This window comes from Chrysemys picta, chromosome 25 (assembly GCF_011386835.1).
Source record: "Chrysemys picta bellii isolate R12L10 chromosome 25, ASM1138683v2, whole genome shotgun sequence".
NCBI lineage: Eukaryota > Metazoa > Chordata > Testudines > Emydidae > Chrysemys > Chrysemys picta.
The window spans coordinates 5,242,845-5,366,400 of NC_088815.1; the positions used below are offsets into that span (position 1 = coordinate 5,242,845).

General features: G+C 48.3%; 1 protein-coding gene across 1 annotated transcript; it reads left to right on the forward strand.

Moving 5' to 3' along the window:
* Window positions 1–13,448: 13,448 nt before the first annotated feature.
* Window positions 13,449–117,428, forward strand: ONECUT3 (one cut homeobox 3). The gene is made up of 2 exons (XM_005283842.3): window positions 13,449–14,534; window positions 103,621–117,428. Exons 1-2 carry the CDS (start codon window positions 13,505–13,507, stop codon window positions 103,911–103,913), a joined length of 1,323 nt encoding a protein of 440 aa, XP_005283899.1. The 5' UTR covers window positions 13,449–13,504; the 3' UTR covers window positions 103,914–117,428.
* The last annotated feature ends 6,128 nt before the right edge of the window (window positions 117,429–123,556 follow it).

Genomic DNA, 123,556 nt, shown 5'->3' on the forward strand with positions numbered 1-123,556 from the left:
TCGAAAATATATAATTCCCTTAAATTTTAATACATTATTTTCTTCCATGTCTTAATATTTTCTTTCTTTCTTTCTTTCTTTCTTTCTTTCTTTCTTTCTTTCTTTCTTTCTTTCTTTCTTTCTTTCTTTCTTTCTTTCTTTCTTTCTTTCTTTCTTTCAAAATAAGGCAGTCAGACACCCGGTTAAACAGATTTTTTTAAAAGACTTTCCCCTGGTAGCTCTTTTCTTATGCCATCCGTCCTTGTTAAAATGTTGTGATAATAGAAAGTTGTGAGCCAGTTGCTATGAAATGAGAAATCTCTCCCAGACATAACTTCTAAATAGGAATGCTTTTTGAAGCTTAGAACTGGAGACGTATCCGGCTATGAAATCGGATTGACCAATGTATAAAAATATAATGCATGATGCAAAATATTTATTCCTGTAATTCCTTTATTTTCCCTAATCCCTTTCCAATTTTAAAAGATCTCCTTTATCGAACCACTTTACAATGGGTTCACAACTGAGCTTTCACAGAGTATCATCCTACTAGAGTATTTGGGATTTTTTAAAATTTAAAAATAAATGGATTTATTTCAATTGATTTGAAAACCCCGTTCGGATTCGAACCGGAAGAGCACGCAAGAAGTGTTTTGTCTCTATGTATTAGATCTGAAAATAAGAACGAAACGGGGTATATAAACTCAGAAAATAGGAAAAGGTACAAATTCAGCTTAAATCCTGCTACATACTCATTTTTTAAAAAGTCCTTTCACCATGCCATTCCTCTGAGAGAAAAATATTTCCCACCACTCAATGCTGAATACTTCAATCAGAATCATGCAGAATCGCCACGCGGTTAATTTACCACGTGGAATGAGAACCTAGGGATAGAAAGGTTGAAAAGAAAAACCCAGAAGTTGCAAAAGATTAATGGAAAGTTATGTTTGTGGGTCAAGAGTGTAGTGTGTGAGAATTTATTTACCCAAGGGAAGACGGGTGTGATACGGGATATGTCTCTGTGGATAATTTTCTAAATTCTTTTTTCGAAAAATCTTGGGACAAATAAAAATATATAATATATAATTATATAATCACGTGGATAGGTACATTTATAGAGACAATAGATACAAATAGATATTTACACATATACAGATGGATCTATATCATCTAGATCTTTATCTATACATATATAACCGGTTTTGTTTGTATATGTCCATCTATAAATAGATTGATGTGAATATGTGTGTGTGTCTATATGGGGGTGTGTGTATATATCTGTATGAATATGTGTGTATACATGTTAGTCAGATATAGGTGTGTATACATACTAGAGAGAGAGAGAGAAGAGTATTTTTATTTACTAAGTAAGTTTGAGTCCCTAAGCAGAATTCCAAAGATTCAAGATAAATGGACCCAGGTTCTAAAGTAAGTTTCTCATCTTAGATTTTTTGTTTTGTTTTGGAGGTGAAAGCTTTTGAATTCCCTTCAAGAACCACTATCAAAGTCTCCTTTTTTTAAAGCTATTGATTGTAAAAGTCTTATTTAAACCAACACATTTTAGTTTCTCACATTTTAAAACATCATCTGGGGCCCATTGTATGGAAAATCGATTAGCAGAAATTGCCACGGTGTTTGCTTTACAGTTAATTGTTGTAAAATCGAGACATCTATAGGCACAGGCTGGGCTATCAAATATTTGGAACCGAAATGAAAGGGTCTGCAAAGGGATCTTTTCAATAGCCACTAAATAATTCACCTGCCAGGCGATTCTGAAGTTATTTTGAAGCTTTAAGGAACTTTAAGGAACTTGATTTTCTGTAGGAGACATACCATGTAAGCTTTACCTTCCTATCTGCATAAAGGAAATCTTCCCTGTATGTCTCTCTCTCTCTTCCGACCCTGTCTGCCTTGCAAAAGAGATCTGATATTTGTGCGTGTAAAATTAGGTGAATGACATAAGATTGACATATCCCCTACAAAGCTGGCCAGTGAGTCCCTGAGCTACATTTCGAGACATATAACTTTTGCTTTGTAGCTATTCCTCAGTGGGAAGAAACAGAGAAAAATGCAGAAGAAAATCGTAACAAAATTGCAGCCTTGACCAGCACCTTAGTTACAAGGGGGTGAGAATTATAAACGGGGAAATGCATTGATAATGTGTCATTCATATTTTTTCTCTTAAAATTAAAATATTTTTCAATACTCAGTGGCTTATCTATTCCCAAATTCTAAGAAATATAAAATGAAAATTAGATAGATAGATAGATAGATAGATAGATAGATAGATAGATAGATAGATAGATAGATGGGGTGGATGGGGTGGATGGGGGTAGATAGATAGATAGATAGATAGATAGATAGATAGATAGATAGATAGATAGATAGATAGATAGATAGATAGATGGGGTGGATGGGGATAGATAGATAGATAGATAGATAGATAGATAGATAGATAGATAGATAGATGGGGTGTATGGGGATAGATAGATAGATAGATAGATAGATAGATAGATAGATAGATAGATAGATAGATGGGGTGGATGGGGATAGATAGATAGATAGATAGATAGATAGATAGATAGATAGATAGATAGATAGATGGGGTGTATGGGGATAGATAGATAGATAGATAGATAGATAGATAGATAGATAGATAGATAGATAGATAGATAGATGGATGATAAAGCAATGAAGCAAACATAATATGTTTAGGATTACATCTAAGCAACTTAGTATCCCGCAGCTTTCAAAGGAGATCATAGTAATTATAGTTGCAGACATAAACATTCTCTCTGAAATGTAATAGCTGCACTGTCTGTATAGACAGATCTGAGCACTATCTGTGTATTACAGAATTATTTCTGGCTGGGTTGGGTATAGGTGAACATCATTAAATAGAACACAAATTTAGCTAACCCCTCAGGAGTCACATTTAAACGGACGTTTTATTAGATGCCTTCAAATTTGCCGTCCCCATAAATCTTCTTCACGCCTGAACAGCTTCGGAGTCAGAGAGGAAGTTGAAAAACAAGTCTAAATACAAGGCTGGTGGGAATAACGCCAGGACTCAGGGTCCCTAAGATACAGTGCCCTGCAGTTGATCAGCGACCCCCTTTACTCAGCCCTTCACAGTGGGGCTGTTTCCTTCTTGTTCTTTCAAAGGCAAGTTGGAACCCAGGGAACAAACTTCAGACCGTAACAAGGCTCAGTGAGTTTACAGGTTCCCTACCCCGATGACGGTCCGAAAGATCATGACCCCATTCATTACAACCTCTCTGTCCCTAAACTCCCAACTTACCAGCTTTCTCCCCCCCCGCCCCGCCGGTTTTTAGTACTGGCACCATGCAACCCCCAGCCCCCTCGCTCCTGCTCGCCCTGTGTTTGTGAAACTGACCGGGTGGCTTCGGAGGAGCAGAGAGACCAGGATGAAATAGAGAGAGGGAGCTCAGGAAAAAAGAGACAGAGAGGGGAGGGGATCAATAGGATTCAGCTGTCGAATGGAGAGAGAGAAAGGAAATCAAAACCGCCTTCCACAACTGCAGCTCAACTAATTGTTGGAAGACTCCGAGTGACCATCAGAGAGAGCGGGCTGTATTCTGAGCCAGTTTCCCAAACTGCTGGGCGGGCAGGGCCAGCCAGTGAGTTTCCAGAGGTGACATTTGAATGCCCACCATCAGGAGAAACAGGAAACTATTGTGTGTCAGATGCCTGCCTATCTCTCTCTCTTTCTCTCTCTCTCTCTCTCTCTCATCCCCATCTATCTATCTATCTATCTATCTATCTATCTATCTATCTATCTATCTATCTATCTATCTATCTATCTATCTATCTATCTATCCCATCCCCATACACATCTATCTATCTATCTATCTATCTATCTATCTATCTATCTATCTATCTATCTATCTATCCCCATACACCCCCTGTATCTATCTATCTATCTGTCTCTCTATCTATCCCATCCCCATACACATCTCTCTCTTTCTCTCTCTATCCCATCCCCATACACATCTATCTATCTATCTATCTATCTATCTATCTATCTATCTATCTATCTATCTATCTATCTATCTATCTATCTATCCCCATCCACCCCATCTATCTATCTCTCTATCTATCCCATCCCCATACACATCTCTCTCTCTCTCTCTATCTATCCCATCCCCATACACATCTATCTATCTATCTATCTATCTATCTATCTATCTATCTATCTATCTATCTATCTATCTATCTATCTATCTATCTATCGTAAAAAAAAGCTCCAAACACCAAAATGCTGTAGCATTTTCTTTCCCCTGTGTTGGGCAGTATCCACACTACATTATTTGATGCCGGCTATAGGGTTTTCTTCTGTGTCTCAGTTGGGTTTTTGAAATATAATTATTTAAAAATGATCTGGCTCATAGGCACATGTGCTGTACATGGGAACGCAACTGCATGGGCGTTGCAGACCGGAAAGGGTTTCCAGTGAAACCTGTTTGCAGCAGGGAAATCGAATTAGCTCCAATCCATTCGAGCTGGGAGGGCCAGAGGGCTCGAATGTCCGGGGCAGACGGCTGGCTACAGCGTTCAGAGAAAGCCCTTACACGGGGCCTGATCCTGGGGAAGTCTGGTTACAGAGAACAGCCCGAGGCTGGCCCAGCCTGCCAAATAAAGGCTCAAGTACTGACTGTTAATGAGACGCAGGGCTCGGGTATAGGAGAAGTGGGCAGCCAGAGTCCACGGGGGGACTGAGCAGAAAACAAGGTTCTAACCAGCCCCCCACCCCAAACCCAGCCTGGTTCCCGTGGGCCCCGAGCCGAAGGGCAGGAATACACATCGGCCCAACCTGCTGCACAGTTAAAGCCAGTCTCTCCCCCACCACCCCGCCCCCCTGAGCATTTTGCCTTTGAAAAGCTACTCGCAGCCCAAAGGGTTTCTGGAGCACGACCCCCCTGCCCCGTTACACGCGGCCCTGTGCTGTCCGTCCCCCAAGTCCCGGCTTCAGCCGCTTCTTCCAGCGGATCCGGCTCTGGGAAGGGGTCTCTGGGCCCCACTTGGCAGGAAACAGCCGCTTGTAGTTCACCAGGCGATCGCCTCTCGCTGGGTTGTGCTGGTTGTCCATTCCTGCCCGTCCAAGGGACAGGACACTAAGGGCGGGGGATCTGGGAGGGGGGAGTCGTGTGGGGCAGTGGACGTGTTTCAGAAACTGGCAAGAGATTCCCGAGGCCCATTCAACCCCCCCAACCCTAAGCCTAGCAGCGGCAGCGGCAGCGCCGGGTGAATCAGTTGCTCCCAGCAAGGCGGAAGTTGAGGGCTTTCCCCTCTCCCCCTGTTTGGAGCCAGCAGAAACAGCCGGCGGATAGACCTGTTCCTAGCAGAGGAGGGAGGGAAAGACCGTTGGGGCGGATTTCTGGTATGGAAAATGCTCCTTTGACCAAAACCCCACCAGCTGATCACCCCCGACTTTCTAGCGCCCTGGACAACTTCTGATGATCATTGTATTGACTGCAAGCACCCCTTGTTACCAAAGTAGAACTCCCCCAGACTCGGACCCCCCCCCTTTCCACCTCTCCTGGGTTGCAGAAATCCTGCTTCTGCCTAAAGTTCCCTTCTCCCTCCTCCCCATATGTCTCAGCACATTTGCCAGCCTTTCGCCTAATGATATTGTATTGATTGTGAAGGAGCAATGGGGTGTCTTGCAGAGTGGAGAGACGCGCGAGCATTGCTCAATTATATTTTACTAATTACTAAAAGTCCCCTTGTGAAGCTTCGGCAGGGGAGGGATCCTTGACTAGCAGCCCCGGAGTAAAATGAAGAGGCAAAAGGTTTATTGTGCAGAAGAGAAGATCCCAATTTCTGGCTTCCCAAGATACCAAGAATTTGCAGGAGTCTGTTTGCAGCACTCCAGGGAGAATCTCCAGGCATGATTACGATTAATTAAACGAGACGTTTGCCCTGTTGTGTATACTACCATACCTAGCCACACACGTCCAGACGGATCAAACACACACACACGATGTTTAGGGCCAGATCCTACAAAACTCCCATTGAAGTCCATGGAAATTTTGCGGGTTTGAACCCACGCCGGATAGATAAATAGATTTGTTATTGCTGTTATGTTATACGCCACGTTTTCGAAACACTGATGTGTTTTATTTTTTGTAAAGTTGAATAAAACCCTCCTTCCGGAGCTGCTCTTGAATTAGGGTTTGGATCTTCATGTGTCTTATATTTATTCCGATTTCCTCTTTCCCTCCCTCCTCGGTTCTAGCTGAAGTCTCGCTTTTCTGCATGCTCGCTAGGAATTCATTAGGCTTCCCATCAAAGTTTGCCATCTCCCTGGCTAAGGGGAGATTTTTCTTTCACGGGAAAATCTCTTTAACTGGCCCTGAATGAAAAGGCAAATGGGGGGGGGGAGGTGTCAAAGAAATGTTTGCATAATAAATAGAGAACCTGTAACAACTCTCCGTCTCGGGGGCCACTCCCCTCCCTCCCCGCCCATATTCACACAATGGCCCCAGACTCAGTCCCATATTCCTTCTCTTTGGGGGTTAGGGTACCCGCAGCTCCCCAGATCCACTCGCTTCCCTTCCTGTCTCTCGATCACAAGCTGGCCGTTTGGGAAAATCTTTCTGTCTGAAATCCATTTCAAGATCAAAAAGTGATCTCGGGGGGGGGGGGGGGGTTTGTATTCCTTTATGCTACAAATCCTCCGTGTAAGTCTCCTTAAAGCAAACACCATTTCATGCCGGATCCACGGGATACAAGTGACATTTCCCTGAGGACCTGGTACTCCCTTTGATATTAACAATAGCACACCTCTTCTACAGCCCAACCTTCAAAAGCATCCGAGATGCTTCCGTTCCGACAAGAGTCAGAACCTGCTGTATCCAGATCCTACTCCCTTGCTAACAAGGATTCCCATGGGACTCTCCTTGCATTCATAAATAAAGAAATAAACAATAGGTTGATGAGATAAATACGTAAAAACGAAAGTGAAATTGACTGTAAACAAATGGAAATTGACCAGCCTCGTGTCCAAGTTAAGAAACCAGAAGACGAAGAATGACAGGTGACTAGGCGTTGGAACAAGGCTGAGAAAAGTGACTGGTGTTTTCAAATGAAATCTACAACGACTAAAAATAAAGTTTGCAGAGGGCATGAAAAGGGAAAGAGATCTGTGGCTTTGCAACACAGTGATGCAGGCAATGAGAGTTATTCATTAATTATTATTTATTATTATTATCAGTTCATGCACAAGCGTTGCATTCTGTTTCTGCCTGGTCTCCAACTAACCCTCGGCTTGCCAAGCTTCTCACGTGTTTTCTTTCTTTCCTCTTCTTTTTCAAACGATGCTTTATTGACGAGAGGAGGAAACATCAAAGCAACTGTCCAATGAGCCATGTGGCTGCATTAAGAAAAAACGGGGTTGGTTTGACCTTACAGCATTTGCTGGTTGGCTCTGCCCCTGCTCCACCAGAAAAGAGCGTTAGAGAGCAACACAGAGAGAGCGCGCTATTCTGATTTTGGGCACACTGGTGTCAATCCGGATTTAGACCAGTAACGAATCAGAATCCGGTCCAGACCCATTTCAGCCTCACAGAGCAATGGCTGAGTGTTCCCTTTGCGATACACATTCATTATAAAGTAGTCCCTCCTCAAGTCTCCAACCGCTAAGATTTCTCACCGCCGTTCATTTTCTTTTTGCTCCGAAATGGTGAAGAAACGCCCAGACCTGCTCATGGAAAGGGGGGTTTCGGCTTATGATTTTCCTTAAAGGTTAAACTACTATACTGAGACCAGGTGAAAGCTGGAATAAAGATCCGGGGCGGAATGATCTGTTCTCTGTCCCAGCAGCTAGGTCTGGGGGACTTTGGAGCAGGGTGGTTTAGCAGGGTGTGGGGAATGGTTCTGGGTCTCCTGGACATTAAGGGGCCCTGGACTTTCCCACATAGGCTCCTTCAGTAGTAGTCTGCCCTCTAGGGGAGGGCAGCTGTAGTGCATCTTCTGCTCCTCCCCCAAACTTTGGAGTGACGACTGGAGCTTTTCCTAGAGCAGCGTTTCTCCAGCTGGGGTCCTGACCCAAAAAGGGGGGTCACAAAACTATTGTAGGGGGGTTGCGAGAGCGGCAGCTGCTGGCTGGGTGCCAGCAGCAGCGCAGAAGTAAGGGTGGCATGGTATGGGGGGGGTCATCCCTTTTTGGGGGGTGGGAGGGTTGTCACACCCTGAAATATTTACAAAAGGTGTTCCAGCAAAAAAAAGTTTGTGATCCCGTGTCCTAGAGTTATAATGTGGGGATAGTGAGCCCAGACACCAGTGACCACCTGCTTGTGACCACCTGGACAAGGGCCCTGGGAGCCCTATGGCACCAGGTGGGGCCTTGCATGCTGTAGAAATGTGGGGAGAGGTGGCATACACTTCCCGGACTATAGACCTCCCTGCTAGCTCTTGGGGACTTTTCAAACACCGTCCTGTTCACACACCTGGTGCGTCAGTGTCATGCCCCGACATGTTCTCCAAGACTCCAACGCACCCACTTCCTGGAGCGGGGGAGAGAGAAGAAAGTCCAAATCCTTGAGTCCCTGTTTCATGATGTCTCTCTGGGCCATCACTGACACCCTTGCTCTGGATGGAGGAAGGATGCAAGAGGTGGAAGTGGGAGTGCCGTGTTCCACCCCCCCTTCCCTTGTCCACAACTGGTTCTAGGCCATGGTGGGGTTCTGCCACCTATTGGGCTCACACCAGTGGAGCGGGAGGGGTTTGGGGATGGGTTGTAGGGCAACCTTGATGCCTGGTCTCAGGGACATTTCAAATGCTTCAGGGACACCTACAATGGGGGCGGGGGGGGAGAGAAAGGGATGCAAAATCATGCTCTGAAGTGTCCCTAGCCTCTGTTTGCCAGAAGCTGGGAATGGGCGACAGGGGATGGATCACTTGATAATTGCCCTGTTCTGTTCATTCCCTCTGGGGCACCTGGCACTGGCCACTGTTGGAAGACAGGACACTGGACTAGATGGACCTTTGTTCTGACTCAGCATGGCCCTTCTTATGTTCTTATGGTCATTCTCCAGGATAAGAAGTTGCCACTTCAGTAATGGGGGTGAGGGGGAGTGCATGGAACCAGTATCTCCTTTGATCTTTGAGGACATCTCCTGCCCAGCTGAAGAATAGAGATTGATGGTACAATCCATCTCGGGTTTCTTCCTTCTCAATGAGGTCTGGAAAACAAGGAGCCTGCCTACCTCTTCCCTCCAGGTTGCTGTTGTTGTTCTGCATGTAAGGGGCCTACCAAGGGCTAAGGAAATGGCTGGCTCTGGGATTGATTTTATATTGCTACCCAAGAAAAAGAACGGAAAGGGTTGTATTCCGTCTCACCAGTTCCATAGTGAAAGCATGACATTTTTTTAGCAAGAAGGCCTTTTCCTTTTCTCTGTACAGGGTTAAAAATAAAGACAGAGTCTATTGATACCGTTTTGAATATTTTGCATCAAAAGGTTTGCTGTGAAGTAGTCATTGACTATTCCTGCAGCTTGTTGAGTGGCTGCACTGAATCAGAGTTTAAATGGATGATTATTCATTATTATTAATGATAATTATTAAGCTCAAGCCTCCCTGATCAGCAAGAGACTGTCATGTAGCAGCGGCTGCGTGAATTCAGTCATTTCATGCGGTTGAAGATGAAATGTCTCCGCAGCTCAGATGTTTCTTGAGATCTGTGGAAGCCCGCAGTCAAAAGGAAAGGGTGCAAGGCACGGAGCGGGTGCAAGCAGCAAACGTGCATTTTGGAGTTTTTTGGCAAGGTATTGTGGCGGCAGTACTGGATCATGGCCATCATATTACCAAAGCCGCTGCAGGAATATATATAGTGAGTCACACAGGTGCTTTCAATGGACATGTTTAAGGGATTCAACAGCACATCAAACATGCAATCGACACAATATAACCCCTAATTTCTGGGTGCTTGCTTATCTTCTTTCCTCTTCTCAGAGGTTTGCCTTCTAGAAAGAAATTGACCAGGGATTCCAAGGGAAAGGACTGGATCAAACGAGAAAAACTGGCAATGATTAAAAGAAAATACTGCACGTCAAAATGACTTTTCCCCTACATAAATTGCATTTGTGGTGTTGGTTTGGGAGGATAGTTGGTGCAATGCATCTGGGTCAATAGCAGCTAAATGGAGACTTCTATTCCCTCCCCCCCCCCAACTCATTACAATTATTTGGTCTCATGCAGGCTACTGTAATAGATTTAGAGGGTTGGAGGATGATTTCCAAAGGAATAGACGTGTTCTTTATTGATGGCGCTTATTAAATCCAAAGCTTCAGAATAGTTAGTAATGCTTTAAAAATGGTAAGCTATAGATTTTTTTTTACATAGTCCAATAAAGCTTTGGAAACCAGCATCTATTGACCTGAAAGGACTCAGAACAGACTGAAAATATTGGAACTGTTTCAATATCAATTTAAATATTAGCCAGAGGCTCCATGGAAGCTAAATTCTTTGTCCTTTTTTGTCTGCTCTTCCTCTCTTTTTAGCCAAAGAACGGTCTCAGATTTCAATCGTGCTTTTTCCCTAGAAAGGCGAGAGATGATATGTTGTTGTCTGCCCGTCTGGCTATAGCGAAATGTCTGTGTGTTATTGTCTCTCTCTCTGAGATTCTATTTAATGCATGGGTCTGATCTGAATGGAAAGATCAGGAGTTTGTAAAGGGAGAGAGGTGTGGGTGTTATTGCAATGTCTGTACAGTCTGTTGGTTCCTTCCAGTCTTTGATTTCCAGGGAGCAACCTATTTCTGCTGCGGAAACATTGTAGTTTTAATTTTGCCAGCTATTGTGCTGTTGGCGGGGGTCACACATAAGAGCCTGTAAAATTTTGCAAGTAAGTTTTAAAGATAACCCAAACACTGATTGGATCCGGAAAACCAATTGCCTGCCTTCCTCCCTTCCTTCTTTTTTTCTATTTATCCCTATCCACCCCCTCTATCTATCTATCTATCTATCTATCTATCTATCTATCTATCTATCTATCTATCTATCTATCTATCTATCTATCTATCCCCATCCACCCCCTCTATCTATCTATCTATCCCCATCCACCCCATCTATCTATCTATCTATCTATCTATCTATCTATCTATCTATCTATCTATCTATCTATCTATCTATCCCTATCCACCCCCTCTATCTATCTATCTATCTATCTATCTATCTATCTATCTATCTATCTATCTATCTATCTATCTATCTATCTATCCCCATCCACCCCCTCTATCTGTCTATCTGTCTATTTGTCTATCTATCCCCACACACACCCTCTATCTATCTATCTATCTATCTATCTATCTATCTATCTATCTATCTATCTATCTATCTATCTATCTATCTATCTATCTATCTATTTTTTCTTTCTTTCGTACAAGGCCAAAAATTACTCCTTGGACTCTATGGCGCAAACCCGTAAGGAACTCTGGTTGTAAGTAGCCCTGAGGAAGTCGAGAGGAATACTCACCTGAGTAAAGTTACTGCTGGTTACAGGTCGCCTGGTGGTCCGTGTATAACGCACGCCTATTACTGTGCGTGTCTGTCTGTACACGTGCGTGCGTTGCAATCTCACACACAGGCACACACCCCTGCCATGCCAGTCTCCAGGGAGCTCCTGACAGCCCCCTCCCAGTGTGGGTTACCACGTTCCCTGGCCACTGTGTGGACACCCCTTTGCCTCGGAGCGAAGCAGGGTGGCGCTAGTTGGCAGACAGCCCGAAGTGGAATCCAGTCTCCCCTGCGTGCCCACAGGTGCCCAGAGAGCCGGAGCTGACCCGCTCCTTTCCCCCCGGCTTTCCCCAGGAAGAGAGCCAGGAGGGATTTCTCCTCCTCTCCTCATCTGGAGCGATCGATACCTGTAGGGAGCAGAGCGGTTATGGGGACAGAGCCTAGATTGCCCGCGAGCCTGCAATCCTCAGAGGACGAGCTTTAAGGGGTGAATCTCTCTGCAGGACAATCCCGTTAGCCTGGAGTTGTCAGAGGGCACAACGGTGTGTGTTTTCCAACGCCTCCCCTTCCGCAACAGAGCCCCGCCCGCCTCCCCCAAAACTCACGCAGGGAAGAGATCATGAATGTATGTAGACACACACACACTGATACACACACTCACACACACATGCTGTCTGATACACACAAGCACACTGTGATACACACTCTGCCTCACACACACTCTGATACACACACCGACACACATTCACACACACACTGACATACACACACACACATCTCTATGGAATAGCCTGCATGTGCATCGATCGATCGATCGATATAGAAATTAGCTAACGTCAAAGCTATATATATAATATACAGTTGAGTCTATATGATCTATAATAAACAGAGAACGAAGCTAACTAAAACTGTGTCCACAATTGTCAACTTTTTTCTCTTATGCACAACCCTTTAGAATAATTTTTCCCTCCACCCCCGTCTGCTTCGATTAATCATTGTGTGTGTGTCCGTATGTGTGTGTATCAGAGTGTGTATGTGTGTTTGTGTGTGTGTGTGTCAGTGTGTGTATCAGTGTATTTGTGTCAGTGTGTGTTAGTGTGTGTATCAGAGTGTGTGTGTCTGAGTGTGTGTGTGTGTGTCAGTGCGTGTGTGTGTCAGTATGTGTGTGTATCAGAGTGTGTATGTGTCTTTGTGTGTGTGAGTGTGTGTTTGTGTGTGTGTCAGTGTGTGTTTGTGTATGTATCAGTGTGTGTGTGTGTGTGTGTCTGAGTGTGTGTGTGTCAGTGTGTGTTTGTGTGTGTGTCAGTGTGTGTTTGTGTATGTATCAGGGTGTGTGTGTGTGTGTCTGAGTGTGTGTGTGTCAGTGTGCGTATGTGTGTTTGTGTGTTACACCAATGCAACGCGTGCAAACGGTCTCTTTGCTATCTACATTTTTCTATATATTTCAAATCCGATCAATTCTCCTCTTTGACACACGGCTCCGGGTTTGCACTCGGATACGCCTGGGCTTTGTTGCACAGGGCGGCGGGGAGGGAGGCGAGGCGAGGCAGGTTGCACTGAGGTGTGTGCATGGCTGGGGGCTGGGGGGGGGAGGTTAGAGCGCTAGGTGTCCAGGAAAGCAGAAGTTCATTTATTTTCCAATTGCACGTTGCCATCAAGTTATAGTTTCACCAGATTAGCTGGGGGGGGCGGGGGGCTGTGTGGCGAGCCGGGAGCTGCTGACGTCAGGCCCTGCTGGCTGTGAGATTGAGGCTGGCTGGAGGTCCGGGATTCAATGCTCTCCGCAGCTTCCCCAGCGCCGGCCGCAGAGCGCGGAGACCCCGGGCTGCCGCAGCCAGCAGCCGGGGCAGAGCCCGGGCGAGCGGCGCGCACCCACTGAGGCCGGGCGTTGTATGGCGAGGGGGTGGCGGCGGGAGGGGGGCAGCCAGGCGCGCGGGAGGGAGGCCAGGCTCCCCACCAAGCCATGCTGGATTGACTGCGCGCTGGCCGGGGGCAGATCGATGGCTCTGAATTAAGCCGGGCAGCGCGGGCGGGGTGGGGGGGCCAGCATGGAACTTACCATGGAGAGCTTGGGGAGCCTGCACGGCGTGTCCCACTCGCAGGCCGGGGAGCTGATGAGCCCTGCCCACGGCCGGCCGGCCGCCCACCGGAACCTGGTCTCCCACGCGCGGCCGGCCATGGTGTCCAGCATGGCCTCGATCCTGGACGGCGCCGGGGACTACCGGCCGGAGCACAGCCTGGGGGGCCCCTTGCACCCGGCCATGAGCATGGCGTGCGAGTCCCCCTCGGGTATGAGCCTGAGCGGCACCTACACCACCCTGACCCCGCTGCAGCACCTGCCCCCCATCTCCACCGTCTCGGACAAGTTCCACCACCCGCACCCGCACCCGCACCACCACCCGCACCAGCGCCTGCCCGCCAGCGTCAGCGGCAGCTTCACCCTCATGCGGGACGAGAGGAGCCTCTCCTCCATGGGCAACCTCTACGGCCACTACCCCAAGGACATGCCGGCCATGGGGCAGCCCCTCTCCCCGCTGCCCAACGGCCTGGGCCCCTTGCACAACGCGCAGCAGCCGCTGGCCCCCTACGGCCCCGGAGGGCACCTGGCCAGCGATAAGATGCTCTCCCCCAGCGGCTTCGACTCCCACGCGGCCATGCTGTCCCGGAGCGAGGAGCACCTGGCCCGGGGGCTGGGCGCGCCGGGCGCCGGCATGATGCCCCCCCTGAACGCCATGCACCACCAGGGGCACCACCACGGCCAGCCCAACGGCTCCATCCTGGGCGAGCGGGAGAGGCAGGCTTCCGCCTCGGGCTCGCAGGCCGGCAGCTCCGGGCAGGTGGAGGAGATCAACACCAAGGAGGTGGCGCAGAGGATCACGGCGGAGCTGAAGCGGTACAGCATCCCCCAGGCCATCTTTGCCCAGCGGATCTTGTGCCGGTCTCAGGGCACCCTGTCCGACCTCCTGCGGAACCCCAAGCCCTGGAGTAAACTCAAGTCCGGGCGGGAGACCTTCCGGAGAATGTGGAAGTGGCTGCAGGAGCCCGAATTCCAGAGGATGTCGGCGCTGAGGCTCGCAGGTAGGGGGGCAGAGGAGACGCGGGGGTGTTGGAGGCGTGGGGCTGTGCAGGGGGAATTGCCGATGGCATTAGAAACCCGAAGGACCGGGGTGGGTCTGCTCGGACATCCGCAGCAAAGGCACCCTCTGCACGCGCGGCAGTGGTGGGACACATCGGTACAGATTGCAAAAATCCAATCAGTGCTTCTCCTCGGACATACTGCTAACCTGGGAAGGGACACACACACACACACACACACACACACACACACACACACACACACACACGGTGTGCTCTCCTTTAACTGCTCTGAACTGGGTAGTTGAATCCTTATTTTTCGGTTGTTTCAAGTCTTTAACCGATCGCATGGAAAAGGAAATCATATTTATCATAAACCTCGTCCTTTTCCCCTCCTCCAAATCCCCTCCTCCGATCAGCCTGCTGCTGACAGTCTGAAATATAAAGATCATAGGTCAAAGGAATCAGGGGTGCAAATGTTATAGGTTACTTAGAATCTATCTATCTATCTATCTATCTATCTATCTATCTATCTATCTATCTATCTATCCCCATATACCCCCTCTATCTATCTATCTATCTATCTATCTATCTATCTATCTATCTATCCCCGTCCACCCCCTCTATCTATCTATCTATCTATCTATCTATCTATCTATCTATCTATCTATCCCCATCCACCCCCTCTATCTATCTATCTATCTATCTATCTATCTATCTATCTATCTATCTATCTATCTATCTATCTATCCTCACACATCCTCTCTCTCTCTCTCTCTCTCTCTCTCTCTCTCTCTCTCTCTCTCTCTCTCTCTCTCTCTCTCCTTCCTCGGACTATCTATCTATCTATCTATCTATCTATCTATCTATCTATCTATCTATCTATCTATATATCTATCTATCTCTACCCAGCTATCTAGCTACCTACCCGCTCTCAGTTTTTTTTTTTGGTCCATTGGAAGGGCTTTATACTGACCTGGACTCGCCACCCTAAACACATAGCGGTAAATCAGTTACCCCAGCAAGGTCTAAACGGTCTGTATACACAGAAAACCCGAGGCCTGCTTCTTCAGGCTGCTGAATGAGTCAAAACTCAGCTGTTCCCCTCCTCCCTCTCCTGCCCAATGGATCAATATGATAGCTTCTTCATTTTACAAATGGCACCGCCAATCAATTCTCTATAGCCCGGGCAATGATTTGCATTTGGGATCTATCTGACGCGGTCCTCTCCCAGTCTGGTTTTCTTTTGCGAGCCAAGGGGGCTTTGCTAGCCGGGAAATGCTGCTGTCTGGCTCTGAAACCGAGGGTACCCAGACCATCAGGGCTCAGATGCTGATGCAGTCCTGACTTTATTTTAAATGAATGGACAGTCACCGAAAAATAAATGCACCCACGCATAATCAGGAGAAAAGGGTTGGTTATAGGACTGGGGGACAGGACACGTTGCCTCTTGCGCTCCAGGGACAGAGAGCACAGAGCAGAGAGACCCCAAAGACCGAATTGTAAACTTTGAAGCATTTCTGTGTATCCTGGGAGAGGTGGGGTCTGGTTCTCTGTGTTAAGATTTAGGTTAAAATTTCATTGATAGAATTTCTACACATTCAACTCCACCACCACCACCCCGCTAGGCTGGATTCATGTGTCCAGTCTAAAGCCTCGTGTGAATTCCATGGTTATAAACACGGTTGTCTAGAAAAATACATACATACGGTCTGTATAATATATATCATACATGATGCATACAGCTAAACATATAGTCCCGTGACACGTGTGTTATAACTATGTATGCATCATGCATTATGTACATTATACAGAATGTGTGTGTGTGTGTATATATGTGTGTGTGTGTATATGTACACACACACACATATATATTCATACTCATAGTCTTTATGTGTTTATAAATGATGCAGTATGAAGGCAAAGTGTGGAGAAGTATTCCTCTCTTCTACATACACATACATGTCTCCATATATGTGTCAAGACAGCGACAGTTTCTTTCTCTTCTGCTCGTGTGTCTGCATAACAGAACCCTGGTTTTTATACTGTAGGATCATTTGTAATGCAACGTAAACACAGATGCAAGGCGCCTGTTCTAGACACAGAATACAGGGTGAAATGTATTTACCCAGATCGATTTTCTACATATGGAAACACAGTGATCTGTTTAATATATTCATAAGTACGATGAAAACCTCCTTGTGTATCATCGACTTTCGCTTTCTCGACTCACTGTGTGCAGAGAACATTTTTCACATCGGCTCGGGGTTCTCTACCGCCTCAGGACTATTTCCAGACATGCTCTTGGATGGTGCAGCCAAGGGGATGCTATACACACCTGCACTCTTTCCCCTCCTCCACCCCCCACTTCTCTTCTGTGTTCTCTAACCCCCCTGCCTTGCTGCTAAGGGAACAGGATTGCTTCATAGACTAAATGACAAGGAAGTCCTCTGGTTTGGACTTCAGAACTGCCAGACGCTGGGAGTGGACTAAAGGGCGGATAAATCATTGGAAATTGCCCGGTTCTGTTAGCGCCCTCTGAAGCACCTGGCATTGGCCACTGCCAGCGACAGGAGACTGGGCTAGATGGACCATTGGTCTGACCCAGTAGGGCCGTTCTTATGGATATTTTGTGTCTGATGGCCTCAAAGTGGGTGGATTGGACAATTAAGAAAAAAAATTCCACATGACCTGTGGGCCATCTAGTGTCAGAGTATCTGAGCTCCAAGCTGATCGTAACAGAGCCTGGGCGAATGTGATGAAGCACTCCTCACCTATAGCAAGATGTCTGGGGTTATTTATGGGGGGATAGTAGTATTCATATGTATTTAGTGTAATTCAGTTGCTCTTTAATTAGGGCAAGATAGTGGCATCCTTTAGTTCCAGTCGATGCCCTATTGAAAAGCAGTTAATAGAATGCAAATTGTTCCTGCCTTTACAAGGTTCTGGTAAATAAAGATTTAAACACTGCCACAATTGGTTTTTTAAGTACCCCCGTTGTTCAATTTAATTGAGCAGTTGGTGTTTTATTTCTGACTCACCAAAATAAAAAAAAAACTTCACAGCTTGAAGATTCAAGGGGGATTCTATATGTATTTATGTGGCCGTGTATTTTAGCTAAAAGATTCAACAAAGCCCTCCACTAAATGAACTCACCATGTTGTTGGAACAGGGTCACTCTTTATGATTATTTTTTGAAATCCATTTTTGAAGTTTGAGTTGAAATGAAATGAGGGATTCCTCTATAAACTTTTTTTGTGAACTAGGAGGTAATTTGCCCTGGGTGATTTTCACTGATTTCCGTCAAAATCGGTTGGATACACATTTAACTACCTTCTCTGCTGCATATATTAAAATATAGTTCTGATCAAAAGAAAAGTATTGTAGTGCATAATATACAATATGTTGCACTGGATTTAAAAATATCAGTTATGTTACATATATAAAATACAGTTCTATTAAATGAATACGTCTATATTACATGACAGGAAATATCAAACGTTTAAATATCAGCTATGTTACATATCCAAAATAAAACATCCAAAAGAAGGCCCATTACAATCAAAATACTGCATCATATTAAATGCACTGCCTTGTCAATATACGCTACAATGCTAAGAAAGGAGAGAATTATTTTTTTTCTGGAAGGTTTTGTTTTGTTTCCAAATTAGCAGGAAAATGCCACGTTCTTTAAACAAAAAAGGAAAAACGGATCGTAAGTCACTAGGTGTTTCTGGACAATATAATATGAAAATCGCAACCCAAACACGAAATTAAAGGGCATTCTTGCAAATGACGTTTGTCAATCATTCAGGGAAGGGATTGTCTGGCTACGTTTGGTAACACGCTGCTAATGGGTTTGGGGATGTGCAAGGGATTTTGAGAGAGCTTATTAGCCAGTACTAGAGAGGGTGAGACAAGGCTCTCAAGCAGTATTTTTTAAAAACCCAAAGAGTGGCTGAAAATGGCAGCTAATGTGCTGGTAGAGGCATTGTGTACTTAGAGGGCGAGGGTGTAATTTCAAAGGGCACCTTTCCCCTGCGCGTGATTTCAGCACTATGTTGGAATCATTGTAGGGATGAAGAAAGGAAGGAATAAAAGAGAGTTAGTGCTTTGGTACTTGTATGGAAGGGGGGGAAGAGAACCCAAGTCCCTATATGTCAAACGCTAGGTAGACGGATTAGATAGATACCCGCGCATCAGGGTGTTATAAAAGTATACACCCCCATAGAGCTTAATTCTGCATTCCCAGCTCTTCCAAAGTCCCCATGCAGGCCAATGTCTGACTACCTGTGTGTATATGTTACGTGCACGTGTGTGTGCAAAGGTAGGAGCAGGAAAGATGGGGTGTGGACTGGGGATGACAGGGGGAGGCACAGTGGAGTGTGTGTTGGTGGTGACAGAGACATCTGAGCAGGAGATGTCGGTTCTCTGGAGAAGCGCGACACCCCGGGGGTTGTTTCCGTTTCTGCGGATTTCCCCCGTGTTTTCGGGTCGGTTGGCGGATTGTGGGTTGTTTTATTCTTTTGTTCCGCGGTGGTGACTTTGGTCACTCCTGGCTTTGCTTCCCCCGCGCCTGATCTGCATATCGTCAGCACACACTTGGCAAACGTTCCCCTGATTGCCTTTAAAACGCGTCATCACGTGGCAAGTGGACTTGGTCTGGGGGAGGGGGCGGCCTCCTTCCACCACCCAATCGACACCTTGGAATGACTGTCCCTAACTCACCCCCCACACTCCCGATCGATTGCATTTTTAACCGACTTCAAATATTGTTTAAATATTTGCACCAGAGCACAACTATATTTTGAGAGCGGGGTGGGGGGGCGGGGGGGACGGGGACGGGCTGTGATACCGAATGGCTGAGACCGGCGACAAGGTGTAGAAATCGATAGCGGAGCCAAAGTACAAAGCGACAGCCAGTGCGCCGGGCTGGGGACATTGCAAACAGGGGCTCGAAATAGTCCGGATCCGAGGTGTGAGCAGGGAGGCCCCTTCGAGCCGACACACCTGAGGCGCTTGTGGATCTGTTTCCCCTCTGCCCCAAGCCACAGCTCACTGCTGGGTGCGACGCGACAGCCACCTCCCCGGCTGGGCGGCAACCCTTGGCCGAGAGGCGAGCCGGGAGTGTGGGGCGAGACCCGGAACCGGGGAAGGGAGGGACGCCAGCAAGGAACGAATCGCGGGGAGGAGGGGGTTAAGGCACCGATCTGTCTCCTGCCCCTTGTAGCTAAAGGGAACAGAGGCCCAACTGAGCCAAGCAACCCAAGGAGAATTGAGGGAGTTAGATGTGGGCGGAGAGTGGGAGGCAGAACGAAAGAAGGCTAGATAGAGAGTGGGGTGTGTATTGGTGGTGACGGAAGGAGGCAGAGTGGGGTGTGTATTGGTGATGGTGGTAGAGGGAGGTACAGTGGGGTTTGTATTGGTAGTCGTGACAGAAGCACAGTGCGGTGTGTATTGGTGGTGGTGACAGAGAGATGCAGAGTGGGGTGTATTGGTGGTGACAGAGGTAGGCACAGTGGGTGTGGATTGGTGGTGGTGATGAAAGCACAGTGGGTGTGTATTGTTGGTGACAGAGGGACGCACAGTGGGTGTGTTTAGTGCTGCTGACAGAGGGAGAGCTAGCGGGGTGTATATTGGTGGTGGTGACAGAGGGAGGCACAGTGTGGTGTGTATTGGTGGTGACAGATGGCAGAACAGTGGGGTGTGTGTTGGTGGTGAGAGAAAGGCACGGTGGGTGTGTATTGGTGGTGACAGTGGGATGCACAGTGGGTTGTGGATTAGTTGTGACAGGCACATGCAGTGGGTTGTCTATTGGTGGTGACAGGCAGATGCAAAGTGGTGTATATTTTGGTGTAACAGAGGGAGGCACAGTGGGTTGTGTCTTGGTGCTTACACAGTGAGGCAGAGTGGTGTGTGTATTGGCGGTGACAGAGGGAGGGCTAATGGGGTGTGTATTGATGGTGACAGGGGGAGGCACAGTGGAGTGTGTGTTGGTGGTGACAGAGACAGGCCTAGTGAGGTGTGTGTTGGTGGTGATCGACAGAGACACAGTAGGATGTCTATTGATGATGACACACAGAGGCACAATGGGATGTGTATTGATGGTAACACACTGAGGCACAATAGGATGTGTTCTGGTGTGACAGAGGGAGGCATAGTGGGGTGTGTATTGGTGGTGACAGAGGGAAGCACAATTATATGTGTATTGGTGATTGTGACGGAAAGAAGCTAGTAGGGTGTGTACTGGTGATGGTGACAGATGGAGGCCAAGTGGGGTGTCTATTGGTGGTGACGGAGAGAAATACAGTGGTGTGTTTATTGGTCATGAGAGAGGGAGGCACAGTGGGTTGTGTGTTGGTGTTGATCGCTATGCAGGGGGCTGTGCGGAAGATAGTTGTAGAGGACTGTTTGTAGATAGATAGATAGATAGATAGATAGATAGATAGATAGATAGATAGATAGATAGATAGATAGATAGATAGATAGATGGGGTGGATGGGGATAGAGAGATAGAGAGATAGAGAGTGTGGGGGGGGGATAGATGGATGGCTAGGTAGATAGATAGATGGGGGTATGGGGATGGATAGCTAGCTAGCTAGAGACAATTTACCTGATACAAACAGTGAACGAGGGGGAAGGACAGGGGAGCTGGAAACAGACCCTGGGAGTCACCCAGCCCCTGGCAGTGCGTGAGCCCTCCCCGTTTAACGCCTCCCCAACAGAAGGAAGCTACGGGGGGTGTTTCCATCTACCGGCCTTTACCTCCAGACCCACCCCGCCCCGCCCCGCCGCCCGGGGGGCCAGTCCCCGGGAAGGGAAGGGGGCCCGGCTCGGACATCTGGGGGAGGTGGCGCTTTGCAGCCAGCCTGGCCGCCGCCCCCTGCGGGGCAGTCCCTGGGCCGGGTTCACAAGTCCACCGTGCCGGTAAATGGCAGATCAATAAACAAGCTGGGCCCCCTATAAAATGGCTGTTGGTGCCTTTCTCTCCTTTCCACTCCAGTTCCCCCTTCCAGCCGCAGCGCCTGGCCAACGTGCAGATGAACCATGAATTATTCAGCCGGGCTCGAACACATTCCCGGTCGCAGCCGCGGCTCCGGGCGCCAGCAGGCGGGTTTGTTTGGCTTGGGGGGGAGCCAGATTGCCAGGCTGGACTCCGGGGGGGGGGTGTCTCTCGCTCTAGCTGCGGTTGTTTCTCCCCCTCCCCCCAATGGGGGTGGTCGGTTTCTTTTAGCCCGATAGACCGTTCGCTCGCCTGCCCATCCATCCATCTCTACCTCTGCCTGCCTCGTGGAAATCTTCCCCCCGATGCACCCCTGCAAACTTCTGTCTTCTCTGCCTCTCCGCACTTCCTTGCCTAGGTCCGGTCCAGACGCTGCCTAGGAAGAGAGGGGTGGGGGAGGAGGGGGGAGTGGGACCCTGGGGAGTCCTGGGGGTAGGTGCCCAAACAGAAGGGCTCCCAGACACAACCGCACAAGCACTCACACCCGGGTATAGCGCAGTTACAAAGAGACACACAAGTACACCCCCTCCTCCAGAAGCAGGTTCACCTGCAACACACCCACAAAGACGCAGAGCCTAATACACAAGGGCACAGACACGCCCAGAGGCTGAGCGATGTGGAAGTTCTCTCTGTTGTGCATACGTGTGTACTTTGTGAGTGTGCGCACATGGATGTGTAGGTGCATAAGTGTGTGCGCGCGTGTGTAAGAGAGACAAGGTGGGGGAGGTAATACCTTTTTATTGGAACAACTTCTGTTGGTGAAAGAGACCAGCTGCAGGGCTTGAAGAAAAGTTAATCTCTGTCACCAATAGAAGTTGGTCCAATAAAATACACGACCTCCCCCACCTTGTCTCTCTCATATCCTGGGACCAACGCTGCAAACAACGTGGGTCGAGATTGTGAGAAGACACATTACCAGAGGTGTAAACTAAATGTGAACATTCATGCAGGCCAGCCCAGAACAGACACAGAGAAGAAGGATGTTCTTATGTTACACACAGTGAACATGTGTGTGTCCTGTGTTTGTGCATTAGTGTGTGCACTTGCGCGGGTGAATCTGCGTTGTGCAGCGTGACGATTGTAGGATGGTTTTATCGGGGTACATTTGGAAATGTATTTTGTGGGAAAACCTCAAGTGATTTTTTCAGGTCACCCTTAATGAACGTCCAGACAACGTGACATTTGTCTATGTATTTATTTAGATTTTTAGAACACCCTGTCATGCGCTGCGTGCCCCTTGTAATATTTAAAACAATCCGAAAATCAAGTTACACTGAACCACTAAAATCCACAGCTGTCTCCGCATGTGATTACAATTCACTCCCACCCCATCCCTTCATTACACCACCGCTGTGCAATTAACAACCCTCCTCATTCCTCCACTCCTCAAATGCTATCCTGTCATGTATGTGCTATGTGCCACACATGTTACAGAAAAATATATTTTAGAGCAGAGATGACTTTATTCTGAGACCACTTCTTGTACCCCTCTGCCCCATGGAGCCAGTTGTTTTAGAGAGCATCGATTGGACTGTATACGCTTGGCAGGGGGGGAAACAAGTAACAATAGTTATTGGGTTAGATCCTCATCTGGTGTGAATTGAAATAGCTCCATTGAAGTCAACAGGTTTATTCTGGTTCTCACCACCTGAGGCTCTGGCAGTGAGGAGCTAAGTCCCCTCTCAGAAGGGCCCCACCCCATTGTTCTATACACACGAATGATACTGGTGTCCAACATCCGGGCGCTTCCCAAGACTGTATGTTGTGGAGGCAAAGGGGGAATCTCAGAGGGAATCATCAAGACCCCCCCTCTGAAGGGTTGTGAGTGATCCGATCTTAGACCAAGAGTGACTAGTACCCAGCATGCACTTCGCAATAGATTCCTTGGGGCGGGGCCCGTTCTGCGTGGGGATGGAAAGGAAGAAAACCCGGGCTGTGGCCGATGGATTAATTTGCTTTGACGCTGCTCAGAGGTTGGGGACGTGGAGAGAAGTCCCAGGAGATGGACGAGTGAGCAGAGGGTAGGAGCTCTGATGCGGTGATGAACCAGAATGAGATGAGATGGTCACAGGTGCTCACCTCCCAGAGTCCAGCTGAATCCCCTTCCACGGCATGTTCTGGTCTCCTTTGGGCCGCAGCTCAGCCCGGGAACCAGGCCCTAGCTCCCGTAACAGCCTCCAAAGGGGAACTGGAGAACGGGACCCCTGTGCGGGGAGATTAGGGAATTGGGGGTGGGACTAGATACCTCCTGAGGTCCCTTCCAGCCCTGAGATTCTATGATTCGCAATGGCGGGCAGTTCACCTAACTCACGTGCAACGGGAGGGGTCTTTCCAGCAGCCCAAGGGTGGGTGGGTGGAAAAGATCTGGCAGTTGAAAGCACCCGCAGGGCCGAAGCCAAAGCCCGTGGAAGTAGCCGGGGATCTGCCAGGACATCCGCACAGAGTGCAGCGGCCATGTGGATGAACGTCTGGGTCCAGAGGTGACTGTACACGGGGCAGCATTTCTCGAGTAACCCGGGGCCTCCGGCTCCCCTCCGCCCATCACAGGCACACAGAGGCGAGCCCCTAGCGGCTCATCTTTTGTCCGGTAGTTCTTCACTACAGATGCATTTCCCAGTCACACACCTCCTCCCCACGTGGCCCCACTGCGTTCCCACTGGGGGAAGGGAAGGGGGCCGTGGGCAGGGTGCTCCGCAGGAAGGCTGGAAGCATCGCCCGGCTCATAAGAGCCACCGGTGGTTCCTTGAAGAGAAGGAAGCTTCTGCCTTTGTCTGATCTCTGCTACAGATGCCTTCCCCCTTGTCTGGTTCAGCCCCAATAGCCCAGGGGTCTAGGCAGTGGCGAAGCCTGCAAATAGCCATAAGCAGTAGGGGTGAGCGGGGCTAATCGACACTGGGGTGTTTTCCATGCAGCATATCTAACGTTTCAGAAAAAAGTCTCTCTCTTCCCCATACACACTTTCCGTATCCATCTGTCTGTCCACTTACACATCAGTCAATCGATCCATCTAGCCCCAAACACATCTATCTACAGACACCTCTAGTTATCTACTATCTCCATGCACATCTATCTATCTATCTATCTATCTATCTATCTATCTATCTATCTATCTATCCCCATGCGTATCTGTCCATCTATCCCTCTATCTCTCCCCCCACACCCTCTATCTATCCCTATACACCCCCCTCTCTCTCCCCACCCCCTCTATCTATCTCTCCCCCCACACCCTCTATCTATCCCTATACACCCCTTCTATCTATCTCTCCTCCCACACCCTCTATCTATCCCTATATACCCCCTCTATCTATCTCTCCCCCCACACCCTCTATCTATCCCTATACACCCCTTCTATCTATCTCTCCTCCCACACCCTCTATCTATCCCTATATACCCCCTCTATCTATCTCTCCCCCCACACCCTCTATCTATCCCTATACACCCCCATCTATCTCTCCCCACCCCCTCTATCTATCTATCTCTCTCCATACACATCTCTCTCTCACTTTTATTTATCCGTCACTTACTCATTTAGTTAACTAGCTCAAAGCCTCAGTAGTCTTAGCTGGGCCCTGTTGAAACCCCCAAATCTAATCACTCTTTCCCCCCCCCTCAGTGTGTCCCCGCAGAAGTGCTAATGTAGCCGGACACGGGCACACCAACTCCCCGGGCCCAGTGACGGGTTTACAAGGACGCTCCGGGCGTGGGGGGCCGATGGCTGCCATTGGCCGGCCCAGCCCCGGCTGTTCTGCGGGAGCGGATCTCGAGCTGGTTTGAACGGAACCTGTATCGATCCCCAGCCCGGGCTTTGCCTGTCTGTTGGCAAGGCAGCTTCTCCCGTCTCCTCGCCACTCCCTGCCCCCGAACCAAGCCAGCCACCGCCTCAAGTGGCATCAAGAAGCCTGCAGCCCCGAACCACCGCTACGGACATTTGATTACCATGCGCAACACATCAAAATACAGACAGGCAAGGAACATTTATAGACTTGTCCAGTGGAGTCATTAAGGAATGTGGTATTCCTTTGCCTTAGGAGGGGGGAAATAGCAGAGGTCAGTAACAGAGAGAGATTTACATGTATGTGTCTATTTAAATGTAGCTAGCTAGCCAGATAATATGTGCTGGTGATGGTTGAGAGACTAACATTTATATGCATAATTACATATAGATATAGATGATCTAGACCAAGGTGTTATTCTTTTGTAAGCACTGTATAATGAAAGATCTAGGTATATGCGAAGAATTGTTTAATATCAAACAACAGGTCTCTGATCTCCCCTCTCCCTCCTCCCCCTGCTGCCCAGAAACCAAAGTGTCCTAAGTTTAAATGCAGAAGCTGATTTCTCTCTCCAGGTAGGGATGTTTTCCCACCACCGCTCTCTAGCAAAGATCAAAAGACTTTCTGGGGTGGGTTTGTTCGTAAATCACGCCAAATGAAGCGACTAGTAAAGGAACCTAAACTCTGGCCGGACTCAGTGTTGGGCACGAAACAGCAGAAGCAGATATTGACAAACATCGGCTCGACCCAAACACATCTGGGAGCGGATGACAGGAAATGCTGTTGAAATAGGGCAAGTAAATCCTCCACCGAAAAGGGGGACATAACGAGAGAGACAGGGAGAGATTATAGATGACCGTGTCTACAATTTTACGACGGAGCCCAATTTTCAAACGAAATCATAAATCAAACACAATTCCAATTCAATATCTTTCTATCAATGCCCCGCTCTCGCCGTATATGGAGAGAGAGAATTGGAAATGCATTTTATTTCTGCATTACATTTTACATGTGTGCTTCCTCGTCAAATTGTAGGAACCGCTCCGTATTGCACACATATATGTCTGTATGCGTGCGCCTCAAAATACATTCATGTCTAGGTATAGCCATGCAGAGGAAGGACAATGTTGAAATACAATAGGTCACTACCGTACGTTTCCGACTCAATCCCATTTTCGGTCATTTCCAATGTCTTTGGCGTGGGTTTGTTTTGTTTTCCGGTGAGCAGGTTTGGCGGTTGAAGGCAGGATACGTGTCACGGAGTCTCTTTGCTCCTCGGCGATAGGTCGTTTCAGGGGGGCTGGAACAGGTTGTAGAGTGGGGGTGCTGAGAGCCACTGAACCCTGGATATGATGGAAACCATGTCAGCACCCCCGGGACCCCAAGTTCCAGCACCTATGGGTGATCTACCAGAAAAGCATCAAATCCATTCTGGCTAAAGATTTATTAATAGACCCAGAAATAGAAAATTCACTTGCGATTATTATTACGAGGGGGGGGAAAGTCAATACCATAGTTGTTTCCGTTGAGCTGCACAATCCGTCCACCTTCTCCTTATTTATTTGTCCTTAACTTGAATTAGCGCCCAGCTAATAAATCACCGGGCGTTTTTTCTCCCGCTCCTATGAGATGCACTTGCACGCAAGAAATCAAAAAAGGCTTTAGAAACCATTTGATCCGCGGATCAAATTTATGAGCGAGTCAATGGGATTCTTTTTGTTAAAACGCCGGCGCCGAACAGAGAGAGGATGGACTCGTTTTGGGGGTCGCTTTATTTCCACGGTTTCTTTTTAATGGGGTGGTTTTGAAGTTCATGATGTTGAATAATACTGGACAAAATTCAGTTCGATATATTGAAAAATCATATTCGCAAATCGTTAGCGAGCCTTCGAAATGTGTGTATTGGAGTGCGGATTGTAGACGTATAGACAGGATGCGGGTGTTTATACGATATTTAGATCTCATATTCCCATGCCGCATATTTCGTTTTTATATATGCATGTGAGTTGTATTATATTATATGGTGCAGGCATATATGAAAGCGAAGTATTTTGTAAATATTAAAAGATGTGTGTATACAAACGATGTAATTATCTATAGGTAAATATATATTCAATTATAGACTGTGAACTATATATAATTATATATGACATGTAATTAAATCATGTATACACACATACACATATATATTCTGTCTCTATATGTATGTTTTATACTCTCGGGAACGGCATTGATTTTGTTTATGTGTATATATTTCTTCAGTAGTGTACAGTACACATTCATGCGCGTTACCATTAAATATACATAGCTAGGGAAAGCAATTAATCTGTCTAGGGAGAGAAACCTGCTTTTATTAAAGGAAATACTTTACATGGCATATTTCAAAGAAAGAACGTGGAAAACACAAGAGTTAGGAAAAAGAAAGGAAGAAAGAAAGATTCCAGTAGGATATTCACAGACCTCCCTCTGGTAACATTCCGATCCGTGTTTACTTCCTGCTTCAGTTCAGCGCAGCGGGATCTTTAATCGAGCTCAGGAATTATATATAAGACGACACAATAACCCCCTTTTCAAAATGCCCCATTTGCTTCTGGCTTTGCCGCAGCAACGTCGTGGGAGGGAGGTGGGCGATTTTCAACACCATCAAGCAGCACACACGCCCAGGGCGAAAAACAAACCAAAAAAACCAACTCCCATCCCAGCCAGGGAAAGACTGTACTTGGGGAAACTGAGTAAAGTTAACACGAGCGTATCGCGCGCGCTCACACCCACACGCGCCATGTGGGTACGCGTGGGCGCATAGACACACAGCCACCACGATCAGGCTCCTCCATCCAAAATAAGCGAGGTTCTCCACCCACGCTGACTTCCCCCCCCCCCCCCGACACACGTGTGTGTCCGAAGTTGAAAGTTGTGTCAAGGTTGGGTAAGAGAATTCTAGGCAATCCCCGAGCGAGTCAGGCCTTTAGCACACGTGTGTGTAAGCGCTGGTGACGCGGGGCGTTTGCGTGGGAACTGGAAAGAGAGATGTGTGCATGTGAGAGGTGTGTGTGATACATAGATTTAGACCAGTTAGTGCACGTACGTGTGTGTGTGTGTGTGTGTGTGTGTGTGTGAAGGAAAGAGCTAATGCACTCAGACCGATACATATTTCGAATTTCGCTTTTCATTCACGATGGCCTCCGATCAATATTTCCAAAAGGGCGTCGATCGGGCCGGGGGCGCTGCCCACTTTGACAGACTAGGGGGGCTGCCTGCACTTTCCCACCGAGAAGACTGGCAAAAAAAGACAGCCTGCGGTTGAAAAGAATCCCAGCACTCCCTGTTGGCTTGTGTCCTCTGGCTTACAAACCAACCAACCAACACAATAGTAAGACATTAATAAGCAGCTACTCTCAGATTACCGTATGAACCCAACTACCCCTGAAATATTGGAGTCGATTGCCGTAAAGAGCCCCCCATACACCGCTTCCTGTGCGCCAGGAGGTTCGTGTTCACTCCGGTTTTCTCTGATCCAATCCCTTTGGGGTTTGGGATTTCACCACCCGAGCCCCAGAAAGCACCTCTTAGAATCCCTTTCCCAGAGCCCCTCTGCGCGCTAAGGAACCGTCTGCGCAGGGGGGTGTTTTAAAAAAATATGTGACTCATTGAAAATTGAGAAAAACACCTGTTGTGATCGAATGCGGATGTAACGAGTCTCCCAATAATCATCAGGAGAGCGAGGGGCAGTTACACAGTCAGTGTGGAAGAAATCTCAGATTGCTACCGTCTGCCCAAACAACACAGACATGTTTGGTTTGCAACATATGTTCAAATACCAACCGTTTATATATATTATACATTTGCATTTGATATGAGGTGTGTGTATATATAAAACACATACTATTAAATATACCCACTCTATCTATCTATCTATCTATCTATCTATCTATCTATCTATCTATCTAGTATATATGGTATTTATATATATATATATATACAGAGAGAGAGAGAGAGAGAGAGAGAGAGAGTATTTTAACTATATATATATAAATCTCTCTCTCTGGTATATATGGTATTTTTATATATATATATATATATATATATATATATATATATATATATATATGTAGTATTTTAACCATATATGTATATATATAAATACCATATATGCCAGTTAGATAGATAGATAGATAGATAGATAGATAGATATAGTGGGTATATTTAATTGTATAGGGTATGTGTTTTATATATACACACACCTCATATCAAATGAAAATGTATAATATATATAAACGGTTGGTATTTGAAAATATATTGCAAACCAAACATTTCTGTATATATATATAAAAAACGTGTGTGTGTGTGTATATATATATATATATATATATATATATATGGTATTTGTATATATCACATATACACACGTTTTTTACCGTAACATGTCCATTGCCCCCGATATATTATTGTTCTTTTATAGATATGTATATTATAATGATATATTATTCAAATATGGAATTTATAGCCCAGGTGGGTACAGATGTGATCGCGGTATGTACACGTATTCTGGTAATCTATAATAGAATTAATGACTGTCATATTAATATTTCCCGGGGCACCACGCATCGTACTATAACCTGTAGCCCCAGAACTCTGTTATGACTCTGTATCTTTCTACCCACCCGTTGAACTTTTGATCGAAATACGCTCAGCTAAAAAGGAACCGGGGTATTAGGAAATCGCGTACTTAGACTTTTTCTTCCTTAGATGACGCAGCAGCAGAGAGCCCAATATTCGTGCGCCCCTTGTAAACACACAGCCGAGCCCGGGGTTGATGGCGGGATTTTCTCTGCCTTTCTAGACGTTTTAATTTGGCTGCTCTGGTGGAAAACGATCGTTTGGCGGCGGGAAATATTTATCCAACTTTAAAAAAAAAATGGAAGGCGAGATTTGAAAAAGTGAAATTGAAATCACCGTCTTGCCGGGGGGCGCGGGGATCTGCCGTGCAGCCGTAACACGTGCTCACAACGGGAAACATTTCGCTCCTGTTTCCTCGCTCGTGCGATTTACAAGATGCCGGAATAAGCCCCAAGATTTTAAACCTGCTGATTCCAAAACGGAGAGTCAGCGAGCTGGAAAAACAAATTAAAACCACTTCGTACTTTCCTTTTTCTTTCGCCCATTCCCCTTGCGGCTGTTGTGACTGAGTTATTCAAGGAAATAATAGCGAGCAATATTCGTTGTCGTTGTGTGTGTGTGTGTGTGTGTGTGTGTGTGTGTGTGTGTGTGTTTAAGAAACTACTCCCAAACACACATGAATCTATTTGGCCCCGATGCCGGTCACGGCAGAATAAAATACTGACATCTCCTTTTCCTGCCCACTAAAGTGGAGACAGAACGAGCAGACCTGTAGAAATGTTGAAACATAATTCACCATCAATTATAAATAATTAAGAGCCAAACCTCTTTATTCAGACTCGGTCAGTTTCTGGGAAGGATTTGCCTTAAATTTCCCTACAAGTAACACGCCGTAGGGCGGACCCAGAGGAGCGAATCTGCCCCCCATGTTGTTTTTTTCTGTACATTTTATCTTGTTAGTTTCAAACTCCCCTGTTCCAGGCCCAAAGCATTTTCTGTTTGCTAATAATCACAGTGGCCAGAAAGAGTCCAATAAAAGCTACTGTGAGTTAAATATTAAATCTTTCCCCCCCTCTCTACAATGAAATCAACTCAATCCCATTAAAAACAATCTGATCTCAAGCCTTTTCTCCCTCTGACCCTGATGCGTCGGTTTAAATTAGAATTCACCCTATTTTTTTTAAAATGTCATTGTTTCCTGAGAAGCATCGTGTTTTTCCCCGGCTTTGTTATTAATCTAAAAACCCAAATATCCCACCCAAAACGTTCACCTCGTTGGTCACCTTTATTTGAACCAGTCCTTTCATTTGCTGCTTGGCTTAAAAAGGAAACACATTCACAAAATGTGCCAGAAAAGAGGATCAGAATTCTCCACGTTGGATTAAAGTCAATGCAGATTTTTTTTGTACTGTGTCATTTTGGGGGGCAGATTTTTACAGGTTGTTTGGCAGTGTGTGGTTGTGAGGTTTATTTTATTTTATTTTATTTTCGCCGACTGCCACTGAAACCTTAAGGGAGAGATAACAGAGAAGAGAAAACTCTCGGAGTGACCTTTGAATCAATTTGAAAAAGCTCATTTAACTGATAAGTCTTGAAAGCCCCAGAACTAATTTGAAAATACATCTATTAAAACCCCATTTCTGGTGCCTAAGTACTGCTGTGGAGGAGTTGCAAGGCAGACTTCATGGGGTCTGGGGATATCTGTGAGCACAGCTTTAAGCATTGGTCAACAAAGAAATTGCTTCATGGCATGAAAAATTATGAGGCTTAAAAAGAACACTCTCTCCCTCCCAGGCTATCATGGAAAGGGAGGTAGATTTGCAGGGCGAGGAGCATTTCCTTAGGATAACCTTAGAATCAAAAGCGACAGAGGCTGGAATCGCAGACAGAATATTGGATTTTCCTCTTGAAAACAAATCCAATATTTTATCGTTTTGTTACGTTCAAGCGGCAAGGCAGGAGAGTCTGAGGTTCTCAGGATGGAAAGCAGTGGCCTTAAGAAGGGGTTGAGACTCTGGGTTGAGGCTTTTTCGTTATTTTCATATGGCTTTATCTCGCAGTATCTGGGTTTGGCTGGAAAACGTGGCTACCCGTCGCAGCAGGGGATAACTGATAACAGGGTTATGTCGTCGTTATATTTCCTGAATGGTGCTAGCCCTGAGTGCGCAAACAGGTTTTACTCATGCCAGCAGCCTCCTGGACTTTTCCAGCATTTGTCAAATTCAGATGGGTTGTTAGCTCTTAGGATGACTGACTGTCTCACACTCTGTGTCTGTGCAGCACTTGGTATAATGGGGCCCTGATCCTGTCTGCAATCTACTGTCATCCAAATAATACATAGGGATAAAGGTTGCGGGATAGAATCTGTCTTCTGCCAGGGGAAAAGGCAGGACTTTTGCCAAGACCAGCCCGTTGATCCTGGCCAGGGATGGTTTGCTGGTCAAAATACCCTTTTAGTTTTGGTCTGGCAGGAGAAGTGACATGGCGGGGCAGTGCTAAGGGACTGCAAGGAGTTTTGGTCCTTGTCGATTTCGAAACACCCACAAAAGTAGTGAGTTGGGAGGGAGATAAGGACTTGAGACAACAGGAGGGGACCAGGAGATGAAGCTTTCTCGGGACAGGCCCAAGATTGTGCAGTGAACTCCCCCAGGAACTAAGGATCATCACAAATCTCAGCACCTTCTCCTCCATGGGCCAGACCTTGGTTTGATCTTGTCTTCTGTAACATAAATATAGAGCACCAGGTGTGTGTACACAGCCATCCACCTACCACATATATATAAAATCCAAACCAAAATACTGCCCTGCAAACACTTGTCCCCCTGGGGAGAGGAGGAGAGAACAAATGGGTGACAGATCTTAGGCACATTGCTTATTGTTACTATGTGTGATGAGTGTGGTATAAGAACTGACAGAGTAGAATAGAATGAGGGGTGGGGGGAGGTGGGGGTCTGCTGAGCCACGCACAGTTTTCTCGCGGGGTCTAGGAGTTGGTGAACAGGGTTAGGCCCAGACGGGCACACTGTGAGTTGCAAGGGGACAAGGACCATTTTCTTGTCCTGTGTGTGTACAGCATTTAGCAGAGAGGAATCTGGCCCGTGACCTGAACTCACAGGTGGTACCTTAATACAAATAATAAATAACCATATAAGGACAATGTTATATACGGCCTGATCCAACACCCCTGATGTCAGTAGGAATCTTCCCAGGGAAGCCCACAGAAAATTTTCACATGGTATAAACCCATTGTGTCTGGTTCCCACACGCGGGCGCTCACCGCAGCTCCCCTCCCACTCCATGAGCAAGTTCTACTGGCACAGCGGAGGAGACATGGGCTGGCAGAAGCGGGGGCAAGGCCAGGCAGGCCCTCGGGTCGGGGGAGCCCTGACGCAGGAGCTGGCCCCATGGCAACAGCAAGGAGGAGCAGTGCTGACCCCCGCACTGGCCACTCAGATTTGGGATGGGTGGGTGGGACCAAAATTGAGTGAGTGGCATTGCAAACTGGTGCACGGGGGTACCAGTACATCTCAGGCCTGGCCCTGCGGCCCCTCTGTCATGACACAGGGCCCAGTCTGAGTGGGCAGTGGGGCGGCCAGCTTGGGACACAAGTCTATATGTTTGTTAGCAGACTGGCTAAGTGGGTGGAAGCCAAAACAAACAACAAATGAAAATAACTTGTATATGGCAAAGGGCTGCAGTGAGAAGGGGTCACGAGGAGGGTATTTTAATGGCCAGCGATGACTTCATGCAGGGCTGTCCCAACAGAGTGGCCGGATTTGCTGATGAAATGGAAATTGGAAATCTTGTTAATACCTCAAGTGATATAGCTCATCTCCGGAAAGATTTAAACCCAGCCAGGCAGCGGCCTGCACCATGGATGGTGGATTTTTAACACATTTTGGGTCTTTTTTTAAAAAAGAAAGAAGATAAAGTGGGATGCTGTAGTGTCTAGGAATTGGGTAGTGCCCCTTTAAATAGACAGGGGACCCCCTCCCCGGAGAAAGAAACAATATTAAAAGTAGGAAGAAACCACACTGACTCATAGCTACAAATAGACATGGCTGCTCTGATAGGTTCTGGGGGCTTGTGCAAGAGAAGACAGGGTTGCCCACTAGAGGGCTTCCAATTTATTTAAAGGGATATTACCCAATTCCTAGACACAGAATATCAGAGTTGGAAGAGACCAATCCCCAGACGGATTTTTGCCCCAGATCCCTAAATGACCCCCTCAAGGATTGAACTCATAACCCTGGATTTAGCAGGCCAATGCCTTGTGAGGTGGAATGCACTAACAACAGAAGGAATTCACGGTCAGCTGCAACAGGGGAAGACCTTTGAGGGCATATGAAGAACATGGCAAGAGATATTGTTCTGCCTTTGCCCAAAGCCACGCCATGGCCCTGCCTACTGGACTGTGTCCAGTTTGGGGCACTGCACATCTGAGAAGGTGTACAAACTGGGGACAAGATCCATGGAGAGCTACCAAATGGATCCGAAAGTTCAGCGGGGTCTTAGGTTTGTTGCTAGGCCAAAGCGCTTATGTCTGGGTGTTTCTGAGAAGAAGACAGAGCTCTTTGATCTCAAAGGGTGTGATGTGATAGAGCCAGGAGTAGGACCCAGATCTGCTTAATCGCCATGCAGTGCTAATCACGAGGCTACACTGCCTGGAGGCTAGCTGGTAGCTTCCTGTGGCATACCAATTCTTTAAAGAGAGAGCGCTTCATTGGGGTACTACACAGCTCCCGGGAGGCAAAGCAGCTGTAAACCCAGCTTAACTGGCCAATGTACGGGTGAAAACAGTCATCATCCTAGTCAGGCTACAAAGGGAAAGTAACGACGATGGCGTAAAAATCATTAGCATGAGTAGAAGGATGGTCACATAGTTAAAGCACTGGGTAGTTTATAGCAGAGCTGGGCTCAGTTCTCAGCCGTGCTGCAGGCTGGTGGTGTGAACTTTGCCAAGTCACTTACATTACTTAGGGCTGGTCTACACTGGGGGGGGTGGTCCATGTAAGATACGCAACTTCAGCTACGGGAATAGCGCAGCTGAAGTCGACGTATCTTATTTCGACTTACCTCGGGTCCTCACGGCGCGGGATCGACGGCCGCGGCTCTCCTGTCGACTCCGCTACCGCCGCTTGCCCTGGTGGAGTTCCGGAGTCGACGGGAGTGCGTTCGGGGATCGATGTATCGTGTCTAGACGAGACACGATATATCGATCCCCGATAGATCGATTACTACCCTCCCTCCTTGTGTGTGTTGTCTGTTTAGACTGTAAACTCTGCAGGGCAGGGACTCCTAGGGCCGATGGGGGGGGGGAGCCGGTACAAATTACCAGGGCCTGGCGGTCTGGAACGGGGCCCGGCTTCCCCGGCTTCATCAGCCCTGTTTAGCCGATCCGCCCTTGCTGGGGGGGCCCGAAATTTTTTTTTCACCGGGGCCCGAACCCGCTGTCGGTGGCCCTGGGACTCCTGCTCTCTATGTGTCTATGCAGCACCTGGCACAAGAGGGCCTGATCTCAGCTGGGGCTTTTGTACTCAGATTGTGAGCTCCTTGGGGCAGTGACTGTCTTTTTGTTCTGTGTTTGCACCGAGCCCAGTGGGGACTACGGCTCCTCATTGCTTTGCGCTCAAAAAACTAAAACACACACAAATCACCAGGCCCCAATAGCTTGCATCCTAAGATACCCTTTGAGGAGCAATTAGCCATGTCTGCAGATACTTTCCCCTGGTAGCAGGGAGAGCACCGGCAGTTTGGGGAATGGTTCATGTTACTCCCCATTTTAAACAGGGGGAAAGATGTGAGCCAGGAAATTATAATTCAGTGAGTCTGCCTGTACTCATAGGCATGCGCACGGGGTGTGCCAGGTGTGCCCAGGCCCACCCTAATGCAGGGGTGGGAAAATGGCCCCATTCTCCCGGCGTGGCAAGCCGTGGGGTCCACACTCCCGGGCCGAGCACAGCAAGTCGCTGGCCCCTCCCTCGCCTTCCCCCCTCCCCTGGAGCCATGCCGGAGCTGCGCGCTCCCGTGGGGCAGTGTTTGGCTCCACGGGGAGGCAGACGTGCTCCCCGCTCATCCGGAGGCATGCCGCTGCTTGCATAATGCTCTGAGGGGCAGGGCTGCCCACTTCCGTGGGGCAGCATGTCTGGCTCTGCGCGGAGCAGAACATGCTGCTAGGAGCCTCATGGTAAGGGGTCAGGGGCCAGGAGGGTTGGATAAGGGGTGGGGGCAGTCAGGGGACAGGGAGCAGGGTGGGTTGGATAGGGGGTGAGATCCCAGGGGGGTGGTTGGGGCGGGGGGTCTCTGTAGGGGGCAGTCAGGGAGCAGGGGGGGTTGGATGGGGCGTGGGAGTCCCGGTGTCTGTCAGGGGTGGGGGGTGGATAGGGGTCAGGACAGTCAGGGGACAGGGAGCAAGGAGGGTCCTCGGGGGACAGTTAGGGTGGGGGGGTCTCTGGAGGGGGTGGTCAGGGGACAAGGAGCTGGGGGGATTGGATGAGTCGGGAGTTCGGGGGAGGGCTGTCAGGAGGCAGGGGTGTGGAGAAGGGTTGGGGCAGGCAGGGAGCAGGGGGGGTTGTATGGGTCGGGAGTTCTGGGGGTCCTGTCGGGGGCGGGGAGTGGTTGGATAGGCGTGGGAGTCCTGGGGGTCTGTCTGGGGGCCGGGGTGTGGATAAGGGTCGGGGCAGTCAGGGGACAGGTAGGGGGTAGGGTCCTAGGGGGGCAGTCAAGGGACAAGGAGCAGGGAGGCTTAGATAGGGGGTGGGGTCCTGGGGGGCAATTAGGGGAAGGGGTCCCAGGAGGGGCTAGTCAGGGGACAAGGAGCAGGGGGGGTTGGAGGTTCTGAGGGGGGCAGTCGGGGTGGGAAGTAGGAGGGAGTGGATGGGGGCAGGGCGGGGTTAGGGCAGGGTGGGGGTGGGACTAGGGCGGGGCTCCCTGGGTGCACACCCTAATGAAATGTGCTGTGCACACCTATGCCTGTAATCACAAGAACAATTCCGGAGATTGCCATAGATTCATAGATTCCAAGGCCAGAAAGGACCGTTGTGATCATCTGTATAATGCAGGTCAGAGAATATCCCCCAGATCATTCCTAGAGCAGGTCTTTTTGAAACACAGCCAATTTTGGTTTAAAAATGGAGAATCCACTCTGACCCTTGGTGAATTGTTCCAATGGTTAATTACTCTCACTGTTAAAGGATAGATCGTTTATTATTAGTCAGGATGGACTATTATTATTTACTAGAGCTGGTTGATTATTTCTGAGTTTCAAAGTATTGAAGAAAAATTTAATCGATGCGTCATCAAAAATAAAACAGGGTGAATTTTTCAATCAGGGTCTGTTATTTATGCAGGAATTGTGTTTATTGAGGCCCTAACCAAGATCCAGGCCCCATTGTGTCAGGTGCTGTATATGCAAACCCCTAAAGAGCTTACAGTCTAAACAAACAAGAAGGACAAAGAGCGGGAACAGAAGAAGAGTGACTTGCCAGAAGTCATGCAGCAAGACAGTGGCAGAGATGGGACTTGCATCCTGGCTGCCCTATCAACTAATCTAATATGATTGTCCTAGACTAGCCTCATAATACATGGGTTATAAATGAGAAATAGCAGAAGAAACGGATCATGCAAGAAAAGGGGAAGACAGCAATTGACCAAAGGAACATGTACAATATTCCTACAAAGGGCTCATCTGTGATGACATAGGTTTTTCCATCCTGAGAATATTTTTGAGACTTCGGAAATTCTTCCTCCAAATTGTAACAGAAATTAGAAAATTTGAGAAAACGGAACATTTTCTGGTTCCGTCGATAATTCCGATACCTCTTGGTTTGATTTTGACCATTATAAAATATCATTTAAAAGAAAAGTTGTACCGTGATTAGCTTACCTTTAGCAGCACGAAGTTGTTTTGAACCAGAAAACTGCAATTCTTTGTGTTTCAAAACTGTCAAAATGGGGCATTTCAACAACTTCTAATTTTTTTATTAATTTCAAAATGTGTTCCAGATGAGAAATTTGTCAAAACTGACTCTTTTCCCTGTGGCGTTTTGGTTTTGATGAATCAGCATTTTTCCAACAAAAAATGTTTTGTCAAAACATTCCCGCCCCGATCTAATTCTGTGTAGCATCCAAGCACCTCACCAGCCTCAATGAATTTATCCTCACAGGAGGTAGGGAAGTATTATCCCCATTTGGGGAAACAGGCATGACATGATTAAGTGATTTGCCTGGGGCGACACGGAGAGTCTGTGGCAGAGCCAAAGAACTGAAACTAGATCTCTGAGCTTGCAGTCCAGTGCCTGAGCCACAATTATGGGACAGATCCTGGCCAGCCTGTGTATGAGACTCAGGTATCATTTATAAATTGATTAGCAGATGGGATAAAGAAGGGACATCAGAATCAGCACCATCTCCCTACCAAACACCACTGCAGCGGTATCTAGTATATCGATCCCCGGGGCGGTATCTAATATCCACTTCCCATGTAGAAGTACTAAGTACCCTCCCTCGCCCAGTCCCTCTGGCTGGGAATGGCTATTTGGCAGTGGCAGGAAGGGGTGTCTCTCTTTACGACTGTGGGGATTCTGGTCCCAGGAGAACGTGGCTCCTGGCTGCTCATCTCATCAATGGCAATCACAGTAACAGATCCCAAGAGAAAAATGTAAAGGCTCCCCCATCCCTCGTCTTCATCCCTCCCCTCAATCTCTCCCCCCACCCCCACAGAAGAAGGCCTTAGCTAGAGCTCATAGACCAATACGGCCTAGTGGAGAAAGCCTTGGAGATCCGCGTTCTGTTCCTAGCTCTGCTACTGGCTGGCTGGGTAACGGTGGTCAAGTCACTTCCCTGCCCCGTGCCTCAGTTTCCCATCTGCAAATTGGGGATCATGATACTAACCTCCTTTGTAAAATGCGTTGCTAACACCACCGACAAAAAGGATGATTATTGGAAGTCAATTGACTTCAGCGTACTTTGGGTCAGGTTTAAAGTTTCTAGCCCTGAATTCCCCCCTGGGTCAATTCACCTTCGTGCGACGCAGCCCAGCCCCACACAGATAAGTGGCGGATAATGGACAGGCTGGCTCCATTAGGGCTAAGATTGCACGTTTATTCGGAGCTGCTGATGGGCGATGGTATCAGGGTCTCACAGGGATATCAACGCGTCTGACTTCAGGCCGCCACAGGGTGCAGCTGAGCAGAGAGTAAAGAGCAACGGAGACAGTGGAACTCAATTGTCTGTTGCAGGGCCCGAAAGCACAGGAGCGGATGGCAATACGCAGGTGCCCGGGAGTGCGTGTGCGTGTGTGTGATATGCTTAGAGCCCTAGCTATGCTACTCAGTTCTTTTATTTTAATCATTTCTAGCACATCCACTGTGGCATCAGGATGCATCACACACAAACGTCAATGTATAAACGTTCACAAAGGGCAGGAATGACTCTTCATCGTTATTATTTATTCAGTACTTGTACGATAGCAGCACCTTGAGGCCCCCGTCAGGTCGGGGTCTCTCTGTGCCCGGTGTTGTACAAACACATAATAAGAGACAGTCCCTGTGTGGAGAGCGTACAGTCTAGAAGGAATGGGGGCGGGGCAGAAGTGGTCTCTTCATAGCCAGGTCCCAGAGCACCAAGCGGTGGGTAAATTAATCTAAACACCTTGGAAGCATATGGGGGTGCCACTGGGTGTCATGGAGCACAGGTCTGACATGCCCAGACCACCTAGTTCTGCTAAGCAGCAGGGCTGCCATCTTCTGCGCCAGAGGCAGCTGCTGCGTGGCCTTCAAAGGCGGTCCCGGGCAGGTGCGTCACTCGTGCGACCAGCCAGCACCGGAGCTGGCTGCAGTGAGGTCAAGAAGGGCTGACCCCTCCTAGTGCCCTGCGGCAACCGATTGTGGCTTTTTGTCCCCCTCTAGTGGCTCAAGCACGTATTGATATTTAAGAACGCTACTACCTCACCGTCGTCATGGACCTTCGTCATTCAGCTATTAAGTACAAGTCACTCCCACTCCTACAAGTCACCAGTGAGCTCTGAAGCTGGGACCTTCAACCAGCTAAGCCCTCATTCAGCAAAGCCCTTAGAGGAACATTTTCAATAGTACCTAGTGACTTAGGCACCTAAGTCCCATTTTCAAAAATAACTCAGAAACTTAGAAACCTAAGGGAGTTAGGTGCCTACATATCTTTGAGGCCCTACATGCCTAAGCCCCTTTTGACAATGGGACTTAGGCTGTTAAGATGCTTAGAATATCTTTACACCGCGCACTAAGCCGGCCTCTGACTCAGTTAAGTTAGGCACTGGAACAAATTGCCTAGGGAAACTGTGGCATCTCCATTGGTGGTTTTTAAGAACAGGTTAGACAAGCGCTGCCAGGGATGGTGCAGTTATTACAAAGTCCTACTTTGAGGGCAGGGGACGGGACTGGATGACCTCTCGAGGTCCCTTTCTGTCCTACACTTCTATGATTCTATGACTCAAGTTTGAGCCCAAGCCCCCCTTCTGTCCACACACAAATCAGTCTGACTTTGGTTGGCAAGCACTCAGGACCTGGGTCCTAGCACCCTTCGGGGGGGGGGGGGGGGAGGCGGGGGCAGAGCCTGAGTCCCGCTGTTACTCGGGGCCAAGCCCCGTCATTTTGCAGTGTGGACACAGCTCAAGGTACAGAGCTGAGCCAGAAGGCCTGCCTAGTGCAATATGCATTCATTAGCACAGCGGTGGGACCCAGGCCTAGTAATTGTAAACCCAGGTTTACAAAAAGAAGAACAGGAGGACTTGTGGCACCTTAGAGACTAACAAATTTATTAGAGCATAAGCTTTCGTGCATCCGAAGAAGTGGGCTGTAGTCCACGAAAGCTTATGCTCTAATAAATTTGTTAGTCTCTAAGGTGCCACAAGTCCTCCTGTTCTTCTTTTTGCGGATACAGACTAACACGGCTGCTACTCTGAAACCAGGTTTACAGTGCAGCGTGGATGCTCAAGCCATGATCTTGGCACTATCGAGTCCACAAGCCCAAGTCCTATAGACTCTGGTGCAGTGTGCAGTGCAGACACACCCGTAGGCACTTCTGAAAATGTTACCCTTAAGCAATGCTGGCTTTAAGCACGTGAGTAACCCAACCCACCATTGATCAAAGCACTGAAGTATGTATTTAAGCCCCATTGAAGTCACTAGGAATCTATTTAATTTCTTTTACACATACTTAAATTCTTTTCTGAATCAGGGCTTAAAAGCACCATGCTGTACCAGCTAAGCTAAAGAAATAACTCAAGTAGCCGGTAGCAGTAGAAGGCTGTTATCCTCTGTGTGGACCAGCCACAAGAGGGGGACATGACACACATTTTGCCAGTGAGTCAAAATTCTGCTCACCCACTTGCCTGGAGAGTAAATGTTTTGTCTGGATGAGTAAGAGACCATTAATATTCATCACGGTCATCTTGGTAAAGGCTGCACGAGAGGATTTCTTTTCTGTGGCCTGGATAACATTCATGGCAATTTTGCAAGGGCTCCGGTGCTTTGCAGCACAATCTGCTTGGCCAGTTGGCTGAAGGTCACCTCTGCTGGGTGACTGATATTTGCTCCTGTGGTGGGTGGTCCCTTAAAAGAGATTTACCGTATATACAGTAGTATTAGCCCCATGGTGAGCGGGTAGCATGTGGGGTTTGGTTAGGAAGAATTCCCCAGCTGAGTTTGTTAGCACCACTAAACCAATGTTGCTATTCAGCGGGCAGCTGCCATTGTGAGTGAAATCTGATGAAAGGATGGACTGGAGTTGACAGTGGTGTGTGAGGAACACTCCTGTGTAATTCACATTGTCTTTGAAAGGAAGGACATCCCAGTGATTAGATGCTAGCCTGTGGCTTGGTGTGGAGTATTGATCTATCACTTTAAATTCTCAGGGTTTTCCTGGGCCTGCTTGCAGGCAAGGGGCTCTGTGGAGAGGCATGCGTTATGAGCCCAGCACAAGGTGCAGTCAGTTCTGCAGCCAGCCAGCTTAGAGTAAGGCAGGGGGGCAGGTTGTGCCTCTGTTTGAGGGAGCAGCCTGCTTTGTCGGTCTCTGGTTTGGGGTTCATATGCATCACTGCTCTCAGTGCTAAGAAATAAACCTCTTATGGTGCAACCTCCCAGCAAGAGTATTTGATGTTTTTTATCTACCATCTCTGTATCATGAACAGTTGGGGAGCCTGCGTTCAATTCCCTGTTCTCCACAATCTTCCTGCATGCCCTAGAGCAAGTCACTTCATCTCTCTGTATCTCAGTTGCCCAGCTGTAAAATGGGGACCTTCCTTCCCCACAGGGATGCTGTGAGGGGCTCAGATACTCCAGGGATGGGGGCTCTCTGAGCCCCTTGGCGATACACGATAAGGGAGTGGAAATTTTCAAACTGGGGTGCCAAAAGTGAGTCCCCCAAATCCATATTGACACTTCCAAGGAAATGGCTCCTTTTAAAAAGCGGCTGAGTACTCACCAATCCCACTGATTGTAATGGGCTGGCTCCAGAATAACGCAGGGCGGAGCCGACCACACGGTAGCGACGCTGGAAAGCACAATAGCAATACGGACCCTGGCAATGACTCTTCACGATGTACGTAGCCCACTGCAGCGTGAGGGCTATTTTCAATTGGGCCCCCTTTCCTGGCTAGAGGGGGGCTATGGATTCTGGTTCCAGGAAGTCACTGGGGCTTGTGCCGGAATGGCCAGCAGATCCAAGCCCTGTACCTGCCTATTCCAATTGCATCAATGGGGCTTTGAACTTGTGTGGTGCAGGCTCAGAACATGCCCTGTGCTGTACAGTATTTTTTGGGGGGAGAGGGGGGAGGATAAGCACATGAACATGAGAAAATAATAGCACCCACTCCACACCCAAATGTAAGGAAGGTGGGTGCTCTGCTACCTGCCCCAATATATAGCTCCGCTGATACACCCCAGCCTTCTCCCCGCCCCCTCACTATCCCAGTCCTGGCCCCCCCCCACGTACAGTTCTGCCAATGCCCCTCAGTCCCCACCTGCAGCCCCTTTCTATGCCAGTCCTGGGCTCTGACAGGCACGCACTCACACGCACACCCCTCTGACTGTTGATGCCCTCAGTCCTGAGCTGCCGGGCTCCTTCCTGGAACCCGCAAAGAGCTGAGGATGTGCAGAAGGCCTCCCTTGTGACGCTCCATTATATTCGGACCCTGGGTTTCCTTTGAGTCATGACCACCAGCACCAATCACAACCCACGACAAGAACTGTTCTGAGAGATCGGACTCACCCACCCTCTGGCTGTTTCTTCCTTGCGGCCCTGTCTCAGGACCCCTTTCCCCACGTCGGATCTTTCCATTGCCTCCCCCAACCCCATAGCACCAGCAGTATTTATATTGCAGTAGCAACTCGAGGCTCCAACAGAGACTGAGCCCCCCATGGTGCTCGGTGCTGTACAGACACAGAATCATAGAATCATAGAATCTCAGGGTTGGAAGGGACCTTAGGAGGTCATCTAGTCCCACCCCCTGCTCAAAGCAGGACCAATTCCCAACTAAATCATCCCAGCCAGGGCTTTGTCAAGCCGGGCCTTAAAAACCTCCAAGGAAGGAGACTCCACCACCTCCCTAGGGAACCCATTCCAGTGCTTCACCACCTTCCTAGTGAAATAGTTTTTCCTAATATCCAACCTGGACCTCCCCCACTGCAACTTGAGACCATTGCTCCTTGTTCTGTCATCTGCCACCAATGTCTCTGCCCTAAGGGCCTTACACACTAAATGGAGAAGACAGACAAAGGAGGGGCGAGGAAGCCAATTGCCCAGGATTACTGATGATGGAGCAGGGACCAGATCCTAGCTTTCTTAAGTACTGTGCCGCTGGCTTCATAGACTATCAGGGTTGGAAGGGACATCGGGAGGTCATCTAGTCCAACCCGCTGCTCAAAGCAGGACCAATCCCCAACTGAATTATCCCAGCCAGGGCTTTGTCAAGCTGGGTCTTAAAAATCTCCAAGGAAGGAGACTCCACCACCTCCCTAGGTAACCCATTCCAGTGCTTCACCACCCTCCTAGTGAAATAGTGTTTCCTAATATCCAACCTGGACCTCCCCCACTGCAACTTGAGACCATTGCTCCTTGTTCTGTCATCTGCCACCACTGAGAACAGTCCAGATCCATCCTCTTTGGAACCCCCCTTCAGGTTGTCTCCCCAAGACAACAGAATGTTGGGAATCATTAAGAAAGGGATAGATAATAAGACAGAAAATATCATAGTGCCGCTATATAAATCCATGGTACGCCCACACCTTGAATACTGCGTACAGACTTGGTCGGCCCATCTCAAAAAAGACATATTGGAATTAAAAGGTTCAGAAAAGGGCAACAATAATGATGAGGGGTATGGAACAGCTTCCGTATGAGGAGCAATTAATAAGACTGGGACTTTTCAGCTTGGAAAAGAGACGACTAAGGGGGGCTCTATGAAATCATGACTGGTGTGGAGAAAGTAGATAAGGAAGTGTTCTTTACTCCTTCTTATAAGACAAGAACTAGGGGGGGGGGGTCACCAAATGAAATTAATAGGCAGCAGGTTTAAAACAAACAAAATGAAGTATTTTTTCACACAATGCACAATCAACCTGTGGAACTCCTTGCCAGAGGATGTTGTGAAGGCCAAGACTACAAGAGGGTTCAAAAAAGAACTAGATAAGTTCCTGGAGGATAGGTCTATCAATGGCTATTAGCCAGGATGGACAGGGATGGTGCCCCTAGCCTCTGTTTGCCAGAAGCTGTTGATGCCCTCAATCCTGAGCTGCCGGGCTCCTTCCTGGCAGTCCTGGAACCCACAAAGAGCTGAGGATGTGCAGGAGGCCTCCCTTGTGACGCTCCATTATATTCTGACCCTGGGTTTCCTTTGAGTCATGACCACCAGCACCAATCACAACCCACGACAAGAACTGGATCACTCGGTGATTACCTGTTCTATTCATTCCCTCTGGGGCACCTGGTATTGGCCACTGTTGGAAGACAGGATACTGGGCTGGATGGACCTTTGGTCTGACCCAGTATGGCTGTTCTTATGTTTTTATGTAAGACCAAATAAATAAATTAAATTAAATAAATTAATGGAGATATCCCATCTCCTAGAACTGGAAGGGACCTTGGGTCATCGAGTCCAGCCCCCTGCCTTCACTAGCAGGACCAAGTACTGATTTTGCCCCAGATCCTTAAGTGGCCCCCTCAAGGATTGAACTCACAACCCTGGGTTTAGCAGGCCAATGCTCAAACCACTGAGCTATCCCTCCCAGATGTGCACCGACTGTGTCCGCTGCCCAGACGTTGCTGTTCTCTTGTATTCAGGCGGGGAGTGGGGATATTCTGATTCCATGGTAACATTTACAGAGACCGAGATTTGAAGGGGACCATGCTGCTTCTAGCTTTGCCTTTAAACTTCTAATCCTCACCTTCAAGGCCATGCATTGCTCCGCCCTGGCCTGCATCTTAGATCTTGTTTCCCATCCCCGACGTCCCCTTCCATGTCAGGCACAATGCCAGGACCCACCACCCCAGTGGTTTCCCTCTCCTGCTCAAGTGTTCACCCGAAGGCAGGGAGCCCTGCTCCTCTCCCCTGCTTGGTCTTTGCATTCAGGATGCTGATGCTGGATGGCGTAAGCGTCTTCTCTCTCCGCACGACAGATCGTGTCTGTTTCTTCCATTAACTAACTCCAAATATTTCCTCGTCTCTTGCTCTCCAATGAAATGTAAGGAACTGGTTTAGGGTGTATGCTTCACTGCTGCCCTCTACTGGATGGAATTATGCTACTCAGCTGTGTGTCATATGCACTTGGCTGCCAAAGACCACTCTCCCTTGAGGTCAAGTGGCAGGGCCCTGTGCTCCTGGAGATGAGCGTCTAGGCTTATCCTTCGTCACGTGATGTTCTGAGTGGCTGTCGGGCATGGGCTGGTGTCTAACGTGTAATTCCTAGATATTTGTGAGACTGTTTTGGAATGCTTTGCAATTGCAGATCTCTCCCTCGCCATGAGCACGTTTCAAGGGTGCGAAGCCGAATGAGCCAGACACATGCCAGGGGTGAGCTCCCTGGGCGTGGCTGTGCCCTGGGGCATCTGGGATGGCACAAAGTCCAGATGTGCACCGACTGTGTCCGCTGCCCAGACGTTGCTGTTCTCTTGTATTCAGGCGGGGAGTGGGGATATTCTGATTCCATGGTAACATTTACAGAGACCGAGATTTGAAGGGGACGATGCTGACGGTTCATTTATTTATTTGGATTGTGGTTGCTTCCAGGAGCCCCATCATGGGCCAGGATTTCATGGCGCCGGGTGCTCTACAAACACAGAACAAAGAGTCAGTCCCTGCCCCGGAGAGCTCCCCAAGCATCGGGATGGGTGGGCACTGGTTGGAGAGAGACAAACAGAGGAATCACCACCTCTCTCCCGCCCCGTCTCAGTTCCTGCATCAGTCCGTGTTGCGTTCTTGCCACTGATAGACTCTTCTGCCCCCCATTTCCTCTCTTGTGCATGTGCCAGGGAGAGAGACAAGGGGAGAGGATCTGCTTCCTGTTGTTATCCCACTTCAAGGTGCCACCAGCTGCTTGCAGGAGCTTCTGTAGCCCAGAGAGACCCGCAGATTCCAGTGCATCCGAGCCAGCAGCCGTGCTCTGAGACATTCCAGTGGGGAAGGCAGCGCGTACGGGGGTATCCGATGCTCCCCTGGCTATAGGGCTGCCGTCCCTTCAGTATCTAAGAGCCTCATGGGTGCTAATGAGTCTATTAGAATGGCACTGGGCTGGGATTCAAGAGACCAGAGCACTCTGACCGTGTGACCTCGGCCAACCACTTCTCTCTGTGCCTCTGATTTCCCACCTGTCCCTGTTTCAGTCTGTGAGCCCTTCACGGCAGAGGCTCTCTCTCACCATGTGTCTTTGCAGCGCCTACCACAATGGGCCCGGATCTTGAAGGGGCTACCATAAGGCAGTCAATGCAGCTTGTGAGGCAGGGAAGTGACATCCCCCACTCCTTACAGTTGAGGAAACTGAGGCATGGGGAGGGAAGCTGGCAAAACTCCAGATCCCAACCCACATCTGCTAGGTCAGGTCTGGGTCAGACACAAACCCAGAGAGGATCTGTTTTACAGAGATGGTTCAGCTGCTGTCACCCTCTTTCTCCATACACATCTCTCTCTCTATCCCCATACACGTCTGTCTGTCTGTCTAGCCTCTCACCCAGCGCCACGGTGTCTGAGCTGCCCAGGACGTTGGAAATCTCATGACAGCAGCTCAGGAAGTTTCAGCTGGGTTATGCTCCGCTCCCCAGCTCTGGTGCAGCCTCAGACCTGAACCCCAATGTCTGCCTGTTCCCACTCCAAATGCTGTTTTCTCCATCCAAGTCCAGTAACAAGATGGGAAAAGAGGTGTGATCTTTATTGGAAGGGGGGGGGATAAGGCTGGACGGGATTAAGCCCATAGTATGTTATGGAGGTAGGAGTTTTCTTTGAGTTAGGGCTTGCGTTGTGTGTGTGTGTGTGTGTGTTGGCATCATGTTTGTGGGAAGTTTCAGAGTGATAGCCGTGTTAGTCTGTTTCAGCAAAAACAACGAGGAGTTTTGTGGCACCTTAAAGACTAACATATTTATTAGAGCATAAGCTTTCATGGGCTACAGCCCACTTCTTCAGATGTATGGAGTGATAAATGGACACAAAACAGACATCAAGAATTAAAACATTCAAAAACCATTAGGAGAGCATTTTAACCTCCCTGGACACTCAATTTCAGACTTATAAGTGGCCATTCTTCAACCAAAAAAATTCAAAAACAGACTTCAACAAGAAACTGCAGAGCTGGAATTCATTTGCAAACTTAAGACCATCAAATTAGGCCTGAATAAAGACTGGAAATGGCTGGGTCACTACAAGAAGTAATCTCCCATCAACTGTTGAGTATGGGCCATCCACCTCATTATCACTACAAAAAGTAATTTTTACTCTGTTGACCTTCACAACTTCTTGTCAGCTGTTGGGAATGGGACACATCCACCCTGATTGAATCATTGACCTCCCCTCCCCCCACTTGGTAAGGCAACTCCCATCTTTTCTTGTGCTGTATATTTATGCCTGCCTACTGTAATTTTCACTCCATACATCTGAAGAAATGGGTCATAGCCCACAAAAGCTTATGCTCTAATAAATTTGTTAGTCTTTAAGGTGCCAGAAGACTCCGTGTTATGTTGTGAGAGTATCTGCATGGGTCCTTGAATGCCTCAGCATGTTGGTATGTGGGTCACGTGCGTGTGTATCTGCACAGGTCTTTGTATGGGAAGCGTGGAAGTAGTATTTGCACACATGTTGGCATATGAGTGTGTACGTCTGTCTCCATACAGGTTTCTGCCTGCTTGTCCATGTGTACACGCATGAGCATTGAGAGGGTGGGAACTAGGTTTGGATGTGTGCTTCAGCATGTGTCTTTCTGCATGGGGTCCGGTTTCTTAAACAAGGGGACATGGGTGGCTGCTCAGCTGACAGCAAAGGTTCATAGAATCTCAGGCTTGGAAGAGACCTCAGGAGGTCATCCCCCAGCTCAAAGCAGGACCAATTCCCAGACAGATTTTTACCCCAGTTCCCTAAATGGCCCCCTCAAGGATTGAACTCACAAGGCTGGGTTTAGCAGGCCAATGCTCAAACCACTGAGCTATCCCTCCCCCAATAGGTTCTGCTACAGCCATTTATAGCATCATAGAATACTGCCCACTTCGTTGTTTTTCTAAAAATTGTCAATGAAATCTGTGAAAGAAAGAAAGAAAGAAAGAAAGAAAGAAAGAAAGAAAGAAAGAAAGAAAGATGCCACGGGTCAAAATATTGCCTGGAGTAACAGGTGACTTCAACGCAGTGACACCATGGCTGGTTCTGGCCCCTGATGTGTCATGAGTCTATAATTCTGAAACTGCAGGAAGGAGCGGCATCTCTCCCCTTTTTTTCACACTAGAAGCGGCTGCTAATCGATAGAGTCAGGGAATTGATCTTTAATCATGTGTTCTGCATTCCAAGCTGTGTCATTTCTCTTGGAAAAGTGATGTCTGGAGGAACATTTTCCCAGTCTGGTGCCTCAAATTTTCCCCTCGGAATGTTCTGCTTGGAGATCTTTTTGAGAGCACTTTATTTGCCTTTGAGATCGGTCCGGGTGGCGCTCGATCTACAAGAAGGCTGCATCCTGTTGGGCTTTGCCATGAGTGTGATGATAATTTGATGATGTTCTAATTCATTCCGGTTATTCTTGTTTGTGTGACTTCTCCCAGCACCTCAGTGCAGGGGAATCATAGAATATCAGGGTTGGACGGGACCTCAGGAGGTCATTTAGTCCAACCCTCTGCTCAAAGCAGGACCAATCCCCAAGTAACTCATCCCAGCCAGGGCTTTGTCAAGCCGGGCCTTAAAAACCTCCAAGGATGGAGATTCCACCACCTCCGTAGGTAACCCATTCCAGTGCTTCACCACCCTCCTAGTGAAATAGTTTTTCCTAATACCCAACCTAAACCGCCCCCCCTGCAACTTGAGACCATTACTCCTTGTTATGGAATGTGGAGATTTAGAGATAATAAGGAATATATACCAGTCAACAGTAATGTTACTTGCTTGGTGAGGGAAGGATCTGAGAGTCAGGACACCTAGGTTACATTTCCGGTCTGCCGCTAGCCCTCTGTGTGGCCTTGGAATCATTTCAACTCAGTGTGCCTCAGTTTCCCTGAAAAAAATGATTTTTGGTTTGTGTTTTTCCCCCTTCTCTTTTACTTTCTTTTTCCCTTTTCCTGTGGGAGGGGGACAAAAAGATACGGGGGGAGAAAAGGAGAGAAAGAGAGGGGAAATAACCCCAAAACAATGAAAACCAAGCGCCAAAATTTCTTACATTTTTAGTAAAAAATTTTAGTTAAAAAAAACCCCAAAACTGAAAATTTCTACCAAATGAAAACGTTTAATTTTGGTTGAAAACCATCTTTTCTTTTCTTTTGTAATCAAAAAGTGTTTCAAGGGAAAACTTTCCAACCAGCTGTAGGTTTTGGTGCACTACTTTCTCCACCCTTTGGGGGAGCTGTGAGGAGAGTGGGGAGCCCCCAGGGCAGCTCCCACAGGATCTTTATATGCAATCATAATGGAACCGCTCCCCTTCCACTCCTGCCCCCACCCCCCACACATGCCGCATATGCATCCCGTCCGACTCCATTGTTCAGACAGAAATACCCATCCGCAGCAACCACTTTTCTCTGCCGGCCTCGTTACAAACCCTGCTGCCAGCTTTACAGCCAGTCACGTACCTATCAAACCGGTGTGCCAGCAACGTCCAACACGTAGTTAAAGCTACTCGACGGGGTGCTCAACAAACTCAACAGGCTCAAGGATCAATGATCCGCTCCAGCTTCTCCCTGCCCCCAATACACACAGAGCATGGAGCAGAGGGGAGCGGGAAAAATATAGCCAGGCCTGCGAAATGCATGCCGTGGGAGGGGAGGCAGCCTAGAGATCTGATTACAAATCTATCACATCCTTCCCGTGATTAATTGCTTCTTTACCAGAAGGAACAGTGTGCATGGGGGTCATTTTTTAAAGGTAGCGCCGGGCTGGAAGTTTCTTTCCAAGCTGCATTTATGACCCCGATTCAATAAAACATATATCACCCGCAGGTGAGACAGAGAGAGAACCAACCAGCCAGAGAGGGAGGAAACATTAGAGGCAGCATAGAAAAACAAAAGAGAAAGAGAGCAGTTCCAATACCATTGTAATCCACGAAATTATTCTGGATTTATGCCTGTGTAAATAAACTCAGAGAAGGAGAGCAACTGCGTAATACCAAGATAACTCTAATGGCAGGTCCACTCCAGAGAGTTTTGCTGATTTAACTACACAGGCATAGTTACACCATCAAAACCCTCCTAGGGTAGACACAGTTATATTGTCTATTCTACCAGTGTCGTTTATTTCAGTTCAGGAACTGGATAAACTGGTGCCAGGAAAAGCACTGATACAGATGTTTTCGCACTAGGGCGTTTATGGACGGGCAGAGCTATGTTAGCACAAACAGTCGTGTTCCTCACTGGCATAGCGAGAGCAGGGAAACTTTCAAGTGTAGACCAAGCCTAAGAAGTCCTCAAGTTCCGTGCGCACGGCAATCAGGGTACTCGTGAAACCAAAACTCAAGGAACCGGGTGGAGGAGCCTCTCTCACCTTATTGATGATTTCCCCCAAATCAGGGTCCCGTTGTGCGAGGCGCTGTACAAACACACCGGGAAAGACAGTCTCTGGCCTGAAGAGCTTTCAAGCCCGAGCGCTTCTCTAAACTTGAAATATGACAGTACTTCAGTGTAGACACTGCCTATGCCAATAGGAGGGGGTCTCCCGTCGGCATAGGCAATCCACTGTCCCGAGAGGCAGCAACCGGGTCGTCGGAAGAATTCTTCTGTCTGTCTAATGCTGTCTACACCGGGGCTTAGCTCGGCTTAACTGCACTGCTCAGGGGGATGGATTTTTCACACCCCCGCATGATGTAGCTGGGTAGACCTAACTTTTTAGTGTACACCAGGCCTGATTCAGAGCAGGGACTTGAACCTGAGTCTTTCACAGCCCAGGTGAGTGCCCTAGACACCTGGCTATTGACTCTTCTTGGGTGGGCTTCCTGCTCTTTTTATTTTTCACAGGAAACACTGAAAGGTCTTGTTTTCGTCCCAGGGCAGAACGGCAAAAATTCTTGAAAGCTTGCAAATTTTCCCAGGATAGGAAAACCATTTCCCATCCGGCACTAGCTAGCATCCATTTGTGTGGGGTCCAGAGACAAGTCCTGAAATTCAGAAAGTGTTGACCGAGAGCTGGGTTTGAGTAGCAAAATTCAGCTAAAACACCCTCAAATTGTTTAGGGTCCTAGGAGGGTGGTGAAGCGCTGGAATGGGTTACCTAGGGAGGTGGTGGAATCTCCTTTGAGGTTTTTAAGGCCCGGCTTGACAAAGCCCTGACTGGGATGCTTTAGTTGGGGTTGGTCCTGCTTTGAGCAGAGGGTTGGACTAGATGACCTCCTGAGGTCTCTTCCAACCCTGATATTCTATGATTCTATGACCCTTCTGGGAGAGGGTCCAAGCCTGAGTCCTGCTGCGACTTGGGCCAAGAGCTGGTCATTCTGCAGTGTGGACGCAGATGGTCCATGTGGTGCAGTAAGGATGTGTTAGTACAGCTGCCAGACCCAGGTTCATCAATTGTAAACCCAGGTTTACAATCCAGTATGGACGTTCACACATGGCCTTGGAAAAACACCAAGTTCACAAGCTCAGTTCCCACAGACCCGGGTTTACAATGCAGTGAAGACATACCCTTCATCTCTCTGTGCGTCTGGCACCTACCGCACAGAGCTGTTGTGAAGATAAATACATTTAAAAGGTTGTGAAGTGCTCAGATATGATGATAATGGTGGCCAGATAAGGACCAGAGATGAATTTAATGTGCTCTTGCCCTCTATACTTAGCCATTATCTTGATGTGGAATATAAATTGGATAAGATTTTCTAAGTAGCTGAGGCAGTTTGGACATCCAGTTGCCATTTGTTTTAATGGAAACTGGGAATGCAAATCTCTTAGACAGCTTTGAAAATCTCAGTTTAATTTCCAGCAAGTCTGGTTGAAAAATGGCAAGTATTTCATGCACAAAAGGAATTCCTGCAACACGTTACATGGAATTTTTCAACAAAATGAATCAAAACATTTTTTTGTTTCCATTCATATTTGAAAGTTGTCATTGCATTTTGGTTTTCTGTGCCTTCCCCCCCCCCCCACTCTTCCAATTCCCCACCCCCCACTGGAAATAAAAAAGAGGTGGGAGTATAAAAAATTGAAACAAGCCAAAAAATTTCTCTTTGAATTCAGATGAACCAAAAAATTTCAATTCAAACCTAAAAGAAATGAAATTTTAAATATTCTGAAAGAAATGAAAACTTTTTGCAAAAAAAGTTCATCCCTTTAAAAGCCCCCCCCCCTTTTTTTTTTGGTTAAAAAATGTGTAGGCAAAACAGTTCATCCAACTCTAATCTGCAGTTTTGGAATCGTAAATTGCATACTAGTTGATGCTAAAGATAAAGAGATGATCATTTCTGTCCTTACTTACATCCCAATGGAATTGCACGGTGTATAAGCTAGGGCATAATTGGGCCTAGTGTTTAAAGACATTTTCAGGGGGCTTGCTATCAGTTTCTACAGGTAGCATTTCTCTCTCCCATATATGACAGGCAACCAAGTGTAATTACCAGTTGTGGCATTACAGCCCATATTATGCCCAAATAAATTTGTTAGTCTCTAAGGTGCCACAAGGACTCTTTGTTTTTTTCGCTGATACAGACTAACACGGCTACCACTGAAACCTGAAATATGGTTATGATATGCATATGGCATAACTAAGATATATTTAATGCAAAATGGCTCATGTAAGATATCATTGGAAAGGTTGTGACTTACTGAATGTGATTATCCAATTTGTATGCCTGTATCGTTTCTGTAACTAAAGTTAGGAATATTGACTATGTAACAATTACAACGGTGTGTGTATTTGAGAGACACCCACCAGACAACCGGCCATCACAGTCTTGATGGGCCATTAGGAAGAAACAATAAGACTGTGAAGATACTAAACTCTGTCCTTCCTGAGAGGCGTCCTGGGACATAGCTGTGACACTACCAGATCAGGTGGTCCTGTCACCTGATACAAAATATCACCTTGGACACTGCTGGTACTTTTGCTCTGTAAGGGGATGGGGATCAGACAAAGGTTTCCCGCCTTAGGAAAATCCTTTTTAAGGCATGGGAGGGGGTTAATCTAGGCTCTCCTCCATTGCCTACCCAAGAAGAAAGACTGCTGAAAGTCCCTGGAGGGACAAAGGAACTAACCTGAGGGGAAAAGCAGGGGTGAGTCTAGACTGAGATAGGGGTCCAGTCTGTAAGAAGAAATAGCTGGAGCTCTGAGCTACAGAAACTCTGCATCCTGCCTAAGTCAACATTTAGGGTGAGAAATTATTTCTTGAAACCAGGTTCTTTAAGATCTTAAGCTTAGTATGCGTGTTTTGTTTTATTTGTTTGGTAATCTGCTTTGTTCTGTTTGCTATCCCCTATAATCACTTACAATCTACCTTTTATAGTTAATAAACTTGTTTCTATTTATTATTAAACCCAGTTTGCGCAATCCATATCTGGGGGTGCAAGAAGCTGTGCATCTCTCTCGTCACATTGAGGGAGAGGGCAAATTTTTATGAGCTTGCGCTGTGCAGATCTTTCTATACAGCGCAAGACAATATACCTTTGGGTCTGCACTCCAAGGGAGGTGGGCACCTGAGTGTTGGGGCAAGTCCCTTAAGTTGAGTCTTCTCAGAGCTGATCTCAGAGTCTGTGTCTTTCTGCAGCTGGGTGTGGCCCTGCCTGTCTGTGTGCTAGAGGAGGCTTAAGAGCCTGGCTCAGCAAGACAGGGTAAAGGGGGCCCAGGCTGGTGGAACAGGCAGGCTCAGTGGTATCCCAGTACATCAGGTGGCACCTTAAAGGGGGCAATCTGTCACACCGGCACCTTCTGTTCAGTCTGGATGTAGTTCCTTTCTGCCTTGTGGGGGAACCTTAATGCCAATACAGCTGTCTGTCCTTCCTGCATGAGGCACGTACTTAGATCTTCAGAAAATGCACCTACAGATAATGCAACTGGCTTAGTCAAATCATAATCATTTCAAACTGGTGGATTGGTGATCAATATACCTAACTGCTCCAATGCCTGAATTCTCAATGCCAGGCAATGTCAGTTTCCAGTCCCCTCATGGGCTTATTGACCATGGATGGATTTGGAGTTAATTTTGTCAAATAGTTTATCATCAGCATAAATCTCTGAAGAACCCATTACAAGCAGTCAGCCAAGAGGGCTAAAGCAATCCTTGGCTGCATAAACAAGGGTATCTCGAAGAGGAATAGAGAAGTTACATTAGCTCTGTATTTGGTACTGGTGCGGCCGCTGTTGGAATACTCCATCCGGTGTTGATGTCCAAAATTCAAGAAGGATGTTGATCATCTGGAGAAGGTTCAGAGAGGAGCCACAAAGACAGTGAAAGGATTAGAAAGCCTGTCCTATTGTGATAGACTCAAGGAGCTCAATCTATTTAGTTGAACAAAGAGAAGGTTAAGAGGTGACTTGATTGTCATCTATATCTACATGGGGAACAAATATTTAATAATAGTCTCTTAAGTCTAGCTGAGAAAGATACAACATGATCCAATGGCTGGAAGTTAAAGCCAGAGAAATTCAGACTGTAAAAAATGTGTAGATTTTTAACAGTGAGGGTAATTAACCATTGGAACAATTTACCAAGAGCCATAGTGGATTCTCCATCCCTAACATTTTAAAGTCAAGATTGGATGTTTTTGTAGAAGATATGCACAAGGAATTATTTTGGGGAAGTTCTCTGGCCTATGTTACACAGGAATTCAGACGAGATGATCACAATGGTCCTTTCGGGCTAGGGAATCTATGAATTATAAAGTGGGCATTTCAAGTATTGTTTTTATTTGATCCGAATCACCTATCAAACCATCAGGGTGAAATCCTGACCCCATTTTAGTCTATAGCAGTTTTGCCATTGACTTCAATGGGGCCAGCCTTTCACTGCCTATGCTTAAAACAGAACTTATAGAGGTAACCGCTGTTAAATCAGCCGAGGACTTTTTAAAGTTCAGCGCAAGGTGTCTTGCTCGCTGTAAAAAATTGTCTGTGTCTTTCATTGTGTCCTTTAAGGTCCATAGCCCAAATTAAAACATAATCCGTCATGACTTCAGCATCTTGTAAATCCTTCACAGATCTGTGCAATTACTCTTTGAAATACCTTGGGAGAAGAACTAAAAATGTCAAAATGGTGTATTAAAAGTCCCGAGCTTACAGCTTGACTCACTTGACTGGCCAGCATGTATGTCCCGTCATACCGAGAATAATTTTGCTCTTCAGAGTTCACCTTTCAGTTCTTCAACAGTTTTATCAGATCACGGTCACATTTTCTGGCTTTAAGGAAATCATGGAGATAAATGCATATCCATTAGTGCGAGTCAAAAAAAAATAATTAAAAAGTAATTGTGAGCAAAAACCAAAAATGTTCACAGGAAAAGTTTGAAAATTTCAACATTTGCCAGGTTTGGGATGAAAAATCAGAAAGCAAAACCCAATTTTTAAAAATGAAAATGGAACATTTTTACCAGAAACAGTTTTCTCAAAACAATTTTTTTCCATTTTAGTTTTTTAAATTGGAAAAAAAAGCCAACATTTAAAAAAAATGATTTTTTTAAAAAGATTTCCTTGAAAAAAAAATTGGCATTTTTTGATTAGCTCTAAAAATCGGTCCTTTATTTGGCTTTTCAGTTCCACTCTTACAAGTCACCCAGTATGATGGTTACTGCTGTTATAAATTGCAGTAGTGGCCAAAGGCTCAGGTCAGGAGCAGGGCCGCATTGTACTAGGAGCTGTTCAAACACAACAAGAAGGCCTGGTGTCTGCCCCGAAGATCTTGCAATGTCACTAGACAAGACAGACAGACAGTGACTGACAGACACCGTACGAGCAAAGTGTCAGGACTGTAGCTTGTTAGTTATTTTTTTATTTTGACTTCCCTCAAGCCATTGTGTTCTACTGGCATCTGAGCAGAACTGACCAAAAATTTGTGTCCAGTCAGTTTTCCCTACAAAACGGGGAATGCAAAAGGCCAAGGCAGCCCCTGGATTGATGTAAATTTGATGGAGGAGCTCAGCAACGTATGTGATCAGATTCTAAGCCCAAATCACCATAATCTACCAGCTGCCACTGCTGGGATCTCTCGGGCGCTGTGTATATGTGACCAGTCCAGGACTATTATATCCACTTCACGAGGGTGAATGGTCAAGAAGGCCTTTGGGAACTGCCATTGCTTTCTCAGAGGGGACTGGCTTCAGACAAACATAAGAACACAAGAACCGCCATACTGGGTCAGACCAATAGTCCCTCTAGACCCAGGGTGGGCAAACTTTTTGGCCTGAGGGCCACATCTGGGTATGGAAATTATATGGCAGGCCATGAATGCTCATGAAATTGGGGGTTGGAGTGCAGGAAGGGATGAGGGCTCCGGCTGGGGGTGCGGGCTCTGGGGTGGGGCCAGAAATGAGGAATTCAGGGTGCAGGTGGGGACTCCAGGCTGGGGCTGTGGGTTGAGGTGTCGGGGGGGGGGCGTGAGGGCTCCGGCTGAGGGTGCTGGCTCTGGGGTGGGGCTGGGGATGAGGGGTTGGGGGTGCTCCAGGCTGGGACTGAGGGGTTCGGAGCACGGGAGGGGGATCAGGGCTGGGGCAGGGGGTTGGGGCGCGGGAGGGGGAAGAGGTGCAGGATCTGGGCAGCGCTTACCTCAAGCAGCTCCCGGAAGCAGCAGCATGTCCCCCTTCTGGCTCCTATGCGGAGGTGTGACCAGCAGGCTCTGTACACTGCCCCATCCGTAGGCGCCGCCCCTGCAGCTCCCATTGGCCACGGTTCCAGGCCATGGCATGCACAGAGTGGGGCAAGCCCCAGACCTCACTCCCCTGCTGGAGCTTGAGGGCTGGATTAAAACATCTGAAGAGCCGGATGTGGCCCTCGGGCTGTAGTTTGCCCACCCATGCTCTAGCCCAATAGGCTGTCTCCCTACCTTCCTGCCCTGGCCTTGGCCTTGGCCCTGGCCCTGCGCCGCTCCGGGAAACGGCTGGCACTGCGTCCCTGCTGCCCCTGGGGGAGGGGCACAGAGGGCTCTGCGCGCCTGTGGGTGCCTCCCCGAAGCTCCCATTGGCCATGGTTCCCCGATCTCGGCCAATGGGAGCTTCGGGGGAGGTACCCAGAGGCAAGAGCAGCGTGTGGAGCCCTCTGCTCCCTGGGCTGTAGTTTGCCCATCCCTGCTATATCCACTGGATCACCCTTGTCGACATGCTTGTTGACTCCCTCAAAGAATTCTAATAGATCAGTGAGGCATGATTTCCCTTTACAAAAGCCATGTTGACTCTTCCCCAACATATTGCGTTCATCTGCGTGTCTCAAAGTTCTGTTCTTTATTTTACTTTACATTAGTTTCAATCAATTTGCCTGGTCCTGAAGTTAGTCTTACTGGCTTGTAATTCCCAGGATCACCTCCAGAGTCTTTTTTAAAAAAAAGGCATTACATTATTTATTCTCCAGTCATCTGGTAAAGAGGCTGATTTATGCAGTAGATTACATACCACAATTTCATCCAAGACCATATTCCACAGAGAATCTGCTCAGAACAGGGAACATTAATTTTTCATTATGTTCCGTTAATTACAAGTAATTATTTCACATGTATATATTTATATATCAAATCAAATTTAGCATCGCAAGGGTCAGCAGCCTTCATTTCAATTAGCTCCTCTCCATGCAGACGAAGCTTAGCAACTAGAATGGCTCTGACTTGCCCGCATTGTTTGGCCTTGGGATGGTCTCGGTTGGTAAATAATAAAAAAGCATTGATTTCCCATGTAGATGAATTGCTTTGGCTCTGAGTATTTCCAGTTTGATATCCATCCCATATGCAGATTTATTGGGAAGCCCGAGTGTTTGAGTAGATCGTTTCCCTTATGCCAGGAGTAAATATTCCCATTAATCTTGTTAGTAGTGTCCCAGCCAGACGCCCAGATAGCCAGCTGCTAATCTTTTTACTGTTATGGGTATAAATGACCCACATTTGTTTTATAGACACACATCAAAGGCCCGTTTATTATTCCTGGCACCCAGAGTGGCCCAGGGCTGCCAACCACATTAGCACTTGTTTTCATGTTGATTCGTGAATGCAGGCTGGGCTACCAGCCAACCAGTGCTCTCCATTCCACTATGTTGTCCCAAGAGTCCATCGTCTGTGTTGGAATAGGGGATGTCTTGCATGGGACTGGAATAGAGGCTGCTGATTGGTTAAGGCTGGGAGCCAAACCCAGGCTTCATCCCACAAGCCCTTCAAAACGGGGCAGAAAATGTATGAGAAATGGACTATTCCATTCTTGTGTGTCATGTGGGGGTCTTGGTTAGAATGGTTCATTCCCTTGCATCGTGTGGGGGGTGTCAGCAGTAATATTTCATTCCATTGTACTGTGTAGGCCATGTCATCTGGAATACTCCATTCCCTTGTGTAGTGTAGGGGTGTCCGCTGGAACGTTGTAATCCCTTCCATCATGTCGGGGTGTTAACTAGACTGTTCCATCTTCTTGAATCACATTGGGATGTTGGCTGGAATGCTCCATCTCTTGGCATCATGTAGAGGTGTCAGTTGGAATGCTCCATCCCCATGCCTCGTGTAGAGGTGTTGGCTGGAGTGTTCCGTAGATTTCCTAGATTCCAAGGCCAGAAGGGACCATTGTGATCATCTCATCTGACCTTCTCTATAACACAGTTCATAGAACTTCTCATTACTTTGTATCGTGTATGGGTGTCAACTGGAATGCTCCATTCCCTTTTGTTGCATAGGGGTATTTGCCGGAATGTTCCATGCCTTTGAGTTGTGTAGGGGTATTAACTGGAATCCTTTTTGTTGCATAGGGTGTCAGCTGGAATGTTCCATGCGTGCCTTTGTGTCATTTAGGGGTATCAGTTGGAATACTCCATTCCCTTGCATTGTACAGGGGTGGTCTCTTTACCAAAATAAAACGTAGAGAAAAGAAAAAGCCAAACGTACTGATTTATAACATATTAATTTAGTGCACACAAGCACGGTAATTTTGCCAAGTGGGAGTGACATCTGTTCTCTTCATCATCTAACAATGAGATGGATTTGAATGGGATTCACTGGAGTTGGGAGCGTTATATCAATAAGATCCTAATGCTACTGAAATTGATCATTGGTCATCTGTTGTTACAGGCGTGCTACATAAATTGTTCAGTGTCAGGGGGTAGCCGTGTTAGTCTGTATCTACACAAACAACAAGGAGTCTGGTGGCACCTTAAAGACTAAGAGATTTATTTGGGCATAAGCTTTCGTGGGTAAGAAGTGAGGTTTTTACCCATGAAAGCTTATGCCCAAATAAATCTCTTAGTCTTTAAGGTGCCACCAGACTCCTTGTTGTTTTTATAAATTGTTCACACGTTAGTGGGTTCAGGAAAGTTGTTGTTATGACCTGCAAAATGGCTTCCAATATCCCGCTCTTAACATCTATTGGATCAGATCAGGGAACCCCAATGATTGACGTTAAAGGCCTCATAGTTACCTACATTTACAGATGAAGTGGGAAGAGTTTTACCACCAAACCCCTTTCTGTTTGAAGTCAGTTTGAGATCAGGATTCATCTTCACTTTCCTTCCTAAACACTTGTGTGGCTTTTAAACAACCCCAGAGGTGGTTGCACTTGATTGGTAAAGGGACGTGATCCTTCTGTTTGTAGGTCCAACTCCTGAAGTTATCACTCAGTCTTATTATACTGGAATGAATCGGAGTTTGACCAAAATAAGAACTGAATAAGGCTTAGTAGGGATTTGTTCTACAGTGAGTGAAATGTTTTGAGGGCCTTCAGGACGGAGGGCACAATATTGAGGTCAGTGTTATGGTTATTTCATGTTAATGCATTTGGTTTGCTTTGTCAGTTTTACTCTTTTAGGACTGAATAGCAGTTTTGCCTCAAGCCTAAGGGTGCACTGCCCCAGCTGCAGAGGCACAGACATGCATAATCTCATCCTCGGCTCCCCCTTTGCTCCAGGGCAAGGATGAATCCATGCCAGCCTTTACTAGTTTCTGACCAACTCCACGCCCCAGCTCATCCCCTCCACACCCACTGAGGCTTCTGCTCTCTTTTTACAGCTTCCTGTTAAGGTTGTTAATTCTTGTAGATAACTCTTCCAGCTCCGAGTCATCCCACTGATAAACACCTAGTCCCCAGGAACCAGCCAAATCTGCAAAGGGACTCTATGGGTGCGGGGACTCAGCAAAACCCCAGACAGCCTCCTCTGGTCACGCTGTCCTTTGAAACGGTAAAAAAGGATACAGTTAGAAACAGCCCCTCCCCCGCCACACACACCACTAGAGTTTTTTCTTGTGATGACCCACTGGGGTACATTTCTCCTGTGCTCACAGCTGTTTCCTCACAATATGACATTGCTATTTGTCATATATAAATAACAAAGTGGAATTTCATTATGAGCTTATCTGGGCTGTTTAAGCCTTTGAGGTCTTGGCTCCCAATGGAATGGAAACCTGATTATAAGCCCCTGGGGCCAGATTCATGCCAATTGTAAGCAGGTCTGGCTCCCATGAAAGTCTCAGGGACAAACTTGCCGGTGATCTTATCAGGGCAATGAATGGAACATGAGGTGCTCCTCACCTCGCCTTCAGGGGTATAAATCAAACGGAGCTGATCTGAAATCAGAAGTCCCATCCTGAGGGACATGCTGCTTTGTCAACATTTGTGTTTGTCCAAAACTGGGACAAAAAATTGAAATTTCACGTTTTCGCAGAATGAAAATTTCCCAGAAAATGTCCATTCAGAAATGTCAGAATGTTTCGTTCAAGTCAGGTTGGCCTCATTCTAGCTGCTGCAGTGTCTCGTGGGAGTTGTAGTTCAAGTGCCTCATGCCTCCATTCTCCCATTGGGCCAGCTGCCTTGGTCAGACTACACCTCCCATGATTCCCTGCTGTGACATGCCCAGAGTGCATCATGGAAGATGTAGTCGAGCAAGGGAGCCTGGCCCATAAAGGACATGAGGCCCCTGAACTACAACTCCCATAAGGCACAGCAGACGCGCAGGTGGACACAGCTCAATGTCCAACTGACTAATAATGAAACAATATATTAAATTTGAGGCAAAATTACCATTTTTCCTGCAGAAAATTTCTTTTGTGGAAACTATATTTTCCTGACCAGCTCTAAAATCAGGGGTAACTGTGCTGATGTCAACTGAATTACACTAGGATCAGAATCAGGCCCTGCTGTGAGACAGTGGCTTGTGAATGACATATGAGTTAAATTCCTTGTGCACTCTATAGATCAATGATCTGGCAGTTGGCTGATGCTACAGAACTGGAAGGAGGAGGAAGGCAATTAGATTGGGAATGATTGTGCTTTACCACATGTCTCGGCTGCTGGGAACTATTCGGGTAATGGGGATTGTTCTTGGCTCAGGGGAGTTCCTGGCTTTGCAGGCAATCTTGGCTCACGGACCCCTCCTTTATCTGCCTTCTCCTGCTCTACTTCCTGCTCCTCCTCATAATGGGCATAGGGTGTTTCGCCTTGAAATGGAATCCAATAGCATGACATTTCTATTTCAGCCTATTTCTGAGAATAATGCTTGGTCTGTAGCTCACTTGGGAGCAGTTTGTCATGAGCGTTTGAAATCCAAGAGCCCCAATGGCATCACCAGTTGCCCACATGTGTAACACACTCATAGAATCATAGAAGATCAGGGTTGGAAGGGACCTCAGGAGGTCATCTAGTCCAACCCCCTGCTCAGAGCAGGACCAATCCCCAATCAAATGCCTCTCATATCTCCCTTTGCAATGGTGGGTCATCAGAAAGGTTTGAACCTGGGGCCCTCAAGCCGGCAGCACAGACCTCTACTACATGAGCTAAGAGCTGGTAGCAGTTGTAGACTGTTATCCTCCAATGAACTAGTCAGACAGCGTGTCACATCCACAGCTCCCACTGAAGTCAACGGGCGTTGTACATATGCCTCTCCTGGGGTCACTGGACCCAAGCCCTTTTGATTGGACAATAGGTTACATGGAACATCTTTGCTCCCTGGCCGGTGCATGTAATTTAGAATGAGGTTTCCAACGAGAACACAAATTATTCTGAATTCATGCTTTTCCTATGTACATGCTCCTTTAAATTCACCATTTCCCCCCAAATGCCCCCACCCCTCCCAGCAAACTCTTTCACCAGAAGCTTTGTGGGAAGCAAATCCCAATGGCAAAGTGAATTCATTAAAAAAAAAAAAATCAAAGCCACCTCCACAGAGCATTGTGTTTTTGCACTATTATCCCATGTGCAGCCACCCACAGAGCTGAGCTAAGGACATTCAACTCCCTTCCCCCCCTCTCCCCCCGCCCTTGCAAATATTTCCTAGATGTGACGGTAATAAAATAAAATGACAATTTTGCACACACACAAAGTCTCCCTTCCATTCTGGGTGATTTTTAAGCCCCTGAACTTTTCATTTTCTTTAGGGGGGAATGAACAGTGAACTGGGAACAAACACGACACTGCACTGGTGAAATCTGGAGCAGCGGGGAAAGTGGGGGAAAGTACATGCTCTTGAAATGTGGGGTAAAGCATAGGCGCCGACTCTGTGGGTGCTCCAGGGCTGGAGCACCCACAGAAAAATGAAAAGGGTGCTCAGCACCCATCGGCATCAGCTCCTCCCCCTCCCCCCCACCACCTCCTGCCCACCTCGATCAGCTGTTCAGCGGCGTGCAGGAGGTTACGGGGTGGGGAGGGGGAGAAGCAGGAGCAGGAGCAGGAAGGGGCGGAACGGGGCTGGAAGGGGTAGGGCGGAGGTGGAGCGAGGCAGGGTGGAGGTGAGAGCTTGGGGGAAGGTGTGGAGTGGGGGCGGGGCCTGGGATGCAACGGGGGTCCAACACCCCCGGGGAAATCACAAAGTCGGCACCTCTGTGGTAAAGAGGGAAAGGGAGAAGGAAAGGGATAGCTTGAATCGGGGCAGAACTCTAGGTGGGTTGAGATTTAGAGAGGGCCTTGCCGGTGAAGAGGCGGTGGATGCAGTATGAAGGCGGAAGCCTGAGAAAGAGGAAGTTCTGTAAGTGCTATCAGCTGTTTGCAGGCATGCACGCAGGGCCTGAGCCAAAGCCCACTGCCGTCAATGGGCGTCTTTCTTCTCAACTCCTGTCGGCTTTGAATCAGGCCCTTGGTGCAGCACCGCTTTAGGAAGCTGCTGAATCCAAACCCACAGCTCCCTCATCCCCATTAGGGCACAAAGGCAGCACGGAGAATGAGGTGCCTGGGGATCCCGCTGCCCCATGACAACATCTCTGCCGCAGTCGCCTTGCTGCCCTTAAGCCTGAGTCGCCGACAGATGTATTATAAATAACATAAGGCCAAAGCGGAAAGCCAGCTGTGAACCTTGGACCCCTTCTGGACGTAGGGATGTTGTGTGACCTCCTGTGTTCACAGAGAGCTACTGCACCCACCAAGTCTTGTACAGAAACCTGTAAACTGGCTACGGGTCTGATTCCGCTGCAGGGGAGTTCACTCAGCCGCTGATTTCGGTGAGAGCCGGATTACGCCGTTATACAATGGAGCCCAGTGACAAGAATACATCCATTAGAGGAATGAATCAGACAAAACCTACAGGGTAGCTCAGCTGTTGCCTTTTCAGATTCACTCCTGATAAGGCTGCCTGGAAAGATTAGATATTAATCAGGAAATGAGGGTTATTGTCAATTTCTCCCACCATCCTCCTACCCTTAAAAAAACCAAAAAGACACACATGTGTCCTTGATTGATAATTGAAAGGTGCCAATCCTGGCTGCCAGTTCTCCCCAGAGATCAGTTCAGAAGGACTCAATATGATGTAGCGATATTAGAAGGAAATATGATTATTTTATTTCTCAAGTTGCTATGGCTCTCAACTCCTATCGAGTCAGTAAGAAACAAATCTTGGTGCCGTTGAAGTCAGCGAGACTTTTGCAACTAGCTTCAGTGGGAGCAGGATATTTAATATTATTATTTCCGTAGCAGTGAGGAACCCTCGTCCTGCACTGTACAAAGACAGAATGAAATAGGCCCTTGCAGTTTAAGTAGAGATGCAAATCAGATATCAGGGCCCCACTGCTGTACACACACTTAACGAAAGGGTGATCCCTGCCTCAAAGAGCTTACACTGTATATATCAGAGGAAAGATGCAGGGTGGCTACAAAGCTTGCTTATACATCCTAGCTGAGTTCATCATAAGATCCTTTAATGCACTGCCAGGTATGGCCGAGGTTAGCTTTTTATAAACTATTTTGCACACAGCTCCACCTAGTGCCTGAGCAGTATAATACACTTTAGCATTCCACTACATCTCCCCCTTTAAGTTCTACATTTACAATACTCCCACCCTGTCTTTGAAGTTAGTACATATCAGTCTGGTAAGTCTCTCTGAATCAGCCTGGTTTCTAATTACATGACCTGAACGCATAACAACTTGGTCATCTGGGTGTCCATTAGTTGCAACGGCTAGTTTTGGTCGGTTTGGAATCCCTGAGTCGTATTCTTCTTGTTCTGCAGCTGCCATCTCTAGAGTTTGAGCTGTTGCTTGTTCTTTCTGAGGAACAAACTGTAGATGTCCATGGTTTCTGCTGAACTCTCCACTGTTGGTCTCAATCACCTCTGATCCGGGCGCTGAATTCTTTTTCTTTATGAGAGTTTTCAACCCCTTTTCTCCATCCAATTTGACATGAAGACAGTCACCAGGTTCTAGACCCAGCAGTTCTCTATCTGAGCAACGTCAGCTGTAAAAATGTTCGTAAGCTCTTTTAGCCTTTTAATCCCATTTGGCTGTTTTCTTCATGTCTGGCCATGTTGGAGCTAGATTCTTTTCCAACGTTGGAACAGTAGTTCTGAGTTGTCTTCCCATCAGGAGTTGTGCTGGACTATACCCAGTAGCTGCTACTGGTGTCAATCAGAAGAGCAAGAAATGCTTTAGGATTTTCTTGGCTGTCTGCAGGGCCAGCTCTAACTTCTTTGCCGCCCCAAGCAGCAAAAAAAAGCGCCGCCCCGCCGTAACACCCCCCGCACCGCGCAGCCGAACCCCCCCCCGCTGAGCGCCGCGCCACCGAACAACTGCCGCCCCCCGCCGCGCTGCCGAACACCCCCCGCCCTCCGCCGCGCTGCTGAACCCCCCCGCGTGGAGTGCCGCCGAACATCCCCCGCTGAGTGGAGTGTCGCTGAACACCCCCCGCCGAGCGCCGTGCCGCCGAACAGCCCCCGCCATGCTGCCGAACACCCCTCGCCCCCCGCCGAGTGCTGCGCTGCCAAACACTCCCGCCCCCCGCAGAGCACCGCGCCGCCAAAACCCCCGCTGAGCGCCGCACTGCAGAACAGCTCCCACCCCCCGCCGAGCTGCCGAACACCCCCGCCCCCCGTGGAGTGCTGCACTGCTGAAGCCCCCCCCGCACAAGCACCGCCAAACACCCACCGCTGAGCGCCGCGCCACCGAACACCCCCCGCCCCTCGTGGAGCACCACGCTGCCAAACACCCCCCGCCAAGTGCCGCGCTGCCGAACACCCTCCGCCAAGCGCGGCGCTGCCAGAAGCCTCCCCCCCCCCCGCCCCACTGAGCGCCGTGCTGCGCTGTCCCCCTGGTTGCCTGGTGCCTGGAGCTGGCCCTGACTGTCTGTACAGATCACTCAGCCTCTCCGTTTGCTTGTGGGTAATGTGGGCTGCTAGTAATATGATCAAAATCATATTTTGTTCAGAATGAATTAACTTCTACTGCCGTGAATTGTGGTCAGTTGCCTGTCACTAGTTGTTCTGGAATATCAAAGGGAGCAAAAGTGCTCTTCAGTTTCTTGATAACACTGCAACATGTTATGTCTTTCAAGTACATTATTTCTTTATATCTGGAAAAATAGTCCACAACAACCAGGTATGGATGTCCTCTGAATTCACATCAATCTGCACCTATCTCTTCCAAGGTCTGTCTGGTAGGGGTGTTGTTATTAAAGGTTCCTTCTGTTGTGTTGTTCTGTTAGTTCTGCAATGTTCACGTGCAGATACTCTAATCTTTATGTCCTTGCTGACCCAAACTGACTGGTTGGTCCATTCACAGCATTTAGTTCATCCCTGATGTCCTTCATGGAGGAGATTTAGGATTTCTCCTCTCATTTCATTTGGAAGTACAATGCAATTTATCATGAGTGCATTTGACTTGCTTAATTGTCCACACACCACAAAGTAGTCTCTTGCCACTTCCTTAGTGTCATAGAATCATAGAATATTAGGGTTGGAAGAGACCTCAGGAGATCATCTATTCCAACCCCCTGCTCAAAGCAGGACCAACCCCAACTAAATCATCCCAGCCAGGGCTTTGTTAAGCCAGGCCTTAAAAACCTCTAAGGATGGAGATTCCACCACCTCCCTAGGTAACCCATTCCAGAGCTTCAATAGTGTTTCCTAATATCCAACCTAAACCTCCCCCACTGCAACTTGAGACCATTGCTTCTTGTTCTGTCATCTGCCACCACTGAGAACATCCTAACACCATCCTCTTTGGAACCCCCCTTCAGGTAATTGAAGGCTGCTCTCAAATCCCCCCTCACTCTTCTCTTCTGCAGACTAAATAACCCCAGTTCCCTCAGCCTCTCCTCATAAGTCATGTGCCCCAGACCCCTAATCATTTTCATTGCCCTCCGCTGGAGTCCTTTAGATACTTGGGCCAACCGCACCTAATGTAACTTAGAACTTACTGAAGTTGCATGTCTGTAGAGGTTGCTTTTTGTATCTGCAATAGTCTCCTTTCTGACATTGGCCTGTGTGTGTCCACCGCATCCACATACACCTTTATGTCATCTTTGAGCTCACAGGCAGTTGAATGCGATGCTGGGGTCCATGACAGAGTGTCTGCTACTACCAGATTTTTTTCCAGGAGCATATTTAGCAATTGGGTTAAATCACATTAACCTTAGTAATAGACATTGGCATCTCAACACTGCTTCATGCAGGTCTTTTCCTCTGTTGAAGGTTACAAGTGGTTTATGATCTGTTATGAATATAAACTAATCCAGACCACACAGACAGCTGTAAAAGTTCTCACATGCCCACCTGCTTGCCAGGCACTCCTTTACAATCTGTGCATGGCATTTTTCAGCTTCTCTAAGTGTGTGAGAGTAACGAGACAACTTCCACTCAGAGCCGTGTTGATGCAACAATACACAACCGAGGCCATAGCTGCTTGTGTCCACACTTACTACTGTGAGTTTGTGCACATCATAGTACTGGAGAACTGGAGCTGCTGAGATAATTTCTTCTACCTTTTTAAAGGCAATTTTGATTTAGCCCCCATACCCAAAATGTGGTGGACTTTAGCAATTCATTCAGTGGTTTTGTCACTGTAGAAAGTTTTTGTAGATATCCACCAAGGTAATTTACCATCCCCAGTATATGTTTCAGTTCTGATACATTAGGTAAAAGCAGAAAGCGTACAAAGAGTGGAAGAGGGGAGGGATCAGTAAGGAAACTTACCTCAGTGAAGTCAGAGAATGTAGAGATAGAGTGAGAAAGGCCAAAGGCCGTGTAGAGTTGGACCTAGCGAGGGGAATTAAAAGCAATAGTAAAAGGTTTTACAGCCATATAAATAGGAAGAAAGCAAAGAAAGAAGAAGTGGGACCGCTGAAGTCTATTGCCGGAGAGGAGATTAAAGACAATCTAGGCATGGCGCAATATCTCAATGAATATTTTGCATCCGTGTTTAATGAGGCCAATGAAGGTATTAGGGATACTAGCACCATTACAGAGGGGCACACAGGATGGGGGATTACCGTATCCGAGGTAGAAACAAAACTTGAACACCTTAATGGGGCTAAGTCGGGAGGACCAGACGATCTTCATCCGAGAATATTGAAGGAATTGGCACGGGAAATAGCAGGCCCGTTAGCGATAATATTTAATGAATCTGTAAACTCGGGGGTGGTCCCGTTAGACTGGAAAATAGCTAATGTGGTTCCTATTTTCAAGAAAGGGAAAAAAAGTGATCCGGGTAACTACAGGCCTGTTAGTTTAACATCTGTAGTGTGCAAGGTGCTGGAGAAAATTCTGAAAAAGAAACTAGTTGAGGACCTTGAGGTTAATGGCAATTGTGATAAATTGCAACATGGTTTTACGAAGGGCAGATCGTGCCAAACGAATCTGATCTTCTTCTTCGAGAAAGTAACGGACTTATTAGATAAGGGAAATGCGGTGGACCTAATATACCTGGATTTCAGTAAAGCATTTGATACTGTACCCCATGAGGAATTATTGGTTAAACTGGAAAACATGGGGATAGATATGAAAATCCAGAGGTGGATAAGGAATTGGTTAATGGGGAGAATGCAGCGGGTCGTATTAAAGGGTGAAGTGTCAGGTTGGAGGGAGGTTACTAGTGGAGTGCCTCAAGGTTCGGTTCTGGGACCCATTTTATTTAATCTATTTATAACTGACCTCGGAACCGATTGCAGGAGTGGGCTGATAAAGTTTGCGGATGATACGAAGGTGGGAGGCGTTGCAAATTCGGAGGAGGATAGGGATATTCTGCAGGGAGACTTGAATGAGCTTGTGAATTGGAGTATCAGAAATAGGATGAAATTTAATAGTGAAAAGTGTAAGGTGATGCACTTGGGGATAACTAATAAGAATTTTAGTTACAAGCTGGGGACGCATTGGTTAGAAGTAACGGAAGAGGAGAAGGACCTAGGGGTCCTTGTAGACCGCAGGATGACTATGAGCCGACAATGTGACGTGGCGGTAAAAAAAGCCAATGCGGTCTTGGGATGCATTAGGCGAGGGATTTCTAGTAGGGATAAGGAGGTCCTGCTTCCGTTGTATAAGGCGCTGGTGAGACCTCATTTGGAGTACTGTGTGCAGTTCTGGTCTCCCATGTTTAAAAAAGATGAACTCAAACTGGAACGGGTGCAGAGAAGGGCGACTAGGATGATCAGAGGAATGGAAAACCTGTCGTATGAAAGGAGACTAGAGGAGCTTGGGTTGTTTAGTCTGACAAAGCGAAGGCTGAGGGGGGATATGATTGCTATCTTTAAATATATCAGAGGGATAAATACAAGGGAGGGAGAGGAACTGTTCCAGCTTAGTACTAATGTGGACACGAGAACGAATGGATATAAACTGGCCATGGGGAAGTTCAGGCTCGAAATTAGACGAAGGTTTCTGACCGTCAGAGGGGTGAAATATTGGAACGGCCTTCCAAGGGAAACGGTGGGGGCGACGGACCTGTCTAGTTTTAAGATTAAGTTAGATAAGTTTATGGAGGGAATGGTTTAATGGTAAAACATAGTAGCCAAGGAAAACCAAGCAATGGTACGTAAATAGTATAATGGCCAACAGGGGTCAGACTAGAGACTCTTGCCTACATGCTCGGGGTCTTACTGATCGCCATATTTGGGGTCGGGAAGGAATTTTCCTCCAGGGTAAATTGGCTGAGCCTCTGGAGGTTTTTCGCCTTCCTCCGCAGCATGGGGCAGGGATCACTAGCAGGAGGGTCTCTGCCGATTGAAGTCACTAAAACACAGGATTGGGGACTTCAACGGCAGAGTCCAGGGAAGGGTTTTGTGGCCTGCAGCATGCAGGGGGTCAGACCAGATGATCATAATGGTCCCTTCTGACCTTAAAGTCTATGAGTCTATGAGTTGGTGCATTCAATTCTGAATTGCTTTTACTTTCTCAGGGCTAGGACCGATTCCATCTTTGTTTATCGTCTGTCCCAAAATCTCAATTTGGGTTGGGCAGAAAATGCATTTTTCCTTGTTTAGTTTCAGTCCAGACTGATTGATTAGGCTTAGGACTTCATTGAGGGTTTTGTTATGTTCCTCTATTGAAGATCCATATATTAGAATATCATCCCTGAAAACTACAACTCCATTTGTGTTAGTTAATAGTTCTGCCATCTTTCTTTGGAAAATGTCAGGCGCACAGATAATCCCAAAAGGTAAGCTTTGAAAGCAAAATCTCCCAAAGGGTATGATAAATGTAGTCAGTTTAGTGTTTTCTTTGGCTAAAGGAATTTGGCAGAATCCAGATTGGGGAATCCTGTAACTTCATTCATTTTGGGGAGGAAATCATCCGGTGTTGGAAGAATGTATTTTTCTCTCACTACTGCTTCATTAAGTCTTTTAAGATCTACACAGATTGGTATTTTTCCATTTTTCTTTATAACTGGTGCCATTGGCGCACACCAGGCTGTTGGCTCAGAGATTTTCTTGATTATGCCAATCGGCTCCATTCTCTTTAACTCAGTTTATACTTTTTGGAGTGATGGGGTAGGAATCCTGACAGGTGTTTGTACACTGTCTGGTTCAGCATGGTCTCAAAGTTCTTTGTACTGGATCTCCTTTCAAAAGTCCAATATCACCAAATATTCCATCAAGTTCTTACACCCTTCACACTAGGCCCATTGTGGCAGCCATGCTGAGAAGGCTGCTGGTCTGTGGTCCTTTGATCACATGCAGTCTGAGTGCAAAGCTTTTGTCTTTATAAAGGTAAGGCCCCACAGGTGTAAAACCCAGACATGTAGCGATACCAGTCAGCTGGCATCTCCAAGCTGCCACCCAGCAGCAGTGTTGGCTACTTTGATTCCACTTCCCATGACCTGCTGAGGACACAGACCCTGAGAAGTTCCACCTCACGGGGATGAAAGACAGCAGCCCCATGGCTCCCGTCTGGCTCCCTGCCCTATATAACCCCAAGAGGCGTTCCAGGAACTGTCCAGGTAACAGTGTGGAAATTCTGTAGCTATTATGATTGGTCCTTGCTCTTGAATTCCTGGCTTGACCTTGGCTTGATTTGGACTTTGCCTCCTGACTCAGACTCTGACCTTTTGTATCAACCCTGCCTTGGACCTGACTATGAACTCCTCTTCTACTCCCAGCCTCAGGTTTGCCCTGCTGTGACCCTTGGCCCTGACTGTCCCTGTTGGGAACTTGGCAGTAAGTGAATACCTCTGAGGCTTGTCAGTGACTTCACCTCTGGGAGGGGTTGAAAGTGACTGTAAGTTGCTTCTGAAATGTCTGTGATGTCAGTTCCTGAGTCAGTTTTAAAGTCATTAGTCTTGCCATGAATATTCAGTTATGAGTTAACTTCCCTGACTACTCTGGTGAGACAGCAGCACCAAAATGTTCATATTTCATGCATTTATTACACCTTGTGCCTCTGGCTGGACATGCATCATTTCTTGGGATATGACTTTCTCTACACCTTGTGCATGTAGGCTGGAATTTGTCCCTCTAAGCCTGAGAGGTCTCTCTCCTTGCCTCAGGGGGCTTTCTGACAATGACTTTTAATACACAAGTGTCTGTTTAAGCTTCTAAGCTAGTTTCTGGTTTTTTAAGTTGGTCCTGCCTTTTGTTCTGTTGTTTGTCTAATTCTGACTCCATGCATCTGAAGAAGTGGGTTTTTTACCCATGAAAGCTTATGCCCAAATAAATCTGTTAGTCTTTAAGGTGCCACCAGACTCCTCATTGTTTTTGTGGATACAGATTAACATGGCTACCCCTCTGATATCCGACTGCTTTGGTATCTGTATAGCTATGGATAAGGGTAAATCTTCAATTGTAGGTGCTGTGAAAGGTTTTTAATCTCTTAACCCATTAAGCAGCTGGTCTCTGATATTTTCATGTTTTGCATTCTCAAAATCAGTTTTCAACCAATGGATGCAGAACTCTTACAAAACCATCAACATTTTCCCCTGGTTCTTGAATTCTCTGGTGAAAACATGGTCTTTCATAAACCTCATTTCTCTGGGGTATAAAGTATGCATCAAACTTAGCCAGAGCCCTTTCATAGTCATCTTTGTGACTGTCTTTAGTAAACTCTAAGGATTTAAAGATATGCTCTGCCTGCTTCTGCATACCACAAATTGAAGAAGATACCTGTATATCTCCAGTGTCTCTGTGGAACTTATCAGAGGGGTAGCCGTGTTAGTCTGAATCTGTAAAAAGCAACAGAGGGTCCTGTGGCACCTTTGAGACTAACAGAAGTACTGGGAGCATAAGCTTTCGTGGGTAAGAACCTCACTTCTTCAGATGCAAGACTTCTTGCATCTGAAGAAGTGAGGTTCTTACCCACGAAAGCTTATGCTCCCAGTACTTCTGTTAGTCTCAAAGGTGCCACAGGACCCTCTGTTGCTTTCTGTGGAACTTGTTTGCAGTTTGAAATCTTGCAAACACTGTTTTCAGTCTGTCCATTGTAAAAGTTTGTCAACTTCTCTGGCATATTGTAGAGTGGCATGTTGATGAGATCCTTCAACCTTTGTAGCTTTGTTCCTTTTGTATGCAACCTTGGTTGCTGTTTTCCTCCTGTTTCTGTTCTTAATTTACTCCTGACACCATGTCATGTTCCTATACCAGATGTGGACTGGCTACAGAGCTTGCTTATACACACCAGATGTGCTCATCATCAGATCTTTTATGCTCTGCAAGGTATCCCTGAGGAGGTTTATTTATATAAGGTATTTTAAAACCAATGCCACCTAGTGACTGAATAGTATAATATGATTTAACATTACATTATGGTGGCTATTGTGAAATAGAAAGGAGATCCTGTATTGAGGCTACAGGATACAGAGTCAGGTTTCCTGACTCCTCCCCCAGTCCTGTGATTTAACTATTAGGCCAGCAGTTCTTAAGGTGGTTGGGAAAACTTTGATGGAGCTGTTTTCTGTCAGAATGTGCAGTTCTCTTGAAATCGAAATGCTTTACAAAATTGTGTTGATTGTGCTGAAATTTCCTTTAGGAGAAAAGGCTGGGGGGCAGCGGTGGGGGTGGGTGGCAAGATCCTGTTTTGACATTTTCAGAATGAAATGTTTTGATGTTTCGTTTTGAAATGGTTTTTCATTTTGTTTTTTCTGTAATATATGTTGTAATGGAAAATTAAGTGAAGGTCAATATCAAAACAAAACATTTCAATGTTTGTCAACCTGAAACATTTTGATCAATCTTAAACAAATGTTTCCCCCAGAATTCTCTTTCGCAGGCAGTGTTGAAATGTTGGGGCTCTGGTCCAACAGGGACTGAGAACACATTTTGAAATCTCAGAATCCTTTGTGAAACAGAATTTCTGTCCTCTGCACAGCTCCATTCTCAACCTTTCCCGTGCCGTGGCCCCATGTTACAACAGAAGAAAGTTTCAGGCTCCCTTCCCCAGTCTAGCCATAAAGAAAAGGAGGGTGATCCCGATCTCCCAGGAGGGTCAAAATCCACACACTGTGTCGATAGTGTCCTTCCTCCCAATATGATACTTTACATCCAGCCCCAATAATCCATTTCCCAGGACTTACCTCGGCTCACAGCAGGGGATGATTTTCCCCTGTAGATTCTGGCGTGCATTTAGCCACCCCAGGTCCTGGCAGGTACCGTCTGGCACCGATGGCCTTGGCCTGCCAAGTCGACTTACTCCAGCACTTTATTAGCACCAATTTGCTCTTGTGACGTTAACTAGCACTGACTGCGAAGACGATAAAGAGGAAGAGCTCAGCCAGCAATGGACACAATGGGAACCTCGATGCAGCTGCCCTTCCCCAGTGCCAGGGGATCACTCTGCAATGAGGGTCACAATGGGGATAAGTCAATGAATGATGACACTAGCCTCCCCACCTGAGAGCAGGGCACCATGGTGCTAGGCGCTGCACAGACACAGAATGAGAGACTGTTACTGCCCCGAAGAGCTCACAGTCTGTCTAGACAAGACTGACAAAGGGTGAGACAGGAAACTGAGGCACTGCGCGGGGAAGGGACTTGCCCAAGATCACAGGGTGGTGACATAGGCCTGCTCTACATTGGGGGGGGGATCGATCTAAGATACGCAACTTCAGCTACGAGAATAGCGTAGCTGAAGTCGACGTATCTTAGATCGACTTAGATTGACTTACTTTGCATCCTCGCAGCGCGGGATCGATGGCCGCCGCTCCCCTGTCGACTCCGCTTCCGCCTCTCGCCCTGGTGGAGTTCCGGAGTCGACGGGGAGCGCATTCGGGGATCGATGTATCGTGTCTAGACGAGACACGATACATCAATCCCCGATAGATCGATCACTACCCGGGTAGTGTAGACGTACCCATAGTCAGGAATAGGAATCCCAGTTTCCTGAGTCCTAGGACAGATCTACACTACTGCTTACGTCGCTCACGGGTGTGTAAAAGCCCTCCCCCAAGTTTCACACTGTCCACACCGGCGCTATGTCAGGTGTTACCATCTCACAGCAGTTTGGCCAGCTGCTTTTAACGAGCTCGTGGGTTTCTGTGCCACTCCTCCACATCCTAAAGACTCAGGGCAGCTGGCACTGTCTGGCATGCTTTGTGACCAGCTCAGCGAGAGGCTAAGGGCGAAATGGGCCATGCAGACCAAAGTCCCCTCTAACACTACGGTGTGAGCACAGATGAGACACTTTGGCAGGGCAGCGTGATGTTGGGGAATCTTGCCCTGTCTAGGCTGCGTGGACAAACGGAGACCTTCCCTTTCCAGCATCTTCAATCCAGTGCCTTTCCCCAACGGCTAAGTTCCTCTTAAGGAAGAGACAATACCCACGGCGACGCACACAGGAGCTTTGTGTATCACCTTACACCCTAAATTTGCGGGAGATTTAAATGTTGCCAGTGGTCTGCGTGGGAGAGCAAATGGCCCAGAGCATGCAGGCTGCACACCAATGACCGAGGGGCTCTTGCAAGAACTGGAGCACAACTTTCCACCACTCCCGGGAAGTGAAGGGAAAATCCCAGCCCACCACATGCAGGCTGCACAGTCAGAGACACGAGCTCAGGCCTCCTAAATGTTTGGCTTCCTAATTTGGGTTTCCAAAGAAGCTGCGGTGGATCAGCGCTCGGGCAACTGTCTCACACCAAAGACCTTCAGGTCTGTCGCCATCCCCACAACTGGAGAGACTCGGACCAGATCCTTTCACCCTGATCCTCATCTGCTTTGTGCTGCTTCAGTGCAACTGATGATGCGATCAAGGGCCATTAACTGCCCCCGCCCCCCCAATGCTTTTTGCCAGAGTCCCTGTTTTCTGGAAAGGTGCATGCAACTGCGTTCTGCCCCCCCCCCAAAAAAAACTCCTCCCTCTCTTTAACTGGATATAGGATTCTTCCAGCTATTCTATCTTAAGGTCTTGTGCAACCTTGCCGCATCCAGTTAAACAGTTGTCTTGATCCATCCTGATGGGACCGCATCCCAGTGATGAGTTAAGTGATTCCTTTGCGCTTTGCAAAGTGCTTAAGAGTGAAATACACTAAACAAATGAAAGATGTGTCTCAAGGGCTGGGACACTGCAAAGCTGGGCAGTGCTGCCATCCTGAGGACTTGGGAGGTGATGCATTTGAACTGCAGCAGTGACCCCTTTACAGCCTTCACATTTGAGACGCTACGTTCCATTTGAAATATGCGATGATCTGTTTTCAGTGTCATGAGACAGGGTCAGGTGGTTGAATAATCAAAATTCCTTGCCCTTCTCTAGAGTTTTTCAGCTGAAGAGCTCAAGCTTTTAAGCAAGTGCAGTGCAATTACAGGGCACTAGAGTGGGCTTCAAGAGACCTTGGTTCTACACCTGATTGAGCCGTTCACCTGTAAGGTGAACCTTTGAGTCATTTCACCTCTCCATGCCTCGATGTTTGTAGCTTGTACTGCCCCGGAAGTATTCACCCCTTGCCTGTTCCTTTAAGATATTTATTTTTTACTGTCAGATTAAAGGTGTATGTGTGTGTGTGTGTTTTGAATGAGATGCAGAACATTTGCCAGGGCTAATATTCCAGAGAGAAGAAGCCAAACTCCATTGTTTAGAAGCTTTAGGAACGTCGTGGCACCTGGAGTTTGGCCCCTTTTTAGGAACAGCGTGAGTTTGGGGACATTTTTGAATGGAAGGGTTCTAGAATTTCATTGACTGAAGTTTGGAACGTCTAGGAAGTGCAGTGGTTCTAGAGTTTGGGATCTTCTAGAATTTTGTGGATTCTGGAGTTTGGAAATGTTTGGTACATTCCATTCCACTGCATGTGTGCGTGGTGGGGGGGGCGGGGGAAGCTCTTTTTCATTCTAGACATAAATAGTTACAAAATCCCAGATTTCTCCAAGTTATTTCCAAGCTCCCACCTGGTGTTTTCCTGGGCTGCCCTGCCATGAGGGATATTGTGCAAGAAGGTAATACAGTAGTTGAACTAGGTTTCCCAAATCCCAGGTATTTGGTATCCCACAGGGTGTGAGAAGAAAAGAGAGGGGTAGACTCCTGGCTCTGTTGAAGTCAGTGGGTGTTTTGCAGAGTTATGCGGAAGCATGGACCCTTGTTGGACCCGATGGTCGTAGGTTGAGCTGATCAGAATTTTTCAACTTTCAAACAATACTGTCAATTTTTAAATTTTTCAAAAATAAAAAAGCAGGAAAAAGTTGGAAAAAAATCATTAATTTTTTTCTGGGTTTTTTTCCTTTCCCCCTCCCCAGCTATAGAGCTGGTGGCAATAGTTCAGGTTTTGAAAATATTCATAAAACCTAAAAAACTTTGAAAACGGTTTTTAAACAATTTTACTGTTGTTGTTTTTCCCCCCGGCCAGCTACAGTAAGTACCTCCACGAGAAAGGCAAGCTGGCCCAGTGATTAGAGGGTTAGAATTAAACTTAAAGCTAGCCTGGGTTTGAATCTTTGCTCTATCACAATCTTCCTATGTGGTCTTGGCCCCATCACTTAACCTTTCTGTGTCTCTGTTCCCCACCTGTAAAATGGAGATAATAGCATTGCTCTACCTGCCGGGAGGGCGGGGTGTGTGTGAGACGCATACATATTAAAGTTCAGGGGGTCATATAAGTACCATGGACAGCTAGCAGGAGAATCCCTGCTCCCTCTAGAGGAGTTGAGTGATGGGTACCCAAGAAACACTGTAGCAACACAGAGTGACTTAGATGCTCAAGTGTCATTGGAAAATCAACAGGACGTAGGCTCCTAAATCACTGGGCGGGGGGTGGGGTTTGAAAACATTTCGCCCCAAAGCATATAAGAAGCAAAGGTTGACTTCAAACGGAATAGAGGCTGCCCAGTGTTTCTGAAACCCAGCGGCCCGATCCGAGCCTGCCTTCCTATTAATCACAGAGAGAATCCAAGTAACTGCAGGCTTCCCTGGGGGCTTATCCCCTGGCGGTAGTGGGGTCCCAGCCTTTACACTGAACCCACATTTGTATGGGTGCTTTCACTGGGCATGTCTCCACTGCCAGAGACACCCTGGGGCAGCGAGTCTCGGAGCCTGGGTCGACTGGCAGCTCCTACTACAAGGCTGAGGTAGCAGTGTAGACGTTCTCACTCCGGCCGAAGGCCCTCCCCCTTCACTGGGTTTCAGGATCCAGCCCAAACCCGACCGTCTACATGGCTATTTTAGCTCCATAGCACAAGCCTGAGTCAGTTGAGTCGGGCTCTGAAAATCGCCACTGCAGAGTTGTGTGGCGTTTTGGCTGCACGGCTGTAACCACTGGCTTTTCTGTGGCAGAGGAGGACTTTGCTAGCACCAGAGAGCAGTACAGTGGGGTATCAGCAATTGAGATTCCCCCCAGCCCTGGATTCAAGACAGAGTCTTGCCAATTTTTTTTAAACGGAATTTTTTAAAAAGAACTGCGGAGTTTTCTTCAAAATTTCCCGTGACTTTTGAGGCTTCATGGCAAGAAATAAAAAAAAGTTTCATCAAACAAAAAAGACACATTTCTTAGCTATGGAGGGAATGTTGCCAAATGTAGAGGAGGGGACAGGGAGCCAGGACTCCTGGGTTTAGCATGGTAGTCCCTGGTAGGACTGTGTAGCCTAATGATTAGTACTGGGAGTTCGGACTCCTGGGTTCTATTCCTAGATCTGCTATTGACTCACTGTGTGAGCCCGGGCAAATCTCTTAAATTTCTCCAGCTGTGAAATGGGTATAATGCTTACACTAGCGTCTTATGGGCCTTAATTCACGTGCTTTGGGAGGCGTGGATGGAAGGTACTGTAGGAGAGCAAAAATATGAATATGCTGCATTTAGTGATAGGTGAAATATCCATCAGCAACCTACACTGTCCAAACCCCAGCCCTATATCATGTGGTGAAAAGCAGGACCGGAGACCAGAGTGCAAGCCCTCTAGCTTATTATAATTTATGATTGCACAGAGACACCCCGGTCATGGATTCATTGTGTTAGGTGCTGTGCAAACACAGAGAAAAGATATTCCCTGTCCCCAAGAGCTGACAATCTTGCGGTTTCCCTCAGGTTATGGTGGATAAACATTGACAATATTGCCATCAAATACTTTTGTGTGTGTGTGAGATATGGGTTTGCATGTAGGGACTAGTCCATTGCATGACTGCTGGGACCCAACCAGGATTAAAGGAAGCTACATGTTCCAGAAAGTCCTACAGGTTGTGTCTGTGTCCAGTAGCCTCAATAAGGAATCCCCTTCATAATTTATTACAACCCAATGCGGTCTCTTTACTATGAAGAAAGCTGGAAGAGCCAAGCTAGTTAGCATGAACTAGAGCTGTTGCTCCATCTGGACTATCTGCTCCCAGATATGCAGTAATTACCGTGTCTCTGGACCGATGGAAGGATGACTGTCTATGCCAGTGGTCCCCAACCTTTTTGTGGCCAGTAGCACATTCATGTTTTCAGAAGAGTGTGGCGGGCGCCAACAACTTTTCAAGGCTTATTTTGTATTTGTACATTAAATAATACGAAAAACATCATATTTAATATGACATAATATATATGAATCCAGAGAGACGAGAGAAGCCGGAGAGAAGCCACGAGGACAGAGAATACCGGCGCCCGCAGCCCCGCAGTACTCTGTCCCCAGCAGGCGTGGGGCCCCGGCTTCTCTCCCCTGCTGGGCACTAGGCGGGCGCACATAAATGCCCCGGCAGGCGTCATGGCGCCCGCGGGCACCATGTTGGGGACCACTGGTCTATGCTCTTCTCCAGAGGGAAGTTTATTACTAGTGATGGCTATTGTGGATTCAGGGACTGGTCAGTTTTCTTGACTGAAATCCTTTTTCATCCAAAAAAATACAGTTTTGTTGAAACCGAACAGCATTGCAAACACAAGCCAATTTCAAAAAAACGTGCATTGTTTTATCAATATAATTGGGGGGGGGGAGAAATAGTTTCAAATTGCATTTTTTGTTTCATTTTTTTGAAAACTGGGGGAAAAAATACAGTGGTTGGATTTTAACTAGAAACCTTAGGGATGGGAAGTCTGGTCTGCCTGCGGTTTGCTAGAGGACTTCTTGGAGGTATATGTGACTTGTGAACGCTCTGAGTCATACCATCATTCAAAAAGAGCAGGAAGGAGGTGTTGCATCTTCAACATGGGCTCCTTTTCTCAAAAATGTTTATTAGTTATGACAGTTAAATGTTTTAACAAAAAAACGTGTTTCAACCCATCTGACTAAAAACCCCTTCCTCTCTCAATTGCTTTCAATTCCTGGCCTCTTGTGATGTCACCATTTCACTAGAGATTCATAGATTCTAGGACTGGAAGGGACCTCGAGAGGTCATCGAGTCCAGTCCCCTGCCCTCATGGCAGGACCAAATACCGTCTAGACCATCCCAGATAGACATTTATCTAACCTACTCTTAAATATCTCTAGAGATGGAGATTCCACCACCTCCCTAGGCAATTTATTCCAGTCTTTAACCACCCTGACAGTTAGGAATTTTTTCCTAATGTCCAACCTAAACCTCCCTTGCTGCAGTTTAAGCCCATTGCTTCTCGTTCTATCCTTAGAGGCTAAGGTGAACAAGTTTTCTCCCTCCTCCTTATGACACCCTTTTAGATACTTGAAAAGTGCTATCATGTTCCCTCTCAGTCTTCTCTTTTCCAAACTAAACAAACCCAATTCTTTCAGCCTTCCTTCATAGGTCATGTTCTCAAGACCTTTAATCATTCTTGTTGCTCTTCTCTGGACCCTCTCCAATTTCTCCACATCTTTCTTGAAATGCGGTGCCCAGAACTGGACACAATACTCCAGTTGAGGCCTAACCAGCACAGAGTAGAGCGGAAGAATGACTTCTCGTGTCTTGCTCACAACACACCTGTTAATACATCCCAGAATCATGTTTGCTTTTTTTGCAACAGCATCAGACTGTTGACTCATATTTAGCTTCAGGACCTGAATTGTACAGGTAAAAAAAGCGTATTTAACAAATCTTTTCAGGCCTTCTTGTTACATCATCAAGAAAAAAAAGGGCACAAGTTGTTTTTTTCTTTGCAGCTTCTCTGTTCACTAGAGACTCAAACCAACCTTGGACTCTACATTTTTTGTAGAAATGCAGATCAAGACTCAAAATTCCCCCAAAGCTCAGACCTGGGCCGGGGGGTGGGAAGGCAGGAGAGAATTCATGCAGGGCAGACACAAAGCTTGGATCTCAGATCAAAGTCTGGTGATCCCATCTTGGGTTTTGGATTGGCCCATTTCTAGCATCCAATAGGACCCAATTTTGGCTGGAACAAACCACCAAAATGCCCATAAGGGAAGGCAGTTCTCATAGTACATTCTAGAAGAAATCTGGTCTTCCAAATCACTTAGGTGGCACGAGATACATTTGCATTGAGTGCTCGGCTTATAGCAGAGTGGGACATACTGACAACAACTCAGGAAGGCCAGTCACGTAGCTGGGGGTTCAGCTATTCGGGATTCTGCTGTATCTCTGAGCAGGCTGTGCTAGAAATCTTACCGGGAAAGCTATTCCCAGCCTGATTTCCAACAGAGATGTTCGGATAAACCCCCCTGAGCTTCCGAACACTCATTCAAACCGAACCTTGAAGGAGATTTCCCCCCCCCGGGCTAGTTCAAGCCTATTTGACAGAGAAGAGAAAAGAGAGCCCGGTGTTTTTCTAACCTCACTTACAGCCAGCATGTGGGCCCTGAAAAGCTCTGCCTGTCTTTTGTGACTTCAACAAATCGCCAGCACTTAAGCAAAGTGGGCAGAAAATTACAGGTTGTATTGCAGATGAATGGAGAGGGAGAGAGCACCGGGGTTGAGAAAACAGAGGTTTGGTGGGTATAATAGACAAACTGCTGGCTGACAGCCTGCGGAGGCCTGGAAAGCCATCAGGTATTAGTTAAATGCTTATCGGCGCTCATGTTGGGAGGCATAATCGGTGCTTGATTGTCTCTATTATGTCCCTTTAGAAATGATTTGGTGGCTATTTTGCTTTGAGTTGTCAAGGTTAAGTCAAGGAAAATGCTCTTTCCTCCGTCTCTGTGACACTTACCCAAGAGCAGATACCCGTCTGGGGGAAACAGGAGGTGGGCGTTCCTGTGCCGTTCGTCTCGCGGCACTAGTTCTACTCTGGAAGTCGACTAAGAAAATGTCCCCTTCGGACTTGCTCCCAGTGTGTTTTTCACAGTCAGGTGTGCAGATCTTAATGCCAGAAGTAAGCTGCTATTATCTGTTAACCCTGCAGAGATGGCTCAACTCTGGGAGCAGGGCCGGCTCCAGGGTTTTGGCCGCCCCAAGCAGCCAAACAAACAAACAACGCTCCCCCCCCCCAAAACAACAACAAAAAAGCCGCGATCTGCAGCGGCAATTCGGCGGGAGGTCCTTCGCTCCGAGCAGGAGTGAGGGACCGTCCGCCAAATTGCTGCCGAATAGCTGGACGTGCCGCCCCTCTCCGGAGTGGCCGCCCCAAGCACCTGCTTGGTAACCTGGTGCCTGGAGCTGGCCCTGTCTGGGAGTGGGAGCTGTCTCCTATTCCTGCTTGTGCGTCGTCAACAGAATGGCTGGCTAAATTCCAATCAGTGACACCTCGCCGTGGGGCTACAGAGGGGTCACGGAGGGGCTGATAAGCCCTGCAGCAGACTCTTAGTTACAGGGAATGATGCAGAAGAACGGAGGCTGTCTCAGCGTGTGGAGCCCAGGGGTGTTTGCAGGGGTGGCATTTGGACAAAATAGATTTTTACTTGTAAGCTGAGCACGTTTGATCTGGAGTCACTGAGCGACCATAAACATGGAGCCTCCCAAGGCCATTTTTAGAGCGTTCTTCTTCCGGGGGGAAACCACCTTTGAAGTGCCCGATTCTCCTCTCACTTACCCAGCTGTAGCTCAGTGGTATCACTCCTGATTTCCGCATTTGTAAGTGACGTGAAAACCAGCCCCCATGTCTCATATGTCCATACTGAGCTGCATTGCCATAGGAGGATTGTATCCATGTCAGGGCAACTACTCGGAATATCCCTCGCTCTTAGCATCCGTAGATCTTAAAGTGCTTCACAAAGAGGTCAGTATCATGAGGGGGAAACTGAGACACAGATTGGTGACGTGAGCTGGCCATGATCATCCGGCAGGTCAGTGGCAGAGTTGAAAAAAAGAGGACCTAGGTCTTCTGAGATTCAATCAGTGATCTAGCCACGCTGCCTCCTTACTCTGCACCACCATCGTTCAACTGAATCATTTTGATACAAATGAAACTGTCTTATCCGTGGCATTGAGTGGCCCATTGATAAATATGGGCTTTTTCACAGAGCAGGACAAGTCAAAGAATAAACGCCCCGATGGTGAGATTATTTGCCTACGAAGTAGTTTCCTGGGGAAAGTGGAGGAAGTCTGGTCACCGTAGACTTTTAAAACAAGACCAAACCCAACAGCAGACGTACTAGCTGAGTGTGACTAGATTGGCTGGGGTCCAACAACCCTGGGTAGAGCCCGGGTCTAGGAATCGCGCTGGTGGGTCATAATCATGGCTCAGCCATGGACCTACTCTTTGACCTTAGACAAATCACTTCCTCTTTCTATTTATTTCCCCTCCCACCCTCTTTCTGTCTTATCTGTTTCGACTGTAAACTCTCGGTAGAAGGGACTGTCTCTTACTATGGGTCTGTTCGGCACCCGGCAAGATGGGGCCCTGATCTCGAACGGATTCTCTAGGTGCTACTACAAAAATAAAGTATTTTCTCTCTCTGTTTTCTGAAAAAATACTTTCCTCTACACCAAACCAAAATCCTCTATGTGTGAAACTATTTGAATGGAATGACTAAACTTCCCACAGTAAAGAGACCAGGTGTGGGAGGTAATCTCTCTTATTGGACCAACTTCTGTTGCTGAAAGAGACAAACTATCGAGCTTACGTAGAGCTCTTCAGGTCTGGGAAACTCACTCAGCATGTCACCGCTAAATACAAGGTGGACTAAGATTGTTTAGCATAAGTAATTAACACACATCTCAAGAGATCATTCAAGGTAAAGAGGCCAGTGAACAGTCCTGCAGTCCTAGGACAAAAAGGGGGTGGTGGGTTAGTGGTTACAGATTGTTGTAATGAGACATAAATCCAGTGTCTCTGTTCAGTCCATGATTTTTTAGTGTCTAGCAAAGTTATGAATGTAAGCTCCCAGGCTCGTCTTTTGAACGTGTTGTGCAGGTTTCCTTTGAGGACGAGCACTGAGAGGTCAGCTGTAGAGTGATCGCTTTGTGAAAGGGATTCGCCCACAGATGAGCTCCAATTTTTGTCTTTTTCCTGCACAAGTTCATTCGAGAGCACAGTGATTGTCTTGTTTCACCCCCTAGTTGTTGTTGGGGCATGAGGTACACCATACGTTGTGATACTTTCCATATGGTAAATAGAAAAATGCAATGGGAAATCCTTTGTGCATGCCACACTGGAGTATCCTATCTATGGTCACAGAATGTCAGGGTTAGAAGGGACCTCAGGAGATCATCTAGTCCAACCCCCTGCTCAAAGCAAGACCAATCCCCAGATTTTTGCCCCAGATCCCTAAATGGCCCCCTCAAGGATTGAACTCGCAACCCTGGGTTTAGCAGGCCAATGCTCAAACCACTGAGCTATCCCTCCCCCATTTCATAGACCCATTGCTGTAGTGCCAGAGTATCTTGCAACCTTTTGTGCATTTTGCTTCACAACCCACACCCCCAGTGAGGTAGGGCCATGCTATTATCCCCATTGTACAGATAGGGAACTGAGGCACAGGAAGAGTAAGACCTGCAAAAGGTCATACAATAAGCCGGTGGTGAATTGAACGCACAGTGCTTAGGTCCCAAGTTTGTGCTTTAACCACTCTATCACTCTCTCACCTAGAAGAGCAATGTTGCTTGAAACAAAGATGTATAGAATGGACACCCCTTGTCACAAGTAGCTCTAGGGTGTGAATCTCCCCTGCCTTGCACCTTGTCTCATCCCTTACACCAGTGCAGCGTGTATGTAAAACACTACCCTTGTGAGGCAGTAAGAGCTAGGTATTCTATTACCTGCCCTGTGTCTGAAGAGAGAACTTTCATCTCCAGGGCTGCTGGTTTCTTTATTTTTTAAAGCATACCGTTTTGGTGCAAAGGGGGTTTCCTGTCCATTCCTCGATGTTGTCTTGTAATCTAGCAAGTGAGCCGCATAACGAGCTAATGGCCAGTGCAGATCACTTTGAGCTTTAAAGCGAGGGTCTGCTTGCTACTACAAGTGACTGGGGGGGAGGCGATCACAGGGCTGCATGTTTCTCCTGCCTTGCTAATTACGATCTCAGTCGCAAATGCACTCAGCTTAAAGGAAGAGGCTGTTTTCCTACCTGCCAGCCCTGCAAACTCCCCCTGGGATCTGAGAACCAAGCTGGGCTCATTCCATCTCACGCTTCATCACCCATAATGCAGGGCCACCAGTGCCCTCAGTGACACCCCAGTCCCTGCAACCTTAACGTCTTCCAATTAATCCCGCAGTGACACCCGTGGCGTCCCACTGCTAGCAGCAGATTTGCACAGTTACCACTGACTGGAAGGTAGGAAAACATAGCATAGATTCCAGTCCGCTCCCAGAGTGCCATTGGCAGAGCTAACAGCGGTAAAAAGCTGCAGGAGCTTAGATCTCCCAAGGCATCTCCACGTGAGATCTTCTCTTCAATTAGCATTTATTAGGGGGCTGGCTGGATGTTTCAGTTGGTCACGGGTTTGAATCCAGCCCAGCCCAGTAGGGACTGAACATTGTCCTCCTCTAATGGAGGTGTGGCGGCATCCATGAGATGAGTTTGGTGGGTCTCAGTTCCAGCTCCCACATTCCAAGCTGTGCGCTAACAGGCAGGCTCAGCAGAGAGTCAGAGGAGTGCCAGGGGGATGGAGAGTGACCTGCCCACAAAGGAGGTCCCGTCCCCCCTAGATTGTGCATGAGGCATGCTAACAGGGCGGCCTCCACTGAAGACAAGGAGAGTGCTTCCTTCACCAGGCCTACCAGGCCACTGCCTTCCGCCCCCACTAAACCCACGCTGGTTTTTAAAGCTGACGTTTATAGCTCTACACAAACTATTTGCAGCTATACAAATTGGCTCCTTTAATAATTTGCCTATAATGTCGCCCTGTGGAGCGGCACCAACCGTGGCTACAGGAGTACGTAGTTTAATACCATCCACGTGCCCTAAACCTGAGCAGCTGAGCCTGACGCAGGTGGGGTGGGGGAGCAGGGAAATCTTTCCAGCCAGCCCGGGGAGGGGGAGCAGAGCCCCTGATGCTACAGCACTGAGGCAACCGATCCCAGGAGGACTGGATCCATCAGCCAGCCCCAGGCTGTCGCCCCGTCTGCCCACAGGCAGCAGCGCCATAGAGCAGGGGCCTGAACTCTCAGGGAAACCACCCCAACACACACTTAATCAATCAAAGGCAAGGACTGTGAGGCCTGGCAGGCCGAGTAATTAGTGACTGTGCGGCAGCAGCAGAGTGAAATATTCGTCTTGCCCTTTGAAGCAGAAATTAGATAGAAAGCGTCAGGTGTGGAACTAGCAGTTGCTCGTGTTCTGGCGAGCGGGTTAGGGGCTGTTTGGTAAATGTCAGTGCTGATGCAATAGAGGCAGGGCTGAGCCAGGTACAGTGCCGGCAAATATTATAAACATAGAGCTCTGCCCAATACCCCTCAGGCCTGACCGCAGCCCCCCTGTTACTCCAGTTCTGGAGCTCCCGCCCAGTTCTGCCACCACACCTCAGGCCTGTCTATGGTCCCCTGCCCCTGTTACTCCAGTTCTGGAGCTCCCGCCCAGTTCTGCCACCGCATCTCAGGCCTGTCTACTGTCCCCTGCCCCGTCACTCCAGTTCTGGGGCTCCCGCCCAGTTCTGCCACCGCATCTCAGGCCTGTCTACAGTCCCCTGCCCCGTCACTCCAGTTCTGGAGCTACCCGCCCTGCCGGCGAACCAGGTCTGTTGTGCAACACTCTTACCTTCTCAGGTCCCCACACCGCTCTGCCAATGCAGGTCAGTTCTGATCTTCCAGGGTCTGTGTACACAGCCAGCCTGGGTGAACCGGCTCAGGCTCGCCCCGCTGCACTAAAACCAGCCGTGTAGACGTTGTGGCTCACACTGGAGCTCAGGCTCTGAAGCTGGTGGCGGGGGGGGGGGGGGTGGGACGGTTTCAGAGCCTAACCCCAACTTCAAAGCGCTGTCCACACAGCTATTTTCAGAGCGCTAGCGCCAGCCCCACTAAGCCATGTCTGTCAACCCAGGCTGGGAGCCTCGCTGCCACGGGCTGTGTAGACGTAGCCCCGCCTTTCATGCCCAAACCATGGGGTGGAGCCAAAGGAGAACGACAAACTCATTGCACACGTGACCACACCCGGCTAAAAAGGTCCAGGTCTAACAGAGCATGGGGCTAGAGAGCCACCAAGCCGGCGTCCCTGAACGGAAACCCTCTTGTTTGTTGGAATTCAGGGACCCCCGGTATGCGGCACCGCGGGGAGTTACTCCGGCTGCAGAGAATAAGTACCCGAGTGGTTAACAGCAATACTCTTATGGCAGCTTTTATCCCATGGTGCTTTGCAAATTTTGTATGTACGGGGTTCCCTTTACCAACCACTGAAGCAAATCAGCTCTTAAACAGCAGGCAACTGCACTCTGCATGGCAGACAGCGTGGGCTAGTGGCTAGTGCAGAGGGTTATGAGACCTGCAGTGCTTAGTTTGTGTCAGGGCTGAGTCCCGGCACCTCTGGGCCTGGCAGTTCAGAGCCCCAGCACCTTTGGGCCTGGCAGTTTGTAGCCCTGGCACTGCTGGGCCTGGTGGTTCAGAGCCCCGGCACCCCTGGGCCTGGCAATTCAGAGCCCGGCACCCCTGGGCCTGGCGGTTCAGAGCCCCAGCACCCCTGGGCCTGGCGGTTCAGAGTCCCGGCACCCCTGGGCCTGGCGGTTCAGAGCCCCGGCACCTCTGGGCCTGGCGGTTCAGAGCCCCGGCACCTTTGGGCCTGGCAGTTTGTAGCCCCGGCACCACTGGGCCTGGCGGTTCAGAGCCCCGGCACCCCTGGGCCTGGCAGTTCAGAGCCCCGGCACCTCTGGGCCTGGCGGTTCAGAGCCCCGGCACCTCTGGGCCTGGCGGTTCAGAGCCCCGGCACCTTTGGGCCTGGCAGTTTGTAGCCCCGGCACCACTGGGCCTGGCGGTTCAGAGCCCCGGCACCTCTGGGCCTGGCGGTTCAGAGCCCCGGCACCTTTGGGCCTGGCAGTTTGTAGCCCCGGCACCACTGGGCCTGGCGGTTCAGAGCCCCGGCACCCCTGGGCCTGGCGGTTCAGAGCCCCGGCACCTCTGGGCCTGGCGGTTCAGAGCCCCGGCACCTCTGGGCCTGGCGGTTCAGAGCCCCGGCACCTTTGGGCCTGGCAGTTTGTAGCCCCGGCACCACTGGGCCTGGCGGTTCAGAGCCCCGGCACCCCTGGGCCTGGCAGTTCAGAGCCCCGGCACCTCTGGTCTTGCCACATCAGTGATGAAAGTAAAAAAATTACTTGAGCCTTGGCACCTCTTTCATTACAAATTAAGCACTGGAGACCTGAGTTCAGGTCCTCACACTGCTAGTAACCTGACGTGTGACCTTGGGTGAGTTACTTGCACTCTAGTTCCCTTCCCGCCCAGTGTCTAGTTAGGTTCTGTGGGGGCAGAGACTGTCTCTTGCTATATACAACACCGAGCACCACAGCACCTGTAACATTAATAAAAATAACACTTGAGACAGGAAGTGAAGAAGAAGAATGTATCCAACTGCAATTGCAGGTTGGTAAAATATAATTCATTAACCAGACTGGAATTTGGCCACATCCCTCTGGCTAAAACCCCGACGTTAAAAATTATTATTATTATTTTATTATTGCATTAGCAAGCAAAAGCTCCCATCAAGATGGGACATCATTGTTCTAGGTGCATAGACACAAGTTGACGTATCCTTGCAGCTTTGAAGTGGAACTTTAATGACCACAAGTGGGCCGGACCTGAGTTTTAATTGTCTACCCAAAGGCACCCTTATAAAATAGTGCTGTACAGAACAATCCTCTTCCCCACGGCTTGCGTCAGTGATTGGAGTCGAGTAACTAATTCCCAGCAAATAATGTAGTCAGCGAATTTTGCTCCATTAAGCGAGCAGTTTGCAGTTTTCTCAAATGAACTCCTCGTTACAAGCTATTCTGTGAGTGGCACCAAGTGGCTGATATGGTAACACAAGAGCAGCAGGGTATAGGGAAGTGCAGGCTACTCTCTTTCCCCCCACCTCCCGTGCCAGTAGCAAGGGACCCTACATCCAAACAGTTCGTCACTATCGTTAGAATTGCAGTAGCATGCAGTGGCCCCAGCTAAGGTCCCGACCCCCTTGTGAGAGGCACCGCCTAATGGAGCTAGTTGGAGATTTTCCAGTGGAACCTTTTCTATTGGAAAAGGCTGATGCGTTAAAAGCCAAACGTTTCATGGAAACGGGCCCAGTTGGATTAAATTTCGGTGGGGGGGGGGGAGATATGTCTTGAGAAAGTTGAACAGAAAAAAGGGCGACAGCGCGGAATTTCCTGCAAAATGGAAAATCGAGTTCCCACCCAGCTCTACTGTGGACACAAGAACGGCCATAGTGGGTCAGACCAAGGGTCCATCTAGCCCAGTATCCTGTCCTCTGAAAGTGGCCGGTACCAGGTGCTTCAGAGGGAGTGAACAGAACAGGGCAATTCTTGAGTGATCCATCCCCTGCCGTCCAGTCTCAACTTCTGGCAGTCAGAGGTTTGGGGTGGCCCCGAGCATGGGGTTGCATCCCTAACCATTTTGGCTAATAGCCATTGATGGATCTATCCTCCATGAACTTATCTGCAAGAATATAAGAATGGCCATACTGGACAAAGTTGCCAGCTCTCACGATTTTATTGCCAATCTCGTGATATTTGGTCTTTTTCTTAAATCCCCAGCTCTTGGAGTCCTGGGGTTAGATGGAAATTCCAGCATTTCGTTTTTAAAAAATAACTTTCTAGCCCTTGGGATTGTTGGACCTGAAACCATGATCCCATAAAAGTTCAAAAAGCAGAAGGCAAATAACAGGGTACAAAATCTATTATTTTTCAGATCTCCTGATTTTAAGCCAATGGCATGATATTTGAATGCGTGGGGTTGGTAATACTGCATGATGGCCATCCGCTTGGCCAGCACACCAGGGATTGAACCAGACCTAATAGCTTTAACTACTACCTCTTCAGCTGAAGAGCCAAGCAGCTAGAGTAATGGAGTGTAACAATTCAAATCCTCTGTGGAATGGCATCGAGGGGGACCTGTAGCACGCACACCAGTGGGTTCCATATACACGTAGCACCATACAGTCCCTGTCCCAAAGAGCTTACATTCTAAAGAGACAAGAGGAGTAATAGTATCCGCGTTTTATAGCTGAGGAGGGACAGTTACGTGCTCTAAGGAGCCTGTGATCGAACTAGAAATTGAACCCGAAGTACTGACATCTCAGGCCACAAGACCATCCTCTCGCCACATACTTGGATTGCCCCCCATTTGTAAGGCTGGCGAGAACATTAGAGCCCCAAACCTGTCCCAACATTCTGCACCCCCCTCTTCCGTGCTCCCACTCACCTTCTTCCAACCATCCACGTAGAGTTGGTCTGCTCAGGGACGTTGACCGGAACAGCGACTGCCGAACAAGCTATTCAGCACGAGCTATTCTAGAACGGCTCCCCCCATGGACACTGTATTCCAAAATATGTACCCCACTTTGTAAGCGCAAATCATTCCAGAACGAAGGGGCTTTTATTCTGGAATAGGGTGTCCACTCAGGAAGCTATTCTGGACTAGCCTGTTTTGCAGTAGCTAGTCCGGTCAATTTCCCCCTGTAGACAAGCTTTACGCTCCTTGTGCAATGACCTCTGTCCTGCCCCCGCCATTCCCAGAATGCCGCATTTTGGGGAAGGCTGCAGCATCCAAGGGCACCGATTGGCTGATCAAGAAGCCCCGCCTTTGTGAGAGTTGGGCTTTCTTCCAGCATAGGTTGCACAAATGTGGCAAACCTCTCCCACTCCCATTTCCACCGTGTTGGTGCGGTATTAGGTCAGGGCCTCCTTCCAGACAGAGGACGCCCAGACAGCTCCTGGCAGACAAAGCCTGCGTGGGAAAGCAGCTGCGAGGGATGAGAAATATGAAAAAGATCCATCAGCGTGGGGTTTAGATAGCCATTGTAAATAGACCTGACTAGAGTCACTATTGATTTTTCTTGCACAGAGCTGTAATTAGATTGAACTGGGAAGAGGCATGTTAAGCTGCATCAGCAGAAAAAAGAAAGAAAGAAAGAAAGAAAGAAGGAACCAGGGAGGTTCTTTCCTGATCCACTTCACGGCAGCATCTCTCCTGCCTGTGTCCACCCCTTTCAGCACGTTAAGTCTGGAAAGTGCCTAAGCTGTCCAAATCCCAAAGAAGGCACCGTGATCCTCTCCACAAGGCCCAGGATAGGCAGTCAGGGGAGTATGATTCTATCCCTGGCTCTGCTACTTACTCCCTGGGTGACCTTAGGTGACTCTCTATGCCTCCCCGGGCCTCAGTTTCCTCAGCTGTAAAATGGGGATAATGATACCGACCTCCTTTGTAAAGTGCTTTGAGCTCTCTGGGTGAAAAGCGCTATATCAGCGCTAAGAATCAAATCCCAGCCTGAGGGACTAGAGTCGGGAGATTTTTTGACACATCATAAGCTAGGATTCAGCCTCATTCAGGTGGCCACTATTATGGCCTCTCAGTCCTGTATGGGTTGGCAGCAGGATTTGAACCAGGGACCTTCAGCCCTTAAATGAGAGGCTTTTTTTGAGAGACAGAAGGTCTCCTGGTTGAAGGAGTGGACTAAGACCCTGGAGATCTTTGCTCAAATGGCAGCTGGGTCACAGACTTCCTGTGTCTTTCAGGCAGTCACTTCATCTCCTGCGGTGTCAATTGCCCAGCTGTGAAATGGGGAGAACCATCCCTTCGTCGTCTATTTAGATTGTGAGCTCTTAGGGTCGGGCTATACGGCAGCTGGGCTTGCACCTCCCAGCCTGGCTAGACAGTCTCGTGCTGGCAGCGCGGACGCTACAGCTCAGGTTCTCAGGTCCAGCCAAGCCCTGGACTTGCTCCACCGCCAGCCACGTCCACACTGCTATTTTCAGCGTGCTAGCTCAATCCCCACTAACACGAGTCACCCGGGCTGAGGGCCTGCGTCCAGCTGCAACGGAGACACAACTTTACACATCTTTATCCGTGTGCACAGCACCCAGCATCATGGGGCCCCGATCTCAGACAGGGTCTCAACATAATACAAAGACTAAGGGTTTAATATTTAGTATCTCTATAGTCCTGCTAATCCCTAAGGGTGTAGAAAGGGCAGCGATAACACAGCCACAGTGTGGCTAATGCTCGTGATTTTATCCCAAGGGTTGCCATATTTGGCTCTTCTTTTTTTAAGTCCCTGGCTCTTGGATTAGGGGAGAACCTCAGTAAAAGGAAGTTTCTAGCTCTAATGGTTGCCTGAAAACTTGACCCAAGTGTAACCTACTGGCTCCACAACCAGAATATACATGAAATGAACCCATTTTTTTTCTGAATCGCATGATTTTTAAGCTGCTCTCATGATTATCTGAGGCCTGACTCAAGATTTTTGAATGTTTGGGGTTGCTAATACCCCAAATGCTTGGGAAGCATTGCTGTTGTCAGAGATCCTCAAGGATTAAAGGTTCTTCTGGGTTGTTTTGAATCTGTGGGTCCCTGAGCCAGCCCTATACAACCACAGGTTAGAAGCCAGCCATCTTTATTCAACTGTCTGTGCTTCACTCTTGCCACTAAATGGCAGTATAACATCCCACACCATTCCCTCTAGGCCCGGCTATCTGTATCTCCATGAGGCTCCCCACATGCCTCAGGTTCAGTTAAGATGCAGAAGAGGTGAGACACCTGAACTGCTTCCCCAGTGAGCGTAAATCCACCTCAGGCCCATTTTTTAAAAAGGCTCCAGAGGCGATCCTGGCAACTACAAGCCGGTAAGCCTAACTGCGGTACCAGGCAAATTGGTTGAAACCGTAGTAAAGAACAGAATTATCAGATGCACAGACAAACACCATGCAGCGTTTGCAAAAGAAAATCATGCCTCGCCAATCTATTAGAATTCTTTGAGGGTGTCAACAAGTTTATGGACAAGGGGTGATCCAGTGTATACAGTGTACTTGGACTTTCAGAAAGTCTTTGACAAGGTCCCTCACCAAAGCCTCGTAAGCAATCATGGGATAAGAGGGAAGGTACTTTCATCAGTAACTGCTTAAAAGATATAGGAAACAAAGGGTAGGATTAAATGCTGAGTTTTCACAATGGAGAGAGGCAAATAGTGGGGTGGCCCAAGGATCTGTACCGCAACCTGTGCTCTTCAACATATTCATAAATGGTCTGGAAAGGGGCCTGAATAGGGAGTTGACAAAATTTGGAGACAATGCAAAATTACTCATGATAATAAAGTCCAAAGCTGACTGTGAAGAGTTACAAAGGAATCTCACTCAACTGGATCTCTGGGCAACACAATGGATGAAATTCAATGAATTCAATTCACATGAAATTCAGTGTTGATAAGTTCAACATAATGCACATTGGAAAACATAATCCCAACTGTACATACAAAATGATGGGGTCTAAATTAGCTGTTTCCACTCAAGAACGATCATTGTGGCTAGTTCTCTGAAAATATCCCCTCAATGTGCAAGCTAACAGAATGTTAGGAACCATTGGGAAAGGGATAAATAATAAAACAGAAAATGTCATAATGCCACCCCATAAATCCTTGAATGTTGTGTGCAGTTCTGGTCGCCCCATCTCCAAAAAGGATATATTAGAACTGGAAAAGGTACAGAGAAGAGCAACAAAACTGATTAGGGGGATGAAGAGCTTCCATTTGAGGAGAGATTAAAAAGACTGGGACTGTTCATCTTAGAAAAGAGATGGCTAAGGGGGGATTTGAGAGAAGTCTATAAAATCTTGACTGGTATGGAGATAGTAAATAGGGAAGTGTTATTTACCCCTTCACATAACACAAGAACCAGGGGTCACCCAATGAAATTAATAGGCAGCAGGTTTAAAACTAGCATAAGGTAGTATTTCTTCACACAACGCACAGTCAACCTGTGGAACTCATTGCCAGGGGATGTTGTGAAGTTCAAAAGTATAAATGGGTTCAAAAAATAATTCGATAAATTGATGGAGGATAGGTCCATCAGTAGCTATTAGCCAAGATGGTCTGCGACGCAACCCCATGCTCTGGATGTTCCTAAACCTCTGACTGCCAGAAGGTGGGACTAGACAAACTGGGGATGGAGCCCTCGATAAGTTCCCTGTTCTGTTTATTCCCTCTGAAGCACCTGGCACTGGCCACTGTCAGAAGACAGGATACTGGGCTAGATGGACCATTGCTCTGACCCAGTCTGGCCGTTCTTATGTTCTTACAGAGAGGAAAAATGACTAGCCCAATGTCACACAGACAGAAAAGTATCAGCACCAGAATGAGAACCCAACTCGATTTGCTCCGTAGCCTTCTGCCTAACCCGCTCGATCACAACAGACTATGGTCCCCCCCGTCCTAAGCATATCACTTCTGTATGACAAATATATTCAGTAGCAATACTAAGGCTATACTTTGTTTTCAACAGCAGCCCCGTTTGTAGCCAACCAATCAGAACACTATATCTGAGGTCTCAGTGTTCCAACAGTAATTCATTATTGCATGTTGCTATGATTATTAATAATTACCCGTAATAATTGTGTTTAGAAACAAATGCTGGGTTTAAAAACTTGAAACACCGAATAACCCATATTGTCTATGCTTATCCAATACAGCTTGTCTAGAGGATAATCAATACATGGGAAACGTAATAGGACAAATTCAACCCTGCAGGTCATCCCAGTAGCTTTACCCAGGGTTAATATGGCCTATTATCTGCCTATGGGAGAGCACACCGACCTCACGCATACCACATGGGAGTTCCCATGCAAACCACCAAGCTACCGTAGACCGACCACATGTAGCAAGAAGCTGGAGGTATTTGCAGCCATACCACACGCAGCAGGAGATAAGAGCTACAAGAGGCAGCACAGATTTTCAAAAGCTGCTGGACATTTTGCGTGCCCTGCCCACCTGGACACACTTTAGACTGACCTGATTTTCAGAGTGCGTTGAGCAGTCGCCCTCTGAAAACCAGGCCCCTAGAAGGTGCTGAATGCCAGGCCCTGAAAACTCACTAGTCACTTTTGAAAATCTAGGCCCTGCCATGTACAGTCAGTGGCAGGAAGTATTTGCAGATAAAAGATATGGGCGGTCCTGCAGCTCTGCCACATAAAAGGATAAGGAGCAAAAAGGGGGTACAGACATATTGTACTCAGGAGGTCAGACTAGAACATGATCAAGTCCTTTGTGACCTAAAAATGTATAACTCTATAGCCCAGACAGTGGAGAACAGGAGATATGACTATTATGCCACCCATAGCCAGAAGCTGGAGCTATGCCACACACCAACAGAGGGAGATGCTGCTGCATTTATACAGTGGTCACCAACAGAAAGTCAACATTTGCCATGCGCATTAATTCCTACTCTGAGCACAGGGAAGATGTTACATTAGCCCAGAGATTGCTGGGTAGTAACTGTTGGCAGACGGTGACCATTCTATCACAGGTAGCAAGAGGCAGTAAATAGTGTCTTTGCTTTCTCCACAACGTTAACAATTCCTATACACGCCAACACCACATTGTTATTGCAGTTGCACTGTCCACACTGGTTTGACCTGCTGCACACCTTTGCCTCTGGCTCGCGATTGTAACATTGTCGAGTGTGAGCACAGGATTGGACAAAAGCGTGTCTTGCAGCGAACGGGGAGGTGGCGGGGGTGAAGGTGGAGGAGGGAATATTGTCGTAGCAAACACATCACTCACGGTTCCGATTGTGCACATCTGCGGGTTTTTTTGTTTGCTTGCTTTGTTTTGGTTTGTTTTTGTTTTTTAAAAATTGGTGTCTGGAAAAAAAGTCAAATTTTCTATAAAAGGTTTCTTTTGTTTGTTTTTTTTGCAAGCATCTGATGGTCATAGGGTAGGTTTTTCCACTACAACATTCATCTGCCGGTTGTTTGACTGAGGTACCTTATGGGACACAGGCTCCACCTGGTACCACGAAGGGTTAAAAGTATCTTTGTTATGTAGGATGTTTGTTTCCACTGAAGAAAGAGCATCTGGATTCAGGGCCATTTGCAAGGGCCAGGAAAATTATTTCGGTTAAGCATTATTACCAGAGAGAAAATGGCTTGAACTGAATATATTTGCTTGGGCAAATCTGTTGTCTCCTGTAAACCATCTGTCCTAACTAGAGCTAAGCAAATATGGTGCACTCAGCCAATCAGGGGACAGAATCCACACCATGGGATTTATATGACCAATCGGGTCTCTCTGACAGAAGCATGGAATGCATACAGAATCTGTTTGGGAGCAGTCCATGGAGCTAAAAAAATGCCTAAAATTCACTGATTAATGAATAAATTTGAGGAAATTACAACCTGCTTGTGTCTATTCCAGGCAAAGGGTTAAATCTTCTGGACAAATGATTTGTGACAAATAATTCACTCAGCTCAAGACCTGCCCAACTTTGGCTGGAAGTGGAGGACCTCAGAAGTTAGCTTGATACTGTTAGTTCAAGGTGCCTGTCATTTAAATAGGATTCGTACATGAACGCGAACTTAGAAAGCAATTCAGAAAAAGAAATGGGGTTTTGCCAGTAATTAGGAGGAACTGAATTGCAATTCAAATGTACTCTCACTATTCCTCATGGGAAAGGCCAGGATTAGAAGCAGCCGCATTGAGGCCTGTCATTTCATTTAAACTGGAAACAAGAAGCACATTTGTAACGGGAAAGGTAATGAACCCCTGGAGCAACTTATCCCGGGTTGTGATGGATTCTCCATCATCTGGAGTCTTTAAATCAAGCCTGGATATATTTTAAAACAATATTCTTGAGCTCAGTCACAAGCTATTGACCTCGAGGCTGGAATGACTGGGTGGCATTCTCTGGTCTGGACTATGCAGTTCACGGTGGTCCCTTCTGGCTTTCAGATCTATGAATTTTGCTCCTGCAATAAGCCACCTGCACAAACCATAGTGCGAAGAGCTGTGCATGCCTGAAATGCACAGTAACGTTTTCAAAAGCAACCAAGTGACTTAGGCACCTAAATCTCATTGACTTTCATTGAAATACGAGACCCTAAGTCACTGCAGAAAAAAAGGGGGTGGGGTTATATTGAGATAGCTCTGGCACTGGTGACAAGGCAGAGGTAGTTTGTACCTTGATGTAGCTCAGAATAACACAGCTCTTTTCTTCCGGAGATCTCAAAGCACCTCATCATTATCCCTCTCATGCCATCTGGCGTGGCTCACAAGCAAGAATACCAACCTCAGGGCAGACTGTTGTGGAGCAGGGCACAAACCCCAAACTGGTTGCACGTTCTATACTTAGATTTCACCAATCACATAACAAGTGTAAACTCCTCCGGCGCTATACAGCCTTACCATGGAGTCACAGACTGTCCCCTTGGGCACTCCAGTCTATCTTGCCACCCAGGCAAGCTTGACTCTGTGATAGTCAAAGATCACGTTACACCAAAGATCACAAAAAAGTCAGGTTACTCCCAGTCCCAAAGGACCAGTCACTTACCCTAGGTCGATTTGCACCTTAGCTCCCACACCAAAGACAATGCTTGTAGCCACGCCTATAGTCAACTAACTAAGGATTCATTAACTAGGAAAAAGAAACGAGCGTTATTTACAAGGTTAAAGCCGGGAAGCAAACACACACGAATGAGTCACAGTCAGTCTATAGTAAGCAGACTCAGAATATCCCTTAGGGTTAACCCAGGCGAAACAGTTGGGGGGCTCCTTGCATGTGCTTAGAAATCCCCACCTCTCAGAGTTCCAGGAAGTTCTCGCTAACAGGCATTTTAGTTCCCTTCCCCCAGCGATCACGCTGTGATGGGATGAGGGCTTGGGCATGTACCCCGTTCAGGTCTGGGGGGGAAGCAATCAGCAAAGTGCCTGTTCCACAATGGCTCGTTTGCATTCACTAGTCCTTCCTGATGGGCAGGAGATAACACCTCCTGTAGGCATCCAGCATTAGGTGAAGTTTGCCCCTGTTTGGTGAGTTACATAATTTCAGACCAAACATTTTACAGTAACAGAACAAGGAGCCAGAACAAACACGTAAGGATTACCTTATAGCATGGGAAATCAAAGCTGTGCATGAGATTAATGCATGCAGTGACTTACAAGCATTTCATAAAGTCTAAACACTATACACCATCTCAGTCCAATACCTATCTTAACAATACTAACACACAGGTGAGACAGACGGGTATCCAGCTATGCATTGTTCAGTGAGGCCTAAAAGCCTTGGCATGAGCTGGCACCTGGTCTGCCAGCATTACAATCCCCATTTTACAGATGGGGAAACTGAGGCTCAGAAAGGGGAAGGGACTTGCCTGATGTCACCCAGCAGGCCAGTGGTAGAATCTGGGATAGAATCAGGGTTCCTGAGTCCCCATCCAGAGCTCTATCCACTAGGTAACCTGGTCTCTCCTATAAATGACTCTAGTTTTTACATATACCCCCACCTAGGGTTGATCTCCGCTAGCCACCACAAGGTTAAAAACTACAGTGTGTGTTTTATATTGAGATAGTGTTTCAAGGTGGCTAGCTAGCTTATTGTGAAAACACTGCTTATTTTTTGCAGAAATAGCTTAGGCACATTTAAAAATATTACCTAGTTAGATGTCTAAATGCAAGTGATCTCGCATGCAAAATGAAAGGCTCTTCTCCAAAATCCATCCCTAAGCCTCTACACATCTTCGGAAAGCGAGCTGGGATCTGAGGGCAGGTCTACCCTGAAAACGTTGCATCGGCGCAGCTGTGGCATGTAAGTGAAGACACTCCTACACCGACGGGAGAGATTTTTCACACCCCAGAGCACCACAGTTATACCAATGTAAGTTTGTAGTGTAGACCTGGCCACAGTTAATTTCAGTTCCCCTTTAAGTCGGCCTTAATACAGAGTAAAATCCCATTGTGATTTTCTACCGCTCTGATCTTTGTGGGTGTAGAACACTCCTCTGCTGATCCCGGGGGGATTTCACACTCACTTTGTACGGGTGTACGTGACCACACACAAGGTGTATAGCCCCACATGTCTGACTTTTCCCTGCACTCTGGATCCCTTTACGTCACAAAGCCTGACACAAGGGAATGCTTGGGACCGGTAGATGGCAGACGGCTTCAGAACGATGTCTTTACATTGGGACTGACCGTATAAAATGAGACCCTCCCTTTCCTGCCCACTAAATATCTCCCCATTTACACATCAACGCTGTTGAGGTCTGATAACATTTCTACTGGACATTAAAAATAGATATATATTGGGGAAATTTGTGAGGACTTTTTATTTTATGTTTCCCCTCTGTTTTCTGACCAAGTACAGAGGTGATCAAAGATGTTTTGAAATTTTATTTGAAATTTTTGGAAATGAGAAATTTTGAAATAAAAAAGAGGCAAAGCTTAAAAAAAATCTTCACAGGTGTCCCCCCCCCCCACACACACACACGCGCGCACCCTTTTTTTTTAAATCCAGCTCACCTGCCAAAGATTCAAATCCTCAGGACTTTATTTATTCATTTTTTGTACTTGCTCAGGCAAAACTACTACTGACGTTAACGGTAGCTTTGTTGCAATGAGCAAAGCGTGAATAAGGACCCTCAGAATTCAGCTCCAGGACAGCTCACTGCTAGGACAAAGGTGATGTGCATCATTAAGTAGAGCTGCCAGGGTTCTGGTGCTCATGACCCCGGCTTACCTGGATTTTGGATGACGTCTCCATAAATACCACAAGCTAGAGGGTAGTTTTTAGAATAGTGTCATGACTACATTTCTGGAGGACCTTGGAACTCTAGAGATCAGATGTTGCTTTCATTTACATGGCTACAATTCTAGAGTAATTCCTTTGTCTCTGTAGGTGTGGCTACACTTAAATATTTAGTCATGTTTTAACACATGTTAAAGAACACAATCGTAAATTCGGGGGTAGACAGGACAGTCTGGACCAAATTCTCCATTGCCGTGTACCTTGTACAGTCTTTTACACCAGTGCAAAGTGACGCTAAAATCAAAATGGGTTTGTTTTACACCCACTATGCGCTGGTGTAAATAACCATACAAGGTACAGAACAATGGCAAATCAAGCCCAGAACGTGCAACCTAGGGCTGAACACAACTAGGAACAAATGTGTGTCATGTCCACACTAGCATTTACAATCATGTTAGTTAGCACATGGGAAAACATGACTAGAAATTCCAGTGTAGACAAACTCTAGTAGAGTTCCCTGACATAAGATCCTCGCCAAAGTATTGAGACCAAGTCCCAGTGTCCTCAGAAGGTGCTATAATAGCGCTCCTGAACTGACCCCATAAAACCATTAAATAACAGGCAAGGAACCTTTACCTTGTGTCATTGGAAATGAAGATAGATTGTGCTCCTCACTGTGAATCATCGGGAAAAGGAGAGGATACTCTTTAAGAGTGTTAAATGGCAGGTGGGCAGAGCAAAGAGGTGAAAATACCAGACCAACCTTGCCAGACCCATGAGAAACGAGTCTGAAATGGCCTTGGAATCCTGGACCCAAAAATGGAGCTTCTTGATTGGCTGTAGGGGATGTCATACCCATGAAACCCAATGAAATGCACCAGTCTAATTTGTATCCTCTGTTCTTCCTTATTTGGTGTTGGTTTTTAAGGGATTTCCATTTCACAACAGCTATAGGACACGGCGGGCTATGCATGCCCATGGGCCCATCTGTCCTCTCAAGCAGTCCAGCTCCCACAGAGTTTTTGAGGCCATAGACTCATAGACTTTAAGGCCAGAAGGACCATCCTGATCATCTAGTCTGACCTCCCACACATTGCTGGCCAGAGAACCTCACCCGCCCGCTCCAGCTCAGATCCTTGCAAGTGGAACCTGTCCTTCTGCTCCAGCTGGCCAAAGCCTGTGAACAAACCACTCCTGATGAGACTCAGATATTTTTGATGTGAGGCTGGCACAGGGGCTGATGGCATCCGGGGGTCTGTTTGCCTAAGAGCTTAAGGCATGAGCAGAGAGCATGCCCATTAGCTGAGCGCCAATATCCCACCAGGGAGATCCTCCAGCTGAGAAGGTGTTGAGTGTGTGTGATGTCGCACTCACCCGGCTGATCCACAAAGGGCAGTTACAGAGAGAGAGCTCGCCATGTGGTAGGGACCTGGGGCCAGATCAGCAGCAGCAGTAGTTGGTCACAGCGCCATTGACTTACAGCTTACGCAAGTTCTGGCTCCCGCGTGGAGCGAGGTGCGTCCCCCCCCAGCTCAGACTCACCTCACTCCTTTGAGCCCCCGCCCTGTCTTCGGCATTTCCGACGAGCTAGCTAAGTAGGCTCCCCGCTCAGTGTGCTGGCTTCTGGGTACCTCGCTCTGCCCGTGCATTGTACAGGAAGGTCGGGCGCCTGACTCAAGGCTGTGTATCCCAGCTGGCAACAGGGCACCTACAAGTCAGGCACTGCAACCCTGAATCTCCGGGTATGTCTACACTTCCAAAAGAGACCCACGGCAGCGAGTCTCAGAGCCTGGGTCTACAGCCTCGGTCTCGCAAGGCTCATGCTACAGCACCGAAAACAGCCGTGTAGACGTCCCCGCTCAGGCTCTCAGACCTGGCGAAGGGGATGGATCCCAAAGCCCGAGCTCCAGCCCACGCGGGAACGTCTGCACGGCTATTTTCAGCGCCATAGCACGAGCCAGAGACCCAGGCTCTGCGACTCGCCGCCACGGGGTTTTGTGTGCAGTGTAGACACGCCGTAAGTCCCACCCGAAGGGCCGTTTTAGACCATGGACATCAGCATAGGAACCTCTCTCAGGGACATGAAAAATCCACACTCCTGAGAGATGCAGCCAGGGCCGGCTTTAGGCCGATTCCCCCGATTCCCTGGAATTGGGCCCTATGCCTAAGAGAGTCCCGCACCTTAGGTGCCTTTTAAATTTTTTTTATTCACCCGGCGGCAGTCCACTCGGGTCTTCGGTGGCACTTCGGCGGCAGGGGGGTCCGCTCCGGGTCTTTGGCAGCATTTTGGCCGCGGGGGCTCCTTCAGTGCCGCGGAAGACCCAGAGCGGACCCCCCACCGCTGAAGTGCCGCCGAAGACCCGGACCACCGCCGGGTATTCAAATCGGGCCCTGCAGGTCCTAAAGCCGGCCCTGGATGCAGCTTTGCCGACCTAACCCCCTGTGTAGACAGGGCTAGGGTGATGGAAGAATTCATCTGTCGACCTAGCTACTGCTTCTCAGGGAGGTGGCTTAACCGCAGGGATGGGAGAACCCCGCCTGTTGCTGTAATGAGTGTCCACACGGCAGCACCAGGGCTGTGCCGCTGTAGCGTTTGAAGTGTAGACACCCCCAGGGTTCCTAAATCACTTGGGCGCTTTGGAAACTCCCAGTCAACTTTAACATATACTGCAGAAAAATGGCAACCTAAAGCCACGCATTTTGCTTCAACAAGGTTTTTTTCCTTTAAAAAACAAAACAAAACATAGCAAAAGCTTTCCCCAAAAGAGCAAAAATTGGGCATTTGTGCCAAGTAAAATCCATATATTTAGTCATTGCCACAGCCCCCATACAGAGTGTTTAATGGGGCTTTATTTATTTATTATTATTATTTATTTTATTATGGAGGTATCACCTGGGAGCCCCAGTCATGTCCCAGGGCCAGGTGCCACACAAACACAAAAAGCGAAAAGATGGTCCCTGTCCAAAGAGCTCACAATCTGCTCAACCCCTGCCCACAACTTCCGTGTGCCGCCCGCAGGGGAACGCACCTCCTGGGGTGACCTATTGCTCAGCGCCGAGACGGGAGCATGGGGGGGATTTTGAACTATGGAACCTGGTTCTGTTGGACAGAAATGTATCAGTGACGTGCTGAGAATGGACTTGAATCCAGCAGGAGAGGGAGCAAAGAGGGTAGCGAAGGCAGTTGGGGAAGCCTAGATTCCCTGGACCGTCGCACAGTCCATTCCACAGAGAGAGGGGAAATGAGGGCAAACTCCGTCACAATCCACTCTGGGAGCTGAATGATCATTGCCTCATTTTGCTTTGAGAACCACTGGTGCGGGCCAGGAAACGTGAGCAGCCGTCACAGAAAGTCCACGTAGAAAATTTCAGCTGTTTTAAGTTGGCATCTGGGCTTAGGGGCAGAGCCACAGGTCTGAGGATCCACTGGTTCACAGGTTTGTTGGTTGTCCAACTGAGGTCAGCAGAGACCAGCAGAAGCCAATGAAGAGCAACAGAAGGTTTCCAATGGGGCCTACTGGAACCTCCGCTCTAGGGCTGTAAACTTGGCAGAGGATTGCATGCTTCCCTGTATTAGCCCCACTCAGGATTTAGGAATTAAGAGGCCCCAAATTGCAAGAGGGTGAGGAGGGCAAAATCAAGCCATGAGTTTCCTCCAATTCCAGCCCTGCTGCCAGAAGGAGATATTGGAGTGACCCATGAGTTGCAAGTTTCCAAGGGCTTCCACGCGGTCACTTGCATGGCATGTCTTAGGCAGGTGGCCCCATCTCAAGAGCCGGAGGCAATAGAGAGGAAGAGAGAGATGGAGAGATGGCAGAGGGGGATGGGCCGAAAGCGAGGGCGGAAGTAGTGAGAAAGGAGCGCAGGGCACCATGGGCCCGCACCCAATTAATGGCTGTGTTCTTTCTTTTGAACATCTAGCCTGCAAACGCAAAGAACAGGAGCAGCAGAAAGACAGGAACCTGCAGCCCAAGAAGCAGCGGCTGGTCTTCACGGACCTGCAGCGCCGCACCCTGATCGCGATCTTCAAGGAGAACAAGCGCCCCTCCAAGGAGATGCAGATGACCATCTCACAGCAGCTGGGCCTGGAGCTCAACACCGTCAGCAACTTCTTCATGAACGCCCGCCGGCGGTGCATGAACCGCTGGCAGGAGGATGCGGGCGCCAACCCTGGGGTTCCCTCATCTTCTACAAGCACTTTCTCCAAAGCATGACGCCCCTCTTCTGTCCCTCCCCGACCCCCAGCCACTCCCTCCTCACGACAAAGCCGACCACATCCCCCCACCCATCCTACAACAAGCCACGCCAACCTTGGCCATCCAGGTGGGTGCTCTTGGGTGCTGCAGGGAAACCACCCCACCAAACCCATCGTGCGGAGATGCTGCGACTTGCCCCCTGGGCCTTGGCTTAGTCCCGTGTCTCGCTGCCACACACGAGTCCTGGAAGAAGCTCGCTTCAAAGGGGAACCATTTGGAACAGGACGGTTTCCTTCCCTTCAGAGCTCTGAGGAATCTCTCCCAATGGAGTGAGTGACCCCCAGGCCCTTGGGGGAGGATGCGGGCTCCTGATTTTTGCAGCAGAGGAGTCTGTGCCCCACCCCCGCCCCCCACGCGCTGCCGCGTTTGCTGGGCTCATCTTTCCATCGCACGTTATTGGCCTTTCCCCTCCCCCTGTAAGATACGAGATTGAGGGGTGAGTTTCAGCCCCGCGCTCTCCACATGTTCAGTCCCTGAGCGTGTGTGTGTGAGGGGGAGATTCGAGGCATTCAGGCCCAGCCTGTCCAAGGCACGTAGCGCTGAGGTCCCTGATTCCCATTGATCTCAGTGACTGATTTCATCGGGAGTTCGGATCCGAGTCCCTTCCCAAAACCCCACGAGGCACCTCTCTGCAGCTGTAGGCACCTGCGTACGTTTAAAAATCCGGCCCGTCGAGCCCAGGGGGCAGGTGCCGGGCACCTGGAGAGAGGATACACTGAGATGTACACTTTAAAGGTAACTGAGCACCCAAGGCTGGGGAGAGGGTCGGTGCTCTGCTCCCTTTAAAGTGTTATTGCTCACAGGGAGAGCAGGGCAGTGTTATCTAGCAGGGAGAGCATGGCGAACGGACAGTAGGACTCCTGGGTTCTAATCCCACTGCCGCTGCCTTGATGTAGGGCCCTTGGGAGAGTCCCCAAACCCTCCATTCACCTCCAACACCTGGGGCGCCAATGGTTCCTCGGGGACCGGAGGCTTAAGGGTGAATGTTTGTGTCAAGAGCTTTCAAGACCCTGAGATGGCCAGCATGAGAGGAGAGCAAAGCATTAGGGTGGTAGTCACAGGTGTTGCTTATTGCACGCGAGCTAGCCCAGTGCAACCGGGAGCTCCCCCTGGGGGGCCGGGCACATCAGGATGAGACCTGTAGGCGGTGAGGAAGAGATCGCCCCCTCTCCCCATTCACTCCATCCACCCCCACCTCGCAGCCAAGAGACCTTACACAGGGAAGATTACTTGATCTTCTGAGGAGTGCCCAAGAGCATCCATCACGGCCACCAGTCATGATGCCAAGTGCACAAAAGAGGTCCCCAAAAAAAGAAAGAAAACCCTCAAGAGGAGATCCTTTTCTCCTAGGATTCCTTCCAAAGAGATTCCACGCCCAAGGAAAAACGTGGAGACGCTAACGTCACAACACTCCCCCAACCCCTGCTCACCTTGCTCCCAAAACAGGGGGACTCGGGAGTCAGCGCCGGAGGCTGCTACGTTGAATTGCACTGTGTCACCTAGAGTTCAAGCAGGTCAAGAAGCACATTTTAGCGACATAAATCGGGTATTAAAATAATCCTTTGAAAAAACCCAAAAGGAAAGACTTCGCCTGAAGGATCTGCTCTTTCCTGGGGACTGGAGCGGTGAGGCCAGTCTGGCTCAGACCATGATCTTCACCTTTATTTCAGTTTTGGTTTATAAGCAAACCCAAACAAAGCTCTGTTTTGACTGCTTTGTGTCTCTCCTCCCCATCCCCAACACATGCACTGTCTCCTCTGCCCCTTCCCTCCCCGTCCCTTTCCTCAGCTCTGTTACCAAAGAAGGAAAATCAAAATCGTCACGGAATCGACATTGGTGCACAGTAGAAAACCAAAAAATATGGATCCATTTGCAATATATATATATATACACACACATCTCATATGTTTTTGTGTGTATATATATATATATACACACATTTATATGTAGCGGGGGAGAAATTGAAAAAAGAAAAATAAACAAAACAGGAATTAAAACCAAAAAACAAACAAACAAACAAAAAGCTCACCTAAAAAAAACCCGGCAACTTGCGAAAGACGACAGATTTTTTTTTGTGCCAATTAACAACCTGCCTTAAAACGAAATCCTAGAGAGATGGTACTAGCTTCAAAATGATTGTTTCCTCTGAGCTCTCAATGGTGACTCGTGCCATATACAAAGCAATCACAAGGGAAGATGATTAAGATCTGCTATCAACCAACTAACCCTCCCTCCCATATGCCTCCATAAAAAACTCCAGTGCCTCCTTGGGGAGAGGAGGAGGCATGGGCGGGGACAAGACAGGGGTGAGGAAAAAGGGGAGGCCGCTCCCCACACTGGGAAATTTTTTTTTAAAAAAGGGACAATATTGAATTGATGCGGGTAAAACAGTACCATCTTTGATCTAGCGTTACGGTTTCGTCTATTCACTTTACTTTGAAAAATGATCTGTTGTGAAACAGCGAGGCACCTTGTTGAAAGACGGGGGAAATATCTAGCTATCTATAGAGATACAGCTATAGACACAAAAACGATAGAAAGAAAGAAAAAAAAGGAAAGAAAGAAATAGATCTACAAAGAAATAAATAACCGATTGGTATTAGAATTGTCCCCATAGGCTATCGGGACGCCTTGTGACAGTCACACCAAAGCAATCATTGGGAAAGGTGAGGTTGGGACAAACCAAACGCGGGGGGAAGTGAGGCTCAGATCGATATGGTTCTGACCAAATCACACGTAACAATTGACTACTAGAAAAGCGTGAGCAAACGCGAGAGCGGGAGGGACGGAAGGCAAAGGCCAGGCGCCACATCACGTTCTGCCAACCAAAAGTGACCAGTCATGGAAAAGCCAACGTCGTTTCCCTCCCCCCTGCCACCGAGACTCCCCTAACGTTGTTTCTTCTTGTCTTGTCGTGAAGCGGTGATGGTGATGGATTCCTGAACCCCATCTAGTAGTATTCAAGGGCTGAGAAGCCAAGAAGGGGCCTTGGTTTGGGAAGTGACAAAAAAAATTGAGTAAAGCAGGCCCCAAGGATGCAAAGACATTTCTAGTGAGAACCCGAGAATAAAGGCTACCTCACTTGAGTTTTCAATTTCTGTGATTTGAATATCACGTCTGATACCAAAGATTTTGTTCCCCTTGTCTGGTCTGTGCTGGAAATGCCACTTTCCCAACTACCTTTGCGACAGGTATATGAGTAAAACCTCCCCCCCTTTTCCTCCAGCCCCGCCCCAGACTCCTGCTCCTTTCCTGAGCCCACCCGTGCAGCCCTTTCCAGCCCCTAGCGAGAAAGAGAGAGAGAACCGGATGGTAGCGTGGTAGACGAGTGCCTTTTTCTTGTAACAAAGGTGTGTGACCTTTTTTTTTTTTGCTTCTTTGCTTTTGTCCTAGAGACTCACTATTACCTCAGCTCTCTAAGCAGATGGATTCTGGCAATTCTTGCAGCCTTTGGGTGTTGGGACAGAAAAATACCCCTCTGCCCTCCCCCCCCCCCCCCCCCCCGTTTCTGCTCCTCATGGGCAGAACCCCCCCCCTTACCTTCCTTTCACCCTGAACCTCCCCCTTACCCAACGCCTACCACTCCCCTACCCCCTCCACCATCAACTCCCCCTCACTTATCCCAGGCCATGACCACCACCCCTTGCGCAGGCCTTGAGTCAAGGGATGAAATGGGAGCTAGATTTGTTTGAGGCCCTCTTGTAGCCTGGCAGATGCCAAAGTGATGTAAGCGTGTTTCACTGTTAAAAATTCCCTTCCTCCTCCTCCTGTGTAGGACCGGGTGGTGCATTCCTTGACCCCTCTCTGCTTTTTGCAGCATGCTTACAGCCCAAGGAGTAGCAGCTACAGAAGTTGGCAGGGTGAGGGTCCCAAATACCAAGGCTAAAGGGAGGGAGAAAGAAAGGAAGGCGGGGGGGGGGAATTCTCTGCTCAGATCCATCCCATCCATGTTTTCACTGGGAGCCTCCATCCCATCCCGGAGGATGCTATACAGGACACACGAACATCCTTCCAGCAGGACGCTTAGCCTTGTGCCTTTAGCTTTCTTTGACCCTCTTTTTTAGAACATGGTCTTGAGCCACGAAATACAGATCCTGAACCCTAGTTTGTGGGCATGCGGGTCAGGAGATCCCACCCAGGGTATCCTCCAGTCCATGGCTCCGCGTGTCTGATAGGAACAATCGAAGCAAAGTGGCACCAAACCTGGGAGGAGCGGAAGGGAATTTGAGAATGAGCCCACCCTTGCATGGGGGCTGGGCAAGGCAATTCCGCCCCTCGCCAGCCTGCCCTTGTTCCTCATATAGCGCCATGCCCCCGGGCTGGTTGTCATCAGCCGGTCTCAAACCGAAGATCTCCGGGTCGAAGCACATGAGCCTCTCCTGCCTGAGCTAAGCGACCCAGCCACCACTAGAGGGGGACAGAGATACTCACTTGTGACCTCACTGGAAACTCCAAGTGTACAAAATGACGCGCGCACTATACAGGCAAGCGCTGAAGCGAGGAGGAGAATTTTACCCTAATATTTCTTAGCTCTGTAGAAGAGCCACAACAACAACACCCTCTCCTGGCCTTACCGCCTGCCTCTTAAAGTGGCAGCGCCTCCAGACCCAAAAAAATAAAAAAAATCACAGCCCAGATTTGCAAAGGGGCCTCAGTCATTTGGGTATGTTATCCTTTTGGGGGAGATGATCGGGCCAGACCCTGATCCCTGGTGTGTTATGCAAGAGGTCAGACTAGATAATGGTGCCGTCTGGGCTAAAAATCTAGGAGTCAACTAATGACACCAGCATAAATCCAGAGTAATTCTCCACTCACTTTAGGTTTTACACCAGGGTCAGCGAGATCAGAAGCCGGTTCTTAGACTTCAGTTGAGGTATTACTCACCAATGTACTAGATGGGGCATAAAGGCATGTGGGGCTTGATTTTGTTCCCATGCACACCATTGGAAATCAGGAGCAACTCCACTGGAGACACTGGTGTACACGGGAGTAGAATCAGTTCCAGAGTGTGCATCCGCCAGGGGGAACAATGAGCATTTGCACAAGTTCAATATTCCCTGGAAGATCTGCAGCACAAACTGGTTACTATTTGCATGGGGCCAGACTAGATCAGAAGCAAAACCTAGATAGGGATCGAGAAGATGGCTTTTAAACATGGTCCTGCTAACTCTGTCTGGTTCAGCTGGGGCCAGGTCTCCAAACCTCAGTTCTTAGCCTAGTGAAGAAGAGGCAAAGATCAAGGCTGAGATATTACTAGAGCAGCCTCACAGATTTAGATGCCCGTTCCCATTGACAGTAATGGCCGCTTTGAAAACAAACAGTCCAAAGCGAATTTTCCCCTTGACCCTCCCAAGGAAAAATGCAACAGGAAGCCCTCAAAATAGGCAGGTTGGGTGATCAGCCTTGTTAAGCCACCCACACCCGATACTTCCCCTACATCCCCCCCACACACACACACCCCCTACAAATCCTTCCCCTGGCCCTACCCATCCCAGACCCCCGCCCCCCACCAGCCTTCTGCCCAATACCCACATGGCTTTTGATACCAAAGACATTTTTCCATGCACGGGAAAGCCCTTTTTAGGCCCAGCACAGACCTTACAAGCCTTTGACAATGTTCTCTGAAATACCTCAAAATATTTAATGTATAGTTTATGTGATAAAAAAAAAATTACTTAGCTAGTTTTTGGAATTTGTGACTTGAAGCTTTATACTGTTAAATTATAATTTTGCAGAAGACGGCATGTTCTTATTTCTTTGACGCGTTCAATGGGAGACATATTGAATGTTAAGGAAACGAAAGCTGGTTAGTTTCACGATATAAAAAGAGAGAGAGAGAGAGAGAAAGAGAGAGAGAAAGATTTTAAAAAAGGACCCGTGGAGTTTACAGATTTCATATTTAAACAAGTCCTTTTAAAAAAAAGAAAAATGAATACTGATGAGGACGATACCTTTGCGTTGGGATGTGTTACTTTTCTCTGAGTCATGTCTTATGAGAGTATTTATTATATGTGTTCTGTGTTCTAATGTAATTTAAGAAGAAAAAAAGACAAAAAAAAAGACAAGATGGAAATTTGATTTATGCATGAAAAATATACTCTTTCTTGAAGTAATGTAATAATTATTCGGGGGGGGGGGAGGGGAAGGGTACAATGTGCATTTTGTCCACCAGGTTTCATTTGACTCGGACTTCTCTGCATGGATCATGTTTTTCAAAATCATGTGCTCATGGGAGACGATTATTTCTTTAGTTTTCTTCTTCTTCTCTTCCTTTCCTTTGTATATAATTGTGTTGTAACAACACCGGGGAGCTTAGAAGAAGCCCCTCCCCCACAGTGAGGGGTTGGGGGGGAAATGCTGATCGAGGCTAGGGTTTGGATCGAGTCACATGGCAGATCCTAGTGTCCAGCAAACAGGGTAAGAGTGTCTGGGGCACAAGGCCTATCACATCCATGAGTGACCATCGTGGCAGTCCAACCCATCTGACCTCCCCACCCCTCCAAAAAAAAAAAAAAAACAACCTCTGAAAAACCCCCACATTTCTCAAAGTTTTTCCTTGTAATCTTGAGTCACCTTGTTTTGTTTTAAGCAGATCTGTTGGCTCACTTAGTAGCAAATCACAAGTGTCTTTGCGCAGAAGAGAGAGAGAGAGACAATCAATCACGGTGACCCCTGGAGTTTGAGCAGCAAGGCCCCTGCGCTCACTGAGACAAGGGAAACAGCCCAGCCTGGGCCCAAACCAATGAACACACCAGCAAACGGCATCCCCTTTGTTTTAGCCACTTAGGCTCCGGTGCCAGGATCTAACCAGGCCAGGAAGACAACTGGGCTGAGATGTTTCAAAGCAACTGAAGTGATTTGGTTGCTCAGATCCCATTAATTCCAAATCCCTTGGCAGCTTTAGAAACAAAGGGGAAAAGAGGCTCCCCCAGTGCTGCGGGCTTGGAAAGCATGTCGATGCCTGGCCATGCACAGTTCTGCTTTCATGCTCCAGGATGGACGAAAGAGCCAGTTTTAGTCTGTTTCGACAGGCTCGGTACTTCTGTGGCCCCACGTCCCGCACGCTCAGAGCGCCTGACACACTTTAATGCATATATCCCTGTGATAGGCAGGGGCAGATGGGGAACCTAAGACACGGAGACTTGCCCAAATTCACACAGGAAGGGCCTGAACCTGGGACCGCTAAGCTGTAGTTTCACACCCTCCTCCCTCGCTACCCCGCTGTAGTCTACCGAGGCTCCTATCCCGTGCCTGTTATATGGGGGGGTGCGTACACCCATGCTTAAATTGCTGTCTCTTCATTACTCATACACACCAGGAATCACAACAGGGAGAGCTGGGTGGTTGTCTCTTTGTTCTGTTAAATCTCATTATAATTGTCGCTGTTTAAACCGACGGCTCGTTTTTGCCCTTAACTCAGGGTGAAATTCACACCCCTGTGCCAGCATATGACCCAGGGAATACGTAACTCCCTGGGAGGGATAACCCGGGTCAGTTTCCCTTGCATTAGACCCTGCCACTGCTGTTCTCTTTGGGTGTTCAGCACAGCACGTAAGCTTGACTTTAAGCAGGTGGGTCGTTGCATCAAAGTTACAGCCGAACGCCTGCTTTGATGGATCGGGTCCGACAACACTTGACAGTGGACTGGGCCGTGGTGGGGCCCCACCCACTGCAGGGGGAGCTGAGGGAGATGCTTGGCTTGCCCAGTCCTGCTGGCCAGGGGAAGTTTTAAAAGGCTTAGGGAGAACCCACTTCCTATTCCATCCATGGGGCAAAATATAACCAGCTCACCGTCCCCGAAATGTGCGCAGTGCAGCCTTCCCCATCCTGGTCTGTCCACCCGGCCCCACCTGTCCAAAGATGGGGGTGGAGGGTAGGAATATCCCGGGGGGAGCATGAAACGACGAGGAAATAGCCACACCTGGAGGGGGGGGAGAGTATAAACTACCTCTTTCTGCTTCTCAAACGCTACAAGAGCCAATGCCTTAAATGACTATTCCCCACCCTCGGCAGGCCCCTCTTCACCCCCACCCCTGAAGACGGTCCCCTCTGCCCTGAGCTCCTCTGAGCTAGATCTTAGCTTCTCTGCTCCCCACTGCGGCAGGCAACGTATACCTCCTGCCCGGACTGGAGCCTATTTGCAGCCAGTTCTTAACAGTGCCCCCTATAGGCAGCACGAGACAGCATCTCCGCCACCCGCACTCTCCTTGACCCTGCTGCCTTCTCTCGGCTTGTACCAGGCCCAGTGGGTTATGCAGTCCGCAGCCCCGACTTCTAGGGGTAGCGATGGCCTCCGGCCTGGGCAGGCTGGCCAGCCACACTGGTTGGGGCTGCCAATGGATTCTCAGCCTGGCTCTCCGGTCTTTTCAACGCCAATTGCTTTTCCTCCCAGCAGCCCCACTCACTGGAGTAACTCTCCGTTCGCTGCAGCGGGGTTGCTCCGGATTTAGGCACCTTGGGATTCGCTATCCCCAGTCCCCCCGGCTGTGCAAGGAGCCTGGTCTGTATCGCTAGCGCACATGGCAGGGGGAGGCAGTTCCCTGGCCCACACGGGGTTAATTAGGCTCGCTGAATTCCTTCAGACGGGGACTCCCTTGAACAACCCCAGCCCATCAAGCAAAGCCCCGCCGGCCTTGATGCAGCCTGGAGGAGCCAGGATCGGTGCCTACTGGGTTTGCCTTTCTGGCAATTTGCCTAGCCAAATCCACAGAGCTGGCACTGGATTGCAGCATGAGAGGCTGGCCTGGCCCCCCCAGATCTTGGGCTCTTTAAGTGGGGGGGCACTCAAAGTATTTTTCTTCCAGCAGCCCCTCCCTCACCTGGGAAATAAATGGGATTGTCAGCATCACCTCCCTGCCCCCTCTTCCCTCCCCTAATGCCCCCCAGAGATCCCCACATTCCTCCCCCCCCACCCGCACCAGCACCTTCTCCACACACAGGGCTTTCCCCCTAGATCTCATTACCACTTCAGTCCACGTTTCCCTCCGCAGGATGTCCTCACCTACAGTGCAGACAAGGAGTCGTCTCCGAGGTCACGGAGATGCCAGCTGCTGGGCAGGAGAAGGGCAGGAATCTTGTGCTTGGGACACTCACGGCGCCATCCATCCTTCCTGGAGCAGGGGAGCTTCTCTGGCATGGCCTAAACTCGGGTCCCTTTGGCATCTTAGTCCAAGCTCACAGCACTTCCGTGGGGTTAACGGGCCTCCCACATCTGAGAGCTTGTTTCCACAGCCCGGCACCGAGCAAGCGGCCCCAACAAAGCGGAGTGACGGGCGCAAGGGGGGATTTCGCAGACGTTCTCAGCAGCGTCGCCTTCATTCTGCTCCCATCCGAGTCGACGGCCTTGACTCGGGTGGGCGCTGGGGGAGGCTAACGCCGAACAGGTCGGCAAATCTGGCCTCCGTCTCTCTCCCCTCTTGCAGCAAGTGTTCCTGGCTTTGCCTGGGGGAGGAGAGGCTGAGTCACAGAAGGGAAACCAACCCCGGCACCAGTGCCCCGCTGTCTCCCACAGGGTTCCCCTTGGCGCTGCCGGCTGCCCAGACAGTCACCAAAATGGCTTGAGGAACAACCTTTCATGATACCAAAGATTTTTCCGTACAGGTAACGACCGACAATCCTAGCTGTGTCCTAAGGACAATTCTCGCAACCAGGGGTGTCCCTGAAGAACATTTTCGTACTGTGGGAAGCAGACGCACGCTCTGGACCCTGTGGGGCAGCCCTGGGAAGTGCAACGGCCGGTGACTAGCATTTGATTGTTCCTGGAGGTGGAATTCTGCTGCTGACCAACCTGTGGCTTCCCGTTGCTCAGACACGATCCCTCCTTCCCAGATAGTTGTAGACAGGATTACAAGCCGAGGGTGCAATGCAGCAAGGGGCGCTAGTGATTTCTAAACCTGCCACTGGTCCTGGGTTGGGAGCCAGGAGACTTGGGGGTCTGTTCCTGGCTCTCCCCACTGACCTCTGGGCAAGTCATTTCCCTGCTCCACTCCCCAGTGCCCCACTGTAAAATGGGGCTAATGTGTGCAATGCTTTGCGATCTAGGGATGAAAAGTGCTCAATGTGGGGGGGGGGAGCCAAGTGTTACTGGGTCTGGGCTCCCCATCCAGACCCTCGGAGAGCAAACAGCTGGTGCAACATGCTAGAACAATCCCCATATACCTGGAGGATGGGTGGAATGTGGCATTCTAGGGGTGAAATTCTGGCCCCACTAAAACTCAAGCCACTGATTGCAATGGGAAAGGGGGACAGAATTTTACCCTATGCAGCTCTCTAATTCAGTGTCTGGGAGCACTCGTCCCTCAGCTGGAATTGAGTGGGGTTTGCTTTTGATCAGCTAATCCCTAACTTCCAAAATTGCAAGGATTGTCCCCTTCTGGTCCAACCTGCCCACGCTAGGTGTCTATGTAAGAGTTTCTAGTCTGCTTTGATTTGGGCCAACTTTTGCAGCGAAAAGGTTTTTAGTAGAAAAATGGGGTCTTGTCCGAAACTTTTTGTATGTGTGTGGGAACGTGTCATCTGTGACATTATTAAAAATGTGCAATGAAACATTTTGAAAGGAAAGTCAATTTTTTTTTTAATTTTCAAAATTGTTCATTTCAAAATGGCGAGGGGAAAAAATCCCATTTTCTTAGGGTTTTTTTTTCCTTCTCTCCGCTCTGTAACAGTGGGGAGTGGGGAAAAGTTAGGGAGGGGAATGCAAAAATGTGAAATGAAATTTTTTAAAAGGAAACAAAATATGTCATTTTCTTAAAAACGAAAAAGTGAAAACTGCCAAACAAAGTAACACCTGTTTTCTTTTGAAAAGGTTCTTTTAAAGAAGTGGCCAGCACAAATCCTGCTGTGCCGACTGTAAAAATCAAAATGTATAAGTTCCCCTAGGTCATCCCATTCAATTCTGCCCATGTCATGCCCGTCTGACAACTGTTTTGTGACCATGAGTTTGTTAGTTCTCAGTCCAGTTCCCTATGAGAAGAAACTCCCCAGCTGAAAGGCAGGGGTACTTGAGGGGTTCTCAAGTCAAGCAATGGGGGAAATGGGACTACGAATGTGCTTAAAGTTAAGCTGAAGCGGGACCAAAAAGTGTGACCGCGCTTGGTACCCCAGGCCCCAATTCAGCAGAGCATTTGAGTCCCAGTCTGGTCGCCGGGATCTGGCCCACAGAGAGGAGCTCTGAGCCTTTGTAGGGCCCCAGGAAGTGGGGAAATGAGTCAAAGACACTTCTGGAGACCCCCCAAGTCCAGCAGAGAGTCAAACGCGCGTCTCCAGCAGAGCAGGGAATCCTGGCACTTGGTGAGCATGTTTGAATCTCCCCAGCGATCCAGCAAGAAAGCCCTGGTGCCTTCCCAGATGACGCAACATTCCCCATCCCTTGTGTCTGTCGTTTTGCTTGTGGTTCCTGGACCTGGCACACGTGTTGCTGAGGGGGGTGCGGCTCAAAAGCTTTGGGGCTCTGGCTTTTGGCTGATGGTTCTTGTAAGGGGCTTGGCCTACACCCTCGCCCATGTAGCTGTTTGCTCTCGGTAGGTCTTGGGCGGTACCCGCTGATGCTGGCATCCCATTGGAATGGCAGCTACCCTGAGAATTAGACACAGGGTTGCCGGTCAAATTCCAGAGCAGCACTTCTCAGCCACGGAATTCAGGCCATCGGTAGAGGGTGCAGAGCAGGGAACCCAGGCAGGAAATGAAAACTAGGAATCATTTTCACTTCAGAGCCTGCAAAAGCAGGGGAAACTGCCCCTGGATGTGCGGGGTGGAAGCATGGACTCTTTTTTGGGCATTCATTCTCAGGCACATTGCTTCACCATGCCGTGCCTCGGTTTCCCCCACCTACGAAATGGGGATAGTGATCATTCCTCTGCCCGACGGTGAGAGTGAGGCTTAATTCATCAGCGTTTCTAAAGCACTTTGGCCCAGATCCACCAAGGTATTTAGGTTCCTAACGTCCACTGATTTCAGGAACCTGGATAACATCGAGGGGCTGGACCTCTGAGCGTCTCCTAAGGTGCTATAGGAGGGCAGTTCCAATTGTCATTTCCCAATGAGTTGCTTCTGTTGAGAGCTGCTTAGAAAACCTAGCAGCCAAGGAGAGCCCCCCAAGCTACCCCACCCCCATGGCTTGAATGCCAATACGCATCCAGTGGTTTGACTTGGGTGATCACCCTTGGTCCGTAGAGCTGAGGGGCGGGGCTATAGCAGAGGAGGCTTGAATGTGTTTTCTGTGCAGGGGCGAGTGGGAGACTATCTCCAGCTCTGTCCATTTCCAGCAATCAAGAAACTTTCAGTCGTCAATCACAGGCCTGTTCCTGATGCCCCTATGCCAGCCTGGGTAAGGAGGGCAGTGTCCGGCTCCCAACTGCATCTCAGGAAAGCAACGCAAAATGTTTAGAGGTTACAGGCCTGATTGCCCCCGGTTTAAAACCTGCGTGACTCCAGTGATTTCAGGGAAGGCCTGGTCCCAAACTGTTGACTTTAATGGGCTTTGCATCATCCTCCCCACCTACCCACCATTTACACGCATGTAACGTCTCATCCGCCTGCAAAGCTGCCACAGTGATTTTAAACCGGTTTAGTGAAACCGATGCAAACCGCGGTGTGAACCCCCTGAGACTGCTTGACGCTCGGTTTGGTTTGCTTCAGGAAATGTATCGGCTCAACCAGCCCAAGTTGGACCAGACTGTTTGGCCACGCAGCGGTTGACACTGGTTAACTCAATCGGTTTTTACAAATTACAGTCCTGTGTTCTGGCTTTGGAATCATGAATCTAGGAGTCATTTCCCTTGTCTCAGGGGACAGTTACCCCAAGAAGGCTCTGAGAGCCAGGATCGGTTCTGGATTCACAAGGCCTGGTGTGGAATCCGATTCCTCTTACCTCTGTCTTTCTTTCTTTGGGGTTTGTTTGGTTTTTTTTAAATCAATAAAAATAAAAAATTGTTCCTTTTTTTCTGAAATTTAAAAATAAATAAATAAATAAAAGTTGGCCAGAAATCATCCCGAGAACAACCAAAATGGACTATCCCAAACACCTCGAAAAACAATCACTTGTCTTTTTTCTATAGCAATAGGTGATGCTCACCCTGGTACTGCATGAACTTTTGGGGGGGGGGGGCGGGAAGGGATTGCATCTCTTTAATTTTGAAATGGCTTTTTCATTTAATTGAATTGATTTATTTTGCTACTGTGTCACTGGTAATCTCATGGGATCGGGTCTATTCTACAGCGAAATGCAATTGGTACTCCTCTGTGTCTTGCAATTTTGTTTGTTTAAGCTATTTACAAAGGTTAAAAAAATAAAAATAAAAAGAGTCGTATGTGTTAGGCACTTTATCCAAACTGTGCTGTGTAATCTGGAGTTGGGGGGCTGGGCTTCTTCGGTGAGTCACGCAGGGGGAGGTTACCGGGTATTCTTAACTCCAGCCTGTTGGCAGATTTTAAAAGGAAAAAAAAAATCTCTATTTGTTCATCTTCTGCTGTTCATGACTGTGTTGTAAGTTTCTGCAGCTTTCTGTTTCTTCAATAAATTATTTTCTAGTCATTCACCCTGGAGCATGTATGTCAGACAATAGCACGGTTTTACTCGGCCTTTGGGGAGCGCTGTGGGATCTTGTGTACGATTTAATTTTCCTCTGTCTGGTTGAAAAAGGAGGCTTAAAAATCATGGGCCAGATCTTCAGCGGCTGTAACTGGCTCAATACCATAGACTTTTATGGTTCCCTCAGGATCTGCCTAGTGTGTATGTGTTACCACTACCCTCTCCGCTGGATGGGGTCAGAGCCACTAATCTGTGTATATTAAATTCTGTAGTGCTAACAGATACCCCCTTTCTTTGCTCAAATGCTTGGGATTGGGTGGATCTGATTTTGTCCCTGTTGCCACGGCATGCTGTGATAAAGGGAAGGTCTTGGTCCATGTGGGTGGGAAGATGAAAGAGAAACCGACTAGAATCAGAAATGAAACTGACTCATCGGGTTTCAGGATCCAAGTGGAAGGAATAATCCAGATATTTTTCACCACACACGTAAACCCCTATCTCAAAATAGCCTTCCCTGTGCAGCAAAAAGCACCCGGATTATTCATTTCTCTTGGGTGATGAAACCAGATGAGTCCATTTCTCTTTTGATTCTAGTCAGTTTCCCATGCAGGTGAACCACAAGGGAAGTAAAGGGGGCAATTGATGCTTTGATTTGGGGCCAGAGGTTCAAAGAGATTTAGGTGCCTTGGGGGTTTTTCAAAAGTGCTGAAGTAGGCTAAGCACCTAAATCTCATTGATTTCAATAGACGTTAGGCCTCTAAATATGTGTGAGTAGGGGGACCAGATGTCCTGATTTTATAGAGACAGTCCCCATTTTTGGGTCTTTTTCTTATATAGGCTCCTATTACCCCCCACTCCCTGTCCCGATTTTTCACACTTGCTGTCCGGTCACCCTACTTGTGAGGAACAGGGTCTTAAATATCTTGCAAATCTGGTCAGTGCTCTAAATTTCCAGTGCGAACCCATGAGCCGTGAGGTTTGGTTTGCATACGCTGCAGGGGGATGCTTACCGGGAATTGTATTTAACAAGCCAGTGAAAACATTTGATCAGGTTTGTATAATTGTTTAAAATAAACATTTACGGGCTCAGGCTTTTGGCTTTCCAATGGCCAGAAGCTGAAACTCGACAAATTCAAGCCAGAAAGAAGCTGCAATGGTTTTGAAGAGACAGGGTTATTAACCAGTCAAAGAGAACAGGGGATGGGGTGAATCTTTAAGGAGCACAAGCGAGGACACAAAAAAGATGGCAGCTTCCTCTGGGCTCCAGCTGACTCACAGGAACTGGGGCCATCTACTGGGCTAGCTGGTGGATCTCCCATTCAGGACCAGCACAGCTCAGTTTGGGAGATCTACCAGAACCATGGCTCAGGGGGGATGCTTAAAGCTGGGGCAGTTAACACCCACTCTTCAGGTAAGTGCTCCTCTTATTATGGACCCAGAGTTGCCTTTGTTGCCCGTAAACCAAGTGATGTCTTGCTGATCACTGACCTCAGAAATGTAACTGGCGCTGCAGAATTCCTGAGGTCTCAACGAGGCAAATCTGGAGTTATTCCAGCCTCCCTCGCCCCAACCTAGGCTCTTTTATTTCAGTCCCTTCCATTTGGGAGATGTCCCACCCTTAAAAAAATCCCCGTGGGCCGTAAGAATCCATCTAGTCCAGTAGCCTTTCCCCCAGAGCTGCCAGTTCCAGGAAGACACCCTGCCGAAGCAGCCGTGGGATAACTTGCTCCCTAGAGAAAATCCCTTCTGGCTCTGTAAGAGAGGGCAGCTGATGCCCTGAAGCATCTGGGTTTATCTTCCTTCCAAAGTTCTCGTTTATGTTTGAATAGTTCCTCTTCCACCTCTGGACGTTCCCGTGCGACTTAGAAACGTCCGAGTCTTTGCTGCCCCCTGAGAGATCCCCTGGCCTTCCCCTTTGGCTTGGAAGGGGCCGTAAAAGTAACCACAAGAGTCACAATTTAAGCCCCATCCCAGGGGCATTTTGCTTTAAGTACAAGGAGTCAAATTTGCCTGGATTTTTACATATACCCCCCCCAAAGGCGCAGAGCCCCATTGCAGCCCAGCTCCCCCCCCCCCTCCCAAAATGAGGAGCTGCAGAATGTAACCTTTGCCCCCACGGAGCTGTTCACAAGAATAGAGGATGTAATCCAGACTAACCCAGGATGGCTCTTTGCCCCCTCTAGTGGTTAGCGCAGGTAAAGAGATTTTGGAGTTTGCTGCTGTGCATATGCCAATGGGCTTGGCCTTCGCTGAGGCACTAGAGGGGGATTCAGAGATTGCAGGTTCAATCCCCGCCCGTGACCCTTCCAGCGGCATTGCCAATCCAAAGGGGATTTTTTATTGTGGCTGTTGGACACAGATCCTATGGTGCTTTCTAGCTCCCAGTTTTAGTACCATCATCTGGATTTTTGAGGGTCGACATACACTGCATCCCCCTAAGTCCTGGTTTGGACCCCAGGCACAGAATGACCTGGCAACTACACAACGGGAGCTAGGTTTGGAAGAACTCGGAGTTTGGGGTTATTTGAATCAGGAACTTTGGATCCAAACACTCAAACGGAGCCAGATTTACTGTATGTCCTTCAACTGTTTTTAACGTGGGGAATGTTCATTGCCTTATCAGCCCCCCCGCCCCACTGAGAAGCAGCAGACCCAGGATATGGATTGTGGATACAGGATGGGTATTTGGGGTACCATCTGACCGGGAAGCGTCTCATGTTGTTTCCAGCTCAGCTCTGCAAAGCCGAGAGGTTACAGGAGGTTGGTCCCTGATGGGGAGGAAGCTTTGGTTGAATTTACCCTCTCTCCGCCGCGGTGTGTTCCTGGTTGTCCCCCAAAGAACACGTTTTACTTCTCACACGAGGGCGCGCCCGTTTCACTGCATACAGATTCCAAAACGCTGTTAAACGCTGAGCCCAGGGCAGCCCGAGCCCTGCAGTTCGTTTGCTGCTGAACGACTCCTGATCAGCTTGCAGCAAACCAAAAGCCATAGCCTGGAAAATGCAGCTGATGCGAGTGTAGATGAAACCACGCCAGGAGAGCGCGTCGCTGTCTCACGGCCTAGCGGCTGGTCCACACAATTGGTTAAAGAGATTGCTGCAGGTAGGGGTAGGATGTGTGGGGGGACTCACTGCGCTGTATTCCCTGGCCAGCAGGGCCAGCTCCGGGCACTAGCAAAGGAAGCAGGTGCTTGGGGCGGCCAATGGAAAGGGGCGGCACATCCGGGTGTTCGGCGGCGGGTCCCTCACTCCCTCTCAGAGGGAAGGACCCGCCACCGGTAGAGCTGCTGCCGAAGTGCCGCCGATCGCGGCTTTATCTTTTTTTTTTTTCTTTTTTATTCCCACTTTGGGCAGCAAAAAAGCTGGAACTGACCCTGCTGGCCAGCGCACACGGTGTCACTGACCTGCAGGTATCAATCGGCACTTGATTAGCCCCTCCTGCCCTGGTGCAAGATGGAGGCAGGGAAGATGTTGTCTAAAAGGAGGGGTCGCTGAGTTGCTTCTCCCAGGGTGCCGTTTATAGACCAAGCACAGCTCGGGGCTCTGCTTACAGAATGAGCACAACTACTGTAATCTGACCTGAATAAAAAGTTTCCATGTTTCTAGGGTGCCGGCTAAGCAGGCTTTTGAAGATAAGGGTGTTGTGTAGGTGTTTAACACACACACACACACACACACACACACACACACACACACACCCTTTCCGCTCCTTGTGCCCACTGGTAAAAATCAAACCCTCCATTTCATTTGAGTGGAACCCCAGGAATCGCAAGACAAAGAATACAGCTTCCCCCCCACTAGGGGGGATGGCGCTAGCTGGGGGAATCACTGGCTAGGTAGAAAGCTGCCCTTGGAGGCACAGAGAGGCCAAGGGACTGTTCAAAAAGTCACACTGGAATTAGCAGAGCAGGGAATTAAACCTCGGCCCCTAAGTGCAGGACTAGTGCTCTAACCACTGGACAAGCCTGCCACTAAGCCCCGCCTCCCCATCACCTGATTAATGATGGGATGGGCCAAAATGAAAAAAGAAAAAGAAAATCGAAGTGCCGCATACACACCGAGTGCCATGCAAAGCTGCCAGCCAGTTTGCCGGTGATGCTAGGCAGGCTGAGACATAGGCCCTCTAGAGACGGAGGTCACTGAGATAAGGGCCTGTGTGTGAGTGTCAGAATTGTTGTTGAGCCTGGACTCACTGCACTGCTGATCCTCACCCACGAGGGGGCAACCATGAACCAGCTCTGGGCTCGCACTATTGATAGTGTCTCCTTTATATTTCCTGCCCCTCCAGCTGAGGGAGCCGGCCACCCCCGACACGGCCCTGTGGGGGAGACGAGCACCCACGTGGCTGGATTGCCGGGGCTCGGGAAGAGCCCAGGGAGGGGGTTTTCCAGAGCAAGAGACCCACCCTGAGAAGGGCTAGAGAAGCCTCCTCTGCCAGCCTTTCCCGCCGACCTCATCTGTGGACTCTGGGGGGGTTCACGCCAAGGGCTGGGACCCCCCCCCTCCACCCACACCTGACACCGCTGCCCAGGTCACCTGACTCGCTTGTAGCCTCAGACATGTTCCCCCCCCCACGCTGCTACATCAAACCAATTGTTACTTGCACAACACCCAGGAGCATCGTTTATGAAAGATTGTGATTTGGAGACGCTCCCTCATGAGGGAGGATGTTGAGAGTGTGGGAATTTGGAGATGTGCGGGGGGGGGGGGGAGACACCCCACGGCTGGGTGCAGCAGCGCCCTACCAAAGCTCTGCAGTTTGTTTCATTTCTCTCGGTCACTGGTTTGTTATTGAACGAACCACAAGGGCGTTCCAGATCGGGCGTCCCCTAGGCCCAGCCCTGAACAAACAGACTGCAAAGACCAGCCCTGCCCCAAAGAGCTTCCACTTGACGTTGAAAACGAGAGGTGGGGCCGTCAGGGAAACACTTCCCAGCCCTCGCTCTGTGCCCCACACTGACCCGGGCCCCCGTATATTTATCCCCAGACTCCCCCGTGAGCCGGGAGGGGTTACCATCCCTGTGCCACCCAGGGGGATCAGAGGCACAGACAGGCCAAGTGACTATCTGAGGTCACACCGGAAGTCAGTAGTGGAGCAGGGAATTGGCCCTCAGCCCCCTAAGTGTAGGGCTAGTGCTCTAACCACTGGACAAGCCTTCCACTCTTAAGGTCAGCCTCCCCATCACCTGCATGTGAGATGCTGACCACCCCTTTACCCCACAACCCCCTTGGCCAAGCTGTCAGTTTACCCAGCCTTCTCCCATGCTGCCACGGGTGCATAGACAGAATCCATGTAGTTCTTCACAGGACATGGCCCTGTCCTCCCAGCCCCTCCCTCAAACACTCCCAGGCCCAGGGCCTGCAAAGCACCCCTATGGCACGGACACTAAGCACTGCTCCTCACGCTGACCGGGACCCTCCGGCTAGCTCCTTGGACTCCCTCCGCACACCTGTTGGTTGCACCCGCTTGCTGTCTCACCTCAGACTTGGGTTGCCAGCTCCCTGCGGTAGGGGCCGTCTTCTCAGCGCACGCTCGTAGAACGCCTGCCCCCACAGGGCCCCGATCCTTGGCTGGGCCCCTCCGCTCTGCAGTAACCCAGATAATCAAACCAAACAGCAGACCAAGAGCCCAGAGCTGGGTGCTCCAGCCAGGCCACGGCCAACGAGAAGAACAGCCCCAGGTTTGAAGCGGGGGGGGGGGCGGGTCAACCCCTGGAATGTGGTGGATTTGGCAGCTCTTGGGATCTTCAGATACAGTTTGGCTGCCCCTCTGGAAGCTGCCTTAGCCCAACCCCAGTTCCTGGCCTCCCTCCAGGGAGGGACGGGTGTGATCGAATGGCCTGTGTCATGCAGGGGTCAGACCGGATTGAGCTAAGTCTCCCTTCCGGCCTTACAACCGATGAATCTCGGCACAATATTAGGAATGGAGAGGAGCAGGATGCCCAGCTCCCTGGGAATCTCCTACCCACATGTCAACCCGCCCTTTGTGGGGGTCCCCATCCAGTGCAGGGTGAGTGCACCCCATCCTTTGAGCTGCCCTGTACCTCAGGGCTGCAAGGTCCAGTGCCACCACC

Excerpts from the sequence above, each read along its gene's own strand:
- ONECUT3 (XM_005283842.3), top strand. The coding sequence starts at position 13,505 with ATGGAACTTACCATGGAGAGCTTGGGGAGCCTGCACGGCGTGTCCCAC. Across the intron at positions 14,535-103,620 it reads GTCGGCGCTGAGGCTCGCAG|CCTGCAAACGCAAAGAACAG; the intron begins GTAGGGGGGCAG and ends TTGAACATCTAG.